At 45.6% G+C, this 144,179-nt stretch overlaps 3 protein-coding genes across 13 annotated transcripts; all 3 read right to left on the bottom strand.

The window, feature by feature from the left end:
• Nucleotides 1-11,394: 11,394 nt before the first annotated feature.
• Nucleotides 11,395-34,635, bottom strand: zgc:165573 (cysteine-rich and transmembrane domain-containing protein 1). Its single transcript, XM_039012670.1, has 3 exons — nt 34,458-34,635; nt 19,159-19,488; nt 11,395-12,574 (listed from the first exon to the last, which is right to left on the bottom strand). The coding sequence occupies exons 2-3, from the start codon at nt 19,466-19,468 to the stop codon at nt 12,471-12,473; spliced, it is 414 nt and encodes a 137-aa protein (XP_038868598.1). The 5' UTR covers nt 19,469-19,488; nt 34,458-34,635; the 3' UTR covers nt 11,395-12,470.
• A 14,069-nt stretch (nt 34,636-48,704) lies between these two features.
• On the bottom strand, nt 48,705-60,303 carry LOC120062581 (eukaryotic translation initiation factor 4E-binding protein 3-like). The gene is made up of 3 exons (XM_039012669.1): nt 59,900-60,303; nt 56,550-56,723; nt 48,705-49,323 (listed from the first exon to the last, which is right to left on the bottom strand). The coding sequence occupies exons 1-3, from the start codon at nt 60,030-60,032 to the stop codon at nt 49,295-49,297; spliced, it is 336 nt and encodes a 111-aa protein (XP_038868597.1). The 5' UTR covers nt 60,033-60,303; the 3' UTR covers nt 48,705-49,294.
• Nucleotides 60,304-68,183: 7,880 nt separating this feature from the next.
• On the bottom strand, nt 68,184-132,972 carry LOC120062579 (ankyrin repeat and KH domain-containing protein 1-like). Of its 11 annotated transcripts, none has more exons than XM_039012657.1 (38): nt 132,522-132,972; nt 118,690-118,843; nt 107,181-107,337; nt 104,872-105,034; nt 104,526-104,673; nt 102,478-102,711; nt 101,441-101,535; nt 99,984-100,145; nt 99,257-99,338; nt 98,872-99,063; nt 96,372-96,481; nt 95,428-95,515; nt 94,861-94,988; nt 92,896-93,039; nt 92,671-92,776; nt 91,007-91,284; nt 90,369-90,665; nt 88,328-88,763; nt 87,965-88,107; nt 87,700-87,811; nt 87,353-87,498; nt 86,528-86,670; nt 86,081-86,294; nt 85,720-85,895; nt 85,394-85,556; nt 85,121-85,216; nt 84,644-84,959; nt 84,235-84,434; nt 80,895-81,196; nt 80,528-80,680; nt 80,027-80,176; nt 76,053-77,550; nt 73,857-74,037; nt 71,056-71,181; nt 70,646-70,891; nt 70,143-70,324; nt 69,010-69,174; nt 68,184-68,903 (listed from the first exon to the last, which is right to left on the bottom strand). In XM_039012657.1, exons 1-38 carry the CDS (start codon nt 132,795-132,797, stop codon nt 68,853-68,855), a joined length of 8,013 nt encoding a protein of 2,670 aa, XP_038868585.1. In that variant the 5' UTR covers nt 132,798-132,972; the 3' UTR covers nt 68,184-68,852. The 11 variants fall into 11 exon arrangements, with proteins under 11 accessions (XP_038868585.1, XP_038868588.1, XP_038868587.1 ...); XM_039012660.1 differs by having other exon boundaries at nt 70,143-70,321; XM_039012659.1 differs by having other exon boundaries at nt 80,895-81,193.
• Between the last annotated feature and the right edge of the window lie 11,207 nt (nt 132,973-144,179).

The following is a 144,179-nucleotide window of genomic DNA, read 5'->3' as shown; positions in this document are numbered from 1 at the left end:
TAAATAGCCATCAATAGCCGGCTACCACCCGGTTACTCAACCCTGTACCTTAGAGGCTGCTGCCCCATATACATAGACATGGAATCACTGGCCACTTTAATAATGGAACACCAATCACTTTAATAATGTTTACATAATGCTTTACTCATCTCATATGTATATACTGTATTCTATTCTACTGTATTTTAGTCAATGCCACTCTGACATTACTCATCCCAATATTTCTATATATCTTAATTTCATTTGTATATTGTTGTGAATTGTTAGATACTACTGCACTGTTGGAGCTAGGAACACAAGCATTTCACTACACCTGCAATACCATCTGTGAAATATGTGTATGTGACCAATAAAATCTGATTTGATTGATTTAACAAGGACGCTTTCATGAACAAGTGTTGGATCGTGTCGAACTACGTCTATGATTTCAATTGTCTAATACGGAATTTGAGCCGAATATAATCACAGCCAGTTGTACAGGTTAGCATAGGGCTATGTCTGCCAGATTATCTGACGGGAACAGCTAACATAGGGGAGAATTCCGACACGAGTTAAGAGCGCGTAAATAGAACGTAATTCTCTTTTTATGCACCTTTCTCTCTATGCGTATTCTGACCTTGAATTAAAGCATGATATTCACCCACTATACATTGGGTGTGGCGATCAAATGAAGGTTTGTCTGTCTACAGATACGCTGTATTCTGACCTTGAATTAATTCCCTCGTAATTCCAAACACTTTTACACGCAATAAAACAATGAATAAGGTTGAGTAACCTGTTGGTTCCAAGTGGAAAAACATTTCTAATAGAAATGACACTGTTCTCCATACACTGTCATTTACAAATTGATAAGAGCTATTGATAAGAGCCAGGTAAATGATTAAACCGTTTGGATAAGGGGATTGTAAATATAACTGACAATTGCTTTAGATCTATTTTACCTTACGATTGCTGGAGACAAATGTGAAGCCAGTCACATGGCATAAAACTGAAGCACATCAACAATATCACCTTTTCCACAGTGAAGTTTATGAAATGCTTCTATAGCCATGTGCACATGACAGTATAGCGCCAAACCTACCGAATAGATTTCTAGAATGTTTTAATTGTATAACCAGTTAGGATTATTAGGGTTTATTTAGACTACTCTATAGACTACTGTCCAACCCCTACTGTACTCTTTTCTCACCTTCCAATATTTCATGGATTGAACAATTGAATATGGAAACTTTCAGGATGAATCAAACCACTGTATTTTTGATTCACCAATATATTTAGTGCATAAAGTCTCTCCAACCTTTAATTATTATAAATAAAATATTTTGCTAACCTTAAATAATATAAATGTCACACCCTGGCCATAGAGAGGCTTTATTCTCTATTTTGGTTGGGCCAGGGTGTGACTAGGGTTGGCATTCTAGTTTCTTTATTTCTATGTTTTCTATTTCTTTGTGTTTGGCCGGGTGTGGTTCTCAATCAGAGGCAGCTGTCTATCGTTGTCTCTGATTGAGAACCATACTTAGGCAGCCCTTTTTACACCTGTCTTTGTGGGAAGTTGACTTTGTTTAGGGCACATAGCCTATAGCTTCACAGTTTGTTTTTGTAGTGTTTATTGTTTTGTTCGTTGTCTTTTTTTTCCAAATAAAGAGAAAATGTACGCTCACCACGCTGCACCTTGGTGCTCTTCTTTTAACGGCCGTGACAATAAAAGATCCACGAATTGGCCTTTGTGTATAGTGACCTCTTTCTCCCCTCTCTCTCCAGATGAAATCTTGCGTCTTGTGACGGCCGGCCGCCCAACAACCTGCCCGCTTGACCCTATCCCCTCCTCTCTTCTCCAGACCATTTCCGGAGACCTTCTCCCTTACCTCACCTCGCTCATCAACTCATCCTTGACCGCTGGCTACGTCCCTTCCGTCTTCAAGAGAGCGAGAGTTGCACCCCTTCTGAAAAAACCTACACTCGATCCCTCCGATGTCAATAACTACAGACCAGTATCCCTTCTTTCTTTTCTCTCCAAAACTCTTGAACGTGCCGTCCTTGGCCAGCTCTCCTGCTATCTCTCTCAGAATGACCTTCTTGATCCAAATCAGTCAGGTTTCAAGACTAGTCATTCAACTGAGACTGCTCTTCTCTGTGTCACGGAGGCGCTCCGCACTGCTAAAGCTAACTCTCTCTCCTCTGCTCTCATCCTTCTAGACCTATCGGCTGCCTTTGATACTGTGAACCATCAGATCCTCCTCTCCACCCTCTCCGAGTTGGGCATCTCCGGCGCGGCCCACGCTTGGATTGCGTCCTACCTGACAGGTCGCTCCTAACAGGTGGCGTGGCGAGAATCTGTCTCCGCACCACGTGCTCTCACCACTGTGTCCCCCAGGGCTCTGTTCTAGGCCCTCTCCTATTCTCGCTATACACCAAGTCACTTGGCTCTGTCATATCCTCACATGGTCTCTCCTATCATTGCTATGCAGACGACACACAATTAATCTTCTCCTTTCCCCCTTCTGATAACCACGTGGCGAATCGCATCTCTGCATGTCTGGCAGACATATCAGTGTGGATGACGGATCACCACCTCAAGCTGAACCTCGGCAAGACGGAGCTGCTCTTCCTCCCGGGGAAGGACTGCCCGTTCCATGATCTCGCCATCACGGTTGACAACTCCATTGTGTCCTCCTCCCAGAGCGCTAAGAACCTTGGCGTGATCCTGGACAACACCCTGTCGTTCTCAACTAACATCAAGGCGGTGACCCGTTCCTGTAGGTTCATGCTCTACAACATTCGCAGAGTACGACCCTGCCTCACACAGGAAGCGGCGCAGGTCCTAATCCAGGCACTTGTCATCTCCCGTCTGGATTACTGCAACTCGCTGTTGGCTGGGCTCCCTGCCTGTGCCATTAAACCCCTACAACTCATCCAGAACGCCGCAGCCCGTCTGGTGTTCAACCTTCCCAAGTTCTCTCACGTCACCCCGCTCCTCCGCTCTCTCCACTGGCTTCCAGTTGAAGCTCGCATCCGCTACAAGACCATGGTGCTTGCCTACGGAGCTGTGAGGGGAACGGCACCTCCGTACCTTCAGGCTCTGATCAGGCCCTACACCCAAACAAGGGCACTGCGTTCATCCACCTCTGGCCTGCTCGCCTCCCTACCTCTGAGGAAGTACAGTTCCCGCTCAGCCCAGTCAAAACTGTTCGCTGCTCTGGCACCCCAATGGTGGAACAAACTCCCTCACGACGCCAGGTCAGCGGAGTCAATCACCACCTTCCGGAGACACCTGAAACCCCACCTCTTTAAGGAATACCTAGGATAGGATAAAGTAATCCTTCTAACCCCCCCTCCCCCCCTTAAAAGAGTTAGATGCACTATTGTAAAGTGGTTGTTCCACTGGATATCATAAGGTGAATGCACCAATTTGTAAGTCGCTCTAAATGACTTAAATGTAAATGTAAATGTAGTTATATGGCTTTCATACATTGATCCCTAATATTCTGAACTGGTTTCTCTGTCGAGAAAATTCAAATGAAAAGGTACACCAAATTTAAAGGGATGGCTTTAGATAAATGTACTGAAAACACTATTGAATGAAAACTCCACAAGAAAATATGTTGCCAGCAAGTGGGAGGGTTTTCAGCTGAGAAGTGAGTATGAAAGGCTTAACATTCCTAAGTCTGAACGCTATACAGCGTTTGATCATGTGCATCTACGCCAATGTTATTTGGCTGATACATATTTAGAGACCAAGAAAAAGAGTTCAATCCCTGCGATCATCTGTCTGCCTCCCCACTGGAGTTCAATCCCTGCTATCACCTGTCTGCCTCCCCACTGAGGTTCAATCCCTGCTATAACCTGTCTGCCTCCCCACTGGAGTTCAATCCCTGCTATAACCTGTCTGCCTCCCCACTGGAGTTCAATCCCTGCTATCACCTGTCTGCCTCCCCACTGGAGTTCAATCCCTGCTATAACCTGTCTGCCTCCCCACTGGAGTTCAATCCCTGCTATAACCTGTCTGCCTCCCCACTGGAGTTCAATCTCTGCTATCACCTGTCTGCCTCCCCACTGGAGTTCAATCCCTGCTATAACCTGTCTGCCTCCCCACTGAGGTTCAATCCCTGCTATCACCTGTCTGCTTCCCCACTGGTGTTCAATCCCTGCTATAACCTGTCTGCCTCCCCACTGAGGTTCAATCCCTGCTATAACCTGTCTGCCTCCCCACTGAGGTTCAATCCCTGCTATAACCTGTCTGCCTCCCCACTGAGGTTCAATCCCTGCTATAACCTGTCTGCCTCCCCACTGGAGTTCAATCCCTGCTATAACCTGTCTGCCTCCCCACTGGGGTTCAAACCCTGCTATAACCTGTCTGCCCCACCACTGAGGTTCAATCCCTGCTATAACCTGTCTGCCTCCCCACTGAGGTTCAATCCCTGCTATAACCTGTCTGCCTCCCCACTGAGGTTCAATCCCTGCTATAACCTGTCTGCCTCCCCACTGGAGTTCAATCCCTGCTATAACCTGTCTGCCCCCCCACTGGAGTTCAATCCCTGCTATCACCTGTCTGCCCCCCCACTGGAGTTCAATCCCTGCTATAACCTGTCTGCCTCCCCACTGGGGTTCAATCCCTGCTATAACCTGTCTGCCTCCCCACTGGAGTTCAATCCCTGCTATAACCTGTCTGCCTCCCCACTGGGGTTCAATCCCTGCTATAACCTATCTGCCTCCCCACTGAGGTTCAATCCCTGCTATAACCTGTCTGCCCCCCCACTGAGGTTCAATCCCTGCTATAACCTGTCTGCCTCCCCACTGAGGTTCAATCCCTGCTATAACCTGTCTGCCTCCCCACTGGAGTTCAATCCCTGCTATCACCTGTCTGCCTCCCCACTGGAGTTCAATCCCTGATATAACCTGTCTGCCTCCCCACTGGAGTTCAATCCCTGCTATAATCTGTCTGCCTCCCCACTGAGGTTCAATCCCTGCTATAACCTGTCTGCCTCCCCACTGGAGTTCAATCCCTGCTATAACCTGTCTGCCTCCCCACTGAGGTTCAATCCCTGCTATAACCTGTCTGCCTCCCCACTGGAGTTCAATCCCTGCTATAAATTGTCTGCCTCCCCACTGGAGTTCAATCCCTGCTATAACCTGTCTGCCTCCCCACTGAGGTTCAATCCCTGCTATCACCTGTCTGCCTCCCCACTGGAGTTCAATCCCTGCTATAACCTGTCTGCCTCCCCACTGGAGTTCAATCCCTGCTATCACCTGTCTGCCTCCCCACTGGAGTTCAATCCCTGCTATAACCTGTCTGCCTCCATACTGAGGTTCAATCCCTGCTATAACCTGTCTGCCTCCCCACTGAGGTTCAATCCCTGCTATAACCTGTCTGCCCCCCCACTGAGGTTCAATCCCTGCTATAACCTGTCTGCCTCCCCACTGAGGTTCAATCCCTGCTATAACCTGTCTGCCTCCCCACTGGAGTTCAATCCCTGCTATCACCTGTCTGCCTCCCCACTGGAGTTCAATCCCTGATATAACCTGTCTGCCTCCCCACTGGAGTTCAATCCCTGCTATAATCTGTCTGCCTCCCCACTGAGGTTCAATCCCTGCTATAACCTGTCTGCCTCCCCACTGGAGTTCAATCCCTGCTATAACCTGTCTGCCTCCCCACTGAGGTTCAATCCCTGCTATAACCTGTCTGCCTCCCCACTGGAGTTCAATCCCTGCTATAAATTGTCTGCCTCCCCACTGGAGTTCAATCCCTGCTATAACCTGTCTGCCTCCCCACTGAGGTTCAATCCCTGCTATCACCTGTCTGCCTCCCCACTGGAGTTCAATCCCTGCTATAACCTGTCTGCCTCCCCACTGGAGTTCAATCCCTGCTATCACCTGTCTGCCTCCCCACTGGAGTTCAATCCCTGCTATAACCTGTCTGCCTCCATACTGAGGTTCAATCCCTGCTATAACCTGTCTGCCTCCCCACTGAGGTTCAATCCCTGCTATAACCTGTCTGCCTCCCCACTGAGGTTCAATCCCTGCTATAATCTGTCTGCCTCCCCACTGAGGTTCAATTCCTGCTATAACCTGTCTGCCTCCCCACTGAGGTTCAATCCCTGCTATAACCTGTCTGCCTCCCCACTGGAGTTCAATCCCTGCTATAACCTGTCTGCCTCCCCACTGAGGTTCAATCCCTGCTATAACCTGTCTGCCTCCCCACTGGAGTTCAATCCCTGCTATAAATTGTCTGCCTCCCCACTGGAGTTCATCCCTGCTATAACCTGTCTGCCCCCCCACTGAGGTTCAATCCCTGCTATCACCTGTCTGCCTCCCCACTGGAGTTCAATCCCTGCTATAACCTGTCTGCCTCCCCACTGGAGTTCAACCCTGCTATAACCTGTCTGCCTCCCCACTGGAGTTCAATCCCTGCTATAACCTGTCTGCCTCCCCACTGAGGTTCAATCCCTGCTATAACCTGTCTGCCTCCCCACTGAGGTTCAATCCCTGCTATAACCTGTCTGCCTCCCCACTGAGGTTCAATCCCTGCTATACCCTGTTTGCCTCCCCACTGAGGTTCAATCCCTGCTATAACCTGTCTGCCTCCCCACTGAGGTTCAATCCCTGCTATAACCTGTCTGCCTCCCCACTGGAGTTCAATCCCTGCTATAACCTGTCTGCCTCCCCACTGGAGTTCAATCCCTGCTATCACCTGTCTGCCTCCCCACTGGAGTTCAATCCCTGATATAACCTGTCTGCCTCCCCACTGAGGTTCAATCCCTGCTATAACCTGCCTGCCTCCCCACTGGGGTTCAATCCCTGCTATAACCTGTCTGCCTCCCCACTCAGGTTCAATCCCTGCTATCACCTGTCTGCCTCCCCACTGAGGTTCAAACCCTGCTATAACCTGTCTGCCTCCCCACTGAGGTTCAATCCCTGCTATAACCTGTCTGCCTCCCCACTGAAGTTCAATCCCTGCTATAACCTGTCTGCCTCCCCACTGGAGTTCAATCCCTGCTATAACCTGTCTGCCCCCCCACTGAGGTTCAATCCCTGCTATCACCTGTCTGCCTCCCCACTGGAGTTCAATCCCTGCTATCACCTGTCTGCCTCCCCACTGGAGTTCAATCCCTGCTATCACCTGTCTGCCTCCCCACTGAGGTTCAAACCCTGCTATCACCTGTCTGCCTCCCCACTGGAGTTCAATCCCTGCTATCACCTGTCTGCCTCCCCACTGGAGTTCCAACCATGCTATCACCTGTCTGCCTCCCCACTGGAGTTCAATCCCTGCTATCACCTGTCTGCCTCCCCACTGGAGTTCAATCCCTGCTATCACCTGTCTGCCTCCCCACTGAGGTTCAAACCCTGCTATCACCTGTCTGCCTCCCCACTGGAGTTCAATCCCTGCTATCACCTGTCTGCCTCCCCACTGGAGTTCAATCCCTGCTATAACCTGTCTGCCTCCCCACTGGAGTTCAATCCCTGCTATAACCTGTCTGTCCCCCCCCCACTGAGGTGCAATCCCTGCTATCACCTGTCTGCCTCCCCACTGGAGTTCAATCCCTGCTATAACCTGTATGCCTCCCCACTGGGGTTCCATCCCTGCTATAACCTGTCTGCCTTCCCACTGGAGTTCAATCCCTGCTATAACCTGTCTGCCTCCCCACTGGAGTTCAATCCCTGCTATCACCTGTCTGCCTCCCCACTGGAGTTCAATCCCTGCTATCACCTGTCTGCCTCCCCACTGGAGTTCAATCCCTGCTATCACCTGTCTGCCTTCCCACTGGAGTTCCATCCCTGCTATCACCTGTCTGCCTCCCCACTGGAGTTCAATCCCTGCTATCACCTGTCTGCCTCCCCACTGGAGTTCAATCCCTGCTATCACCTGTCTGCCTCCCCACTGGAGTTCAATCCCTGCTATCACCTGTCTGCCTCCCCACTGGAGTTCAATCCCTGCTATCACCTGTCTGCCTCCCCACTGAGGTTCAAACCCTGCTATAACCTGTCTGCCTTCCCACTGGAGTTCCATCCCTGCTATAACCTGTCTGCCTCCCCACTGGAGTTCAATCCCTGCTATAACCTGTCTGCCTCCCCACTGGGGTTCAATCCCTGCAATCACCCGTCAAATCCACCTCCTGTCTGCCTTCCCACTCGGGTTCAAACCCTGTGTCCACCTCCTGTCTGCCTCCCCACTGGAGTTCAATCCCTGCTATAACCTGTCTGCCTTCCCACTGGAGTTCAATCCCTGCTATAACCTGTCTGCCTTCCCACTGGAGTTCAATCCCTGCTATAACCTGTCTGCCCCCCCACTGAGGTTCAATCCCTGCTATAACCCGTCTGCCTCCCCACTGAGGTTCAATCCCTGCTATCACCTGTCTGCCTCCCCACTGGGGTTCAATCCCTGCAATCACCCGTCAAATCCACCTCCTGTCTTCCTCCGCACTGGGGTTCAATCCCTGCAATCACCCGTCAAATCCACCTCCTGTCTGCCTCCCCACTGAGGTTCAAACCCTGCAATCACCCGTCAAATCCACCTCCTGTCTGCCTCCCCACTGGGGTTCAATCCCTGTGTCCACCTCCTGTCTGCCTCCCCACTGGGGTTCATCTCTGCAACCACCTGTTAAATCCACCTTCCCACTGGGGTTCAATCCCTGCAATCACCCGTCAAATCCACCTCCTGTCTGCCTTCCCACTGGGGTTCAAACCCTGTGTCCACCTCCTGTCTTCCCACCACTGGGGTTCAATCCCTGCAATCACCCGTCAAATCCACCTCCTGTCTTCCTCCCCACTGGGGTTCCATCCCTGCATCCACCTCCCCACTCCCCAGCCAAGGTCACGGCAGTCCAAAGTGACTCGCCAGCCAAGGTCACGGCAGTCCAAAGTGACTCCCCAGCCAAGGTCATGGCAGTTCAGCAGTATAAAAAGACTCGGATCTATCCTGGAACCAATTACTAACCATAGAAATCTATAAACACACTCACAACCTCTACTACAGTAAAACATACACCAGATACTACCTCCACTGTAAAACACACACCAGATACTACCTCTACTGTCAAACACACCAGATACTACCTCCACTGTAAAACATACACCAGATACTACCTCCACTGTAAAACACACACCAGATACTACCTCTACAGTAAAACACACACCAGATACTACCTCTACAGTAAAACACACACCAGATACTACCTCCACTGTAAAACACACACCAGATACTACCTCTACAGTAAAACACACACCAGATACTACATCCACTGTAAAACACACACCAGATACTACCTCTAGTGTAAAACACACACCAGATACTACCTCTACTGTAAAACACACACCAGATACTACCTCTACAGTAAAACACACACCAGATACTACCTCCACTGTAAAACACACACCAGATACTACCTCTACTGTAAAACACAAAATGAAAAGAAACTGCAACTTAAAATCTTAAGATACTACCTCTACTGTGAAACACACACCAGATACTACCTCCACTGTCAAACACACCAGATACTACCTCCACTGTAAAACACACACCAGATACTACCTCTACAGTAAAACACACACCAGATACTACCTCTACTGTAAAACACACACCAGATACTACCTCCACTGTAAAACACACACCAGATACTACATCCACTGTAAAACACACACCAGATACTACCTCCACTGTAAAACACACACCAGATACTACCTCTACAGTAAAACACACACCAGATACTACCTCTACTGTAAAACACACACCAGATACTACCTCTAGTGTAAAACACACACCAGATACTACCTCTACTGTAAAACACACACCAGATACTACCTCTACAGTAAAACACACACCAGATACTACCTCCACTGTAAAACACACACCAGATACTACCTCTACTGTAAAACACAAAATGAAAAGAAACTGCAACTTAAAATCTTAAGATACTACCTCTACTGTGAAACACACACCAGATACTACCTCCACTGTCAAACACACCAGATACTACCTCCACTGTAAAACACACACACACCAGATACTACCTCTACTGTAAAACACACACACACCAGATATAACCTCTAGTGTAAAACACACACCAGATACTACCTCTAGTGTAAAACACACACCAGATACTACCTCTACTGTAAAACACAAAATGAAAAGAAACTGCAACTTAAAATCTTAAGATACTACCTCTACTGTGAAACACACACCAGATACTACCTCTAGTGTAAAACACACACCAGATACTACCTCCACTGTAAAACACACACCAGATACTACCTCTAGTGTAAAACACACACCAGATACTACCTCTACAGTAAAACACACACCAGATACTACCTCTAGTGTAAAACACACACCAGATACTACCTCTACTGTAAAACACACACCAGATACTACCTCTACAGTAAAACACACACCAGATACTACCTCTACAGTAAAACACACACCAGATACTACCTCTACTGTAAAACACACACCAGATACTACCTCTACTGTAAAACACACACCAGATACTACCTCTACTGTAAAACACACACACACCAGATACTACCTCCACTGTAAAACACACACCAGATACTACCTCCACTGTAAAACACACACCAGATACTACCTCCACTGTAAAACACACACCAGATACTACCTCCACTGTAAAACACACACCAGATACTACCTCCACTGTAAAACACACACCAGATACTACCTCCACTGTAAAACACACACCAGATACTACCTCTACTGTAAAACACACACACACCAGATACTACCTCTACTGTAAAACACACACACACCAGATACTACCTCCACTGTAAAACACACACCAGATACTACCTCCACTGTAAAACACACACCAGATACTACCTCCACTGTAAAACACACACCAGATACTACCTCTACTGTAAAACACACACCAGATACTACCTCTACTGTAAAACACACCAGATACTACCTCTACTGTAAAACACACACACACCAGATACTACCTCCACTGTAAAACACACACCAGATACTACCTCCACTGTAAAACACACACCAGATACTACCTCTACTGTAAAACACACACCAGATACTACCTCCACTGTAAAACACACACCAGATACTACATCCACTGTAAAACACACACACCAGATACTACCTCCACTGTAAAACACACACACACCAGATACTACCTCTACTGTAAAACACACACCAGATACTACCTCTACTGTAAAACACACACCAGATACTACCTCCACTGTAAAACACACACCAGATACTACCTCCACTGTAAAACACACACCAGATACTACCTCCACTGTAAAACACACACCAGATACTACCTCCACTGTAAAACACACACCAGATACTACCTCTACTGTAAAACACACACCAGATACTACCTCTACTGACTAAGACCACCAGAGAGTGAAAGACACCAGACAATGTTGACTGTTTTGGGAATAATTTATTCTTAACGCAAGATTCTCATGTAAGGCAAAGTCATCGACATAAACATTCACCATTTAAAAAATGTTTCATGTTCTCTCCTTGAAGGAATGAGGGTATTTAAAAGAAAATAGCAATCAAATCATATTCATTCAGGATTTAAAAATTCAAACAGGAATTTTTTTTGCAAGCATAGGAACAATATTACATGAAATCAAACATGAAATCTTCATTGTCATGGTCTTTCAAAATGCATTCAATTTGTTGTCGTAGGATTCATCCTAAGAAAAACAGGCAACCACAGTAGCTGTTGTGCAAACATAACAGAGAGGACGGTTCAAACTTCATCATCGTACAGTGGGGGGTTGGCTGGGGGGTGGGGGACACTGTAGCTTACTGGCTTCCATTGGTCAAGGTAGCCATGACGGATAGGGCGTAGATAGAGTCATTTGATATGGTGTTTTAGGATTTATGGTGTAGGGAATAAGGGGTGGTTTGACTAGAAGTTTGTTTGGGAGGAGGGATGGAGGGAGGCAGGAGAAGTACCTTGCAGAGGTAAGAGGTTAAAGTGCCCAGGAGAGAGAGCGTGTAAGCATGTGTGTGTGTTCGTTCGTGCATGCGTGCCATCTACAGCAGAACGCCTGAGATCTGAGTGCATATTCTGTGTGTCGTCTTTGAGCAGGAGTTTGTGTTCCACAAGAATCATTATCTACAGTACAGCGCCTGAGATTTAGGGAACATACACCGGCTACACTGCTACAGAGCAGAGCACAGCCCTGGGAGGGGCTAGGTCAGGTGCGGGAGCACAAGAAGATAGAGGTTATCATATAATGCTACCATGGGTCAGGAGGTACAGGGGTTGGGGCTGGACAGCAGGAGTGCAACAGTTAAGGAGAGAGAGAAGGATTAAGGTGGTAATGTCAGATGGAGGGATAGTGTGTTAGGTGAGACTGGGTCAGTGGTTTAGACTCAGGGGTCAAAGGTTAGGTTAAGATGAAAGGGACTTTGCGTTAAGGGTTAGGAGGCTATGGGTCAGAGCAGGTAAGGGTCAAAGGTAAATGTCAGGGGTCAGAGGTTATGTGAGCATGTCCCACAAGCAGCAGCAGCAGAGAGCCGTCCAACAGGCAGTCAGACACGTGTCTCCTGAATCATCTCTTCTCCTCTCCTCCACCACGTACACTAGAGAGAGGAGAAAGAGAGGTAGACATTCATTTAAAGTTAAACCTTTACAACTGCCAGTAAAACATGTTTTATTGTCACATACACCGGAAAAGTGCAGTAAAATGTGTTATTTTACAGGGTCAGCCATATAGTACGGTGCCCCTGGAGCAAATTATGGTTAATAGACCTGCTCAAGGGTACAGACAGATTTTTCACCTTGTCGGCTTGGGTATTCAGACCAACGACCTTTCAGTTACTGGCCCAACTCTAACCGCTAGGCTACCTGCCACCCTTGGAATACACACGTGACAGACACGTCGGCCTAACAACCTACTCTTCTTGTTATCTTTGGTACATTTGCTGTTAGTCATTAATGTGCACACACACACACACACACACACAAAACTTCTGAAGGCTGCCATCTTGAGTGAGGTAAGCTGTGTGTTACCTGAGTGACAAGGTACTGCCGCAGTACAAAGGGACTGCGCTCTAGCAACAGTTGCCAGGCAGTAAGTTATGTTGCGTTCATAACCAAGTGGGAAGGTAGTATTTACCAAGTACAACTAGAAAAAATATCTTTGAATGGCCCTCCAACTGGTAATTACTAGTGTGAAACTCATCTATCATCCTGAGCTCCCACTTCTCCCACTTGCTGACCTCTGACGTCATCTATTAAGGTAATTACCTCGATAAACAGCATTTCTCGGCAGTTTAGTGCAACAAAAATGTTTTTATAAAAAGCAATCTATTAATGTTTTTTTAACACTATAATTTGTTTACAAGCATTATAGCTGTACTTTAGTTTATGGCTTAGGCAAATTGTTGGCCATTAGCCAATCAGTGTTTCTCAAGTTCAAAGCACATAAATGCATCCAACTAGTATTTACGACTTCACAACTGGTAAATTGTCCACCTCCCACTTGGTTATGAATGCAGCATTAACCTCCCATTGCTTGGTTTCTTAAATGTGCAGTCCACTATTCACCACTGAGAGGGTCTTATACAGATAAACAAAGGGCAGTCTGGAAAGTTCACTTCCTGCTTTAGACAACTCCTTTAAAACAATACCCCTTTAATCATGGTATGACCAGGACAAAATAGTTGATTCAAGCAGAAACTGATCTGGCTATCATGTGATTAGCTTCAAAATAAAAACCTTCCACTTTAAGAACACACACCAGGATACTGATATAAAAAGGACAATATAAAACAGCCTTGTTAATCTTTTACTTTGAACGCTGATAGTGTTCTATCAAAACAAATTACTTTGATGTAGGGAAATTGACCTTTGAATAGTGTCGTGACGTTGCCCTCTTTGGGTACAGCAAGCCCCATCCCCCTCTCCCTGCCTCTCTCTGCTCCTACATCCAGGCTGCTGTGGTCAGAGAGGTCGTAAATTCCTAGGGAAGACCCTGCCTCATGGCCACACAGTATAGAGACGGAGTGAAGTTTCATAGAGAACAAAGGAATTTCTTCCACCTCACAGAACTTGATGTCCGAACAACATTTAATGTTCCGGAGAAGGTATAAAAGATCGGTGAAGAATCTAGCTATGAACTGGTCCGTTTGTTACAACTTGGTAAAAGTCATGGGAAACGGTGCAGCCACATTACCATAACGCTGTTTATATAATAGCCTCAGATATGAGGTTTACATCTAATTGTTGTATAAGATGAATGAGTGAGGATGATACTGTTTGTAAAATTGTGTAATGATTTTGGACTGTTTAATGAAGGAAACTCCAATTCCCTTTTGAGTTTAACTAAATCAGAGGACCGCCCATGAGCCCAGTTAGGGTCGGGCATCCTGGGACAGGCCCTTTTCTGCAAATTCCGAATAAAACCCCAACTTTGAGAAATTCTCAGTAGACCATGTTTTTCTCCATTACGGGAGGACAAAGGTTGCAGACCATTGCTGAATCTTTTAACCATACCACGTGGTTAAACTCTTAGACTATCGATACCGACAGAATAAGAACAAGTCTTTGATATTAATTACTAGTCTGCAGCTAGGAATTCGGTATCATTGAACACGAAGAACGACAACCGCTTAAACATCCATTCTACAACAACATGAATGAATGTCACTCTGAACTATCCCCTCTAACCACGACAGAGAGAGAGAGACGGACAATTCTACAAAAGAAACAAACTTTTCAACAGCGATCAAGACGACACACTGAGCGTAAATATATATATTGATTGCAATTGTTCCCGAATGAGTGAGCGTTCAAGTGCAAAGGATTAGCATTTCAATTATTATAATTATCAACTATGTAGTGTCTCATCTCAGTTGACCCCCACTTCCCTTTTTGTCCACCAAGCCGCGATACCGGTTTATCCCACTAGGCAAATTCCCCTATCATTTCTTGTAACCATATTTACTTTGTATGCATTTCTGTGAATTACTTAGTTAGTAAATAAATGATTTAAGACAATTGATGTATGGATGACTCATAGTGAAGACTGGGTTCGTGCAGATAACCAACAATTTACGACGTTTGGAATGAGACTAACGTGAGGTAAAGTAAATAATTCATTAATTCGAAGACTAATTGATCAGATATAAAATATCTGAAAAGTTATTAGGAAATTATTTGTAATTAACTTTGTAATCTGAATATTTTCCTTGGTGCCCCGATTTCCCAGTTAATTACAGTTACATGATTAATCAGTTTAATCGCGTAATACTAATTACAGAGAATCTTTGATAAAAACTATAAGTCTTCAGTTTAATGATGCCAAAGACACAATAATAGCCTAATACTTGCCAATCCTAATACTTGCCAATTCTAATAGCAGAGGTAATGGAAACTTACTGAATGAAAGACGATTGTGTTAGAATTAGGGTTGCAAAGGGAGGGTGTATTACTGGAAACATTCAGATTTTACCAGCAAACTACCAGAATTTTGGTATCTTTCAAAGATGTTATGTAATCACAAGACATCTATCTAGTGACCCTTTTGGGTACTTATCACAGGTGTCTGTAATTATCTCTGGCCCTCTGTGTGGGTTTATCACACGTAAAATATATGAAATCATTAAATACGATGATTTTTAAATAAATTGAATGATAAAAGCTGTAAAACATTACCCTAAATTTAACCAACGTGGCTCGATTCGGGGTTATGTAGCAAAATTTGAAATGGTGTTTTTCACATCAAATAAATAGCTAGAAAATGGTATATCATACACTACAGTCGAGGAACATTGGGAAAGTAATTCTGCTTTGAAAGTTGATAAACTTGTAACCCCACTTTTGAGAAAATGGACCTTGAATGTTTTGGTGCACCTACTGGAGAGCTCTTTGTCTACACCCATTCAGTATCGTTCACACCTTCTTAAGCTTTATCCCCACCTAGCTCTTTAAGGATTCACATGTGAGGCCATGTACTAAACAACCAAAGATTTCAAGACTAAAGGCTGGTTTATACTAGGGGTGTGCTCGTAAATTCAATCTGGAGCGCCAAAGTTTGCTGAGAGTGCACTCCAGGCGTTCGTAACTCAGAGCGTTTTGCTCTCGGAGCATTCAGAATGCACACTGGACGCTCTGGCCAAGGAGTAGGGTTGATCCAAGCGTTCTGACCTAACAACAACAGTCAAGCACCCAAGCTAATGTTGGCTAGCTACTTCCAGACACAAATGAAGGACCAGCTCACTCTGCCCATTTTACTCGGCCTAGCAGAGCTGATTAGGCTGTTTTATGTTATCCAGAGCGTTGGTGACTGCAACTGTGCTGCTGGCAACAATTTAATCATGCTTTTTTACTGACACCAGCCATATTCAACGGGTGTTAAGCGTTTGTAAATTCGTCAGTTATTCTGCTCTCTGGAATCGGAGTACATAGCCAGAGCAAATTTACCAGCTACGTCTATCGACAGTTGTCGCAGCGACATCGTTAACATTCTATTGAAATTGTTACTTGCATAGTGGAGTCTTTTGTTTAGACATGTAGCTAGCTATGAAACATAATCCCATCTCATAACATTACTACCCTGCATGAATCTGCAAGGAGCTAACTAACCAGGTTCAATGTTAGCTAGCTAGCTATAACTAGCAATGCAAATGGCTCTGAGACACAAATAATATTACTACACAGCCCATACACGTAACGTTAGCTAGCGAGTCAGCCAGTTAACTTTGACAAAATTAGAAACGTGTAATATCTGAAAATGTAGCTAGCTAGACTATCTTATCTTGGATGGACGCTTCTCCCTCACTGCCATGGTTGCCCTTAGTTTGAAGATGTAATCCGGAGACAGGTGTTTTAAACAACAGCCTTCTGCGTTCTCTTTTCGACTCCGTCTGCATATTTGCAATCAAAAGCCAGAATGTTCTCCATCTCCTTAGCTATCATACTCTAATTCAACCGGGCATTCCACTGATTTCAAAACCCAGTCCTCCAGAAAGTGGAGACCAACATGTTTGCAGTTCTACTACATGATGTCTTTCAAAAAAGCTGCGTTAGAAAGGACTACCTACACATACTGACCAGCTCATGTTATAGACAGAAGCGTCCTACATGGCAGACCAATCCCAACTCATATCTTGGCATGTCCAGCACAACCATTATCTCAGCCAATCATGGCTAGCTGGAAGGTTCCTGTATTTTTCAGTGGCTAAACCAACTAGGCTCGTAATTTAACAATTGTCCAAAACACAGGGCCTTAACAGTCTACTAAGAACATGATAGAAAACCACAAGTTCCAAATTGAGACCGGTCAGATCAAGAAGAATATTTTCTTTACATTTTTAACCTGACATAATTTGACTTCTTCTAATCTGTATGTTGTGAGTAGTCCTAATCTTCCTGTAATCTGTGTGTTGTGAGTAGTCCTAATCTCCCTGTCATCTGTGTGTTGTGAGTAGTCCTAATCTTCCTGTAATCTGTGTGTTGTGAGTAGTCCTAATCTTCCTGTCATCTGTGTGTTGTGAGTAGTCCTGATCTTCCTGTAATCTTTGTGTTGTGAGTAGTCCTGATCTTCCTGTAATCTGTGTGTTGTGAGTAGTCCTAATCTTCCTGTAATCTGTGTGTTGTGAGTAGTCCTAATCTTCCTGTAATCTGTGTGTTGTGAGTAGTCCTAATCTTCCTGTAATCTGTGTGTTGTCAGTAGTCCTAATCTTCCTGTAATCTGTGTGTTGAGTAGTCCTAATCTTCACCTGCTGAAAATATGAATAATCACCACACATTCTGTGTGTGTGCCTTAATGTGACCTGAAGGGTTATTAAACCCGGCAGGTAGCCTAGTGGTTAGAGCGTTGGGCCAGTAACCGAAAGGTTGCTAGATCGAAATCTGTCATTCTGCCCCTGAACAAGGCAGTTAACTAACTGTTGCTAGGCCGTCATTAACTGACTTAAATAAAGTTAAATAAAAACATCACATCAACTCATATCTTGGCATGTCCAGCACAACCATTATCTCAGCCAATCATGGCTAGCTGGAAGGTTCCTGTATTTTTCAGTGGCTAAACCAACTAGGCTCGTAATTTAACAATTGTATTCGTATTTGCAGATGACATACAAGTTTGTTATTAAGGCACATGAAAGTTCACATGTTCCAGAAGCCATTTCTGCCCAAAATAAGCATTTGGATTTTTTTAAAATTGTTTATATTTAAACGCCTGGTTTCCTGAAATGAGTCGCAAATATGAACTATCAACTTAGTGAATACCATATGTGTTTAATATGAGGATTTCAGCATGAAATATCCTTTATCTTTTTACACACCTATTGATTTGACTACGTCAGTATGTATTTGTCGTCAATGCTTTGTCGTCAATGCTTTGTCATCAAACTGGTGTATAAAAATGTATAAAAACCTGTTTTTGCTTTGTCGTTATGGGGTATTGTGGGTAGATTGAGGGGAAAAAACAATTTAATCCATTTTAGAATAAGGCTGTAAAGTAACAAAATGTGGAAAAAGTCAAGGGGTCTGAATACTTTCCAAAGGCACTGAATGAATACATTTTTGGAAAACATATTCAAGTATAAATTACCAAATTGATGATAGATTGCCATAAATGTTCTGTTAATTACCTAAATTACTGAAGATTCTGGTAAATTACTGGTAGCTTTTCAGCCCTAGTCAGAACTGTCTGAACCACTGGTTCCCAGTGAATGTACTGGATTTACCTAGTCAAGGGCCTGAAGTAGCTCATCTGAATCACCTAGTCAAAGGCCTGAAGTAGCTCATCTGATTCACCTAGTCAAGGGCTTGAAGTAGCTCATCTGATTCACCTAGTCAAGGGCCTGAAGTAGCTCATCTGATTCACCTAGTCAAAGGCCTGATGATTAGTTGACAAGTTGAATCAGGTGTGCTAGCTCTAGAATAGATCAAATACCTGGAACGGCTTGGGGTCCCCGAGGAGAGGTTTGAGAACCACTGGTATAAACATTGTTCCCAAAGCACATCCAGTCTCTTTGCATACCAAGTAGTCAAGGCAAACAATATCCTATCCTACCCTCTCCACCCCTCCCTTTCTCCCTCTCCTCTTCCTCCCCTCACCTTCTCGTGCTTATCTTCCTCCCCTCCCTTCCTCACCCCTCTTCTCCCCTCTCTTCTCTTTCTCCCTCCTCCTCCCTCTTCCTCCCCTCTCTCTCACCTGTGTTTTTGGGTGCCTCTCCATACATGGGTCCTGGGGGTGGTCCTCCCTGCCATCCAAACTGGGGCTGTCCTGGGTACGCCCCCTGGTAGGGGCCTGCTTGTCCCTGGCCAGGGTAGGGTCCAGGAGGGCCCCCGGGGCCAGCAGGGTAGTTGGGGTAGGCCGGGTTTTGAGGAGGGAATCCACCAGGCTGCTCCATGTTGACGGGGTAGCCCTGGGGAGGGTATCCCTGCTGAGGATAGCCCTGCGCAGGGTAATTGGGGGCCGTGGGGCCTGGGCCCTGGTACGGAGGAGGCTGCTCAAAATTCATCTGCTAGACAACAGAGACACCTGGAGAAAGAGAGGGGAAAGGAGGGGAAGAGCTCATTTGAATGTGACTGAACTGAGAGAGAATGAGGAAGGACCATTTATGAAAGTAAATGGAAAAGAAAGGAGAGAGATTGGAGGAGAGGAACAAACAAAAGAAGTGTTGCAGTTTCACAGCCCTGCAAAATCAACACAGGACGGAGATAAGAGTCCCATTAGCCAGCGGTTGTCATGGCACGGAGGCCTTAAGAGTCCCATTAGCCAGCGGTTGGCCAGGAGTCCATAGTTAAAGACATTCTGAAAAGAGGCCCTTGGTGATTTAACTGTTGCCATGACAACACACGTTTCTAGAACATAAAGGTTTCCCCCCCTAGAGAGCTATGAACTAGGTCAGGGGTGGTCAACCCTACTCCTAGACAGCTACAGGCAGTGCAGGCTTTTGTGACAGAAGGTCTGCAGCAAAGCTCTCCAGTAGTAGAGGTTTAGTACATGTCCAGGTTAATAACCTTAGTATCACTGGCGTATCACCGGTTTCCCTGTGCAAGTCATACGCATGGCCAGGGGCGCAACTTTCACTGCATTTCTGTCCCTCCAAGTTTTATTATTGGAATGTGATACAAAACTAGGCAACGGTGGGTTTTAGGACCATGCGGACGCCTCCGACCGGTCGGGTGTTTGGAGTGTTTATGTGATTGGATTAAAAAAATTATTATAATAATTATGTCCCCCCCAACTTCTAAAACCAAAGTTGCACCCCTGCGCATGGCCACATCCTTCTAGTTGTATTTCTAGAAACACAAAGCTCTGTTCACAGCTAGTACAAACAGAGCCGTCATACCAGAGAAATCTGCCAGCTAGCAGTTTTAACCCTTCTATGAGGAAGTGTTTACACACACACGATCTTCCAACTGATACATTTGCTAACACCCTAAAGGAAGTAGTAAAGTGCAGAGACTAGTATTGCATATCTTTCTCATGACATCATACAAAGCCTGAGTGCATCGTGACTCACACCCCGGAACCTGAAATGGAGTGGCCTAGCCTCTCTGCCCTCTGCCCAGCTAACAATACACACACACACACACACACACACACACACACACACACACACACACACACACACACACACACACACACACACACACACACACACACACACACACACACACACACACACACACACACACACACACACACACACACACACACACAGAGAGAGAGAGAGAGAGTAAGGAGAGACTAAAACACAGTAAATGGAGTAAATAATACACACTGTAAAACAATGAAGTAGCTACTGGCTGTGACTACTAGCTGTGTGTGAGCGAGCGGACTCAAGAAATAAAGTCTATGTAACAAGGTAGACGTACATGTAAAACATTCTGCTGGTTTAGATTCTAGGCCTAGAAGACCATTAAGCCCTACGTTGGGTCTGTTTAGTAGTGAAACACTGCCTCTCCCCCATCAGCTGGAAATACCACAGCACAACAAAGTGCAGGACAGAAAGGAAGTGGGCCAGTGCTGTCCCTCCATCCCTCGCTGGGCTATTTTCACACACACAGTGTTTACTGTAAATACCTAAAGCCGAGCGTCAGTCCTACCTCCCTTCCTCCCACTCACACTGGAGAACATCACCTGACCAGGTCATCTCGGGGTCATTTCATGTTTTCATGTTTATCCGAGTTAATGGCGTTCAAGCAGGTAGAAATCCGTCCGGTGTGACGTAGCTGGAAGTCAATAGGAATATGACTTTCAGATGTAAAAAGTCTATCATACATGTCAGATTTCAATACTGGCTGATGTCATCATGACGGAGGTTGGCTTCTCGAGAATGAGCCATTGGTCATATTTTTTTTACGATATTCCTACCTCAAGAAAGTTTTCATTTAACAGAGGGTCTAACATTTCTCCTGTCCGTCTGCCTCTTCAGTCCAGGGTGCATTGCATGGTGCAATTGCCAATGTCAAACTCCACTCTGTGAGGCACATCAATCTGCAGGTTGAACATGGTGAGATTGTAGACTCCTGAATGTTTTACAGCTAACTAGCTTCTTTACATGCTGACAGTCTTTGGTATTATTGTGTGTAGTTATTACCTAACTAGCTAGTGCCAGAGGACGCATGGACCTCCTATTGGAGATGGGCCTTTTGTTAAGTAAATCAGGTGATAAATGAGGTTCTAGGGAAGCTGGGGTGGGTCTTTAAATAGAGGTTAACATCCAGGCATGTCAGATGATTGTCCAAAACACAGGGCCTTAACAGTCTACTAAGAACATGATAGAAAACCACAAGTTCCAAATTGAGACCGGTCAGATCAAGAAGAATATTTTCTTTACATTTTTAACCTGACATAATTTGACTTCTTCTAATCTGTATGTTGTGAGTAGTCCTAATCTTCCTGTAATCTGTGTGTTGTGAGTAGTCCTAATCTCCCTGTCATCTGTGTGTTGTGAGTAGTCCTAATCTTCCTGTAATCTGTGTGTTGTGAGTAGTCCTAATCTTCCTGTCATCTGTGTGTTGTGAGTAGTCCTGATCTTCCTGTAATCTGTGTGTTGTGAGTAGTCCTGATCTTCCTGTAATCTGTGTGTTGTGAGTAGTCCTAATCTTCCTGTAATCTGTGTGTTGTGAGTAGTCCTAATCTTCCTGTAATCTGTGTGTTGTGAGTAGTCCTAATCTTCCTGTAATCTGTGTGTTGTCAGTAGTCCTAATCTTCCTGTAATCTGTGTGTTGAGTAGTCCTAATCTTCACCTGCTGAAAATATGAATAATCACCACACATTCTGTGTGTGTGCCTTAATGTGACCTGAAGGGTTATTAAACCCGGCAGGTAGCCTAGTGGTTAGAGCGTTGGGCCAGTAACCGAAAGGTTGCTAGATCGAAATCTGTCATTCTGCCCCTGAACAAGGCAGTTAACTAACTGTTGCTAGGCCGTCATTAACTGACTTAAATAAAGTTAAATAAAAACATCACCTGTACACACTGTTAACAGATGGTAGGTAGTCGAGTTGAGTGTGTAATAGAGATTGACCACACATACACACACAGTAGGATTGTCAGACAAAGGTATTCTACTGAATTCAAAAATCCCTAAAACTATGTAGATATTCTATTCAAAATCAGCCGTTTCCAGCTACAATAGTCATTTACAACATTAACAATGTCTACAGTGTATTTCTGATCAATTTTATGTTATTTTAATGGACAGAAAATGTTATTTTCTTTCAAAAAACAAGGACATTTCTAAGTGACCCCAAACTTTTGAACAGTAGTGTATACTCACAGAAACTAGCATCTAAAACAACACCACATGACCCCTCTTTTTTAATTTGTTTTATTTAACCAGGTAGGCCAGTTGAGAACAAGTTGTCATTTACAACTGCGACCTGGCCAAGATAAAGCAAAGCAGTGTGACATAAAACAACAACACATACAACAACCTCTAACCTCCTTCTCCCTGATCCGTATTATAGTCATCAGGCAAAACGGACCTCACCTGTTCCTGGCTGTACCGGTCACCTGGCAAACCCTGCACCACACTGACTCATTTGTCCCAGTGAAAAGATAGAGTTTGCCTCTCTTATCTCTCCATTTAACCCACCCTTTACAGAAATATAATTTAATGACTTGATAGTGGTACAGACAGCTAGGTCTTCAGTTGTACAGTGTTAGGTTCTAAATGAACCAAGTAAAACTCACGGACGATTAGTAAAGCTCAAACCAAGTTTATTCACCCAAAGGATCGAACAGCTGAACAGACAAAAAAAAAGAAATCAACGATATTGAAAACATTTCCAAATACCCCAGTATACCGCCCAAGCTTACCATACAGTTTTATAGAGAGTGATCTCAGTATAAAACTGAAATCTGAAAAACAAAGACCCAACGGTGGGAGAGAGACTCCTGACTGTACAACTGAATACCTAGCTGTTTGTACCACTACCAACTGTGGGAGAGAGACTCCTGACTGTACAACTGAATACCTAGCTGTTTGTACCACTACCAACTGTGGGAGAGACTCCTGACTGTACAACTGAATACCTAGCTGTTTGTACCACTACCAACTGTGGGAGAGACTCCTGACTGTACAACTGAATACCTAGCTGTTTGTACCACTACCAACTGTGGGAGAGACTCCTGACTGTACAACTGTATACCTAGCTGTTTGTACCACTACCAACTGTAGGAGAGAGACTCCTGACTGTACAACTGTATACCTAGCTGTTTGTACCACTACCAACTGTAGGAGAGACTCCTGACTGTACAACTGAATACCTAGCTGTTTGTACCACTACCAACTGTAGGAGAGACTCCTGACTGTACAACTGTATACCTAGCTGTTTGTACCACTACCAACTGTGGGAGAGAGACTCCTGACTGTACAACTGTATACCTAGCTGTTTGTACCACTACCAACTGTGGGAGAGAGACTCCTGACTGTACAACTGAATACCTAGCTGTTTGTACCACTACCAACGGTAGGAGAGACTCCTGACTGTACAACTGTATACCTAGCTGTTTGTACCACTACCAACTGTGGGAGAGACTCCTGACTGTACAACTGAATACCTAGCTGTTTGTACCACTACCAACTGTGGGAGAGAGACTCCTGACTGTACAACTGTATACCTAGCTGTTTGTACCACTACCAACTGTGGGAGAGAGACTCCTGACTGTACAACTGTATACCTAGCTGTTTGTACCACTACCAACGGTAGGAGAGACTCCTGACTGTACAACTGAATACCTAGCTGTTTGTACCACTACCAACTGTGGGAGAGACTCCTGACTGTACAACTGAATACCTAGCTGTTTGTACCACTACCAACTGTGGGAGAGAGACTCCTGACTGTACAACTGTATACCTAGCTGTTTGTACCACTACCAACGGTAGGAGAGACTCCTGACTGTACAACTGTATACCTAGCTGTTTGTACCACTACCAACGGTAGGAGAGACTCCTGACTGTACAACTGAATACCTAGCTGTTTGAACCACTACCAACTGTGGGAGAGAGACTCCTGAGTGTACAACTGAAGACCCTTTTTCAATATCGTTGAATCTATTTCCTGGAAGTTTTTCAACACATTTTAATATTCGTAGCTACTTAAGTAAATACCTGCAGTCAACTTGTACAATACGTTAAGAGATAAAGCAGATCACCTGTCACATTATGAAGATTACCCAGAGCAGTTGAGCAGTCATGTGTTTGTTTGTAAACAGCCCAACAGGATGAAGTGGGAGCAGGTGCGTCCAGCTGTGTGTTGACAGGAGTCACGTTTTCTATTGTAAGTCAGCAGGTTTTTTTTTTGCTTCAATAGATTGATCAGGGACGTAAAGAAGAGTATTGAGGCCAAGTCAAACGAAAAAAGAAATAAACCGCAACGGATGGTGGTACTTGGATTTTTAAAAATTGCACGATCCTACTTTAAAGTGGCAATATCTCGAGAATAAACTTAAAATGTAATTTTGAAAATAAAGTCAAAATTTGTAGAATAGAGTTTACATTTTTTGAATTAAGTCACAGGTATATTTCAAGATTAAAGTATGGGATAACTGCATGTCTCCCTGTCCCTTTTTGTGTGCTCTCCACCGTTGAAATGCCTGCGTTAGAAGACTGGTGAAAGTATACTTTAGAATTGGCTTTAGTAAGAAGGAAATCCTTGCTGTTTTAGCACATAATAACCATATTATTATAATCATTAGGACCTGGAAGAGGTTGTGCCACAGATTATTTTCAGAAGGAGAAACCATGGTTACATATATGGGTAGAGACGGGCGGGTTGTGTGTGTATGCAGGTTGTGCGTATGCAGGTGTGTGTATGTATTCAGGTTGTGTGTATACAGGTGTGTGTGTATTCAGGTTGTGTGTGTGGGTGGTTAAAAGTAGGGGCAAAACCAGCAAATGGCCATTAATCTAATACACTCGTTCAAACAGGCGTCACTGTGCACTAATGCTTATCAATTTAACGATCTAATAACTCATTCAAACAGGCGTCACTGCTCACTCGCGCTTATCTATCTACTAACTCACGCACACACCAAGTTTCCCCCTGGCAATTTCAGACTGTAGGCAAACACGCTAACAGCCATGGTGCTTTATGAGCACAAACACGCTAACAGCCATGGTGCTTTATGAGCACAAACACGCTAACAGCCATGATGCTTTATGAGCACAAACACGCTAACAGCCATGGTGCTTTATGAGCACAAACACGCTAACAGCCATGGTGCTTTATGAGCACAAACACGCTAACAGCCATGATGCTTTATGAGCACAAACACGCTAACAGCCATGATGCTTTATGAGCACAAACACGCTAACAGCCATGATGCTTTATGAGCACAAACACGCTAACAGCCATGGTGCTTTATGAGCACAAACACGCTAACAGCCATGGTGCTTTATGAGCACAAACACGCTAACAGCCATGATGCTTTATGAGCACAAACACGCTAACAGCCATGATGCTTTATGAGCACAAACAAACAACCTTCTTGTCACTGAAAAACCTGTGTTTCAGACATAAGGAAGTGGATGGCGGCAAATGTTCTACTTTTAAACTCGGACAAAACAGAGATGCTTGTTCTAGGTCCCAAGAAACAAAGAGATCTTCTGTTGAATCTGACAATTAATCTCGATGGTGGTACAGTCGTCTCAAATAAAACTGTGAAGGACCTCGGCGTTACTCTGGACCCTGATCTCTCTTTTGACGAACATATCAAGACTGTTTCAAGGACATCTTTTTTCCACCTACGTAACATTGCAAAAATCAGAAACTTTATGTCCAAAAATGATGCAGAAAAATGTATCCATGCTTTTGTCACTACTGGGTTAGACACCCGAATGCTCTACGTTCCAGCTACCCAGATAAAGCACTAAATAAAACTTCAATTAGGGCTAAACACAGCTGCTAGAATCTTAACTAAAACCAAAAAATGTGATCATATTACTCCAGTGCTAGCCTCTCTACACTGGCTTCCTGTTAAGGCTAGGGCTGATTTCAAGGTTTTACTGCTAACCAACAAAGCATTACATGGGCTTGCTCCTACCTATCTCTCCGATTTGGTCCTGTCGTACATACCTACACGTACGCTACAGTCACAAGACGCAGGCCTCCTAATTGTTCCTAGAATTTCTAAGCAAACAGCTGGAGGCAGGGCTTTCTCCTATAGAGCTCCATTTTTATGGAGTGGTCTGCCTATTCATGTGAGAGCGACCTTTAAGTCTTTATTGAAGACTCATCTCTTCAGTAGGTCCTATGATTGAGTGTAGTCTGGCCCAGGAGTGTGAAGGTGAACGGAAAGACACTGGAGCAACGAACCGCCCTTGCTGTCTCTGCCTGGCCGGTTCCCCTCTTTCCACCGGGATTCTCTGCCTCAAACCCTATTACAGGGGCTGAGTCACTGGCTTACTGGTGCTCTTTCATGCCGTCCCTAGGAGGGGTGCGCCACTTGAGTGGGTTGAGTCACTGACGTGATCTTCCTGTCCGGGTTGGCGCCCCCCTTGGGTTCGTGCCGTGGGAGAGATCTTGTGGGCTATACTCGGTGTCAGTATAGTAAGTTGGTGGTTGAAGATATCCCTCTAGTGGTGTGGGGGCTGTGCTTTGGCAAAGTGGGTGGGGTTATATCCTGTCTGGTTGGTCCTCTCCGGGGGTATCGTCGGATGGGGCCACAGTGTCTCCTAACCCCTCCTGTCTCAGCCTCCAGTATTTATGCTGCAATAGTTTGTGTCGGGGGGCTAGGGTCAGTCTGTTATAACTGGAGTATTTCTCCTGTCTTATCCGGTGTCCTGTGTGAATTTAAGTATGTACGCTCTCTCGCTCACTCGATGACTCATTGCTGTCCCCAGTCCACCTGGTCGTGCTGCTGCTCCAGTTTCAACTGTTCTGCTTGCGGCTATGGAACCCTGACCTGTTCACCGGACGTGCTACCTTGGCCCAGACCTGCTGTTTTCAACTCTCTAGAGACAACAGGAGCGGTAGAGATACTCTGAATGATCGGCTATGAAAAGCCAACTGACATTTACTCCTGAGGTGCTGACTTGTTGCACCCTCGACAACCACTGTGATTATTATTATTTGACCCTGCTGGTCATCTATGAACATTTGAACATCTTGGCCATGTTATGTTATAATCTCCACCCGGCACAGCCAGAAGAGGACTGGCCACCCCTCATAGCTTGGCTCCTCTCTAGGTTTCTTCCTAGGTTCTGGCCTTTCTAGGGAGTTTTTCCTAGCCACCGTGCTTCTACACCTGCATTGCTTGCTGTTTGGGGTTTTAGGCTGGGTTTCTGTACAGCACTTTGTGACATCAGCTGATGTAAGAAGGGCTTTATAAATACATTTGATTGATTGACAATGAATGAGAAGAGAACTGGGGTTGAGTCCCTGCCAGTCACTGAATGAGAAGAGAACTGGGGTTGAGTCCCTGTCAGTCACTGAATGAGAAGAGACCTGGGGTTGAGTCCCTGTCAGTCACTGAATGAGAAGAGACCTGGGGTTGAATCCCTGTCTGTCACTGAATGAGAAGAGACCTGGGGTTGAATCCCTGTCTGTCACTGAATGAGAAGAGACCTGGGGCTGAGTCCCTGTCAGCCACTGAATGAGAAGAGACCTGGGGTTGAGTCCCTGTCAGTCACTGAATGAGAAGAGACCTGGGGTTGAGTCCCTGTCAGCCACTGAATGAGAAGAGACCTGGGGTTGAGTCCCTCTCTGTCACCGAATGAGAAGAGACCTGGGGTTGAGTCCCTGTCAGTCTGCCCTGTGAATTTGCTCCAACATTCTGCTGAGTAGCCTAGGCGAAATCGGTGCATAATGGCAACTATTAATGACTTTACCCATGGTGCTTTACTATGGGTAGTATTTCCCCCTTATGGCCTCCTAACGACTACAGGCTAGCAGGCTATGTGAGCACACTAAATAAAACAAATGAACGTGGGATCCTGGGGACCGGGGGTTGTGTGTGTATGTCCCATGTCAAGCTGATGTCCCATGTCACTGATCTGGGTCGAATCTGATCGTCACGGGTGTCAGGTATGTGTAATTTTAACGGACTCGTCTGGAATGGCCCGTGCATTTCCGAACGTCACTACTGCTGCAGGGGAGGGAGAGAGAGAGAGAGAGAGCGAGAGAGCGAGAGAGCGAGAGAGCGAGAGAGCGAGAGAGAGAAATTTATAGTGCTGCTGCTGATCTTGCTTTGGAGAGGAGCGTAGGACGTGTAGCTTGCTGCTGACCAATCACAAGTCATCAAGGCGGCAATAGGCTACAGACATAGAGCCTTGCTCCTTGTGTGGCAAGAGTTAGGAGATATCTAATCAACAGAAGAAGGAATTAAAATGATGGAATTAAAAGTTAAAGGTGAAGGATAGGCTACAATGCACAAGAGCCAACAGGTTGGCTGCTACTTAATATTCTGAAGGGAGTTGTTGTTATTTGTAACTGTAGGATGTGAAAGCACATGCACTGTAGCCTCAATTAGCCTAGCTAGCTAACGTTAGCTAGCTTAACTAGCTTCTCGTTACGGTTTGATGCAGTCAAGACATATTTGATGATAAATAACTTAGCTATGGCAGTTATTAGTCTACTATAGCGTGAGTCGGCTTGGTGCCTCTCCCTCCCTCCTCCCTGCTCCCCATGGCACTCGCTCAGAGTACGATCCCTCCCCCACCTGCTAGAGTGGCACCTCTCTCCCTCCTCTCACGCCTTATCAGCTCCGGTTAATAAAGTAGTTTTAAAAAAAAGATGTTCTGCTGCTTCCCTCACTGGGATCGGATCGGTTCTGGATCCGACCAGGTTTATTCACAACGTGTCTAGTGGTCCTCGTGTCCGTTCGGAACAGGTCTCTATATTTTAAAAAAGTTTGATGCATACCGGGTCCGGGTGGGAAAGCCCCAGGTCCATTTCAGATCGTGTCCAACTTTTTGGACCCATGAAGACCTCTATTACCTAGACTATAAATAATCACTGATCTGACATGACTTGGTTGGTAGCCTAGCATAATATGTCCTTTCTATCGCTGATGTCTTCAAGGATGTGAGGAATGAAGGACGCGTAGGTTATCCCAAAACAGGGGCATCATCTCAGTTATGACGCTAATTTAGGCAACCGCTGGTTGACCTTATAGAGGCTAGTGGCTAGACCTGTTAGGTTAGAATAATGGAACAAACCCCTGTCCCCCTGCCCCATGGCTATGCAAGGTACATGACAGGGGTTTGGGGGCAGCCTATGAACCCGACAGGGAAGCGATATTCTTCTCCACGCAATCCATAGCTTAGATTCACAAGATAATACACACAGGCCTATGAGGTTACTGCACTGGAATTGTACATAAAACACCATGCCATCACACAAAGAGTTAACCTTTCATTTTGACATGTAGGCTGCTGGCCTCGCTGTTCTCTCTAAAATACTATGCAAGGTGTTGGCATACGCAGGGGATTGACCATAACATTTTAGCGTATTCAAAAGGGCACCATGACAGGGACTGATGACAGGGTCTCTTCACATTCTGACAACGCACCATGGCCAATAAAACGGTATTGCTTTGGGGATACAGTGTGTGTGTGTGTGTGTGTGTGTGTGTGTGTGTAGTGCAGTGACCCATGTGTGAACGAGTGCGATAGAGACACCCCACCCCTCCACCACCCCACACACACACACACACACACACACATCTCTACCTATGTATGTAGCCACACGTATTTCATCCAAGTACCTCATCCAGTCTGTGTGATTCCTCCTGAAAAGACACAATCTGTGGCACAACCTCTTCCAGGTCCTAATGATTATAATAATATGGTTATTATGTGCTAAAACAGCAAGGATTTCCTTCTTACTAAAGCCAATTCTAAAGTATACTTTCACCAGTCTTCTAACTCAGGCATTTCAACGGTGGAGAGCACACAAAAAGGGACAGGGAGACATGCAGTTATCTCATACTTTAATCTTGAAATATACCTGTGACTTTATTCTCAAAATATTGCCTATTTTTTAAAGTACTATCCATGCAAAAAAATATATCCAGTACCACCTCCCACGGCTGTTTAGTTTTTGTTCATCACTTGGCCCTAATACTCTTCCAGAAGATTCCCAAGGTAGGCTACAGTAGAATGATTTTTGTTCAAAATGTGCGGTTAAGAACCAAAACACAATTACATTATATATGCAGTGCTGTTCTTTGTTTCTATTCAATAAATTAGGCTACACACAGGGGCGTCATACACCCCAAAAATCTGAGGGGGCACAAAGTACATGAGGATGGCTGGTAGATGGTCCGGAGGGGGTTATGCCCAGTCTGTAAATTGGAGAATTTTGGATGTTTCAAACACTTGAAACAGCCTTTTCCCCCAGAGCCATAATCATTATACTTAGTTCTATGTAAAAAAATATATATGTTTATTTTTCTGAATATCTAAACATACCTCTTGAGCTCTCAGTAATAATACTCTTCTGTAGGGACGTCTAGTTTTCCTTCACAGAAAATAATGTAACACATTCAGCAGAAAATAGCTTCATTTTCATCAGATGACAACAGAAGTGCAATGCTATTTGTCTGGCAGCCTCACAAGTAAATGAGCTTACAATGAAAAAAGCCATGACTTTTTTGCAAAAACGATGCATGGCCATCATATTTATAATGTTTATCACAGAAAGAATGTAGCTAGCTACATTTCCTAATGTTTTCTTTAAAGTTAATCTTGCATTATACCAGAGAAAAGGAGGCTGGTTACGCAGAGAAAAGTACCGGAGAAAATGAGCTACACATCCAGTCGGAGCGCTGTCTGCTGACAGAATGCCAGTTCCTGAATTCTCATCCGAGTGGAGAGGTGTAACTGAAGCACAAAATGTCTGACGCCGAGCTAAAATTACAATAAGAAGCATTTTACATCTGTGTTTACAAAACACAGCAACATATTTCTTATGTGTTTAATCTTCTTTAATCTTTTTTCCTGCATTAATGAGACCCCTAAGTTTAACTTGCTAGTTAATCTAAGTAAGTGGCTGAATTAATATGGTGACGTGCATCATATTGTGTTAGCTTTCTGCCTTGTTGGCAAAGTCAAAGCTCTTTAGATTAGTTATTTGTACAGCTGCCACCATCTTGATTTCCTTGCATTTTTTCTCCTCTCCCCTCATCTCCGAGCAGAGCACAGGCCCGTTGCCCTGATGACTACACACAGACAGTGTGTAGTCTACACATGCTGCTCCTGTCCTCATGCTGTTCTTCCTTCAGACCAGCATGCATCAAAACTTTGTTCATTTGCACAATGTCTCTCGTTCACATTCGCTTGTAAATGTCCAAACTCACCAAAAATGACATTCAGTAGCTCCTACCTATACATGTAAACTCAGCAAAAAAATAAACGTAATCTCACTGTCAACTGCGTTTATTTTCAGCAAACTTAACGTGTAAATATTTGTATGAACATAAGATTCAACAACTGAGACATAAACTGAACAGGTTCCACAGACATGTGACTAACAGAAATTGAATAATGTGTCCCTGAACAAAGGGGGGTCAAAATCAAAAGTAACAGTCAATATCTGGTGTGGCCACCAGCTGCATTAAGTACTGCAGTGCATCTCCTCCTCATGGACTGCACCAGATTTGCCAGTTCTTGCTGTGAGATTTTACCCCACTCTTCCACCAAGGCACCTGCAAGTTCCCAGACATTTCTGGGGGGAATGGCCCTAGCCCTCACCCTCCGATCCAACAGGTCTCAGACGTGCTCAATGGGACTGAGATCCGGGCTCTTCACTGGCCACGGCAGAACACTGACATTCCTGTCTTGCGGGAAATCACGCACAGAACAGGCAGTATGGCTGGTGGCATTGTCATGCTGGAGGGTCATGTCAGGATGAGCCTGCAGGAAAGGTACTACATGAGGGAGGATATCTTCCCTGTAACGCACAGTGTTGAGATTGCCTGCAATGACAACAAGCTCAGTCCGATGATGCTGTGACACACCGCCCCAGACCATGACGGACCCTCCACCTCCAAATCGATCCCGCTCCAGAGTACAGGCCTCGGTGTAACGCTCATTCCTTCGACGATAAACGCAAATCCGACCATCACCCCTGGTGAGACAAAATCGCAACTCATGAGTGAAGATCACTTTTTGCCAGTCCTGTCTGGTCCAGCGACGGTGGGTTTGTGCCCATAGGCGACAATGTTGCCGGTGATGTCTGGTGATGTCCTGCCTTACAACAGGCCTACAAGCCCTCAATCCAGCCTCTCTCAGCCTATTGTGGACAGTCTGAGCACTGATGGAGGGATTGTGCATTCCTGGTGTAACTCGGGCAGTTGTTGTTGCCATTCTGTACTTGTCCCGCAGGTGTGATGTTCGGATGTACCGATCCTGTGCAGGTGTTGTTACACGTGGTCTGTCACTGCAAGGACAATCAGCTGTCCGTTCTGTCTCCCTGTAGCGCTGACTTAGGCGTCTCACAGTACAAACATTACAATTTATTGCCCTGGCCACATCTGCAGTCCTCATGCCTCCTTGCAGCATGCCTAAGGCACGTTCATGCAGATGAGCAGGGACCCTGGGCATCTTTCTTTTGGTGTTTTTCAGAGTCAGTAGAAAGGCCTCTTTAGTGTCCTAAGTTTTCATAACTTTGACCTTAATTGCCTACCGTCTGCAAGCTGTTAGTGTCTTAACGACCGTTCCACTGGTGCATGTTCATATGGTTCATTGAACAAGCATAGGAAACAGTGTTTAAACCCTTTACAATGAAGATCTGTGAAGTTATTTGGATTTTTACAAATTATCTTTGAAAGACAGGGTCCTGAAAAAGGGATGTTTCTTTTTTTGCTGAGTTTATAACTTTATGAGCTGGATTGCCTGTCTTTGCAATTTGTTTATTTTTGTTTGTGCTCATTAGCATATGTAGTTACCAGCCTCCATTGAAATGCGCTATTACTTGTGCATATTTTATTAGCATTCTGGTAGACGCCCAATGGGATTTTTTTCCTCTTTTAGCACCCCCTTGTGTACTAAACGGTAATACCATATATATCTTGGTATGACGACATACTGGATACAGCCCAACCCTAACGTCTTGGTATGACGACATACTGGATACAGCCCAACCCTAACGTCTTGGTATGACGACATATTGGATACAGCCCAACCCTAACGTCTTGGTATGACGACATACTGGATACAGCCCAACCCTAACGTATGGTTCCAGGATTACACTGTGAGTGTATGGTGCCAGTAAATGGTGAGAGAATGGAACATCTCTAACACAATAAGATCCCATTCCTAAATGAGTAAAATGTCCAGGGTTCTAGTAGTGAACTAGGCCTAATAGAAGCACAGCCGGCTGGGGCATAGATCACACTCATCAAGAGATGACTGTTGAAATGGAAAGAACTGGGATGATATTTCAACATTGTGCGGTTGATAGTCTGAAATACGCTCTCAATTAGGTTTATTTTTCCTGCCACGTCCTTTATAGGCAAAATGTATAAGGCTTTGCGGTGTAATAGTCTATTATCAGGCGTCTCTACAGTGTTGTTGGAGGGTCTCATGTTAGCCTACAGTGTTGTTGCATTGATGACATATTAATGGAACAAAACACTCTACTTGCATCTTCGGTTTTATCAACAACTAACTGCTTGATACCATTTTTTTCTACAGCGTCGTATATAGGCCAATTGTTGATTTGCTATGTATTGCTTAATATTTTGAAAGTGGCCTAAATAAAAAGAAGTCATTGTATCACGAATTCTATCATTGCTAATGATATGTCCGACACGACTTTCTCATTCAATAGCGGCAATTTACGTGAAAAATGATTGTTGGATACAATGCTTGCGGAGAAACAGCCCACTGCGTGCTCGCTACAACAAGATAATGATGGAATAATACAACACCTGCACAGGGCCACAGCCCAAGAACAACGATGTCGAGTTGCAATTGTCCAACAGTCCGCGACTTCGAGTTAGGCAATGTTCACAGACATATGGTGTTCAATCAAATATTATCACCTACCTTAAGAGAAATGATATCCCTTATCAACAGACAGTCCAGATCGTCTTCAAAAAAAACTCTTCGGCGTGATCTATAATGCTAATTTCTTGTCTTTTTTTTTACCGCACTGTACGACCACCTCGTCTTAAAACTCAGTGCGTATCTCTCTGTTGTGTGGGAACCGTGACGTCATCCCGATGGTGGTGCGAGGGGTTTGCGTAGGGAAAACACATTTCACTGGTTGACTGTGGTGAATGGTCGTTGTTTTCACGGACCAATCAGGGCGAAGAGCGGTGAGAGTCTAGGGAATGGGAATCATCGAGTGGTGACCACTGATCATCTGACTTGTTTGGGCATTCATTATACATCACAGAAAGATGTGACGAAATGCACAGAAATAGGACAATGAATGTGTCTTGTAAATTGAGCAAGCAATACTTATCCTTATCTAGCTTCTTAGATTAGATTGATTCATATTTATATATTTGTAACTGTATAAATATGACAATTTAACTAATACAGAGTCTACTTTACTTGCTTATAAAAGTCAACAAAAAAAACACAGATGTGAAATTATGTTAATATTTATACAGCATAAATAGATTGAAGATAAAACTAGTGCTTTTTAGGCTACCACGTCATAGGTCCTGACATGGCCACTCACACACATAATACTGTATCCATTAATCACATGATTTCATGATTTTGTGAATGGGTTTGATATAATGAACAACAGAGTAGCCTTATTCCCTAGTGTGGGCTACAGAACATTTCCATGACAGATGCAACTCCTTCTTTCCACCAGCAGAGGTCAGTCTTCACTCACTTACTCTCCTCAGCTCCTGTACCAGTATTTTCTCTAGTGCCTAGCCCCTAGCACAATCTCTACTCTAGCCCCTAGGCCCTAGCACTACAGTATCTCTACTCTAGCTCCTAGCCCCTACCACTATCTCTACTCTAGTGACTAGCCCCTACCACTATCTCTAGGCTAGCCCCTAGCCCCAAGCACTATCTCTACTCTAGCTCCTAACCCCTAGCACTATCTCCACTCTAGCCCCAAGCACTATCTCTACTCTAGCTGCTAGCCCCTAGCACTATCTCTTCTCTAGCTCCTAACCCCTAGCACTATATTTACTCCTAGCAGTACTGTATCTCTACTCTAGCTCCTAGTCCCTAGCACTATCTGTACTCTAGCACTGTCTCTACTCCAGCTCCTAGCACTATCTCTACTCTAGCCCCTAGGCCCTAGCTCACTCTCTACTCTAGCTCCTAGCCACTAGCACTATATCAACTCAAGCCATTAACCCCGAGCACTATCTCTATTCTAGCGCCTAGCACTATCTCTACTCTAGCTCCTAACCCCTAGCACTATCTCTACTCTAGCTCCTAGCAATATCTCGACTCTAGCTCCTAACCTCTAGCACTATCTCTACTCTAGCTCCTAACCCCTAGCACCATCTCTACTCTAGCCCCTAAACACTAGCAATATCTCTACTCTAGCCCCTAGCACTATCTCTACTCTAGCCCCTAAACACTAGCGCTATCTCTACTCTAGCCCCTAGCACTATCTCTACTCTAGCCCCTAGCAATATCTCTACTCTAGCCCCTAGCATTATCTATACTCTAGCCCCTAACCCCTAGCACTATCTCTATTCTAGCCCCTCGCACTATCTCTACTCTAGCCCCTAGCACTGTCTTTACTCTAGCTCTTAGCACTATCTCTACTCTAGCCCCTAGGCCCTAGCACTCTCTCTACTCTAGCCACAAACCCCTAGCACTATCTATTCTCGTTCGTAGCCTCTAGCACTATCTCTAATCTCGTTCCTAGCCCCTAGCACTATCTCTACTCTAGCCCCTAGCACTACCTCTACTCTAGCTCCTAGCACTATCTCTACTCTAGCCCCTAACCATTTGCACTAACTCTACTCTAGCTCCTAGCACCTCTGTATCTCTACTCTAGCCCCTAGCACTATCTCTATTCTCGTTCCTAGCCTCTAGCACTATATATACTCTAGCCCCTAGCACTATCTCTACTCTAGCTCCTAGCCCCTAGCACTGTCTCTACTCTAGCTCCTAGCACTATCTCTACTCTATCCCCTAGCCCCTAGCACTATCTCTACTCTAGCTCCCAGGCCCTACCACTTTCTCTACTCTAGCCCCTAGCCCCTAGAACTATCTATATTCTAGCCCCTAGCACTATCTCTAATCTCGCTCCTAACCCCCAACACTATCTCTACTCTAGCTCCTAGCCCCTAGCACTATCTCCACTCTAGCTCCTAACCCCTAGCACTATCTCTACTCTAGCCCCTAGGACTATCTCTACTCTAGCTCCTAACCCCTAGCACTATCTCCACTCTAGCTCCTAACCCCAAGCAGTATCTCTACTCTATCTCCTAGCACTATCTCTACTATATCTCCGAGCACTATCTCTACTCTAGCTCCTAGCCCCTAGCACTATCTCTACTCTAGCCTCTAACCCCTAGCACGATATATACTCTAGCTCCTAGCACCTCTGTATCTCCACTCTAGCCCCTAGCACTATCTCTATTCTCGTTCCTAGCCTCTAGCACTATATATACTCTAGCCCCTAGCATTATCTCTACTCTAGCCCCTAGCACTATCTCTACTCTAGCTCCTAGCCCCTAGCACTGTCTCTACTCTAGCTCCTAGCACTATCTCTACTCTATCCCCTAGCCCCAAGCACTATCTCTACTCTAGCTCCTAACCCCTAGCACTATCTCTACTCTAGCCCCTAGCACTATCTCTAATCTAGCTCTTAACCCCTAGCACTATCTCTACTCTAGCTCCTAACCCCTAGCACTATCTCTAATCTAGCTCCTAACCCCCAACACTATCTCTACTCTAGCTCCTAACACCTAGCACTATCTCTACTCTAGCTCCTAGCTCTTAGCACTATCTCTACTCTACCCCCTAGCACTATCTCTACTCTAGCTCCTAACCCCTAGCACTATCTCTACTCTAGCCCCTAACCTCAAGCACGATCTCTATTCTAGCCCCTAGCACTATCTCTACTCTAGCTCCTAACCCCCAGCACTATCTCTACTCTAGATCCTAACCTCCAGCACTATCTCTACTCTAGCTCCTAACCCCAAGCACTATCTCTACTCTAGCTCCTAACCCCAAGCAGTATCTCTACTCTAGCTCCTAGCACTATCTCTACTCTATCTCCTAGCACTATCTCTACTATATCTCCGAGCACTATCTCTACTCTAGCCTCTAACCCCTAGCACTATCTCTATTCTAGCCCCTAGCACTGTCTCTACTCTAGCTCCTAACCCCTAGCACTATCTCTACTCTATCTCCTAGCACTATCTCTACTCTAGCTCCTAACCCCAAGCAATATCTCTACTCTAGCTCCTAACCCCAAGCAATATCTCTACTCTAGCTCCTAACCCCAAGCAATATCTCTACTCTAGCTCCTAACCCATAGCACTATCTCTACTCTAGCTCCTAACCCCAAGCAATATCTCTACTCTAGCTCCTAACCCCAAGCAATATCTCTTCTCTAGCTCCTAACCCCTAGCAATATCTCTACTCTAGCTCCTAACCCCTAGCACTATCTCTATTCTAGCTCATAGCTCCTAGCCCTATCTCTACTCTAGCGCCTAGCACCAACTCTACTCAGCAGAACTGTTGTCAGTGGTCCATAGATACACAAGTGTTCAAATCCAAAGCCATAAGTAGCACATTCACTAGATAACAGGTGGATTCATCTGCACTGGAGGTGAACACGTACTATAATACTTTATGACAAAAGTGACATTGTATTACATGAAACACCATGCCCCTCACCAGATCAACCCACATGACCCTCACCAGATCAACCCACATGACATACTGTATAAGAGCATTATAGAACTTTACAACATTACTGTAGCAATCCACCCTTTGTCTTGCTATTTACTTTGTTCTTATTTAACTTATTTAACCAGGAAAGGCCTTTTTACAGAAGTTTAGAAAGCTCTTCTGCGAGGGCCATCTGTTCTTTCGAGAGTCAAACAACATCGGCCTACATTATTTCTCAATGGTCTACATAGTTTACTAAATAATCTGCATTTCGTAATTAGTCTCAAGGTTTTTGTTGGATATTTGTGTTCCTCTGGTTTATTGCATGATGCAATGCAATCGCAACAGACCTAAGTTATTGCTTTGTCTGGAGATAGGATCCATTTGATATGAAATATCCATGTTTAGTTCGCTTGGTGTCTGTCTCAATACTGTCTGTTAAAACCTAGTTTCTTCCCAAAGCCGCTGTATGAGACTGGGCAAGCAGTACTAATAACACCCAAGCCTGTCTATTTCTACCCCGGCAGACCCAGCTTGCATCCCAAATGGCACCCTACTGGCTGTAGTGTACTACTTCTGAGGGCCCATAGGGCTCTGGTCAAAGGTAGAGCCCTATGTAGAGAATAGGGTGCTCTTTGGAACAATCCCTAGTGATCTATTGGTCCGAAAGAGAACGTGGGACAGCAGAGTCATAGAAGTAAACTATTAGATACTCTTACAGGGGAACGTGCTGGTGTGTGTGTGTGTGTGTTTATGTGTGTGTGTGTGTGTGTGTGTGTGTGTGTGTGTGTGTGTGTGTGTGTGTGTGTGTGTGTGTGTGTGTGTGTGTGTGTGTGTGTGTGTGTGTGTGTGTGTGTGTGTGTATGTGTGGTGTGTGCTACTTGAGCAGCTGTTTCCCCTTTCGCCATGGCGACTCAGTGGCATCAACATTGAGTGTGTGCATGTCTGTGTGTACCAGGAAGATGTATGAAAATAGCACCTCACCCCATCCGACCCTACAGGCAACCGGAGCAGGGTAGGGGTGTGAGGGGGTCAGAGAGGTGAAGGGGCTATGGAAAAGGTCAATGGGACACATTTACTTTCGCTCAGAACATATTTGCTGCGTGTGTGTGTGTGTGTGTGTGTGTGTGTGTGTGTGTGTGTGTGTGTGTGTGTGTGTGTGTGTGTGTGTGTGTGTGTGTGTGTGTGTGTGTGTGTGTGTGTAAATATGTATCTATTTTTGGTATTGTCCACAACAACTATTCCACTATTAACGGTTGTACTGTAGACCACTTGTTTTGTCCAAATGAAAACAGGATCATGTTGGCAGTTGGTTAGAGACACCTTGCTTGTTTATCTCTGTCTGCATGCCTTCTGCTAAAGTTAGCCTTATCAATGATCTCATAGTGTTGACAAAACAAGATGACCATTGTACTAGTTCTCTCCCATAGGTCTCATCTTGTCATCCCGTGTAAATAGACACAACCTTTGAAGACAACTGATATGAGTGTATCAAACTGTAACTGTACCTTTTCACGTGAGCTGTTTTCTGAGCCTACGCGGCGTCGTGTGAGTGTGTGTGTGTGTGTCCTCCTGTACCTTGTGGATGTGAGCTGTAGGGTTACATTTTTAGTTTAGAGTACGTGCGTGTCGTGAGCTAGCTACATAAATAGATATAGAGTGAATGTCAGTTACCTTGACTGAGTCATACATGTAGTCACCGTGGAGGTTCAGATATCCTGTGTGTGTGTGTGTGTGTGTGTGTGTGTGTGTGTGTGTGTGTGTGTGTGTGTGTGTGTGTGTGTGTGTGTGTGTGTGTGTGTGAGATGTTTACCGACCCTAAGCACACAGCCAAGACAACGAAAGGAATGGCTTCGGGACAAGTCTCTGAATGTCCTTGAGTGCCCCAGCCAGAACCCGGACTTGAACTAGATCGAACATCTCTGGAGAGTCTTAAAAATAGCTGTGCAGCGATGCTCCCCATCCAACATGACAGAGCTTGAGAGGATCTGCAGAGAAGAACGGGAGAAACTCCCCAAATACAGGTGTGCCTAGCTTGTCGCGTCATACCCAAGAAGACTCGAGGCTGTAATCGCTGCCAACGGTGCTTCAACAAAGTACTGAGTAAAGGGTCTGAATACTTTTGTAAATATGATATATATTATTTTTTTTATAAATTAGCAAAAAAGTATAAAAACTTGTTTTTGCTTCGTCATTATGGGTTATTGTGTGTAGACTGATGATTGGAAAAAATGATTAAATACATTTTAGAATAAGGCTGTAACATAACAAAATGTGGAAAAAGTCAAGGGGTCTGAATACTTTCCGAATGCACTGCATATTAAAATTCGGCATACATCCGCAGCGTGAACCGTGAATGGGATCTCTGGGAGCGTTGGGAACATTGCCTTTAATAGGAGCATTGTCAACAGTGTAATGTGCTTCTCTACAGCACGACATGGATTGAATCCCCGTCTCAACCAATCAGACACAGAGTCACACACATAATCTTACTACCATACCTCATTTAGTCTGCACTGCTGTCAAGCTGGATCATTCTCATCAACATCAAAACACTGCAACATTTTAGTGATTGATCACGTACTACACAGTTCATCATTTTGCTTGGTTGGTTAGTTAGTTAGAGTGTGTTGTCTCAGGACGGGTCAGTGGGTCCATGGGAAAGAAACAGCTGTCCACTCCAACCTGACCCATGAGGACCTGACTGACACTGACACTGGCACACTGGCACACACACACACACACACACACACACACACACACACACACACACACACACACACACACACACACACACACACACACACACACACACACACACACACACACACACACACACACACACATATTCCAACCAATATCACTCCACAGTCTTGCAGGATCTGTGTCTACTACCATGGTATCATGCTGTGTGTGAAATCTAGCCTGGTCTAGACCTGTATCATGCTGTATGTGAAGGCTAGCCTGGTCTAGACCTGTATCATGCTGTATGTGGAGGCTAGCCTGGTCTAGACCTGTATCATGCTGTATGTGGAGGCTAGCCTGGTCTAGACCTGTATCATGCTGTATGTGGAGGCTAGCCTGGTCTAGACCTGTATCATGCTGTATGTGAAGGCTAGCCTGGTCTAGACCTGTATCATGCTGTATGTGAAGGCTAGCCTGGTCTAGACCTGTATCATGCTGTATGTGAAGGCTAGCCTGGTCTAGACCTGTATCATGCTGTATGTGGAGGCTAGCCTGGTTTAGACCTGTATCATGCTGTATGTGGAGGCTAGTCTGGTCTAGACCTGTATCATACTGTATGTGGAGGCTAGCCTGGTCTAGACCTGTATCATACTGTATGTGAAGGCTAGCCTGGTCTAGACCTGTATCATACTGTATGTGGAGGCTAGCCTGGTCTAGACCTGTATCATACTGTATGTGGAGGCTAGCCTGGTCTAGACCTGTATCATACTCTATGTGAAGGCTAGCCTGGTCTAGACCTGTATCATGCTGTATGTGAAGGCTAGCCTGGTCTAGACCTGTATCATGCTGTATGTGGAGGCTAGCCTGGTCTAGACCTGTATCATGCTGTATGTGGAGGCTAGCCTAGTCTATACCTGTATCATGCTGTATGTGGAGGCTAGCCTGGTCTAGACCTGTATCATGCTGTATGTGGAGGCTAGCCTGGTCTAGACCTGTATCATGCTGTATGTGGAGGCTAGCCTGGTCTAGACCTGTATCATGCTGTATGTGGAGGCTAGCCTGGTCTAGACCTGTATCATGCTGTATGTGAAGACTAGCCTGGTCTAGACCTGTATCATGCTGTATGTGGAGGCTAGCCTGGTTTAGACCTGTATCATGCTGTATGTGGAGGCTAGTCTGGTCTAGACCAGTATCATACTGTATGTGGAGGCTAGCCTGGTCTAGACCTGTATCATACTGTATGTGGAGGCTAGCCTGGTCTAGACCTGTATCATACTGTATGTGAAGGCTAGCCTGGTCTAGACCTGTATCATACTGTATGTGGAGGCTAGCCTGGTCTAGACCTGTATCATGCTGTATGTGGAGGCTAGCCTGGTCTAGACCTGTATCATACTGTATGTGGAGGCTAGCCTGGTCTAGACCTGTTTCGTGAATAATGATGAGTGAGAAAGTTAGACACACAAATATCATACCCCCAGGACATGCTAACCTCTCATCATTACAATAACAGGGAGGTTAGCATTTTTGGGGGTGTGTAAAATGTATGCCTTTGTAACTTTCTCACTCATCATTATTCACAATTCATCAGGACTATCCGTAATCATGGTAGCGTCCACATTAATGTAGAAGTGTTTAGAAACATATTCTATTCTTATTTACAATAAAAGTGACTACAAAATGATACAATACATTATTTACCATTAATTTATATTGGGCACAAAATAATCTGAAACAAAACAAACAGCAAATGCATCCAAGTCTAGCCTGGTTGATGTACGCCTGAGGTAGTCATTGAGTGCTATGAATATGGGACCAAATACTTGACTTTTTATTACTTTAATACACATAAGTGAATTTGTCCCAATACTTTTGGTCCCCTAAAATGTGAGGACAATGTACAAAAAGTTCTGTAATTTCTAAAGGGTTCACCCGATATGGATGAAAATACCCTCAAATTACAGCTGACTCTGCACTTTAATCATAGTCATTGTATAATTTCAAATGATACAATGTTCTGGGGTACAGAGCCAAAACAAGAACAAAATGTTTCAAAGTCCCAATACATTTGGAGCGCACTGTAGGTTGACTGGTGAGCTTAATGTTGCTCATTTCAGTGGTTTCTGAGTCCCGCAATAAGAGTTTAGATCTGTGTAATTCTACACAGTTGTGTTCTGTGAGCGTCACTGAGTAGGCTGATTGGCTGATTCACCATTTAATGGGATTACAACCTATAGGTCAGGCTGTACAGTGCATATAATTACACCCCCAATGCAATTCTGAATTCAAATACATCCATTTTTTTGGGGGGGGGGGGGGTCAAATTAAATAATAATTGTTTTTGTTTAATTTATATAACAACATTCCAAACATGATCTAGTCCAATTGTGGCATGATTCCACAATTTGTATCCGTTTGCATTAGTTTCAATTTCGGACTTTAATTTTGAAGGCGAACTGCCGATTCCACTATCATTTTTTAAATGTTATTGTTTTTATTAACAACAAATAACAAAATATACAGTCATACTTTACAACACAGTGTACCAAAAAAAGACTAACTTTATACACAAGGGTATACACATTTAAACAAAAATACACAAGGCTTCACAGACATTTAGAGTTTGCTTTACTTTCTTTTTTTTATGGAGCACAGTTACATTTTTTTAAAGTAATAATCTTGGCTTTTCTTTAGCCTACTTGTATTTATGTATAAAACATTTATCAATCATAAAAAATAGATAGTGTAGACTGTTCTGATCCTGATGATTAAATAAAAGTAAAACATCCATATCGTCAAGCTGTACCCTAGTCCCAGTTGATCAAAAAAATGATATCTCAAGATCTGTCCCAAAAATCTTAGTACAAATACAAATCATTCAAAAAACACACTTTCATCAATGTACATTTTAAATCTTGACAGTACCTGATTAACTGGATAAATTAAGTTAATCATTTTAAAAGACACCACTTTCTATTTAAAAACCATACCGCTTTCCAATGAATGTTATTAAATGTAGAATTCCAGTATACTTTTGCAGGAGTAAAAGCAGACTTGATAAGACCTGTAGGTGTTCACCGTAACTGAAATTCCAGATTTATTCAAAAACATAATTATACAGTTGTCCATTTTCATGAAATAATTTTGTCATTAACAAAATAACGTTCTCAAACCATCTTTGGAAAAATAAAGATTTATTCTTATATTTTATGTCTTTGTCATTCCAAATCAAACACCTATGAGGGGAGAAAGTATGTTTATACAGTATACAATTTACCAGGATAGTAACGCTTGCTTATGGATATTGGCTAATTTAAGAGACATTTTATGTAGTTCAAAGTTACATTTTATGAGAAATTCAATTCCACCAACCTTTTGATTAATATTCCAAATTCTATTCTTAAATTCAAGGGGTGTGAATACTTTCTGAATAACAAAGATTTTCCAGAACTGGTTTGACAACAGCATTATCAACAATTATTGAGTGACTATATCATTATCCAGACTTTATGAGAACACACAACATTCCAATCACTCCTGAGGAGTTTCAAATAATTGTTGGTACTCTCCTCTTCTAGGAGAATGCAGTGTAGCGGTTCTCCAAGTGCAACTGTTGACTAATGTCTAGCCTCAATTCTGCTTGAAGGAATTTAAATGTTTTAAAATCTAAATATAATAGCAATTATCTAAGAAAACTCTGTCAAGATGTTACTATTCCTTCTGCTAGAATATACTGGAATGCAGCCCTGGGACAAGTGGACTGGAACAAAGTCTTGTCGCTTTCTAGCAAATATTGTACATCTAATAAGGTGAAAGAAGTATCATATAAACTCATTCACAGAGTGTACTCAGTAAAGACCTTTACTGTACACATTTAAACGTGCTATTGATGACAAATGTGAATTCTGGTTGTGACCCAGAAACTTTTAACTGCTCTCATGTCAGAAGATTTTAGATTGATTTAGATACTTTAAGGGAAACAACTTTTAATGTTAATTTGGAAGACTGAAATGATGTTTTAATTTGACCCAACTGATCTGCCCCCGATTTAATTTTCATTGTTAATTAGCTTATTTTTCTTGGAAGATTCTTTATTCATAAAATGAAGTTGGGTCAGAACAAACGCCTCTAATTTGTTTAAGATGGTTAAGTTTGTGTACTTTTGTCTGTATATTTCTGTTGTTGTGTTATTATGCATATTTTCTTTTAATCAGTCTGGAGGCGAGTTGAGTCTGGCTGGCCTCATGTCTATCACCTACAGATAATCTGTTTCCCCTGTAACCTTGATCCAGACCCAGTACTGGACACGTTCTACTGGGCTGTGCTTCCAGTTCACCTGGACGTCTTTAGAACTATTCTATACTGAACAAAAATATAAACTCAACATCCAACAACTCCACTTAGTTACACTTCATATAAGGAAATCAGTCAATTGAAATAAATTCATTAGGCCCTAATCTCAGGATTTCACATGACCGGCAGTGGCTTAGCCATGGGTGGGCCTGGGAGGACATAGGCCAATCTGAGTTTTTCCCCACGAAAGGGCTTTATTAGAGACAGAAATACTTCTCCATTTCATCAGCTGTCCGGGTGGCTGGTCTCAGACGATTCTGCAGGTGAAGAAGCCGGATTCGGAGGTCATGGGCTGGCATGGTTACACATGGTCTGTGGTTGTGAGGCCGGTTGGACATACTGCCAAATTCTCTAAAATAACATTGGAGGCAGTTTATAGTAGAGAAATGAATGTTCAATTCTCTGGAAAGAGCTCTGGTGGACATTCCTGCAGTCAGCACTCCTTCAAAACTTGACACACCTGTGGCATTGTGTTGTGTGACAAAACTGCAGACTTTAGTTTCATTTTATTAGCCCCAGTACAAGCTGCACCTGTGGTATGATCATGCTGTTTAATCAGCTTCTTGATATGTTACACCTGTCAGGTGGATGGGTTATCTTGGCAAAGGAGAAATGCTCACTAACAAATTGTAAACAAATTTGTGCACAACATTTGAAACAAATAAGCTTTCTATGCATATGGAACATTTCTGGGATCTTTTATTTCAGCTCATGAAAAATGGGACCAACACTTTACATGTTGCATTTATATTATTTTGTTCAGTGTAGATTGAAGCATGATGCTGCAAGGTGGGATCACATTCTGCATGGGGCACGTATGAATACTGATGGTACTGAATGAATGCTGACTTAACTGTATATGACAATATGATGCTGTTATAACGTACAGTTCAAACAAAGAATTAGCTACCAAATATCCTTATCATACATCTATTTAACTAAGACCCAAAACCGATCTATCATCAGAGTTGACTTCATTTCATTTGGAAAGAATGAGAGCATTTCCTTTTTAGGGAAAAAAAGCATTGTTCACCTACTAATAGGAGCCATATGTCAGGCAATGCATCCTAAATGTTAGTCCATAACTCTACAGTAAACTGCAGCTAGAGGACACCCAGGGCTTCATGCTCACGTGTTAACTTCTGTTCTGAGGAAGCTACAATAGAGGGAAGGCGTGGATCAGTGTGTGTGAGAGAGGGGTGGCAGTGTTCCAAATTATGCAACAAATTGAACCAACAAAAAGACCCAGACAGCATGTATGAAATCCATCTTGTTTCCTGCTTTCATTTCCTACAGCCAGGACTTCAAATAAAAAAAACGTAATACAATTATGTTATACCCTAGTTCAGACGGTTTAGCTGATTTATGTTTTAAATAAACACTGGAGATGAAATATAGCTTACATGTTATCCATCTAAGCCAACCTCATCTGCTTTGCCTCATAGCTGCACATACGTCAACACGTGCTTTACTGCTGGGACTTGTTTGTGTGTATTAGCTAGGTTTCCATCCAAACTACAGTTGACTTTTCTCAATAGCTAGATTTCCATCCAATTGGCGACATATTTTCATGTGAATATTCTAAAATCTTCATAAATACAATATGCGCATGTCCCCATCAGAGATGTGTTTCTATCAAAACAAATTGTTGCCGGTAAAAGGCTGTGCCTGGTGACATATTGCACATAAAAATACCTTTCGCGGTTAAATTCCCTTGCACCGAATAAAACAAATAAAGTTAAATGGGTTTTCATCGCATTTAACTCTACTGATGATTTAGTCACAAAAAAATGTTGCGCCATAAAGTATTGCGAATGTGTCCACCCTGGTCGTGGCACGGGCGATCTAGCCTAACATGCTGACCAGACACGTCGCAAAATTAATTTAGAAATCCATGTTATTCAATTATTGCATCAACGAGCGCCTGCGATGCCAAGGGCTAAAATAGAAGTCAGTTCTATTTCTGACGCAGATCGCGCTGAAAGTCCTGTCTCTCCCATCTCCTCATTGGTTTATAGAAGCAGGTACCCACGTGCCATCTCCTCATTGGTTTATAGAAGCAGGTACCCACGTGCCATCTCCTCATTGGTTATACCCACGTGGGTGATTTAAAGATGAACTTTGTTGCCAGTTGTCGTGGTAATACTATGAAAGTTTAGATGGATCACCATATAAGTTCAAAAATGAAAAATCCTGGAAGGAGGAGAGATGACTAGAAACGATTCGGTTGGCTGTTTTGTGTGGATTAATTGTCGGAGTAGAGGTCCTTGTGCATTTCAGGTAAAATAACTCAATGTTTATATCCTAGGACAAATTAGCTAGCAACAGCAAGCTAGCTAAATAGGACAAATTAACGTTAGCTAGCAAGTGCAAGCTAACTAGCTAAATTGCCATACATGTTTAATGCTTTTCGACCTGTCCCCAAATTAATGTCATTGGTTCAGAGTTTGTTTTGCTATTTTAAACTGCGTGTCGTGATCGCGTTTGGTGTAGGGGGACAAAATACATTTATGCGCGTAGCCGGTTTGGGTTCCGTGTTAAAGCTTGCACTCGCAGATACAGTGCAGGTATTGACAAAATAGCAATATTATTTTTATTTGTCAAATGGCTGCCAAGCATCGATTATCATGTCACCAGAATAAGACCCATGATTTTTATTGGAGGAGCATCAAACTCACCACTCTTCCACCACCCTGTGAAGTTCATCATCATTTATTTCATCTGTAGCCTATTAACTGCATACTTCTCCGAGTCATAGTGGGAGGGCCACACAATATAATCACGTGACTCCAATATGTTATATCAATATTTGCGCATAAGATTCTCTGCCATTTCTTGCATAATTCATTTTACTGACAAAAAGATTCTGCATTTTATAGCGTATTTTGTCTGCAATTGGAAATTGTACTGACAAATTTGCTGTTTCCATCACGCCATTTTTTTTATCCGACGTTACTCGCATAAAAACGTTGGATGGAAACATAGTTATAGTTGGTTATGCAGTTTCTGATTACATTAGGCTAATGCTGGAGGGATGGCGCTATAGGGGAGACAAACATGTCTGTAGGCTACATACATGAACTGGGACAGAACATGCTGGGGCAACAGACTAGTAATTAGAACATGCATACGTTACATACTAGAAGCACAGTGATGGGCGTCTATTTACATCTGAAAATGAAAGCCAACCAGCAGTAGCAAGTAGAGCATTTCTTAATTTCAGAAAGGCAATGTCAATGACATGTTTGGCCATAAATCCTTTGATTTAAGAGAGCACACCAGATTATTTTATGTGTGTGTATATATATATAGTAAGCAATGACATGGTAAACTTGCTGTACATACACATGGCTTTCTGGCATAGTTTGAAAATAGGAACCACATGAGGAAGCATGAGGCAACAACAATAACATGACAGAACTCAAGTTGAGGTTTTGTCCTTTTTGTTTATTTATTTTGAACTTTGATAAATTTCAATTCCTCCTCCACAGACAGACGCATGTAGGAGCCTGTCCAACAGTCACCCCGAACCTTTGACCTTTAACCTTTTGCCAGGCTCAGACAGGGTGACCCCCTCATAGGCCCAGCAGCCCCTCCAAAATAGAGTGTTATTGTTTTTTAAAAACAACGCAGCAACTCTGCCGTCACAACCAATCCCGCCGTCCCTGTATGTTGAATGTAAAATCTTGAACATTTCCCTCCTTTAAAAAAATAAAAAGTACCGTAGACTTATGTACAAATCAAAAACTGTCCAACAAAGTTACAAACCTATTGCTTCTTCCAACCCTGCAACCATTGAAGTATTATGCGATTAATACACAGGTGCTTCATGTCTTTCTAACTCAGGGATCAACATAACTCCTTTCTCTTTTGGGGAGTTTCCTAAAAAAAAAGTTTAAAAAAGGATGTTGAAGAAGGTGAATATGTGACGCATGCTGGTCGTAAAGGACCAATCAGACGTCAGAACTGAACAGAAGATACAACCGCTCTCTCCACAGGAGGCAACGAGCTACTGCTCAGATGTCCATCTCAAACTGGCTGTCATCTAGGAGGGAGAGAGAGGAGAGAAAAGAGAGACATTAACAAAACAGTCGTTACTTGTATCTGTACACTAAGTCCTAACCACACCCATAATAACGGATTCACTGGGGGGGACAGTGTTGTGTTCATGTTTCTTATCAATGTCGTGTTTTTGTCAACTCCAGACAGGAGACAAATCTCCCAGAGCAGACACAATCCCCTAACCCAATCCACACACCCCTCCTCTTAACCCCTCTGTCTGTCTGGGGGGCACTAGTTGCAGACAGTGTCATTAAGTATCAGGTTGGTTATCTGTGCTGAGTTAGTTGAGGTCAGGCCAGCACAAGGACACTAGATAACCAGTTAAATAGAGCTTGTTGTTTCAACAGCAGAGAGGGTGTGACCTGGTGTGGTCAGAGGTTTGACTGCATCTGCTATTGGTTACGAGATTGGTTACCAACTGCTTTCTTCTGGAAAATGTGAAGTCCAAGATGGACAAAGGGGGCGTTGTTGGGGCTGTGTTTCTGGACCTAAGGAAGGCTTTTGATACTGTTAACCATGAGATTCTCATCACAAAATTGTCCAAGTTCAACTTTTCCCCCGATGCCTTGAGATGGATGAAATCATACCTTGAAGGCAGAACTCAGTGTGTCAGAGTGAGCAATGAGCTGTCGCCCACTCTTAGCTATGATGTGGGTGTGCCCCAAGGGTCAATACTGGGGCCCCTCCTGTTCAGCCTGTACATTAATGATCTGCCTTCTGTCTGTACTGGGTCTGAAGTTCAAATGTATGCAGATGATACAGTGATATATGTGCATGCAAAGAGCAAACAACAAGCTGCACAAGAACTCACTACTGTAATGGTCCAGGTTACAAAGTGGCTCAGTGACTCGTGTTTGCATCTCAATGTGAAAAAAACTGTTTGCATGTTCTTCACAAAGAGGGCAACAGATGCTACTGAGCCAGATGTCTGTGTCAGGGGAGAAGCTCCAGGTGGTATCTGATTTTAAGTACCTTGGCATCATACTTGATTCCAACCTCTCTTTTAAAAAGCATGTGAAAAAGGTAATTCAAATAACCAAATTCAACCTAGCTAATTTCCGATTTATACGAAATTGTTTGACTACAGAGGTAGCAAAACTGTACTTCAAATCTATGATACTCCCCCACTTAACATACTGCTTGACTAGTTGGGCCCAAGCTTGCTGTACAACAGTAAGACCTATTCAGTCTGTCTACAAACAGGCTCTCAAAGTGCTTGATAGGAAGCCCAATAGCCATCATCACTGTCACATCCTCAGAAAGCATGAGCTCCTGAGTTGGGAAAATCTTGTGCAATACACCGACGCATGTCTTGTATTCAAGATCCTAAATGGCTTGGCTCCCCCTCCACTCAGTATTTTTGTTAAACAGAAAACCCAAACATATGGCAGCAGATCTACAAGGTCTGCCATGAGAGGTGACTGTATAGTTCCCCTAAGGAAAAGCACCTTTAGTAAATCCGCTTTCTCTGTGAGAGCTTCCCATGTCTGGAATACACTGCCATCAGACACACATAACTGCACCACATATCACACTTTCACAAAATGCTTGAAGACATGGCTAAAGGTCAATCAGATTTGTGAACATGGTCCCTAGCTGTGTGTTGCCGCTTTCCATGTCTGTTGTCTGTAACTTGTGAGGTGTGGAAACACTTCGTTGCTTTTATGAATTTTGTCTTACTGCTTTTTGTTCTATGTTGCTCTGTCTGTATGCTACGTCTTGCTTGTCCTATGTTGCTATGTCTGTATGCTATGTCTTGTTCTATGTTGCTATTGTCTATATTGTAATTGTTTTTAATAACCTGCCCAGGGACTGCGGTTGAAAATTAGCCGGCTGGCTAAAACCGGCACTTTTACTGAAACGTTGATTAATGTGCACTGTCCCTGTAAAAATAAACTCAAACTCAAACTCATGACTGGTGGAGAAGGCACACCATCCTCTGTTGCTTTCTTTCTCTCTGACCCCCCTCTTTCTGTTTATCTCTAGCTCTCTCCCCTTCTCCCTGTCCCTCTCTCTCTACTTAACTAGCCTACAGCTCACCATCATAGTACAGTGTGTGTCTTCAACCGCCAAAACAAAACCGTACCCTATGACAACGATAGCCAGCTGATAGTAGAGATATCTACAGCCAAGTAACATAAGATACACAGAGATAGTTGCAGTTTGGATAGGAGAACATTATACAATGTTCTATGGGCAATTCCATGGTAAAGGATTTGCGCCGAGACTCACATTTTAAGTGAAAAATCGATGCCAAACAAAATCCATTGATTTCAAGTTTAACAAACCATACACCTTTATGCTACTTTTAACAATTTAAACAGAACATTTTACAAAAACACATTTACTGGAAGAACTGTGCAGATGCAAAGTTTGGTAACAGATTTACAGTAAAATCTCCCTCAGTTTGTGTCCACATTTTCCAAAAACTCAACGCAGTCTGCAGAAAGAATAGGGTGTCAGCTATGACATCAGAGTTTGAAAAAATATAGATTTGGGTTATTGAACTACAGTAGGTGAAGTGGATTAACACCCGGTAACGTAATTGCGGTGTTAAAATCACATTATGGGTCCCTGATCTGTACTACACAGAAATGCCTAATTATGGAAATGAAGGTCATTCTCTTCATGGTGATGCATCCTAAATAGGTACACAAAAACAGTAGGAATATGCAATATCCTCTTTTGCATATTTGGGTATTACTCTATTATTTTACATGAGCTCTGCCCCTTAACAAGACCAAATCTATACTGAACTACACTACTTTTCTTTACTGAACTCTACAGAACTCTGCACTACTTTACTGTACTCTACACTACTTTACAGAACTATGCACTACTTTACTGTACTCTACAGAACTATGCACTACCTTACTGTACTCTACAGAACTATGCACTACTTTACTGTACTCTACAGAACTCTGCACTACTTTACTGTACTCTACACTACTTTACAGAACTATGCACTACTTTACTGTACTCTACAGAACTATGCACTACCTTACTGTACTCTACAGAACTATGCACTACTTTACTGTACTCTACAGAACTATGCACTACTTTACTGTACTCTACAGAACTATGCACTACCTTACTGTACTCTACAGAACTATGCACTACCTTACTGTACTCTACAGAACTATGCACTACCTTACTGTACTCTACAGAACTATGCACTACTTTACTGTACTCTACAGAACTATGCACTACTTTACTGTACTCTACAGAACTATGCACTACCTTACTGTACTCTACAGAACTATGCACTACTTTACTGTACTCTACAGAACTATGCACTACTTTACTGTACTCTACAGAACTATGCACTACCTTACTGTACTCTACAGAACTATGCACTACCTTACTGTACTCTACAGAACTATGCACTACTTTACTGTACTCTACAGAACTATGCACTACTTTACTGTACTCTACAGAACTATGCACTACTTTACTGTACTCTACAGAACTATGCACTACTTTACTGTACTCTGCAGTGAGAGCAAAATGATGTTATAATGCTGTAATTGCATCAAATGGTTGTTTTATGCAACAGAATAGAGGATCCTTATAACTCTATTGTGTCTGTGTGAACTGAAAGTGGGCCTCTGGGGGATTTAACACTGACAGGAGATGTACGATGTCTTTGGTTGATACCGCATTCCAGAGCATGAGTTAATGTTTCTGTACTGGGGTACCAGGGGGAGATGGCTCCAGTATGGAGTTGGGGGACGGGAGATGGCTCCAGTATGGAGTTGGGGGACCAGGGGGAGATGGCTCCAGTGTGGAGTTGGGGGACCAGGGGGAGATGGCTCCAGTATGGAGTTGGGGGACCAGGGGGAGATGGCTCCAGGATGGAGTTGGGGGACCAGGGGGAGATGGCTCCAGTATGGAGTTGGGGGACCAGGGGGAGATGGCTCCAGGATGGAGTTGGGGGACCAGGTGGAGATGGCTCCAGGATGGAGTTGGGGGACCAGGGGGAGATGGCTCCAGGATGGAGTTGGGGGACCAGGGGGAGATGGCTCCAGGATGGAGTTGGGGGACCAGGGGGAGATGGCTCCAGGATGGAGTTGGGGGACCAGGGGGAGATGGCTCAAGGATGGAGTTGGGGGACCAGGGGGAGATGGCTCCAGGATGGAGTTGGGGGACCAGGGGGAGATGGCTCCAGTATGGAGTTGGGGGACCAGGGGGAGATGGCTCCAGTATGGAGTTGGGGGGCCAGACACTGGCACTGAATTATAAGTATCTGTCATACAAATGTTTACCTTGTGACTCATTCCATACATCTGTTGTTCTGTCATGTAGACTGGAGGATGGACTTTGCTATAAAATGCTGTGGCCAAAACCAGCTGGTTGAGTTCTCAGTGATTACCTCCAGGGGTGGTTACCAACCAGCTGGTTGAGTTCTCAGTGATTACCTCCAGGGGTGATTACCAACCAGCTGGTTGAGTTCTCAGTGATTACCTCCAGGGGTGATTACCAACCAGCTGGTTGAGTTCTCAGTGATTACCTCCAGGGGTGGTTACCAACCAGCTGGTTGAGTTCTCAGTGATTACCTCCAGGGGTGATTACCAACCAGCTGGTTGAGTTCTCAGTGATCACCTCCAGGGGTGGTTACCAACCAGCTGGTTGAGTTCTCAGTGATCACCTCCAGGGGTGGTTACCAACCAGCTGGTTGAGTTCTCAGTGATTACCTCCAGGGGTGGTTACCAACCAGCTGGTTGAGTTCTCAGTGATTACCTCCAGGGGTGGTTACCAACCAGCTGGTTGAGTTCTCAGTGATTACCTCCAGGGGTGGTTACCAACCAGCTGGTTGAGTTCTCAGTGATTACCTCCAGGGGTGGTTACCAACCAGCTGGTTGAGTTCTCAGTGATTACCTCCAGGGGTGATTACCAACCAGCTGGTTGAGTTCTCAGTGATTACCTCCAGGGGTGGTTACCAACCAGCTGGTTGAGTTCTCAGTGATTACCTCCAGGGGTGGTTACCAACCAGCTCCATTACTGCACTAATTAAATAATACAGTTTGATTGTTTTGAAGAAATCTAAAAGTCTCTCCTTTTGATTACAATAGTTCCACCAGACTGCTGTACAGTCCAAATGTGTGAACCCAACTGTTCTTTGTGACTACTATAATTATCCATTATAACCAAATCTGTTGCAGAAATTCAGTTACCAATTTGGTAACAGAATTACGTTTTAATCACTTAATAATTCATAAACAAACTTGATATTAGTAAAAACACCATAACTAATTGATAGGTCTACCTTTACTTTCATTATCCTCCCTCATGAGGGAAGTTAGAAAATATCTTGAAGATCTGTGTTTTTGATAACAGGATATCAAGGCACAAGGCAATGTCTCTTAAACTTACTGCAGGCATTAAAAAATATCCAAAAGTAAATAGAAGTGTTGATATTAGTTAGCAGGGGTATTTACTTCAACAGTATTGTGTTCTGAGGCATTTGTAATACCTTAAGACTTTTTAAAATGGTAGATATTGTCTAAACGCCTTTTCCATCTCAAATCAAAGCCTTATTCCTCATTTTAACTAGGCAAGACAGTTAAGAACAAATTCTTATTTTCAATGACGGCCGAGGAACAGTGGGTTAACTGCCTTGTTCAGGGGCAGAAAGACAGATTTTTACCTTGTCACCTCGGGAATTCGATCTTGCAACCTTTCGGTTACTAGTCCAACGCTCTAACCACTAGGCTACCTGCCAAGAGGACGTGGTACGTACAAACTGGTATAACCTGCTGCAGGCTCTACCCTACTTTTTATTTCCATTCAACCACCTACATGATAATGTTGACATGTACGTGACTTTGTTCTTTGTCGTTATGGAACCTAGTGTTGCCTGCTATCCATGCACATTGTTGCCAATTTATTCCCGTCTTTGTGAAACGTAGGCTAACTTTTTGCGTGTACAGTGTAACCTTGTTAAATATTCTTAACAGACGTGTGTGTGTACGCAGTATCAACATCTGTGTTATTGTGCAAAATCCTTGACACCATGTCAGGCATTATCACCTGCTGCTGTTCCTGTCAGCCATGATCACCTGCTGCTGTTCCTGTCAGGCATTATAACCTGCTGCTGTTCCTGTCAGGCATTATCACCTGCTGCTGTTCCTGTCAGGCATTATCACCTGCTGCTGTTCCTGTCAGCCATTATCACCTGCTGCTGTTCCTGTCAGGCATTATCACCTGCTGCTGTTCCTGTCAGGCATTATCACCTGCTGCTGTCCCTGTCAGGCATTATCACCTGCTGCTGTCCCTGTCAGGCATTATCACCTGCTGCTGTCCCTGTCAGGCATTATCACCTGCTGCTGTCCCTGTCAGGCATTATCACCTGCTGCTGTCCCTGTCAGGCATTATCACCTGCTGCTGTCCCTGTCAGGCATTATCACCTGCTGCTGTTCCTGTCAGGCATTATCACCTGCTGCTGTTCCTGTCAGGCATTATCACCTGCTGCTGTTCCTGTCAGCCATTATCACCTGCTGCTGTTCCTGTCAGCCATTATCACCTGCTGCTGTTCCTGTCAGCCATTATCACCTGCTGCTGTTCCTGTCAGGCATTATCACCTGCTGCTGTTCCTGTCAGGCATTATCACCTGCTGCTGTCCCTGTCAGGCATTATCACCTGCTGCTGTCCCTGTCAGGCATTATCACCTGCTGCTGTCCCTGTCAGGCATTATCACCTGCTGCTGTCCCTGTCAGGCATTATCACCTGCTGCTGTCCCTGTCAGGCATTATCACCTGCTGCTGTCCCTGTCAGGCATTATCACCTGCTGCTGTTCCTGTCAGGCATTATCACCTGCTGCTGTTCCTGTCAGGCATTATCACCTGCTGCTGTTCCTGTCAGGCATTATCACCTGCTGCTGTTCCTGTCAGGCATTATCACCTGCTGCTGTTCCTGTCTGTGTTGTGTTTGTGGGGCGTTACTCAGCCACTGCAGCCTTGGACCCAAAGTTATGTAATAGGCCTACCTAATACAAGTCAGTCAGGACCTAGCCTTCCAAGTCCTGGGCCCTGATCACTTACTATAGAACAATGGTTTCTTCCTAGATGTAGCCTAAAAGGGACCAATGAGCACCAACGTGAAGTTTATAGGAGCATGTCAAGTGATAGCAGAGGCAAATATATACTTTTTTTTTTTTTAAAGTCCATCTTTAAATAAAGGTATGCATGTCTAGTGTGTGCATACTCCTACCTGCCAGGTCCTTCTCCTCCTCCAGCTCCTCTTTTAGTTCCTGTAGTTTGCCCAGAGGGTGCAGAGCGGGCACCGTCACCCCAGGGATCTGCGGCAGGCAGCAGGGGGGGGTACGGGCGATGGGAGAGTTCCGACAGTCCAGGAGGAACTTCCTGTCATAGATTATGCGTGTTCCTGTCAGAGGTATTGGGGGGGGGGGGGTCAGTTGACTTGCCAGTGAAGGGAGCTGCACCATATTGACCAAAGCATTGTGGTGAAACCCGTGTAAACGGACTCATGTACCATACATCTGTTAGAGAGAGACTAGTTGTGAAGACAACAACATTAAGTGGTCTACAAAATGGAGGCTTTAGTTCCTGATTTATCTAATCTGGTCCTTGAAAACCGGCCATGAAATGTCAAAACAACACAAATACAAGAGAGTAGTAAGTCCCTGACAGGGCAGAGGGAGGGATGTATCTGGAAGGAACTGAGAGTCCACCCCTCCCTGGCCTCAGGGTCAAGGCTGTTGGATGCATTCCAAAACACACACACCCTGTTTTCAGCCCAACGAGAGGGCGCATACGGAGGGGTGGTCGGTGGGTTGGCAGTAGTGAGTCAGTTCTAAGAAAGTGTAGCACAGCAACATGTTATCCTAGAACCAGGAAGTGGCAGACCAGAGCACACATAACTCTGTTGCCTGCACCGTGTAGTACACTTCAGGAGCACTGTGTAGCCTGCACCGTGTAGTACAATTCAGATGTGTGCTGTGGTCACCAGCAGAGTTTCCTCCACATTCTGTTTGCTTAGGGGGGCTGACGAGGCATCCTGTGGTGATAACCAGGCAGCCTCAGGAATGGGGTGAGGAGGTTGTTGAGGCAAACACCTTGGTTGTTCTGGAACCAAATATCATCTTCTCCTCCCCTACACTATTAGGCATATGTACAGGAAGAGTTGACTTGCTACTCCATAAAAAGTGTTGGCATGTCTACAGTAGAGACTGGTTGGTAAACAACTGGGCTCTAACAGGTTGCTGACAGACTGATGTCATCCCTTAATTGCAACGGAATATTGATAAACAGCCGTTAGATATTATATCATACTGAATATCATGCTGAGGAACTGAAGTTTGACCTGAACCACTGTGTACTAGATAAACTCATTAGCAGACTGACAGAACATTTGATAAACAGCCGTTAGATGAGAATCATCCAATGTTTTGGTGTCCACTAGTGAAGTCTGCCCTGGACAGGGTTACACAGAGAGGTGCCGTGCACTATTTAGAATTAGTACAGCATGCTGGAGTTAAAACCGTTCTGCACTTTAGCAGTTCTATTTCCACACACACTATAGAAACATCTGCCAGCTGAGCACCCTGTCCTGAACAAAAGGGGAGGGGAAGGAGTGTGTGTGTGTGTGTGTGTGTGTGTGTGTGTGTGTGTATGCGCGCGAGGGTACATTGGGGCAGGAAAATCAGGGAGAATTATGCAGAGAGCAGGCCAGCCAGCAACTAAACTATAGTGCCCTGGCCATGAGTTATGCAGAAGAGGCCCAGCTCTGTAGCCAATCTCTTTGTCCACAGGAAACGTACCACATCCCATGTAATGCGCCTCATTCTGTTTTGTGGCAATGGCACAACACAATCCCTCATTACATTAGAACAGGGAGTGGAGATGTTACATGATTGGCCGAGGGACCGGAAGAGTCTCTCCATATCATGTGCTTGTTGTGCTCACATCAGCAGTTAGTTGCATAAAATGTACTTCTGGTTTTAGAGACATAATGTCAAACTGTTCTAGACCATCTGTTGTAAGGCATCAATGAAGAATCCCCAATAAGCAGTGTAATGACAGTAACAGCTGTTACAGCCATGTTATAACTACTCCTTAAAGTGCATAACTAAGTTGTTCTGGTCTGGCCATGCCTTCCACAACACATCAGAGTCGTGAAGGATCCATAGAGGACCTGAAACTACACTGCTCTCCTCAGCTGAACCACACATTCCACCACTCCCTCCCAGGATCCCTCCCACATGTCCTAACTTCAACCATTCTTAGAAAGGCCTATTTGCACACCATATATGCTTCCCAATCCCTCCCCCTTTTTCTCCCTCGCTCCAAGTCTCCATGTGTAACTCTGTGTTGTTGTCTGTGTCACACTGCTTTGCTTTATCTTGGCCAGGTCGCAGTTGTAAATGAGAACATGTTCTCAACTAGCCTACCTGGTTAAATAAAGGTGAAAAAAAAGAAAAGAAAAAAAGTCTACCTCTCTCACCCTCTCTCTCTACTTGGCTGGAACACAATGTTCCCTACAGTATTCCTGAAATGCACCAGGGCAGCTGCGGGTCACACAGAGGGGATGTCTCCTCTCCTCCCCCAATCAGCCCTGAATCTGGCCCCACCCACCCATAGGTCATAGTTTAAGAGGAGCTAGTTGTCCACCAGTATTTTTCCACTTTTTCCACAGCTACTTCGCTTACATAATGTGCCATGGTTTTCTGATATGTTGCAGATCCCAAAGAACAAAACATCAGTCTCTAAGTAAAGCTACATTTGGCCCAGTCAAACTTAATTGGGAATTGGTTCCCAACATAGCACCTTACATGAGTGTTGTTGTGAATGGGAATTGCAGCAGCCAGCTCTCTGGTAAGCGAGTTTGTACAGGTCTGAGCGGTGTGTAGTAAACAGACAGTACCGAATCCGACCACCAGACTGCTATGCACAGACTGCACGTAAGCAGCCATGAGGTTGAACAAGTAAACCTTGTTTTTTTCCCCCCACATCACTGAAAAATGCATCTTTTATTTTCATCTGTCAATAAGAAAAGCCTTTCCAGTAAAGGAAGAGTGACCGCTGTATTAAAAAGACTGGAGGCAATAATATGAATGAAGTTGCATTTAAAATATCACATAGCAAGCATACACAATTTCCATCAAACACAGTACATACAGTATGCTGCGAGTCAAACAGACAGACGGACCACAGTACGCTACAAGTCAAACAGTCAGAAAGATAACTAGACTAGTTTTAGCCAGCTAACAAGCGCGTGGCACTCATTTGCGCATGTATTATGCACGACCAAAATAAACTGGAGTCATGAGACTGAGGGTTGAGTAAAGTAGAGTGGTTACAAGATTTGGGTAAGTAAATGTACGTTTCAAAACAGCTATACATAACGTGAACGTGTTATTTCCTTGCACAACCTTCGACAAGTAGCTAACTAGTTTACATCCCCTTTTCCCACAACATAACGTTGATTTTCTAGCTGTATTTTTTTTTTGCTGGCTAAAGTTAGCTAACTTATCCCTGGTACAAAACGTGTTGTACGTGGTTGATCATAAACAAGCAAAACATCCGGCTCCGTGCTCTTACCCCCGGGCGTTGTGGAGAAGAGAGTACCCCCGGGAGTCTGACTGTAGCAGTCTGGGAGCTGAGACCAGTCTTTCAGGGTAAGAACCCGGGTAGGGATTGGGCAACTCTTCGCCTGCTGAGCGTTGGTTGTCATCCTGAGTTTGTTTGGGTTCTTCTGATCAACCGCAGAAAGATGCTTCGTGTGAAGATCGGCTGATCTTACAAATTAAATTGTTTACCAAAAAAGAAAATCTCCAAGTAATTTGCTAACAAGATCCACAACAATTAAAACTTTGCTAAAATTTGCTAACAAAATAAAACAGACGGAATCGACTGCAGTTCAAGGCGAACGGTTTTGCTGCCGGATAAGTATTGCTGTCAGGTCATCCAGCTAGAGAGACGAACTGGGAGATGTTGAACGTGTTCGCGTGCATTTAATAACTGCCAGGGTGACTCTGGTCATGTGACGTGTTGTGATTGCAAGAACACGATCTCCACGACGAAGGGCGACTGTCAATCATATACTAGCTCCGCCTGTGAAGGGTGGATCATAGTGTAGGGCCGTCAAACGGAGGGATATGATGCTTTTGATCCAGATATAATCCAGTGAATCTAATCTGAAGCAATGGTGTAGACAAGTCCCAACTTGTTTTACTTGACAACAATGGCAAAAGCAAATACATTATACAGCAGAAACAACACCAAGAATGAACTGATCTACATCAACTCACCACATTCTGTTAATGTACCTACCAGAATACGACTGTGAACCCAGCCATTGAAGTTATGACATCACTAAATGGATCCGTCTGTGTATTGATACCACTCTGAACAACATATTCCCATGTGTACATGTGATCTGATTTACAATATGTACACAGGCTGGGTATATTGTACATTCATGCCTGGGTATATTGCCATTCACTGGGGTGAGAATAAACTTCTCATGTGAAGAATAAACTTCTCACCCCAGTGAGATAAAGATATTTAATTGGTATACAGTATTGATTGTTTTACAATACATGTCATGGGAACAGGAAATGTGCTACTGTTTGACAGAGGTCGTCTGACCAATTGAACAGAACGGTCATCATAACTCACAGCCCGCCGACAAGGACACAATGCCTGACATGAAGTTTCATCCCAAACTGTTAACTAATGTGCACACGGTTCCTGAAACGGTGAACTAATTACACACACGACCTGGCATGCCTCACATCCTCCTTGTTGCCTCAGGCATACATCAATCTGTCTGTAATTTGGCGCCTAGCTCCTCCAAACCCCCAGCTGTCAGGCTCCCACAGTATTAGATAATCTGTTTATCACGGAGAAGGAAATCCCAGGTAGTTCGTTTCTCCAGACGTGAGTAGCTCGTTTATCTAGTGGGACATGACCAACGTGACTACACGATACCAGCAGTGTGGCCAACTGATTTTCAGTGTAAATTGCTAGAGGCAGGTTGATTTGTTGCTAAAAGTTGCTAAATGACGTTGTGATGTCATTGCGTGATAACGTAAAACTGCGCCATTATGTAGAATACACAATAACGTTACTCAAATTGACTGGCCATCTCGGCAAAAAAAGATGATTTGACATTTGTTCAGGTACAGACTCCCACTCTTTTCTGTACTTCTGGCTGTACAATTTTGATTGAGACATTTTGATTGATGTTGTAAGTTCTGTTCAAGATCAAACATTCGTGACCAACTATATTCATTGGGTTTGGCTCGTCGAACCCGTACCTCTGCTGCTGCAGTCAGCCAACAATGATTCGCAATTTGCTGAAATTGCTGCTGCCTGTGCACGAGCGCCTGCTGCTGACGTCACTCACAATGCACCCAGGCACGTGTGTTGGGACAGTGTGACAGAGAAAATCGTTTTTGTGTCATTTAGAGGGAAAATGCGTGCATTTTAGCATTTGAGTCACTTTTCAAAAGTTGCTAAAAGTTCCAAATAAATGTTTTAAAGTTGCTAAATTTGTTGCTAGGTGCTGTTTGAAAAAGAAGTTGCCAGGGTAGTCTGAAAAGTTGCTAAATTGGCATCACTGGATGCCAGAGAGGAAGAGGCGAAGCGTGAGGCTCCACTCGTCAATATGTCCACGCGAGAATACAGCGATAAAAACTGACTTTTTGTATAGCGGTCTATGAGTATCGGATTTGGTCAACAAAAAATGTGATTAGATGCTAATTTGCTGATGTTTCGTAATGTTTAGGTTGTTACAAATGGACGCATATGGCATCTCCGCAACTTCTTCGGAGTTGTGTCTTGTTCACGCACACCTACATATCTGCCCTCTCATTGGCTAGAATGTTCCAACCTGATCCCACCTGCCTTTAAGACAGAGGGTGGTGGTGACAGAATGGGAGCGTTCCTATGCTTTGATCGTACTGACATCTTACATTGCCTGAATAGGTATTTTAAGTATCAGCTAGCCACATATGTTATAGCAATTTGTCAGTCGATGACGTGGCCTGCCATAGCTGTGGAACCCGCCATTTCCAATGCCGCGTTCATATCGCAACTAGAAAACTCCAATGCCGCTAGTCGCAACTAGAAAACTCGAAAATGTTTGACTTGCTTACTGGTTGTAATTACATATTTCAATGGCTGTATAAATGTGAAGCATCTGCTTGCTGTTTCCACTCACTAGTGAGAGGAAGCCCATTGTCCGGCAGGGGGAGAAGATGGATGTTGGCCGACATTCTGGACATTTTTTCATCAATGAAACATTACAATCTGTGCCGAACAGAGTGGACAAAGTTTTGTAGACTTTACCCTTCGCCAAAGTTTAAAAAAATTGCAGTTTAGAAGAACTTCTGTAACGGAAATCTGCAAATGTAGCGAGAACGCGCCAATATGATCTCGCTAGCTCTTGCCTGTTTTGCCCACAGGCAAGTTAGTTATAAAAGTTATAGTTATAAGTATATAGTTATAAGTTCTTAGTTATAAAAACGTATAATACACGTTTTACCATTAAGCAAGTCGGACAATGTCAGTTTCCTTCTTCCGACCAGTACGTGAACGCGGCATTAACTAGCACTAGTATACCGCTTCGCAAACATGCTAGGTATCAACAGCCAATCAAGTAGAGATTGGAAGCTATAATGAGTCAATGGCTGCATTCCAAACACTTAAAAGGTAATGTTTTTGTTTTATTTTTACAATTTCCAAAATCTAACCAATTTTCCTACCCCAGAAGTTCCCGCTAGGCAGGCTAACGTCAGTTATCTAATTAATTTGCTAGCTATCATACATTAGACGTATATTAATAATGATATAGTTAATATAAGTAGACATGCAATCCTAATTGACTGTAGCGCATAAAGCACCCACAAGCTACCGGTGGCTGAAAACACAATCATCGCGGATTGAACGAGTGACACATTTCCAGGCAAGGGCGGTCCATTTAAAAATCATTCCTTCCTCCCTCACCCTGCAAGTCTATACTCGTCATACGTCATGAAACGTCATCAGAAGTGTCCACTTAATTTGAGGACTGAGGGGATAGTGTGTCTTTTAAGTGTTTGGAATGCAGACATAGTCTTCAATTGATACATACTGTAAGGCGGAAGCAACCGAAAGTCGATGAGTGAATTCGGGGGAGGTGCATCTGCGACAGCCGAAAAAGACCGGACACGCCATTATGCGCCTGTTGATTTTGTGCATCCACACCAGATGCGCAGGTTGAAATATCAAAACAAGTTCTGAACCACCTATATTAATTTGGGACAGGTCGAAAACCATGAAACATTCATGTCCATTTAGCTTGCTTGCTGTTGTTAGCTAATTTGCCCAAGGATATAAACATTGGTTTGTTATTTGACCTGAAATGCAAAATCCTCTAATTTGACAATTAATCCACAAAGGGGTAAACCGAGTCAGTTTCTAGTCATCTCTCTCATTCGGTCTTTTTCGGACTATATTGCGGTTTGCAAGCAACTTTAAGGTGCATTACCACCACTAACTTGACTGGAATGTGGACCTCAGTTCATCTTTCAATCACCCACCTGGGTATATGCTCCTAAAAACCAACAAGGAGATGGGAGGCGGGTCTATTTTAGCGCCTGGCTACGCAGATATACATGAACCTGGCAAAGTTGATTCCTGTTTCAGTCATGTCTTTGTCTTTGTTTGACCCACACGAACGTGACCACCCTAATGATTAGTTGACAGCTTCCCACAATGCAGGTGATGGCTGCAGGATGAAGTTGGTAAAGTGTCTCTGCAGAAACTTCCAGTCGACTGCAGACAAAACTTTATGACCTTTGATAACATGATTATTGTAAATGTCATGTGGTCAGACACTTTTTTACCCCATAATGCAACAAGCTACTTCAACCATAAACTAAAAAGTACAGCTATCATTCTTGTAAACAAATGAAAGTGTTCAAAAACTACACTGCTCAAAAAAATAAAGGGAACACTTAAACAACACAATGTAACTCCAAGTCAATCCCACTTCTGTGAAATCAAACTGTCCACTTAGGAAGCAACACTGATTGACAATAAATTTCACATGCTGTTGTGCAAATGGAATAGACAAAAGGTGGAAATTATAGGCAATTAGCAAGACACCCCCAAAAAAGGAGTGATTCTGCAGGTGGTGACCACAGACCACTTCTCAGTTCCTATGCTTCCTGGCTGATGTTTTGGTCACTTTTGAATGCCGGCGGTGCTCTCACTCTAGTGGTAGCACGAGACGGAGTCTACAACCCACACAAGTGGCTCAGGTAGTGCAGTTCATCCAGGATGGCACATCAATGCGAGCTGTGGCAAAAAGGTTTGCTGTGTCTGTCAGCGTAGTGTCCAGAGCATGGAGGCACTACCAGGAGACAGGCCAGTACATCAGGAGACGTGGAGGAGGCCGCAACAACCCAGCAGCAGGACCGCTACCTCCGCCTTTGTGCAAGGAGGTGCACTGCCAGCGCCCTGCAAAATGACCTCCAGCAGGCCACAAATGTGCATGTGTCTGCTCAAACGGTCAGAAACAGACTCCATGAGGGTGGTATGAGGGCCCGACGTCCACAGGTGGGGGTTGTACTTACAGCCCAACACCGTGCAGGACGTTTGGCATTTGCCAGAGAACACCAAGATTGGCAACTTCGCCACTGGCGCCCTGTGCTCTTCACAGATGAAAGCAGGTTCACACTGAGCACATGTGACAGACGTGACAGAGTCTGGAGACGCCGTGGAGAACGTTCTGCTGCCTGCAACATCCTCCAGCATGACCGGTTTGGCGATGGGTCAGTCATGGTGTGGGGTGGCATTTCTTTGTGGGGCCGCACAGCCCTCCATGTGCTCGCCAGAGGTAGCCTGACTGCCATTAGGTACCGAGATGAGATCCTCAGACCCCTTGTGAGACCATATGCTGACACATGCACATTTGTGGCCTGCTGGAGGTCATTTTGCAGGGCTCTGGCAGTGCACCTCCTTGCACAAAGGCGGAGGTAGCGGTCCTGCTGCTGGGTTGTTGCCCTCCTACGGCCTCCTCCACGTCTCCTGATGTACTGGCCTGTCTCCTGGTAGCGCCTCCATGCTCTGGACACTACGCTGACAGACACAGCAAACCTTTTTGCCACAGTTCGCATTGATGTGCCATCCTGGATGAGCTGCACTACCTGAGCCACTTGTGTGGGTTGTAGACTCCGTCTCGTGCTACCACTAGAGTGAGAGCACCGCCGGCATTCAAAAGTGACCAAAACATCAGCCAGGAAGCATAGGAACTGAGAAGTGGTCTGTGGTCACCACCTGCAGAATCACTCCTTTTTTGGGGGTGTCTTGCTAATTGCCTATAATTTCCACCTTTTGTCTATTCCATTTGCACAACAGCATGTGAAATTTATTGTCAATCAGTGTTGCTTCCTAAGTGGACAGTTTGATTTCACAGAAGTGTGATTGACTTGGAGTTACATTGTGTTGTTTAAGTGTTCCCTTTATTTTTTTGAGCAGTGTATATTAAGATAGCTTTTTGTTGTTGTTGCATTTAACTGCTGAAAATGCTTTTAGGTAATTTCCTAAGTAGGTGAGTTTGACTTGTGCACAAGTACAGTGAAATGCCTTTCTTGCAAGCTCTCCCAACAATGCAGTAATCAATATCAGTAGTACTATACAACACACCAGAAATAAGAACATGAGAAAGTAAGTAAGCTACAGTGCATTCGGAAAGTATTCAGACCCCTTCCCTTTTTCCACATTATGTTTACGTTAGCCTCATTCTAAAATTGATACAAATAATTGTATCCCCTCAATCTACACACACTACCCCATAATGACAAAGCGAAAACAGGTTTAGACATTTTTGCAAATAAATAAACAGAAATACCTTATTTACATAAGTATTCAGACCCTTTGCTATGACACTCGAAATTGAGCTCACGTGCATCCTGTTTCCATTGATCATCCCTGAGGTTTCTTCAAATTGATTGTGGTGTCCACCTGTTGTAAATTAAATTGATTGGACATGATTTGGAAAGGCACACACCTGTCTATATAAGGTCCCACAGTTGACAATGCACGTCAGAGCAAAAACCAGGCCATGAGGTCGAAGGAATTGTCTGTAGAGCTCCAAGACAGCTCTGGGGAAGGGTACCAAAAAATTGTCTGCAGCATTGAAAGTCCAAGAACACAGTGGCCTCCATCATTCTTAAATTGAGAAGTTTGGAACCACCAAGACTCTTCCTATAGCTGGCCGCCCGGCCAAACTGAGCAATCAAGGGAAAAGGGCCTTGGTCAGGGAGGTGACCAAGAACCCGATGGTCACTCTGACAGAGTTCCTCTGTGGAGATGGGAAAACCTTCCAGAAGGACAACCATCTCTGCAGCACTCTGAATAAACAAGATTCTCTGGTCTGATGAAACCAAGATTGAACTCTATGGCCCGACTGCTAAGCGTCACATCTGGAGGAAACATCAAGCTGTGGGGATGATTTTCAGCGGCAGGGACTGGGAGACTAGTCAGGATCGAAGGAAAGATGAACGGAGCAAAGTACAGAGATCCTTGATGAAAACCTGCTCCAGATGGCTCAGGACCGCAGACTGGGAGCGAAGGTTCACCTTCCAACAGGACAACGACCCTAAGCGCACAGCCAAAACAACGCAGGAGTGGCTTCGGGACAAGTCTCTGAATGTCCTTGAGTGGCCCAGCCAGAGCCTGGACTTGAACCTCTCTCTGAACATCTCTGGAGAGACCTGAAAATAGCTGTGTAGCAACTATCCCCATCGAACCTGACAGAGCTTGAGAAGATCTACAGAGAAGAATGGGAGAAACTTCCCAAATACAGGCGTCCCAAGCTTGTAGGGTCATACCCAAGAAGACTCAAGGCTGTAATCGCTGCTAAAGGTGCTTCATCAAAGTACTGAGTAAAGGGTCTGAATACTTATGTAAATGTGAAAAGTTTTTAATTTAATAAATGTGCCTCCATTTCTAAAAACCTGTTTTTCCTTTGTCATTATGGTGGTAGTGTGTGTAGATTGATGAAAACAAACAATTTAATCAATTTTCGAATAAGGCTATAATGTAACAAAATGTGGGAAAAGTCAAGGGGTCTGAATACTTTCCAAATGCACTGTATAGGGGCAAGGTGAGTAGGTATCAGGATATATGATAAACAGAACATCAGTAGCATGTGTGATGATTGTGTAGTCAGTATGAATGTGTGTGTGTGAGCAAATTTTGTGTCAGTGTGCATAAAGTCAGTGCAAAAATAAAGGGTGAGCGCAGAATCTAACAATTTCAGGGCTTCCTTTCAAACTGCCTGATAGAGGTCTTGGATGGCAGGGAGCTCGGCCCCAGTGATGTACTGGGCTGCACGCACCACCCTCTGTAGCACCATGTGATCGAGGGCGGTGCAGTTGCCATAACAAGTGGTGATGCAGCCAGTCACGATGCTCTCAATGGTGCATCTGTATAACTTTTTGAGGTTCCATGCCAAATCTTTTCAACCTCCTGAGGGGCCATCACGACTTCTTCAGGACTGTGTGTGTGAACCATTTTAAGTCCTTAGTGATTTGGACACCGATGTGGGAGAAGTCAGAGCTCAGGGATGATAGACACGTTTCCCACTAGTAATCACCAGTTGGAGGTGTGTTCAAGTAGATTTTTCCCTGTCATATGTGGTAAATACCACCTTCCCACTTGATTAGCTGTCAATGTTAATATTTATTAAATGTATCGCGTCGGAGCCATGAGTTGTGCAGATGTTGTTTTCTAAGATAACAATACGTTGTGTTCACTAGTCAAACATGCTATTCATTTTGGTGAAATGAAAACAAAGCCCTACCTACACAAACAAAAAGGTACACCGTACAAGTACATATCAATATGTTTATTGAATATTAAGGTAAATATTTCACATTAATACAGGCTACGTAAAGTAGAGCCACTATACGACGTGAAATGTACTCTCAATTTAACCCTTTTTTAGTATGTAAACAATTATACATGTATTTACCACTAAAAGGTATTCTGATTTCTTTCCCTCTCTCTGCCTCTTTAGGTAATCATCATCCTCTAGTTGTTGAGTATCATTAGCTCCGTCGTCATCACCTTCTTCAGGTTTCCCCCTGAGGAGAGCGACAACTCTGCACGTGGGTCAAAGTCCTACATCTATGCTACACAGAGCATGGAGCCTGTTGGACAGGCTGTCACCATCAATTTGGTTGTTCATCAGACATCAACAGTACTTGAATTAGGGCCCAGAATTTTCCCTCCCGACCCCACCACCATAACAGCCCTCGCTCAAATTGTAGTATATTTCTTATTTTGAGTTAGGCACATTAAAGAACGGTGTCAAGATAATTTCTCTCCAATTCTTCAAACTCTGCTTTTCTCTCCGTTCTCTACTAAAGTTAACATGTTATACAAGTCTGTTCGTTTTTGTTGTCTCATCAGGGTTTTGTTGTCAGTTGGAAATTAAATTCATGTTTGTGGTGTGTGTGATGTGGGTGTGTGTTTGATTGCTGTCGATGCCGGCTGGCTAGTTGACGTGGTTCAGGTGCACATGAGGAGGCCAGGTCCCAGGCCACACCTGAACGAGAAGAGGAAGAGAGAGAGAGAGAGGAAATTTCATTAGCAAAGAACTGTGTGTGTGTGTGTGTGTGTGTGTGTGTGTGTGTGTGTGGATAAAGTCTCACCTGCTGTGGGTCGGTGTTGTCTGCGTTGTTGGGGACCACCTTGATGATGGGGCTCCATGCAGGGTCGGCAGCGTGCAGCCCGTTGAACATGGCCCCCCCTGGACCCTCTCCCATAGGGGGGTTGGGGGGCAGCATGGTCCCTCCATACATCGACATGGCCATACCCTGGTGTATAAAGACAACAAGGTTATTAATACACATCACAACCAGGTTTACTAACTACAGTATATTAACATGGTCCTACCCTGGTACAACCAGGTCCACTAACTACAGTATATTAACATGGTCCTACCCTGGAGACAACCAGGTCCACTAACTACAGTATATTAACATGGTCCTACCCTGGTAGAACCAGGTCCACTAACTACAGTATATTAACATGGTCCTACCCTGGAGACAACCAGGTCCACTAACTACAGTATATTAACATGGTCCTACCCTGGTACAACCAGGTCCACTAACTACAGTATATTAACATGGTCCTACCCTGGTACAACCAGGTCCATTAACTACAGTATATTAACATGGTCCTACCCTGGTACAACCAGGTCCACTAACTACAGTATATTAACATGGTCCTACCCTGGAGACAACCAGGTCCACTAACTACAGTATATTAACATGGTCCTACCCTGGTACAACCAGGTCCACTAACTACAGTATATTAACATGGTCCTACCCTGGTAGAACCAGGTCCACTAACTACAGTATATTAACATGGTCCTACCCTGGTACAACCAGGTCCACTAACTACAGTATATTAACATGGTCCTACCCTGGTACAACCAGGTCCACTAACTACAGTATATTAACATGGTCCTACCCTGGAGACAAACCAGGTTTACTAACTACAGTATATTAACATGGTCCTACCCTGGTAGAACCAGGTCCACTAACTACAGTATATTAACATGGTCCTACCCTGGTACAACCAGGTCCACTAACTACAGTATATTAACATGGTCCTACCCTGGAGTCAAACCAGGTCCACTAACTACAGTATATTAACATGGTCCTACCCTGGTACAACCAGGTCCACTAACTACAGTATATTAACATGGTCCTACCCTGGAGACACAGACAAAAAGAGGAATGGCCATTTGAGGTGATGATATACTTCATGTGTGTGTTACCTTGGGGAAGTCCATGTAGTTGTTGGGGTGGTTGATGTGTTGCTGGTGGTAGTTAGCGGGGTTAGAGATGCCCGTGTCGTCCTGCTCCATGGGCTGGTACTGGGAGAAGGTGTGGTCCGCCTGCAGCCCAGGGTGGATCACGTGACTGCCCATCAGGGGCTGAGACCAACCTGACATGGCTTCTAGAGGTGAGGGAGACGGGAGGTAAGACACAGAGAAACAGGGTGTGTGCGAGGGGGACGGGAGGTGAGAGACAGAAACGGGGTGTGTGCGAGGGAGACGGGAGGACAGAGACAGAAATGGAGGGTATGCGTGAAGGGGTGTGTGTATAGCCATCAGCTGTATATCAGGGCAGTAAGACATTGGGAATGGAGAGACCAGCGTGGGTTAGAGGTTGTGTGTGTGTGTGTGTCTGGTATGTGTGTCATGTGTGTGTGTGTGTGTGTGTGTGTGTGTGTGTGTGTGTGTGTGTGTGTGTGTCTGGTATGTGTGTGACTACTCACCCGAAGCGCTGCCGACTCCGAAGGACCATATGCCTCCCTGTCCTACAGGAGCGGTGTAGGAGGTCTGGAGGAGAGGAGGGTTGACGGTGGTCTGTCTGATCCTCGCCAGCCTCTCTGTACCGATGGGAGGAGGCACCTTCCTGTCCTGCTGGCTGCTGCCCTGGCCCTGCTTGCCCTGGTGGGGAGGGGGCGCCACGGGGCCAGACGACGACACCGTGGAGGGAGGGGGCACCGCCTGGGACTCGCCTGGGGAGATGAGAGGTTAAAGGTTAGGGGTTTTGAGTCTAAAACACAGTTAAGCAAAAATCTCTTAAATTGTATTAGTTAAATAATGTATGTTCTGTGTGTTGAATTACTGGAAAATAAGCTTCATGGCCATTAGATTCATTTTCACACATCTGTGTAAGTACCTGATGTGGAAGCGCTCCAGGGGTGAGGGGAGAAGTGCTGTCTGCTGAAGGAGGGGGTGCCCACAGCTGCTGGGCCGTGTAGATAGACTGGACTACCAGACATACTGGTAGCATAGCTGGTCAAAGCTACATACGGAGAGAGGAGAGAGAGTTAAGAGGCCTATAGATTGCAGGTAGACTGGACTACAAGACATACAATTGAAGTCGGAAGTTTACATACACTTAGGTTGGAGTCATTAAAACTCGTATTTCAACCACTCCACAAATTTCTTGTTAAACTATAGTTTTGGCAAGTCGGTTAGGACATCTACTTTGTGCATGACACAAGTAATCTTTCCAACAATTGTTTACAGACAGATTATTTCACTTATAATTCACTGTATTACAATTCCAGTGGGTCAGAAGTTTACATACACTAAGTTGACTGTGCCTTTAAACAGCTTTGGAAAATTCCAGAATAGGAAGTCATGGTTTTAGAAGCTTCTGATAGGCTAATTGACATCATTTGAGTCAATTGGGAGGTGTACCTGTGGATGTATTTCAAGGCCTACCTTCAAACTCAGTGCCTTTTTGCTTGACATCATGGGAAAATCAAAAGAAATCAGCCAAGACCTCAGAAAAAAATTGTGGACCTCCACAAGTCTGGTTCATCCTTGGGAGCAATTTCCAAACGCCTGAAGGTACCACGTTCATCTGTACAAACAATAGTACGCAAGTAGAAACACCATGGGACCACACAGCCGTCACACCGCTCAGGAAGGAGACGCGTTCTGTCTCCTAGAGATGAATGTACTTTTGCGAAAAGTGCAAATCAATCCCAGAACAAGAGCAAAGGACCTTGAAGATGCTGGAGGAAACAGGTACAAAAGTATATATATCCACAGTAAAACGAGTCCTATATCGACATAACCTGAATGGCCGCTCAGCAAGGAAGAAGCCACTGCTCCAAAACCGCCATAAAAAAGCCAGACTACGGTTTGCAACTGCACATGGGGACAAAGATCGTACTTTTTGGAGAAATGTCCTCTGGTCTGATGAAACACAAATACAACTGTTTGGCCATAATGACCATCATTATGTTTGGAGGAAAAAGGGGGAGGCCTCAAAGCCGAAGAAGACCATCCCAACTGTGAAGCACGGGGGTGGTAGCATCATGTTGTGGGGGTGGTAGCATCATGTTGTGGGGGTGGTAGCATCATGTTGTGGGGGTGGTAGCATCATGTTGTGGGGGTGGTAGCATCATGTTGTGGGGGTGGTAGCATCATGTTGTGGGGGTGGTAGCATCATGTTGTGGGGGTGGTAGCATCATGTTGTGGGGGTGGTAGCATCATGTTGTGGGGGTGCTTTTCTGCAGGAGGGACTGGTGCACTTCACAAAATAGATGGCATCATGAGGTAGGAAAATTATGTGGATATATTGAAGCAACATCTCAAGACATCAGTCAGGAAGTTAAAGCTTGGTCGCAAATGGGTCTTCCAAATGGACAATGACCCCAAGCATACTTCCAAAGTTGTGGCAAAATGGCTTAAGGACAACAAAGTCAAGGTATTGGAGTGGCCATCGCAAAGCCCTGACCTCAATCCTATAGAAAATTTGTGGGCAGAACTGAGTGCAAGCAAGGAGGCCACAAACCTGATTCAGTTACACCAGCTCTGTCAGGAGGAATGGGACAAAATTCACCCAACTTATTGTGAGAAGCTTGTGGAAGGCTACCCAAAACATTTGACCCAAGTTAAACAATTTAAAGGCAATGCTACCAAACACTAGTTGAGTGTATGTAAACTTCTGACCCACTGGGAATGTGATGAAAGAAATAAAAGCTGAAATGAAATCACTATTATTCTGACATTTCACGTTCTTAAAATAAAGTGGTGATCCTAACTAACTTTTACTAGGATTAAATGTCAAGAATTGTGAAGAACAGAGTTTAAATGTATTTGGCTAAGGTGTATGTACATTTCTGACTTCAACTGTTCTGGTAGCATAGCTGGTCAAACTAAGAGCTGTAAGACAGGCAGAGTTTGGGGCGTAAGGTTGACCAAGAAACTGAAGTTGAAATTGGGTTTCTATTTCAGGAACAAATCTTGCTTTTCAATGTTAGTCTGAAAGGATGTTGTTCAAAGCACTTAAAAAATAAATAAATCTGTGCTGGATTATGGTGATATTGTCTATATGCAGGCCTCAGCACGTACCTTAAACTCTGGACAGTGTATCATGGTGCTTTAAGATCTATTACCAATGCTAGATCACTCACCCATCACTGTGATCTGTATGCAATGGACCTCTCTCTCCACTAGGAGGCTAAAGCACTGGTACACTTGTTTGTACAAAGCATTGATGACAACTCCCTTTGTATCTCTGTTCCTTACTGACCAGATCAGTCACTCATTATAGTCTTAGTTCACAGTTGCTGCTGTCCTTGTCTGTTCCTAAGGCTAGAACTGAGATGGGGAAGCAATCTTTTTCCCATAATGCCCCTTCATCCTGGAACATGCTTCAGAAGATTGTAAAGTTAGGGGAGTTAGTGTCCTTGCCTGTTTTTAAGACTGATCGACAACACTTTGTGACAACTGCAGTTGTTTCTAATATTCAATTGTGTTTGTAACTTGTGACACTTTGTCTTTTGTGTGTATACTGTATTTTTCTGTAATGTTTTATGGACACGCTGCTATTTCCCTGTTTTGCCTTCTTGCCAGGTCGCTCTCACAAAAGAGGTTTTTAACCTCAATGGGTTTTACCTGGTTAAAAAAAAAAGTCAAACAAAGTCAAATAAATACATCTAAAATGTCCCTTTCTTTTACCAATAGGACTGTTGACCATTCTCTGTGAGGCAGAGCGGTACCCAGGGGCCTTGGAGCTGTCTGGAGGAGGGGCCATCATGCCATCCATCTGGCCCATGTAGGCGGGGGGGGCAGAATACTGCTGCTCAGGAGGGGAGCGGGCAGGGAGGTGGCACGCACCCCACACCTGGTTGTTACCCACCTAATAGAGAGAAGTGGTTAGTGAGCAACTGGGGCACAGGCACTGACGTTTAGGTCACAACCTTTAAACATGTTGTTACTCTATGGCAGGGCTCTCCAACCCTGTTCCTGGAGAGATACCCTTCTGTAGGTTTCAACTCCAACCCTGTTCCCGGAGAGATACCCTCCTGTAGGTTTCAACTACAACCCTGTTCCCGGAGAGATACCCCCCTGTAGGTTTCAACTCCAACCCTGTTCCCGGAGAGAAACCCTCCTGTAGGTTTCAACTACAACCCTGTTCCCGGAGAGATACCCTCCTGTAGGTTTCAACTCCAACCCTGTTCCCGGAGAGATACCCCCCTGTAGGTTTCAACTCCAACCCTGTTCCCGGAGAGATACCCTCCTGTAGGTTTCAACTCCAACCCTGTTCCCGGAGAGATACCCTTCTGTAGGTTTCAACTACAACCCTGTTCCCAGAGAGATACCCTCCTGTAGGTTTCAACTCCAACCCTGTTCCCGGAGAGATACCCTTCTGTAGGTTTCAACTACAACCCTGTTCCCAGAGAGATACCCTCCTGTAGGTTTCAACTCCAACCCTGTTCCCGGAGAGATACCCTTCTGTAGGTTTCAACTCCAACCCTGTTCCCGGAGAGATACCCTTCTGTAGGTTTCAACTACAACCCTGTTCCCAGAGAGATACCCTCCTGTAGGTTTCAACTCCAACCCTGTTCCCAGAGAGATACCCTTCTGTAGGTTTCAACTCCAACCCTGTTCCCGGAGAGATACCCTCCTGTAGGTTTCAACTACAACCCTGTTCCCGGAGAGATACCCTCCTGTAGGTTTCAACTCCAACCCTGTTCCCGGAGAGATACCCTTCTGTAGGTTTCAACTACAACCCTGTTCCCAGAGAGATACCCTCCTGTAGGTTTCAACTCCAACCCTGTTCCCGGAGAGATACCCTTCTGTAGGTTTCAACTCCAACCCTGTTCCCGGAGAGATACCCCCCTGTAGGTTTCAACTCCAACCCTGTTCCCGGAGAGAAACCCTCCTGTAGGTTTCAACTCCAACCCTGTTCCCGGAGAGATACCCCCCTGTAGGTTTCAACTCCAACCCTGTTCCCGGAGAGATACCCTCCTGTAGGTTTCAACTCCAACCCTGTTCCCGGAGAGAAACCCTCCTGTAGGTTTCAACTACAACCCTGTTCCCAGAGAGATACCCCCCTGTAGGTTTCAACTCCAACCCTGTTCCCGGAGAGATACCCTCCTGTAGGTTTCAACTACAACCCTGTTCCCGGAGAGAAACCCTCCTGTAGGTTTCAACTACAACCCTGTTCCCAGAGAGATACCCTTCTGTAGGTTTCAACTCCAACCCTGTTCCCAGAGAGATACCCTCCTGTAGGTTTCAACTCCAACCCTGTTCCCGGAGAGATACCCTTCTGTAGGTTTCAACTACAACCCTGTTCCCAGAGAGAAACCCTCCTGTAGGTTTCAACTACAACCCTGTTCCCAGAGAGATACCCTCCTGTAGGTTTCAACTCCAACCCTGTTCCCGGAGAGATACCCCCCTGTAGGTTTCAACTCCAACCCTGTTCCCGGAGGGATACCCTTCTGTAGGTTTCAACTCCAACCTCGTTCCCGGAGAGATACCCTTCTGTAGGTGTTCCCTCCAACCCAAGTTGTAACCAACCTGATTCAGTTTATCAACCAGCAAATTATTAGAATCAGGTACGCTAGATTAGGGTTGGAGTTAAAACCTACTGGATGGTATCACTCCAGGAACGGGGTTGGAGTTAAAACCTCCAGGAACAGGGTTGGAGTTAAAACCTCCAGGAACGGGGTTGGAGTTAAAACCTCCAGGAACGGGGTTGGAGTTAAAACCTCCAGGAACGGGGTTGGAGTTAAAACCTCCAGGAACGGGGTTGGAGTTAAAACCTCCAGGAACGGGGTTGGAGTTAAAACCTCCAGGAACAGGGTTGGAGAGCCCTGCTCTATTGTAATAAAATGTTTTTCTGTGGATAATAAAAATAGTGGCACCCACCTGGTTGTTGTTGTCGAACATGCTGCTGAAATGGTTGAAGAGGGCTGCAGGGCCGAAGTTAGGGGGCATCTGCTGGGGCTTGGCCCCACCATGGACCTGCTGCTGCATCTGAGAGCCGTTCATCAGACCCATGGAGGACTGGGGCTGAGGGGGCATGGAGGTGGGCTGGGACGCCTGGGGAAGCTTCTGTTTGGGGTGCTCATGTTGTTGCTGTGTGTTGTGGGGTAGGAACGGTTGTTGTTGTTGCTGCTGCTGGTTGGGGTGTTGATAGTAGGGCCCTGTCGGGGGCTGCATGCGGTGTGAGATGCGGGGAGCGGGAGCCGAGAAGTGGGGTACGGTGCTGTTGGGGTGTTTGTGTGAGGGGGCGGAGGAGGATGGGGGGAGGTGGGAGCTGGACTGAAGAGGGAGGAGAGGTGGAGGGGGGTCTGATGAGGTGGTGGAGGTTAGGGGAGGAGGGGGTTGGTGCTGCTGCTGGCGGGGCTCAGGTTTGGAGGGGGCAGCCATGGCAGGGGCGGTGAAACCACCTGAACTAACCACAATGTTGACTGAGACGAGCTGGGCCTCCTGAGAGAGGAAGGGAGTCAGCTTCTCCTTGCCTGGGGGAGCAGTGGGGGCGCTGGGGGGTGACTTTGGGGGCTGTGAGATGGGTGCGACCTGGGGATGAGGAGTGTTAGGGGCGTACGTAGCCATTAAGCCCGTGTGTTGGTGGGCGGGAGACCCTGTACCTCTCACTGAGTGACTACTACTACTGACAGTGGTGGCAGTAACCATGGAGACAGAGTTGACCCCTGTGTGCTTGGGGTCAGAGGTGAACAGCTGTTTCCTAACTGAGGAAGGGGTGGGGGCACTGGGTTGGGCCTGGGCCCCATGAGGGGGGTTAGGGATGTGAGGTGACCCTGTAGTCGTAGCTGTCTGACTGTTAGAGGCACTAGGACTGGAGACAGAGGATGATGTGTTATTGTGATCATTATGACTAGACAAGTTGGATCTGGGCTGGTTGTTACCACTACTACCACCGTTGTGTTTGGGGGAGCTGTTGGCGCTACCGGGACTCAGCGGCCGCACCGGGAACGGGCCCCAGGTGCTGGCGGCAGGGGAGAAGGTCCCACCAAACTGGGCCATGGGCAGCCTGGGGAGCCTGATCTGATGCATGGTCTGGGCTGCCAGGAGGGCCAGCTGGGGATGGGCGTAGGCCAGGGGGAGAGACACGGGGAAGGGCTGTCTCACCCCAGACAGACCCTTACCCATCTTACCCCCTGTCTGAGAGGAAGAGGACTGGAAGGAGACCCCAGAGGACGTGACCAGGGAGCCCAGGGCCTTGGCCCCGATGGTGAGGTTAAGGTTAGCCCCAGTGGGGGTGGGGAAGGGGGCTGAGGTGATCTTGGAGCCCGGGGCCCTGATGTGGTTCCTGGGGATGAGGTCCTCTAGTTCCTTGGCTGGGTCCTGGATCAGAGAGTTGATCAGCTGGACTGCGTGGCGTGTCGACTCTGTGCCACCTCTGGAATGGACCATCACAACACAGAGGTCAGGGGCCACACAACAATGTACACATTCCACGGACATGGTTCCAACCAATCACAGTATCTCAACTCTTCACTGATCTCCTGGAGATACGGCAGGAGGATTGATTAGACACTCCACTTCATTCCTTTTAAATACATAGAATCACTCATAAATCAACACATAGCTATTAACCTTTTAAATACGTAGAATCACTCATATCAGTGGTTCCCAAACTTTTTATAGTCCCGTACCCCTTCAAACATTCAACCTCCAGCTGAGTACCCCCTCTGGCACCAGGGTCCGCGCACTCTCAAATGTTGTTTTTTTGCCATCATTGTAAGCCTGCCACACACACACTATACGATACATTTATTAAACATAACAATGAGTGTAAGTTGTCATCATAACCCAGCTCGTGGGAAGTGACAAAGAGCTCTTATAGGACCAGGGCACAAATAATAAATTTCTCTCTTTATTTAACCATCTTACATATAAAACCTTATTTGTTCATCAAAAATTGTGAATAACTCACCACAGGTTAATGAGAAGGTTGTGCTTGAAAGGATGCACATAACTCTGCAATGTTGGGTTGTATTGGAGAGAGTCTCAGTCTTAAAATCATTTTCCACACACAATCTGTGCCTGTATTTAGTTTCATGCTAGTGAGGGCCGAGAATCCACTCTCACATAGGTACATAGTTGCAAAGGCCATCAGTGTCTTAGTGTGATTTGCCAAGGCAGGATACTCTGAGCGCAGCCCTATCCAGAAATCTGGCAGTGGCTTCTGATTAAATTCTATTTTCACAGAACCGCTTGTTGCAATTTCAATGAGGCACTCTAGTTCAGATATCGGTAAGTGAACTGGAGGCAGGGCATGAAAGGGATAATGAATCCAGTTGTTTGTGTTGTCCGTTTTGGGAAAGTACCTGCATAATTGCGCACTCAGGTGCTTCGCTATATCACATTTGACATTGTCCGTAAGCTTGAGTTAATTTGCACACAAAACATCATACAATGATGGAAGACCTGTGTGTTGTCCTTGTTAATACAAACAGAGAAGAGCTCCAACTTCTTAATCATAGCCTCAATTTTGTCCCGCACATTGAATATAGTTGCGGAGAGTCCCTGTAATTCTAGATTCAGATCATTCAGGCGAGACAAAACATCACCCAGATAGGCCAGTCGTGTGAGAAACTCGTCATCGTGCAGGCAGTGAGACAAGTGAAAATTATGGTCAGTAAAGAAAACTTTAAGCTCGTCTCTCAATTCAAAAAAACCTGCCAATACTTTGCCCCTTGATAACCAGTGCACTTCTGTATGTTGTAAAAGCGTTACATGGTCGCTGCCCATATCATTGCATAATGCAGAAAATATACGAGAGTTCAGGGGTCTTGATTTAACAAAGTAAACCATTTTCACTGTAGTGTCCAAGCTGTCAGGCATTCCCTTGGCAGCAAGAGCCTCTTGGTGGATGCTGCAGTGTACCCAAGTGGTGTTGGGAGCAACTGCTTGCACGCGCTTTACCACTCCAATATGTCTCCCTGTCATGGCTTTTGCGCCACCAATACAGACACAAACACATCCTGACCACCAAAGTCCATTTGATGTCACATAGCTGTCCAGTACTTTAAAAATATCCTTTGTTGTCCTGGTTTCCAGTGGTTTGCAGAAGAGGATGTCTTCCTTAATTGACCCCCCATAAACGTAACGGACATATACCAGGAGCTGTGCCAGGCCCGCCACGTCTGACTCATCCAGCTGTATGCATAGAATTCACTGGCTTGTATGCAAACCAGCACTTGTTTCAAAACATCACCTTCCATGTCACTGATACATTGTGAAAAAGTGTTGTTTGATGAAGGCATTGTCTGTATCGTTTTTTTGTCCTTTACCCCCAGCATTGTCCCAGCCATATCCGCGGCAGCAGGAATAATTAAGTCATCCACTATAGTATGGGGCTTGCCTGTCCTAGCCACTTGGTAGCTCACCATATAAGACGCTTCCGTGGCTTATTCTTCAAATTGTCATGTTTTGTTTCTAAATGTCTGCGCAAGTGAAGGTTTCCCGCGAGAGAGTAACGGTTTATGTGAGCGGATGTTAATTATTTGACTAGGCTACCTGTATTTGACACTGTGTTGTTATTTCGCTGAACACAAGATGGTTTAAATTTTATTTTTGCCAGTGAAACGAGGCTACTCAGGCGAGAGAAGAAAAAAAATCACCCAAATGTATAGCCCCGTTGGAAAATATAAACATATTGTTTATTTTTTTTATTTTTAAGTGAATCACATTTTTATTTGGGGTACCCCCGACGGCATTGCGCATACCCCTGGTTGTTTGGGAAAACCTGACTCAGATAAATCAACGCATAGCTATTACCCTTTTCTCTGCTTTCCTCCTGTTCAGTTCTCTACTCTGCTGACTGGTGTAATAGTGGGCTGCTGCCACCAGAGGGCCCTCCCTGTCCCTACCTGATGGTGATCATTCTCTCTCCGTTCTTGTCTTTCTGCTTGTCCACATCGATGTGTGCTCCCGTCACGTCCTGTATAGCTGTGATGTTGCAGCCTCCTCTACCCATGATCCTCGACACCACCGAGGCCGGGACCGACAGCTTCTTGGACCTGCAGCCCGGAGAGAGAGAGATTCATATGGGGTTTAGAACCGGGCCAAAGCACAAGATCCATGGGGAGCCACAGGCCTGACAACTTACTTTTCCTCATTGACTAAAACAGTGGTTCCCAACCAAGGGTACCTGGCCTATCCACAGGGGGGACTTGAGAAGACTCATGAGACCATAGGCCTACTGGTAAAATACACATGAGGGGGTACTTCAGGGGTACTCCAGGCAGAGCAAAATTCAATTGGTGGTACAGTAACTGAAAAAGGTTGGGAACCACTGGCCTAAAATGACCTATAGATTAACTTGAAGCATTTCCAGATGGATTTTATGGATGGTGTGTGTGTCTACCCACCGTCTCACCACCTCCTTCCAACCCTCCTCTCTCTTCTGTCCCCTCTTGGGGCTGGTGAGGCTCTTGCTGTTGGAGGATGTGACGGGTAGCGACATGGTCTTAAACTGAGACGGTACAGAGCTGCTGGGGGTCAACTCACTCATGTCTGGAGCTCTGAGAGGGGGGAGGGACAGAGGGGGAGCGGGCGAGATGTGGGGGAGAGAAAGAGAAAGGGATAAAAGGTCAGATTCACAATTAATATGGTTGCTGTTTTTAACTACGTACTTGTATTAGAAATGTACTGTTCTGTGTGATTGGTGGTGCTTGACCAGCTCCTTTAGGAAAACTACAGTTCTAACTCAAACCAAAGGTGCTGCAGATCACTCACTTCTGTGTAGGTTTGGAGATGGAGACGGTGACTGGGTGTAGCTGAGGACAGTGTCTCTTCTCTGGGCCTGGCTGCAGGCTGTGAGAGGGGCCCGAGGACGAAGAGGAGGAAGAGGAAGAGGAGGAAGAGGAGAGGTCAGGGAGGAAGTTGAGCTCCTGGCTCTTGCCCCCACTGCTGCTACTCTCACTGGCACAGTCGGTGCTGTCCAGGGGGTCTGAGTCGCTGGTGCCCCCTGCACCCCCAGCCCCGCCCCGCGGCTCCCCATGGATCTGGTTTGCCTTGTGCTGTGCCAGCACCACCTGCTGGACAGAGATGGAATTATCACTGATTAGACACCTTGATTGACTTGCTTTGACTGTTTGAGACGGTAGAATTTTGAAAGGAAATGTGTATGTATTTACAGCCTCAAAAAAAAAAAAAAAAAAAAAAACACTGGCTTCACTCGTCCTTGAATTTAGCTACATTATATTTTACAGTCATGACCAGCAGTATGTGGACACCTGCTCGTCTAACAGCTCATTCCAAAATCATGGGGATTAATATGGAGTTGGTCCCCCTTTCCTGCTATAACAACCTCCCAACATCTAGTGGAAAACCAGACAAGTGAACATTGCTGCGGGGACTTGCTTCCATTCAGCCACAAGAGCATTAGTGAAGTCGGGCACTGATGTTGGGCGATTAGTCCGGGCTCAGTCGGCATTCCAATTCATCCCAAGGGTGTTAGATGGTGTTGAGGCCAGGGCTCTGTGCAGGCCAGTCAAATTCTTCCATACCGATCTTAAACCATTTCTGCATGGACCTCGCTTCATGCACAGGGGCATTGTCATGCTGAAACAGGAAAGGGCCTTCCCCAAACTGTTGCCACAAAGTTGGAAGCACAAAATCATCTAGAATATCATTGTATGCTGTAGTGTTAAGATTTCCATTCACTGGAACAAGGGGCCTAGTCTGAACCATGAAAAACAGCCCCAGACCATTATGCTTCCTCCACCAAACTTTACAGTTGACATTGGGGCAGGTAGTGGTCTCCTGGCATCCGCCAAACCCAGATTCGTCTGTCGGACTGCCTGATGTGCGGCTGCTCGGCCATGAAAACCCATTTAAAAAAGCCCCAAACAAAACAGTTCTTGTGCTGAAGTTGCTTCCAGAGGCGGTTTGGAACTCGGTAGTGAGTGTTGAAACCGAGGACAAACTTTCTATGCGCTTCAGCACTCGGCGGTCCCATTCTGTGAGCTTGTGTGGCCTACCACTTTGCGGCTGAGCCATTGTTTCTCCTAGACTTTTCCACTTCACAATAACAGCACTTACAGTTGACCAGGGCAGCTCTAGCAGGGCAGAAAATTTGATGAACTGACTTACTGGAAAGGTGGCATCCTATGACGGTGCCATGTTGAAAGTCAGAGCTCTTCAGTAAGGACATTCTACTGCCAATGTTTGTCTATGGAGATTGCATTGCTATGTGCTCGATTTTATACACCTGTCAGCAATGTGTGTGGCTGAAATAGACAAATCCACTCATTTGAAGGGGTGTCCACATACATGTGTGTATACATATATATATATAAGTTTGGACACATCTACTCATTCAAGGGTTTTTCTTTATTTTTACATTGTAGAATAGTGACATCATCAAAACTATGAAACCAAAAAAAGTGTTAAACGAATCAAAAATATATTTTATATTTGAGATTCTTCAAAGTTGCCACCCTTTGCCTTGACAGCTTTGCACACTCTTGGCATTCTCTCAACCAGCTTCACCTGGAATGCTTTTTTAACAGTCTTGAAGGAGTTTCCACATATGCTGAGCACTTGTTGGCTGCTTTTCCTTCACTCTGCGGTCCAACTCATCCCGAACCATCTCAATTGGGTTGAGGTTGGGTGATTTTGGAGGCCAGGTCATCTGATGCAGCACTCCATCACTCTCCTTCTTGGTCAAACATCCTGAGGTGTGTTGGGTCATTGTCTTGTTGAAAAACAAATGATAGTCCCACTAAGCGCAAACCAGATGGGTTGGCGTATCGCTGCAGAATGCTGTGGTAGCCATGCTGGTTAAGTGTGCCTTGAATTCTAAATAAATCACTGACAGTGTCACCAGCAAAGAACCCTCACACCTTCTCCTCCATGCTTCACGGTGGGAACCACACATGCAGAGATCATCCGTTCACTCACACCGTGTCTCACAAAGACATGGCGGCTTAAACCAAATATCTCAAATTTGGACTCATCAGACCAAAGCACAGATTTCCACCGGTCTAATGTCCATTGCTCATGTTTCTTGGCCCAAACAAGTCTCTTCTTCCTATTGGTGTCCTTTAGTAGTGGTTTCTTTGCAGCAATTCAACCATGAAGGCCTGATTCACGCAGTCTCCTCTGAACAGTTGATGTTGAGATGTGTCTGTTACTCTGTGAAGCATTTATTTGGGCTGCAATTTCTGAGGCTGGTAACTCTAATGAACTGATCCTCTGCAGCAGAGGTAACTCTGGGTCTTCCTTTCCTGTGGCGGTACCAATGATTGCTAGTGTCATCATAGTGCTTGATGTTTTTTGCGACTGCACTTGAAGAAACTTTCAAAGTTCTTGACATTTTCCGGATTGACTGACCTTCATGTCTTAAAGTAATGATGGACTGTCGTTCCTCTTTGCTTATTTGAGCCATAATATGGGCTTGGTCTTTTACCAAATAGAGCTATCTTCTGTATACCACCCCTACCTTGTCACAACACAACTGATTGGCTCAAACGCATTAAGGAAAGAAATTCCACAAATTAACTTTTAACAAGGCACACCTGTTAATTGAAATGCATTCCAGGTGACTACCTCATGAAGCTGGTTGAGAGAATGCCAAGAGTGTGCAAAGCTGTCATCAAGTCAAAGGGTGATTCTTTTGAAAAATCTCAAAACATATTTTGAGGTGTTTAACACTTGATTCCATGTGTGTCATTTCATAGTTTTGATGTAGAAAAGCAAAACCCTTGAATGAGCAAGTGTGTCCAAACTTTTGACTGGTACTGTGTGTATTATATATGTGTGTGTGTGCGTGTGCAAAATCTAAATGTGAATCTATACTTTAAATACACCAACCGCCAGTGGGTCCTGCAGTATGATTGGTTAGTTACCTGTGGGTCCTGACGTATGATTGGTCAGTTACCTGTGGGTCCTGACGTATGATTGGTTAGTTACCTGTGGGTCCTGACGTATGACTGGTTAGTTACCTGTGGGTCCTGACGTATGATTGGTTAGTTACCTGTGGGTCCTGACGTATGATTGGTTAGTTACCTGTGGGTCCTGACGTATGATTGGTTAGTTACCTGTGGGTCCTGACGTATGATTGGTTAGTTACCTGTGGGTCCTGACGTATGATTGGTTCGCTGGGGGAGGAGTCCTTGGTCTTGTTCTTCTTGCTCTTGCGGTTGGTGCTGGTCGTCGTGGCAACACTGGCCCTCTTCTTGCCGAACACAGAGCTGAAGGAGGGCGAGGTGGCGGGAATACCGATTGTGGTGGTAGTGGTCGCACTGGGGGGGTCGATGGGGGGGTCCACTTCTGAAGAGCGGGAGGGATGAACGTAGAGTTGAAGAGATAGTTCCACAATATTACATTGACATGCGTTTCCTTACTTTGAAAACAGTCTACGGACAAGGATTGACTGCAATCTACACTTAGCTTTTGTTAAACTAGCCACAGCAAACAAATGTTAATAATCAGCATTTTGGGAACAAAAGAATAGATATTGAAATTAAGATATCATTTACCCTCAGCGGAGTCATCCTGCTTCTGCATCTCACAGTCCTCCTCCCCCTCCTCCTTGTTTGTCTTCTGCTCCTCCTCTTCCTCCTCCTCCTCCTCCTCCTCCTCCTGCTTTTTCTTCTGTTCCTCCTTCTTCTTCTTGCGTTTCTCCTTGCGTTTCTCTCTCTTGGCGGCCAGGGCCTGCTTCTTGCTCTCCTCTCTGGACTTCTCCAGGTCCAGCTCCTTGAGGAGAATGCTGGCGTTCTTGTTGGCTTCAGCAGCCTGCTGGTCTTTGGCTTTGACGATGGTCTCCATGCACTGATGGCACTTCTTCAACAACTCCTGAGAGCAAGGGAGGGATGGAGAGTTGGTGGAGTTAGTGGACACAACTCTTTCTAACCCACTGCCATACTTATACAAGATATGGCGCATTTGACAGTCAATGATATCCAGCCAACATACAAGCTCAAAGAGTGACCATTCCAAACCGGTGGAGGTGTTACCTTGTCAGCGATGGTGGCGATGTATCTCATACACTCAATGTCTGAGGGGAACTGGTTGACCTCCTTTACCAGGTACTGAACCACCTTTACATGCCCCTGAGAAACACAGACAAGGGGAGAGAGAAGATGAAAGATAACTGTAAAATAGGCCAATATTGTTTCAGGCTGGGAGCAGTAAAGGTATGGGGAAGACTGTAGGACCTAGTACTGGAACTAGGTAGTGAGAGGGCCAGGTGTTGCAGAGGGGAAGGGTCATCCTGCGACACGACCTACCTTACGGAAGGCAGCCATGAGCGGTGTGATCTTGCGGTTGTCTGCAGCGTCTACGTCGGCCCCAGCCTGCACCAGCAGCTGAACCACGTCAAAATGGCCGCCGTTGGCCGCCAGCCACAGAGGTGTGTTCCCTTTCTTATTGCGCACGTCAATGTGAGCCCCTCTGGAGAAGGGAGGAAAACAGGGACAAGAGATAAACACAGGATAAAAAAATGAACGAGAGAATCAAAACATTACCTTTTAGGGAAATTGCTGGCTTCAAAATTAATACTCTGACAAAGACCTTGATTAATTCAGAATGATTGATTAGTTGGTTTAATGCCCACCTGTTGATGAGCAGCTCACAGAACTTGTAGTGGCCCTTGTCTGCAGCGATGGTGAGGGCTGTGTCTCGGGACGAGGGGACAGGAGGGGCGTTGACGTCAGCCCCTTTATCCAGCAGCACCCGGCCCACTTCAGCATAGCCCCCCGACGCTGCCTCCATCAGAGGGGTCAGACCAGTCTAACAGGGGAGGGGGAGGTCAACATCAAATGTACAATATGGGGCAAATCCCTCAAACACTTAGTCAGGCACTGGGAGACGGAGTGACAATTCTCTAGTTAGGATTCACCAGAGCCTATATGTAACTTGGCTCTGGACTTGATATACTGCTATAATATGGACCGCTAACGGTTCTGTCTCCTCACCTTGGCTCTGTGCTCTACGTTGGCCTTGCGGTCCAACAGCAGACTGACCACCTCAGCGCGGCCCTGGAAGCAGGCCAGAGTCAGAGCCGTGTTCCTGTTAGTCTCGATCTGAGCGTTGATGTCTGAGCCCATGTCCAGCAGCAGCTTGACCGCTGGTACGTGACCGTTCATCGCTGCCAGCATCAGGGGAGAGATACCCAGCTTACTGCCAGTCCTACAGACAGAGAGAGAAAGAGAGAGAGAGAAAGAGATCGAGGGAGGATTTTATCAATTGGTGAGAGACGTGAGGGACTTTCACTACCAAAGATGCAGTCATCATTCATTTAAATAACCCAGTGCACGTTTCTGATGTAAGAAATGCTATTTCATAAATAAATGTATTTGGTCAAGACCTGGGAAAGTAGTGGTATCAGTTAAAAGAGAAAACAAGTTGGTCCCGTCCCATACCTGGAGTTGATCTCTGAGCCGGCGTTGAGAAGGATCTTGATGATGTTGACATAGCCTCCAGACGCCGCCAGGCTCAAAGGGGTGTAGTCTGACACGTTACGATGTTCTTTATTAGCTCCTCGCAACAGCAACAACTCCACCACCTAGGAGAGGAGACAAGGAAATGTAAGTCTATTGTTTTCTCAACATACCTATTTCTGTGAAAGGGGAGTTGATTTAGTTTCAATGTGGTGATTCATAGAAAGGAAGTGAGCGTGTACCATAGAATTACACACTAGAAACACATTTAAGGCCTCCCGGGTGGCGCAGTGGTCTAGGGCACTGCATCGCAGTGCTAACTGTGCCACCAGTCTCTGGGTTCGCGCCCAGGCTCTGTCGCAGCCGGCCGCGACCGGGAGGTCCGTGGGGCGACGCACAATTGGGCTAGCGTCGTCCGGGTTAGGGAGGTTTTGGCCGGTAGGGATATCCTTGTCTCATCGCGCTCCAGCGACTCCTGTGGCGGGCCGGGCGCAGTGTGCGCTAACCAAGGGGGCCAGGTGCACGGTGTTTCCTCCGACACATTGGTGCGGCTGGCTTCCGGGTTGGAGGCGCGCTGTGTTAAGAAGCAGTGCGGCTTGGTTGGGTTGTGCTTCGGAGGACGCATGGCTTTCGACCTTCGTCTCTCCCGAGCCCGTACGGGAGTTGTAGCGATGAGACAAGATAGTAATTACTAGCGATTGGATACCACGAAAATTGGGGAGAAAAGGGGATAAAATTTATTTAAAAAAATAAATAATAATAATTTTAAAAAAAAAGAAACACATTTAAATCAGATGTCTGGTGTACCTCTTGTCGTCCCCCTGAGCAGGCCAGGGAGAGGGGCGTGTCTTTGGTTCTCTCTGACTGGGCCTCTATGTCACCCCCTTTATCCAGAAGGAGCTCCACCACCCCTACGTGGCCCGCTGTTGCAGCCAGGATTAGAGGGGTGAACCCTGGGGAGAAGACGAGGAGAGGAGGGGGTCACAACCAGATATACAGATTCACCCAATACAATGTGAAGCACTTTGAACACTGTATAAATCCTGTCTTGGATGTATGAAAAAAATATTCCTGATTAATCCGAAAATAAAAGATGTCTGACGGATATACAGGCCCGACTAACATTTAGAATGAACAGTAACTTTGTGTGTTACCCTTCTTGTCGCGATGCTCGATGTTGGCTCCTCGTGCGATGAGAACAGACACCAGCTCCTCGTGTCCTCCGGCACATGCCAGCGTCAGCGCAGTGTCATGGTTACTCTCCGTCTGAAAGGAGAGGGACACACACACACATTTACAACAACGCTGTGTGTAGGTGTGTCTCAGTCTTAAATGTGTGTGTGTGACCATCGGCTTTACAGTACATGAGCATCGATATCCACAGCGTGTGTGTGTGTGTGTGTGTGAACAGTGACTTACGTGTGCGTCGATGTCCACAGAGGGGTAGAGGGGCAGTGGGGAGGGGGGTGAGCCCATATTGGAGGGGGTCTGTGACAGGGGTTCAGACAGGGGGGTTGGAGATGTTGTAGTGTTCAACATGGGTACTCTGCTGCCCACCGCTGCTGGAACACAGAAAGAAAAGGAGAGAAAGGGAAAAGTATCTGTTACTTTTCAGGCCTTTCTTCTGAGGAATTTGTGTATCAGTATTGTTCTTTCAAATCAGTGCAGTTGAAGGAAAGGAGACAAGAAGTATTCTAAGGAGGAAATTAGTTAAGACTTGAGATGCACCCACCCACAGCAGGTAGAACAGCTGTAAGACCACGCTACGCTGCACCCACTCACCTGCCATGATGTCATCCAGCGTGTCTGTAAGCGTCTGAGCGGGCGTAGCCACCATGAGTCCGTCTGGGGCCTGCTGCCCTACCATCCCTGGTCCTAACCCCTGACCTTGACCCTGACCCAGCATCTGCTGGCCCACCAGTACCCTCTGCAGCTCAGGGCTGGTACTGCCAGGGCATGGGTAGTCAGCTGGGCACGGGCTGTACTCAGGTAAGGGCTGGATGGGCACAAAGGCAGTCTGGAGGGGGGGAGGAGGGGGGTGGAGATGGGAGTGGGGGGAGCATAGGGGATGGGGTGAGGGCGAGGGGGGCAGGGGGGGCTGCAGTCCATCCCTGTAGAGGATGGTGTCCACCTGGGGTAGTTTAGCGTAATCTTCCACCTCGTCGTCGTCATCATCATCATCCTCATCTTCGTCATCCTGGAATAGGAATGAGGCAAACTTCTACAAATTAAGCATCTAAAAGAAGATCTCAAAAACAGCAGGAATGTGATCAGGACAGCTTAAGTCTGGAAAATTATGATTAGACACCAAGGGGGGGGGGGGCGACGGTCGTGTCTCTACTAGACACCAAGGGGGGGGGCGACGGTCGTGTCTCTACTAGACACCAAGGGGGGGCGACGGTCGTGTCTCTACTAGACACCAAGAGGGGGCGACGGTCGTGTCTCTACTAGACACCAAGAGGGGGCGACGGTCGTGTCTCTACTAGACACCAAGGGGGGGCGACGGTCGTGTCTCTACTAGACACCAAGGGGGACGACGGTCGTGTCTCTACTAGACACCAAGGGGGACGACGGTCGTGTCTCTACTAGACACCAAGGGGGACGACGGTCGTGTCTCTACTAGACACCAAGGGGGGCGACGGTCGTGTCTCTACTAGACACCAAGGGGGGCGACGGTCGTGTCTCTACTAGACACCAAGGGGGGCGACGGTCGTGTCTCTACTAGACACCAGGGGGACGACGGTCGTGTCTCTACTAGACACCAGGGGGACGACGGTCGTGTCTCTACTAGACACCAGGGGGACGACGGTCGTGTCTCTATTAGACACCAGGGGGACGACGGTCGTGTCTCTACTAGACACCAGGGGGACGACGGTCGTGTCTCTACTAGACACCAGGGGGACGACGGTCGTGTCTCTACTAGACACCAGGGGGACGACGGTCGTGTCTCTATTAGACACCAGGGGGACGACGGTCGTGTCTCTATTAGACACCAGGGGGACGACGGTCGTGTCTCTATTAGACACCAGGGGGACGACGGTCGTGTCTCTATTACACCAGGGGGACGACAGTCGTGTTTCTATTAGACACCAGGGGGACGATATTAGATACCAGGGGGTGATAGACACCAGGGGGTGATATTATTAGACACCAGGGGGTGATATTATTAGACACCAGCGGGTGATATTATTAGACACCAGCGGGTGATATTATTAGACACCAGGGGGTGATATTATTAGACACCAGGGGGTGATATTATTAGACACCAGGGGGTGATATTATTAGACACCAGGGGGTGATATTATTAGACACCAGGGGGTGATATTATTAGACACCAGGGGGTGATATTATTAGACACCAGGGGGTGATATTATTAGACACCAGGGGGTGATATTATTAGACACCAGGGGGTGATATTATTAGACACCAGGGGGTGATATTATTAGACACCAGGGGGTGATATTATTAGACACCAGGGGGTGATATTATTAGACACCAGGGGGTGATATTATTAGACACCAGGGGGTGATATTATTAGACACCAGGGGGTGATATTATTAGACACCAGCGGGTGATATTATTAGACACCAGCGGGTGATATTATTAGACACCAGGGGGTGATATTATTAGACACCAGGGGGTGATATTATTAGACACCAGGGGGTGATATTATTAGACACCAGGGGGTGATATTATTAGACACCAGGGGGTGATATTATTAGACACCAGGGGGTGATATTATTCGATACCAGGAGGAAAATGCCAGAAAAGCAGAAACTCCTGACTACTCAGAATAAACAGACCACCGCCAACAACTCCTAACCTCCTCATCATCTTCTTCTTCCTCCTCCTCCTCCTCCTCCTCTCTGTTCTCCTCGTCAGACCCGGTGTCCGACCCGGGCTGTGGGTGCGTGTTAACCCCTGGTGGTGCTGTGAGGACCCCGGGCATGGTAGTGTTGGCCCCTTCCCACGGCCCTGGTCCCGGGCCCTGGCCTGCCTCCTGCTCTTCCTTCAGGCCCTTGGCCTCCATGTACTCTTTGGTGAACTGCTGCTGGGTCTTCAACTGCAGCTGGCGCTCCACCTTCTGCAGCTCCTTCAGGATCTTCTTCTTCTTCTGGACCTAGAGGACACACGCCACAGGGGGGATCAGACCCATAGTTCTATGTTCAGGTCTCGCTCATCCATTGGATGAGAGATTTCATAGACCCATCAGATCCTATCAGACCTAGGTGGTGTTCATTAGGCACTTGGTTCTGGGGACCCCAAGGTGTCCACATTTTGGTTTTTGCCCGAGCACCACACAGCTGATTCAAAAAAAGATGTATTATTTGAATCATTTTGCTCAGGCAAACACCAAAACGTGCACCCCAAGTTTGGGAAACGCTGGTCTATGACCTCATCAATAATTCAATAGGATCTCTGTGTTCCTATACCTACGAATGATCATCCGTCTGCTCTCACCTGCTCCTCCCGGCTCTTCTTCAACTCTTCAATCTTGTCTTTGGTGAGCGGCTCTCCCTGAATGAGTTCCAGAGACTGCAGCTGGGCCTTCTCTATGGCTGAGATCCTCTGGCCCAGCTCATTAAGCTTCCCCTCTGTCTCCTCCACGATACACTCCAGGGGCTGGCACAGGTGGAAGGGGGGCAAGGCCTCTGCATCCCCGGGCCCCGGGCCGGGACGTACCCCTCCTGGACTGGAGGGGCTGGGAGGGATGGCAGCGTGTCTCTGCTTTGACGAACCTGGAGAGGAGGGATGGGGGAAGAGGGATGAGAAGGATTGAGGGAGAAAGGGATGAGAGGAAGATTAGGTCACACTACAATGAAGTCAATTCCTCATCAGTTGAAGTCACGTCATCGTTAGACACTTTTGATAAGTATACTGAACCAAAATATAAACGCAACATGTTTCATGAGCTGAAAAAATTTATCCCAGAAATGTTCCATATGCACAAAAAGCACATCTCTCAAATGTTGTGCACAAATTTGTTTACATCCCTGTTAATGTGCATTTCTCCTTTGCCAAGATAATCGATCCACCTGACAGGTGTGGCATATCAAGAAACAGCATGATCATTACAAAGATGCACCTTGTGCTGGGGGCAATAAAAGGCCACAAATGTGCAGTTTTGTCACAACACAATGCCACAGATGTCTCAGGTTTTGATGGAGTGTGCAATTGGCATGCTGACTGCAGGAATGTCCAACAGAGCTGTTGCCAGAGACCTGAACGTAAATTTCTCTACCATAAGCCGCCTCCAGCGTCGTTTTAGAGAATTTGGAAGTACGTCCAACCGGCCTCACAACCGCAGAACACGTGTATGGCAATTTGAATGCACAGAGACACCGTGATGAGATCCTGAGGCCCATTGTCGTGCCATTTATCTGCCTCCATCACCTAATGTTTCAGCATGATAATGTACGGCCCCATGTCACAAGGATCTGTACACAATTCCAGGAAGCTGAAAATGTCCCAGTTCTTCGACATGTCTCCCATTGAGCATGTTTGTAATGTACGACAGCGTGTTCCAGTTCCCGCCAATATCCAGCAACTTCACAGAGCCATTGAAGAGGAGTGGGACAACATTCAACAGGCCACAATCAACAGCCTGATCAACTCTGTGAAGGAGATGTGTCGCGCTGCATGAGACAAATGGTGGTCACACCAGATACTGACTGGTTCTGACCACGCCCCTACTTTTTTTTTTTTAAGCCATCTGTGACCAACAGATGCATATCTGTATTCCCAGTCATGTGAAATCCATAGAGTAGGACCTAATTCATTTAATTTGACTGATTTCCTTATATGAACTGTAACTCAGTAAAATCTGGGAAATTGTTGCATGTTGCATTTATAATTTTGTTCAGTATAGAACAGGCCAGGCCAAGGCTCCCCGTTCTTAACTGGCCAGGCCAAGGCTCCCCGTTCTTAACTGGCCAGGCCAAGGCTCCCCGTTCTTAACTGGCCAGGCCAAGGCTCCCCGTTCTTAACTGGCCAGGCCAAGGCTCCCCGTTCTTAACTGGCCAGGCCAAGGCTCCCCGTTCTTAACTGGCCAGGCCAAGGCTCCCCGTTCTTAACTGGCCAGGCCAAGGCTCCCCGTTCTTAACTGGCCAGGCTCCCTGTTTTACCTTTGCTGGTGACGGGTGGCGGGGGCGTGGTGACGTTGGAGGGGGCTCTGTCTGGCTCCTGGGGGGGCACCACCATGGCCAGGGCCTGGAATGGGACACGAGGAACCTGGGGATAGATGACTGGTCGTAAAACATCAACCACTTTGACAACTAGTTAAACACAATTTCCGTGCTGACCATTTCCTGTTTCAATAGCACAAAACTATTTCATGAAAAACATTTAACCTGAGAGGGGTCTTGTGAGGGGGGTGTGAGTTGGCAGAAGTCGGGCGCGGGGACAGACAGGATGTTGTTAGGGAAGTCTAGCAGGTAGGACACCACGTTGGTGTGGCCGCCCTTAGCAGCTTCAATCAGCATTGTCGAGCCGTCCTATTGGAGGAGAAACAGGAAGTGAGTGTAAGTCTGCATGAGGCTTCAAAGTTCACTTTTTCTATTCTGATACTGTTGTTACTATGACTGAGTTGAACAGACTTATGAGTTTGATGGTGTTGTTTGATGATGGTGTGTGTGTTTCCTACCTTCAGTCTGTGTGTGGGGTCAGGTGTGTGTGTGTGTGTGTGTGTTTTCTACCTTCAGTCTGTGTGTGGGGTCAGGTGTGTGTGTGTGTGTGTGTGTGTGTGTGTGTGTGTGTGTGTGTGTGTGTGTTTTCTACCTTCAGTCTGTGTGTGGGGTCAGGTGTGTGTGTGTGTGTGTTTTCTACCTTCAGTCTGTGTGTGGGGTCAGGTGTGTGTGTGTGTGTGTGTGTGTGTGTGTGTGTGTGTGTGTGTGTGTGTGTGTGTTTTCTACCTTCAGTCTGTGTGTGGGGTCAGGTGTGTGTGTTTTCTACCTTCAGTCTGTGTGTGGGGTCAGGTGTGTGTGTGTGTGTGTGTGTTTTCTACCTTCAGTCTGTGTGGGGTCAGGTGTGTGTGTGTGTGTGTGTTTTCTACCTTCAGTCTGTGTGGGGTCAGGTGTGTGTGTGTGTGTGTGTGTGTGTTTTCTACCTTTAGTCTGTGTGTGGGGTCAGGTGTGTGTGTGTGTGTGTGTTTTCTACCTTCAGTCTGTGTGTGGGGTCAGGTGTGTGTGTGTGTGTGTGTTTTCTACCTTTAGTCTGTGTGTGGGGTCAGGTGTGTGTGTGTGTGTGTGTGTTTTCTACCTTCAGTCTGTGTGTGGGGTCAGGTGTGTGTGTGTGTGTGTGTTTTCTACCTTTAGTCTGTGTGGGGTCAGGTGTGTGTGTGTGTGTGTGTGTGTGTGTGTGTGTGTGTTTTCTACCTTCAGTCTGTGTGTGGGGTCAGGTGTGTGTGTGTGTGTGTGTGTGTGTGTGTGTGTGTGTGTTTTCTACCTTCAGTCTGTGTGTGGGGTCAGGTGTGTGTGTGTGTGTGTGTGTTTTCTACCTTCAGTCTGTGTGTGGGGTCAGGTGTGTGTGTGTGTGTGTGTGTGTGTTTTCTACCTTTAGTCTGTGTGTGGGGTCAGGTGTGTGTGTGTGTGTGTGTGTTTTCTACCTTCAGTCTGTGTGTGGGGTCAGGTGTGTGTGTGTGTGTGTGTTTTCTACCTTCAGTCTGTGTGGGGTCAGGTGTGTGTGTGTGTGTGTGTGTGTGTGTGTGTGTGTGTTTTCTACCTTCAGTCTGTGTGTGGGGTCAGGTGTGTGTGTGTGTGTGTGTGTGTGTGTGTTTTCTACCTTTAGTCTGTGTGGGGTCAGGTGTGTGTGTGTGTGTGTGTGTTTTCTACCTTTAGTCTGTGTGTGGGGTCAGGTGTGTGTGTGTGTGTGTGTGTGTGTGTGTGTGTGTGTGTGTGTGTTTTCTACCTTTAGTCTGTGTGGGGTCAGGTGTGTGTGTGTGTGTGTGTGTGTGTTTTCTACCTTTAGTCTGTGTGTGGGGTCAGGTGTGTGTGTGTGTGTGTGTGTTTTCTACCTTTAGTCTGTGTGTGGGGTCAGGTGTGTGTGTGTGTGTGTGTGTTTTCTACCTTTAGTCTGTGTGTGGGGTCAGGTGTGTGTGTGTGTGTGTTTTCTACCTTTAGTCTGTGTGTGGGGTCAGGTGTGTGTGTGTGTGTGTGTTTTCTACCTTCAGTCTGTGTGGGGTCAGGTGTGTGTGTGTGTGTGTGTGTTTTCTACCTTCAGTCTGTGTGGGGTCAGGTGTGTGTGTGTGTGTGTGTGTGTTTTCTACCTTCAGTCTGTGTGGGGTCAGGTGTGTGTGTGTGTGTGTGTGTGTTTTCTACCTTCAGTCTGTGTGTGGGGTCAGCTCCGTGCGTCAGCAGCAGCTCTACCACAGCCAGGTGTCCTCCAGCGCAGGCCAGAGACACCACCGTGTGGTCCTTGTTAGCCGTTGCTCTGTTCACATTAGCACCTGGACACAAAACACAAGAAACTTTCACTTTAAATTCACTTCTAAGAATCAATTGTTTCATAACAACAATAGTTCAAAATGAATGTAGATCCTATATGAGGGACTTGAACTTGTTTTTTAATGCAGTCTAAGCCAAAGAATATTAGAACCAGGGGTTGGAACCAGTTCAAGAAAACAGAACCGAAAATAACAACATTGAGGAACGAAGGAAATTCTGGAACAGAAGGGTTATTTTAACAGCATGGCGCCTGGTAAAACACATTATTTTACATTCCCAAGCGTTGTTTTTTTCAGTCCCACAGAAAACACCACCAAAGCAGCTATGCAAAGCACTCACTCTGACTTCACCTACTCCTTCCAGTGGCTGCCATAGTTGGACATTGTTTTAACGAGGGCATTGTAGAGGGTTTAAAAAAAGATGCAGTCTAACCTAACCCACCCTTGCTGATGAGGAACTGCACGGTGCAGAGGTGTCCTGCTCTGGCTGCCTTCATCAGGGGTGTCCTCCCCCCCTCAGACTCATGCTCCTGGAGAACAGACAAACAGGACGTGGATTTTAGGAGAGGACATGGGTCCACACACACACACAGTTTTGTATTGCTATCCTTGTGGGGACCAAAGAATTGATTCCCATCCTAAATTCTATTTTCCTTAAGCCCTAAATCTAACCCTAAGCCTAACCCCAACCTTAATTCTAACCCCCAAGCCTAAAATAGTAATGTCCGAATGTTATAGTTTTACTATCCTTGTGAGGACTTCTGGTACCAACAAGGACAGTAAAACAAACACACACACAGACTGATATGGTGACAGAATGAAAGAGCTAACAGGGAAGATAAATCAGAAAGGGAGATGGTGACAGAATGAAAGAGCTAACAGGGAAGATAAATCAGAAAGGGAGATGGTGACAGAATGAAAGAGCTAACAGGGAAGATAAATCAGAAAGGGAGATGGTGACAGAATGAAAGAGCTAACAGGGAAGATAAATCAGAAAGGGAGATGGTGACAGAATGAAAGAGCTAACAGGGAAGATAAATCAGAAAGGGAGATGGTGACAGAATGAAAGAGCTAACAGGGAAGATAAATCAGAAAGGGAGATGGTGACAGAATGAAAGAGCTAACAGGGAAGATAAATCAGAAAGGGAGATGGTGACAGAATGAAAGAGCTAACAGGGAAGATAAATCAGAAAGGGAGATGGTGACAGAATGAAAGAGCTAACAGGGAAGATAAATCAGAAAGGGAGATGGTGACAGAATGAAAGAGCTAACAGGGAAGATAAATCAGAAAGGGAGATGGTGACAGAATGAAAGAGCTAACAGGGAAGATAAATCAGAAAGGGAGATGGTGACAGACAGAGTGAAAGATAACAGGTGTTTGTGTACCAGATCGGCTCCAGTCTGCAGTAGAACGTCGGCCACGTCAGTGTGTCCGTTCTCACACGCGTACGTCAGCGCTGTGTCTCCTGTCGCCGTCGTAGCGTGCACGTTTGCCCCTATAGAGAGTTCAGAGTTCAGAGCAGACCAAAAAAACTAACAAGCCCTGTTAAAAAGGTAGAAGTTGTCAACTTTACTTACAACAGCCATCTAGTTTCTAGGCTAAGGCCTGGAGTCTCACATAAGTACCCTACAAAAATACTAAAGATCAAACAAAGAATCCTCAGTATTTGACCAGCTCCAGGTGTGCATGTACCTGCAGCCAGGAGTTATTTGATCAGCTCCAGGTGTGCATGTACCTGCAGCCAGGAGGTATTTGACCAGCTCCAGGTGTGCATGTACCTGCAGCCAGGAGTTATTTGATCAGCTCCAGGTGTGCATGTACCTGCAGCCAGGAGGTATTTGACCAGCTCCAGGTGTGCATGTACCTGCAGCCAGGAGGTATTTGACCAGCTCCAGGTGTGCATGTACCTGCAGCCAGGAGGTATTTGACCAGCTCCAGGTGTGCATGTACCTGCAGCCAGGAGGTATTTGACCAGCTCCAGGTGTGCATGTACCTGCAGCCAGGAGGTATTTGACCAGCTCCAGGTGTGCATGTACCTGCAGCCAGGAGGTATTTGACCAGCTCCAGGTGTGCATGTACCTGCAGCCAGGAGGTATTTGACCAGCTCCAGGTGTGCATGTACCTGCAGCCAGGAGGTATTTGACCAGCTCCAGGTGTGCATGTACCTGCAGCCAGGAGGTATTTGACCAGCTCCAGGTGTGCATGTACCTGCAGCCAGGAGGTATTTGACCAGCTCCAGGTGTGCATGTACCTGCAGCCAGGAGGTATTTGACCAGCTCCAGGTGTGCATGTACCTGCAGCCAGGAGGTATTTGACCAGCTCCAGGTGTGCATGTACCTGCAGCCAGGAGGTATTTGACCAGCTCCAGGTGTGTATGTACCTGCAGCCAGGAGGTATTTGACCAGCTCCAGGTGTGTATGTACCTGCAGCCAGGAGGTATTTGACCAGCTCCAGGTGTGTATGTACCTGCAGCCAGGAGGTATTTGACCAGCTCCAGGTGTGTATGTACCTGCAGCCAGGAGGTATTTGACCAGCTCCAGGTGTGTATGTACCTGCAGCCAGGAGGTATTTGACCAGCTCCAGGTGTGTATGTACCTGCAGCCAGGAGGTATTTGACCAGCTCCAGGTGTGTATGTACCTGCAGCCAGGAGGTATTTGACCAGCTCCAGGTGTGTATGTACCTGCAGCCAGGAGGTATTTGACCAGCTCCAGGTGTGTATGTACCTGCAGCCAGGAGGTATTTGACCAGCTCCAGGTGTGTATGTACCTGCAGCCAGGAGGTATTTGACCAGCTCCAGGTGTGCATGTACCTGCAGCCAGGAGGTATTTGACTAGCTCCAGGTGTGCATGTACCTGCAGCCAGGAGGTATTTGACCAGCTCCAGGTGTGTATGTACCTGCAGCCAGGAGGTATTTGACCAGCTCCAGGTGTGTATGTACCTGCAGCCAGGAGGTATTTGACCAGCTCCAGGTGTGTATGTACCTGCAGCCAGGAGTTATTTGACCAGCTCCAGGTGTGTATGTACCTGCAGCCAGGAGTTATTTGACCAGCTCCAGGTGTGTATGTACCTGCAGCCAGGAGTTATTTGACCAGCTCCAGGTGTGTATGTACCTGCAGCCAGGAGGTATTTGACCAGCTCCAGGCGTGTATGTACCTGCAGCCAGGAGTTATTTGACCAGCTCCAGGCGTGTATGTACCTGCAGCCAGGAGGTATTTGACCAGCTCCAGGCGTGTATGTACCTGCAGCCAGGAGTTATTTGACCAGCTCCAGGCGTGTATGTACCTGCAGCCAGGAGGTATTTGACCAGCTCCAGGTGTGTATGTACCTGCAGCCAGGAGGTATTTGACCAGCTCCAGGTGTGCATGTACCTGCAGCCAGGAGGTATTTGACCAGCTCCAGGTGTGTATGTACCTGCAGCCAGGAGGTATTTGACCAGCTCCAGGTGTGTATGTACCTGCAGCCAGGAGGTATTTGACCAGCTCCAGGTGTGTATGTACCTGCAGCCAGGAGGTATTTGACCAGCTCCAGGTGTGCATGTACCTGCAGCCAGGAGGTATTTGACCAGCTCCAGGTGTGTATGTACCTGCAGCCAGGAGTTATTTGACCAGCTCCAGGTGTGTATGTACCTGCAGCCAGGAGGTATTTGACCAGCTCCAGGTGTGCATGTACCTGCAGCCAGGAGGTATTTGACCAGCTCCAGGTGTGTATGTACCTGCAGCCAGGAGGTATTTGACCAGCTCCAGGTGTGCATGTACCTGCAGCCAGGAGGTATTTGACCAGCTCCAGGTGTGTATGTACCTGCAGCCAGGAGGTATTTGACCAGCTCCAGGTGTGTATGTACCTGCAGCCAGGAGTTATTTGACCAGCTCCAGGTGTGTATGTACCTGCAGCCAGGAGGTATTTGACCAGCTCCAGGTGTCCCTCCTGTGCAGCCTCCATGAGAGGCGTGGAGCAGCCCAGCTCAATGTCGGCCCCGGCCTTGATGAGGAAGTCAGCCACCTCCAGGAACCCTCCACAGCAGGACAGCGTCAGGGCTGTCTCCTGCGTCTCCTCCGTCTGGGCGTTGATGTTGGCACCTGGAGGGGGTGGGAGGAGAGAGAGAGAGATGGAGAGAGAAATCGAGAGATGGAGAGAGAGGTAAGTATCTATATTAGGAGTGAGACTCTCACCAACAGGCCTGACAAAGCACTTCATTACACACAATAACATAGTATACATGCAACATCATTGAACAGTGTGCAGGTATCCATTTATCTGCCAGTTGATTACCCTGAGCCAATAGCAGGGCCACCATCTCTTCATGACCTTCTCTGGCTGCCTCCATCAGAGGGGTGTAACCTTCATCATTCACCTGGACACATTAAAAAACATACACTGTTACAGGACTCAGTGGCTGAATCCCAAAACCCACTTCCCCTCACCCCTCCATTTGCACAAGTGTCCCAAAGCTGAAGGAGTGAAAATGATCAAGGGCGTAGGGGCGAGTTAACACCTCCAGTAGGCACTTCGACTGACCCTGCAACGCTGCCGCTTCCACAGCGAAGTGGAATCCCACAAGGCACTGCATTGATTTATGCAATTTCACAAAAGAATGGAGAGGCGTGCCTAATTATATGGCACGTGCATTGGTTTGTCTGATGTCGAGACTTGACATGTAAAAGCAAAAAAAATACCCCCCAAATTAAACATTTAACTATTACTGAGGGTTAAATCTTGTAAAACAACAGGGGGGGGGTTGTTCATTTTAATTTCATGCTTGTTTTATTATTTAAAAATGGAACATGAATTGCATGGTGTAAGTCAGGAATGTGTTCTGAAGCTGATGGATTTACTGAGCCCCTCGCCACTCTCTGGAAGTCACCCTCAGTGTGACAACGGAGGTTCCTCGGAGCGGGTTGGGAGGGTTTGGGATTCGCCATCTCTCTGTGTGACCCTAACCCTCATTCACCCACACACATATTAAAACATCCACTGGTTTCTGTGTGTTGCTACTCACCTCCTCTAGGTTGGCCCCTCTCTCTATGAGCAGAGCTGCTAGATCTACATGCCCGCCGCAGGCTGCCAGGGTGAGGGGCGACTCGAAGGAGTCAGCTGGCATGTTGACCTGCGCCCCGCTGTCCAACAGCAGCCGTGCCACCTCCACATGCCCATCCTGGGACAGGAAGAGCACACACACACACAGGGACAACATAAGCACCTGAGTTGGTTATGACAGAGTTACACACACATTCTCACACACAAGCAGGGAGAGAGGAGATTGGGGCTATGTGTTGGGTCATATGCTCACCATGCAGGGAGCGAGGGGCTGTGTGTTGGGTCATATGCTCACCATGCAGGGCGAGAGGAGAGAGGGGCTGTGTGTTGGGTCATATGCTCACCATGCAGGGAGCGAGGGGCTGTGTGTTGGGTCATATGCTCACCATGCAGGGCGAGAGGAGAGAGGGGCTGTGTGTTGGGTCATATGCTCACCATGCAGGGAGCGAGGGGCTGTGTGTTGGGTCATATGCTCACCATGCAGGGCGAGAGGAGAGAGGGGCTGTGTGTTGGGTCATATGCTCACCATGCAGGGAGAGAGGAGAGAGGGGCTGTGTGTTGGGTCATATGCTCACCATGCAGGGCGAGAGGAGAGAGGGGCTGTGTGTTGGGTCATATGCTCACCATGCAGGGAGAGAGGAGAGAGGGGCTGTATGTTGGGTCATATGCTCACCATGCAGGGAGAGAGGGGCTGTGTGTTGGGTCATATGCTCACCATGCAGGGAGAGAGGGGCTGTGTGTTGGGTCATATGCTCACCATGCAGGGAGAGAGGGGCTGTGTGTTGGGTCATATGCTCACCATGCAGGGAGAGAGGGGCTGTGTGTTGGGTCATATGCTCACCATGCAGGGCGAGAGGAGAGAGGGGCTGTGTGTTGGGTCATATGCTCACCATGCAGGGCGAGAGGAGAGAGTGTGTTGGGTCATATGCTCACCATGCAGGGAGAGAGAAGAGAGTGTGTTGGGTCATATGCTCACCATGCAGGGAGAGAGGGGCTGTGTGTTGGGTCATATGCTCACCATGCAGGGAGAGAGGGGCTGTGTGTTGGGTCATATGCTCACCATGCAGGGAGAGAGGAGAGAGGGGCTGTGTGTTGGGTCATATGCTCACCATGCAGGGAGAGAGAAGAGAGTGTGTTGGGTCATATGCTCACCATGCAGGGAGAGAGGAGAGAGGGGCTGTGTGTTGGGTCATATGCTCACCATGCAGGGAGAGAGAAGAGAGTGTGTTGGGTCATATGCTCACCATGCAGGGAGAGAGGGGCTGTGTGTTGGGTCATATGCTCACCATGCAGGGAGAGAGGGGCTGTGTGTTGGGTCATATGCTCACCATGCAGGGAGAGAGGAGAGAGGGGCTGTGTGTTGGGTCATATGCTCACCATGCAGGGAGAGAGGGGCTGTGTGTTGGGTCATATGCTCACCATGCAAGCTTCCATCAGCGCTGTGTGCATCTCATCTGTCTTATGCTCCTGATCTGCCCCGGCTTCCAGCAGAAACCTCACCATGTCCAGATGACCTATATATATATATATATATATATATATATATATATATATATATATATATATATATATATATATATATATATATATATATATATATATAGAGAGAGAGAGAGAGAGGGCAGGGGAGAGAGAGAGAGAGAGGGGGCAGGGGAGAGAGAGAGAGAGAGAGGGCAGGGGAGAGAGAGAGAGAGAGAGGGCAGGGGAGAGAGAGAGAGAGAGGGCAGGGGAGAGAGAGAGAGAGAGAGAGAGGGCAGGGGAGAGAGAGAGAGAGAGAGAGAGGGCAGGGGAGAGAGAGAGAGAGAGAGAGGGCAGGAGAGAGAGAGAGAGAGAGAGGGCAGGAGAGAGAGAGAGAGAGAGAGGGCAGGAGAGAGAGAGAGAGAGAGAGAGAGAGAGAGGGCAGGAGAGAGAGAGAGAGAGAGAGAGAGAGGGCAGGAGAGAGAGGGCAGGAGAGAGAGAGAGAGAGAGAGAGAGAGAGGGCAGGAGAGAGAGAGAGAGAGAGAGAGAGGGCAGGAGAGAGAGAGAGAGAGAGAGAGAGAGGGCAGGAGAGAGAGAGAGAGAGGGCAGGAGAGAGAGAGAGAGAGGGCAGGAGAGAGAGAGAGAGAGGGCAGGAGAGAGAGAGAGAGAGGGCAGGAGAGAGAGAGAGAGAGAGCAGGAGAGAGAGAGAGAGAGAGAGGGCAGGAGAGAGAGAGAGAGAGGGCAGGAGAGAGAGAGAGAGAGAGAGGGCAGGAGAGAGGGCGGGCGGGAGAAGGAGAGAGGGCGGGCGGGAGAAGGAGAGAGGGCGGGCGGGAGAAGGAGAGAGGGGGGGCAGGGGAAGGAGAGAGAAGCAGAGATTGTTATTTTATTGTCTGAGACTGAAGGTTGCATTGGGGGGGTGATGTGAGCGAGCCCCACATGAAAACATCTAAAACAGTCAAAGGGAACACTTGAATACTCAGACGAAAAGTGAAGAAGACCTTTGTAGCAGGCGAGTGTGAGGGCGCTCTCCTTGAACTCGTTGGAGTGTGTGTTGATCCCGGCGCCGTACTCCAGCAGAACCCTGGCCACCTCCACGTGGCCCGCGCTCGCCCCCTCCATTAGAGGGGTGTGTCCGTTCTCATTGTGGTCCTCGATGTTGGCCCCCTCCTTTAAGAGAACCTTCACCACATCCACAAACCCCCCAGCACAGGCATACGTCAGGGCTGTGTTACCTACAGAGGGGGAGAGAAAGACCATATGTCAGGGCTGTGTTACCTACAGGGGGAGAGAAAGACCATATGTCAGGGCTGTGTTACCTACAGGGGGAGAGAAAGACCATATGTCAGGGCTGTGTTACCTACAGAGGGGAAGAAAGACCATATGTCAGGGCTGTGTTACCTACAGGGGGAGAGAAAGACCATATGTCAGGGCTGTGTTACCTACAGAGGGGGAGAAAGACCATATGTCAGGGCTGTGTTACCTACAGGGGGAGAGAAAGACCATATGTCAGGGCTGTGTTACCTACAGAGGGGGAGAGAAAGACCATATGTCAGGGCTGTGTTACCGACAGAGGGAGAGAGAAAGACCATATGTCAGGGCTGTGTTACCGACAGAGGGGGAGAGAGGGCTGTGTTACCTACAGAGGGGGAGAAAGACCATATGCCAGGGCTGTGTTACCTACAGGGGGAGAGAGACCATACGTCAGGGTTGTGTTACCTACAGAGGGAGGGCTGTGTTACCTACAGTCGTGGCAAAAGTTTCAAGAATGACACAAATATAAATTTTCACAAAGTCTGCTGCCTCAGTTTGTATGATGGCAATTTGCATATACTCCAGAATGTTATGAAGAGTGATCAGATGAATTGCAATTAATTGCAAAGTCCCTCTTTGCCATGCAAATGAACTGAATCCCCCAAAAAACATTTCCACTGCATTTCAGCCCTGCCACAAAAAGACCAGCTGACATCATGTAAGTGATTCTCTTGTTAACACAGGTGTGAGTGTTGACAAGGACAGGGCTGGAGATCACTCTGTCATGCTGATCGTGTTCAAATAACAGACTGGAAGCTTCAAAAGGAGGGTGGTGCTTGGAATCATTGTTCTTCCTCTGTCAACCATGGTTACCTGCAAGGAAACACATGCCGTCATCCTTGCTTTGCACAAACAGGGCTTCACAGGCAAGGATATTGCTGCCAGTAAGATTGCACCTAAAGCAACCATTTATCGGATCATCAAGAACTTCAAGGAGAGTGGTTCAATTGTTGTGACGAAGGCTTCAGGGCGCCCAAAAAAGTCCAGCAAGCGCCAGGACCATCTCCTAAAGTTGATTCAGCTGCGGGATCGGGGCACCACCAGTACAGAGCTTGCTCAGGAATGGCAGCTGGCAGGTGTGAGTGCATCTGCATGCCCAGTGAGGCGAAGACTTTTGGAAGAAGGCCTGGTGTCAAGGGCAGCAAAGAAGCCACTTCTCTCAAGGAAAAAAATCAGGGACAGACTGATATTCTGCAAAAGGTACAGGGATTGGACTGCTGAGGACTGGGGTAGTCATTTTCTCTGATGAATCCCCTTTCCGAGAAGACAAGGTGAGCGCTACCATCAGTCCTGTGTCATGCCAACAGTAAAGCATCCTGAGACCATTCATGTGTGAGGTTCATGTAATTGTCAATAAAAGCCTTTGACACGTATGAAATGCTTGTAATTATACTTCAGTATTCCATAGTAACATCTGACAAAAATATCTAAAGACACTGAAGCAGCAAACTTTGTGGAAATTAATATTTGTCTCATTCTCAAAACTTTTGGCCACGACTGTACAGAGGGGGGGAGAGACCATACGTCAGGTCTGTGTTACGTGTGTTAGTGATGTTTAGATTTAATGCAACCCAATGGGTCGAGATGGGGTCGAGATGGGGTCGAGATGGTGCATAGGGACATGTTGTCCAAGCAGAAATCAACAAAAAAAATTGGGGGACAAAGAATTATGACAAGAAATAACCAGCCGCACATTGAGGCAGATAGGACCATAAAGGAATGTGTGTATTGGTACCGGTGGAGGACTGTGCGTTGGCGTCAGCCCCGTGGACCAGGAGCAGCTTGACGATGTCGACGTAACCGCCGCTCGCCGCCGCCATCAGGGGAGTGATGTCACCTTTAATCCCCCGGTCCTCCACGTTGGCATGCATTGCGAGCAGCACCTAACAACCAATCACAGCAGGGGTCAGAGCTCATACAATGTAAATGTATGCTGTAGAGATTGTGGGGGACTGAACCGCATTCTGACATAACCCGCAAAAAGAGGACACCTTTCACGGAAGTTACTGAAATGACTTATTGAAAAAGGACGATTACACACTTGCGACAGACACACACTGCTCTCTCACGCACACACACACCTGTGCGAGTTCATAGTATCCAGCAGAGCAGGCGAGGCAGAGAAGACTCTCTCCTTCCTCAGTGTGTTCGTTGACGCTCCGCCCCTCGTCTAGCAGCTTCCTCACGGCGTTCACGTCTCCGTCCGAACACGCCTCAGCTAGACTCCGGCTGAAAATAACCAGACTGCTACAATTACTGCCCCTGTGACAGGAGAACACACACACACCTACACACTTCGTAATCAAACAGCTACAATTACTGCCACTATGACAAGAGAACACACACCCCTTACATACACACACACAACTAATGCCGCACACACACAGCTCATAATCACACTTCTGCTATTACTGTGAGAGAAACTACCAGACATTTGATGCTTGACTAAACTGTTTGATCGAGTAACATATTGATCACGGAGGTAATACATTGACTGACATTCAGATATTGACTGCTATATTCAGTTGGTCTCACATACTTGTCGGCCAGCGTTGACTGTGTTCTCTTCTCATGTATTGATAGATGTATTGACAGATGGACTGGGGTAGACACACACAGTTGAAGTCGGAAGTTTACATACACTTAGGTTGGAGTCATTAAAACTCGTTTTTCAACCACTCCACAAATGTCTTGTTAACAAACTATAGTTTTGGCAAGTTGGTTAGGACATCTACTTTGTGCATGACAAGTCATTTTTCCAACAATTGTTTACAGACAGATTATTTCACTTATAATTCAATGTATTACAATTCCGGTGGGTCAGAAGTTTACATTCACAAAGTTGACTGTGCCTTTAAACAGCTTGGAAAATTCCAGAAAATGATGTAATGGTTTTAGAAGCTTCTGATAGGCTAATTGACATCATTTGAGTAAATTGGGAGGTGTACCTGTGGATGTATTTCAAGGCCTACCTTCAAACTCAGTGACTCTTTGCTTGACATCATTGGAAAATCAAAAGATATCAGCCAAGACCTCAGAAAAGAAATTGCAGACCTCCACAAGTCTGGTTCATCCTTGGGAGCAATTTCCAAACACCTGAAGGTACCACGTTCATCTGTACAAACAATAGTACGCAAGTATAAACACCATGGGACCACGCAGCCGTCACACCGCTCAGGAAGGAGACGCGTTCTGTCTCCTAGAGATTAATGTACTTTTGCGAAAAGTGCGAATCAATCCCAGAACAACAGCAAAGGACCTTGTGAAGATGCTGGAGGAAACAGGTACAAAAGTATATATATCCACAGTAAAACGAGTCCTATATCGACACAACCTGAAAGGCCGCTCAGCAAGGAAGAAGCCACTACTCCAAAACCGCCATAAAAAAGCCAGACTACGGTTTGCAACTACACATGGGGACAAAGATCGTACTTTTTGGAGAAATGTCCTCTGGTCTGATGAAACAAAAATAGAACTGTTTGGCCATAATGACCATCGTTATGTTTGGAGGAAAAAGGGGGAGGCCTCAAAGCCGAAGAAGACCATCCCAACTGTGAAGCACGGGGGTGGTAGCATCATGTTGTGGGGGTGGTAGCATCATGTTGTGGGGGTGGTAGCATCATGTTGTGGGGGTGGTAGCATCATGTTGTGGGGGTGCTTTGCTGCAGGAGGGACTGGTGCACTTCACAAAATAGATGGCATCATGAGGTAGGAAAATTATGTGGATATATTGAAGCAACATCTCAAGACATCAGTCAGGAAGATAAAGCTTGGTCGCAAATGGGTCTTCCAAATGGACAATGACCCCAAGCATACTTCCAAAGTTGTGGCAAAATGGCTTTAGGACAACAAAGTCAAGGTATTGGAGTGGCCATCACAAAGCCCTGACCTCAATCTTATAGAACATTTGTGGGCAGAACTGAAAAAGTGTGTGCGAGCAAGGAGGCCTACAAACCTGACTCAGTTCACCAGCTCTGTCAGGAGGAATGGGCCAAAATTCACCCAATTTATTATGGGAAGCTTGTGGAAGGCTACCTGAAACGTTTGACGCAAGTTAAACAATGCTACCAAATACTAATTGAGTATATGTAAACTTCTGACCCACTGGGAATGTGATGAAAGAAATAAAAGCTGAAATAAATTATTAATAAATAAACTATTATTCGGACATTTCACATTCTTAAAATGAAGTGGTGATCCTAACTGACCTAAAACAGGGAATTTTTACTAGGATCAAGTATCAGGAATTGTGAAAAACTGAGTTTAAATGTATTAGGCTAAGGTGTATGTAAACTTCCGACTTCAACTGTACTTGTCGGCCTGGCCAGCGTTGAGTGTGTTCTCATGTACTGATAGATGTATTGATAGATGGACTGGGATAGATACATACTTGTCGGCCTGGCCAGCGTTGAGTGTGTTCTCTGCTCTCATGCGCGTCAGGGCGGCAGCCGCCTCGTCCAGGGCACAGCTCACTGACGACGTCAGCCTCCGCAGCACCTCGGGATCTGCAAACGCTTTACCATCCGCAGTTGAAAGTTTACCAATGCCTTCCGGGTTAAAGGTCATCACAGGAAACACAGGCATGGGGGCAAAACCACACCAAAGAAGCCAGGCAGGTGATCGTAGAGGCAAGTCCAGCCAATCCAATGTTAGTAGCGGCATTCATAACAAAAAATACAAAACAAAACACAAGCATGGGTTAGATTCAAATCAGGAAAACAGATTTGACAAGCTTAACAGTCTTGGGTATATACACTGAGTGTACAAACCATGACACATAGTGCTCTTCCATTAAATAGACTGAGCAGGTGAATCCAGGTGAAAGCTATGATCCCTTATTGATGTCACTTGTTTAATCCCCTTGAAATCAGTGTAGATGAACGGGAGGAAACACGTGAAAGTTTTTTTTAAGCCTTGACACATTTGAGCCATCGATTGTGTGTGTGTGTGCCAAGAACTGCAACGCTGCCGGGTTGTTCACGCTCAACAGTTTCCTGTGTTTATCAAGAATGGTCCACCACCCAAAGGACATCCAGCCAACTTGACAACTGTGGGAAGCATTGGAGTCGACATGGGCCAGCATCCCTGTGGAAACGCTTTTGACACCTTGTTGAGTCCATGCCCCGACAAATTGAGGCTGTTCTGAGGGCAAAAGGTGTTCCTAATATTTTGTACACTCTGTGTATGTCTATATGTCCAAACGTCTTGGTCTAGAGGCATTTTCACATGAAGTAATGTGAAAGTATTTCAACCTTTCCCCCTGAGAAGCTAGGTGAAAACGTAGACATATGTCCTCCACCGACTGAACCAGTCCTCACAGATCTAACCCCTGGGGGCTACACGAGAGTCTAAGCTATGGGTTAGGGTGCTACCTAAAGGGAAAAGGGCTGGCTAGTGTCTAGGGGGCTGGCTAGTGTCTAGGGGGGTGGCTAGTGTCTAGGGGGGTGGCTAGTGTCTAGGGGGGTGGCTAGTGTCTAGGGGGCTGGCTAGTGTCTAGGGGGCTGGCTAGTGTCTAGGGGGCTGGCTAGTGTCTAGGGGGGTAGGGGGTGCCTAATGTCTAGGGGGGGTGCCTAGTGTCTAAGGGGGTAGGGAGTGGCTAGTGTCTAGGGGGGTGCCTAGTGTCTAGGGGGGTAGGGGGTGCCTAGTGTCTAGGGGGCTGGCTAGTGTCTAGGGGGCTGGCTAGTGTCTAGGGGGCTGGCTAGTGTCTAGGGGGCTGGCTAGTGTCTAGGGGGCTGGTTAGTGTCTAGGGGGCTGGCTAGTGTCTAGGGGGCTGGTTAGTGTCTAGGGGGCTGGTTAGTGTCTAGGGGGCTGGTTAGTGTCTAGGGGGCTGGTTAGTGTCTAGTGTCTAGGGGCTGGCTAGTGTCTGGGGGGGTAGGGGGCTGGCTAGTGTCGAGGGGGGTGGCTAGTGTCTAGGGGGGTAGGGGGTGGCTAGTGTCAAGGGGGCTGGCTAGCGTCTAGGGGGTAGGGAGTGGCTAGTGTCTAGGGGGGTAGGGGGTGGCTAGTGTCTAAGGGGCTGGCTAGGGGCCAGAAGGGTAGGGGGCTAGCTAGGAGCCAGAAGGGTAGGGGGCTAGCTAGGGGCCAGAAGGGTAGGGGGCTAGCTAGGGGCGAGAAGGGTAGGGGGCTAGCTAGGGGCCAGAAGGGTAGGGGGCTAGCTAGGGGCCAGAAGGGTAGGGGGCTAGCTAGGGGCCAGAAGGGTAGGGGGCTAGCTAGGGGCCAGAAGGATAGGGGGCTAGCTAGGGGCCAGAAGGATAGGGGGCTAGCTAGGGGCCAGAAGGATAGGGGCTAGCTAGGGGCCAGAAGGATAGGGGCTAGCTAGGGGCCAGAAGGATAGGGGGCTAGCTAGGGGCCAGAAGGATAGGGGGCTAGCTAGGGGCCAGAAGGATAGGGGGCTAGCTAGGGGCCAGAAGGGTAGGGGCGAGGTGCTTGGGGGCCTGTATGCTAGCAGGGCTCTGTCTTGTGAATTATAGATGAGACTGGTGGACTAGCACTGTGTGTGTAGAAGGTGTTGGACAAGACAGGCACAGCAGGGAGAAAAGCAGGAATGTCATACACGAGTGTGTGTGACTGGGAGAGGGGGAGGGAAGAGAAAGCCAGCAGAAGAGGACCGAGATGCAGGGAAGGGAGGGAGGAGAGCAAAAGAGAGAAGCAGGCAGGAGGGAAAAAAAACAGACTGTTTGTTCCGTTAACATACTGAAGGACCTCTTTCACAAGGACCAAGACACACTTCCCATCCAGGGACGGCAGCCAAGCCAAAATACTGTGTGCGTGTCCGTTGACATGAGACAAGGGACAAAGTGAGAGCAAGCTAGCAAGAGAAAGAACCCCCCCTCCCCAAAATACGTAAACGCCAAAAGAATCAGAAAAAAGCTAAGTTGGGTTCAGAGCTCAAGACAGCAGCCATACAGTACGGCACCATCTTTGTACCAGAAAAGTTCAGAAGTGGGTGGGTCCTGCCAGTCAGTGTTTATGTCACCACTACCCTGCCTGTGTGAGTGAGTCTAAACTTAGCCGACACCTGGCTGTCAGAAGGATTTTACAATGTTGCCCCAGGCGGGCAGGCAGGGCAGGGCAAGTAGTGGAGGGCTGAGGACTGGGTGGTTGATCGTTGTATTGTCCTGTCTCAACATCATCACGGCTTTTGACAACAAGCAGCATTGTGCGGCTGTTTTTACTGATCTGGCCAAAGTCTTTGATTCTGTTAACCACTGCATCCTGATCAAAACAGTCAGCGACATATGGCTCTGAGGATTGTCTAGCCTAGTTTGAAAACTATTTCTCTGGCCGTGTACAATGTGTACAATCCAAGGGGCTGCTTTCTAACCCACTGGCTGTATCTACGGGAGTTCCACAAGGATAGATTCTTGGGCCGACCCTATTCTCGGTGTATATTAAGAATGTTGCGCATGCTTCTGGTGACCCTCATCCACCTTTATGACACTATCCTGTACACAACTGGCCCCTCCCTGAACACGTGTAACCACCCTACAACATCCAACATACCTTCTCTGACCTTACCAATACCAAAAAAAGGAAATGCATGCTCTTCAACCGGATCTTACCTCAACCTGCCTAGTCTCCTAACATTCTCAACCTCATTCCATACACACATCACCCACCTATAGTCTAAATTTACATCCAGAATTGGTTTCCTAAACCGTGACAGAACATCCTTCACCCACTCTGCCAAGCACACCCTTGTAAAAATGGCCATACTGCCAATCCTGGACTATGACGATGTAGTTTACAGGCTTGCCCCCAAAACAACTTGTCATTTACCACACTGCCATTCGCTTTGTTACCAGTGCCCCCTTAAACACTTATCACTGTGACCTTTACACCCTGGTCAACTGGCCCTCGTTAACATACACGACACCAGACCCACTGGTACCAAAGTCCCTCATTGGCAAGTCCCCCCTCTACCTCAACATCTCCACTACCAATAGCAACCTGCTCTCTGGTAGAGGCATTGTACTGGTCATTCCAAGCCCAGCACTTCCTGTAGCCATCAATCATTCCAGTTTTCCGCTGCCAACGACTGGAACGAGCTGCATAAGACCTTCAAACTTGACACATTCAAGCCACCACACTCCTTTAAAAACCGTACCTGATCTGCTGACTGATCAATATGCCTGCTGATCATTGTCTGCCGTGTTGACATTATTGCCTCCTGTTATTGTGGTATTTCTGCACTAACCCAGTGTGAATGTTTCTCATTAGTGCGGCAGCTAGCCTAGCGGTTAAATCGTTGGGCCAGTAACCAAGAGGTCGCTGGTTCGAATACCCGAGCATTCAAGGTGAAAAATCTGTTGATATTTCCTTTAGCACTTAACCCCAATTTGCTCCAAGGGCGCCGTACTACTATGGCTGACCCTGTAAACCACCACGTACTACTATGGCTGACCCTGTAAACCACCACGTACTACTATGGCTGACCCTGTAAACCACCACGTACTACTAAGGCTGACCCTGTAAACCACCACGTACTACTAAGGCTGACCCTGTAAACCACCACGTACTACTATGGCTGACCCTGTAAACCACCACGTACTACTATGGCTGACCCTGTAAACCACCACGTACTACTATGGCTGACCCTGTAAACCACCACGTACTACTATGGCTGACCCTGTAAACCACCACGTACTACTATGGCTGACCCTGTAAACCACCACGTACTACTATGGCTGACCCTGTAAACCACCACGTACTACTATGGCTGACCCTGTAAACCACCACGTACTACTATGGCTGACCCTGTAAACCACCACGTACTACTATGGCTGACCCTGTAAACCACCACGTACTACTATGGCTGACCCTGTAAACCACCACGTACTACTATGGCTGACCCTGTAAACCACCACGTACTACTATGGCTGACCCTGTAAACCACCACGTACTACTATGGCTGACCCTGTAAACCACCACGTACTACTTTGGCTGACCCTGTAAACCACCACGTACTACTAAGGCTGACCCTGTAAACCACCACGTACTACTATGGCTGACCCTGTAAACCACCACGTACTACTATGGCTGACCCTGTAAACCACCACGTACTACTATGGCTGACCCTGTAAACCACCACGTACTACTATGGCTGACCCTGTAAACCACCACGTACTACTATGGCTGACCCTGTAAACCACCACGTACTACTATGGCTGACCCTGTAAACCACCACGTACTACTATGGCTGACCCTGTAAACCACCACGTACTACTATGGCTGACCCTGTAAACCACCACGTACTACTATGGCTGACCCTGTAAACCACCACGTACTACTATGGCTGACCCTGTAAACCACCACGTACTACTATGGCTGACCCTGTAAACCACCACGTACTACTATGGCTGACCCTGTAAACCACCACGTACTACTATGGCTGACCCTGTAAACCACCACGTACTACTATGGCTGACCCTGTAAACCACCACGTACTACTATGGCTGACCCTGTAAACCACCACGTACTACTATGGCTGACCCTGTAAACCACCACGTACTACTATGGCTGACCCTGTAAACCACCACGTACTACTATGGCTGACCCTGTAAACCACCACGTACTACTATGGCTGACCCTGTAAACCACCACGTACTACTATGGCTGACCCTGTAAACCACCACGTACTACTATGGCTGACCCTGTAAACCACCACGTACTACTATGGCTGACCCTGTAAACCACCACGTACTACTATGGCTGACCCTGTAAACCACCACGTACTACTATGGCTGACCCTGTAAACCACCACGTACTACTATGGCTGACCCTGTAAACCACCACGTACTACTATGGCTGACCCTGTAAACCACCACGTACTACTATGGCTGACCCTGTAAACCACCACGTACTACTATGGCTGACCCTGTAAACCACCACGTACTACTATGGCTGACCCTGTAAACCACCACGTACTACTATGGCTGACCCTGTAAACCACCACGTACTACTATGGCTGACCCTGTAAACCACCACGTACTACTATGGCTGACCCTGTAAACCACCACGTACTACTATGGCTGACCCTGTAAACCACCACGTACTACTATGGCTGACCCTGTAAACCACCACGTACTACTATGGCTGACCCTGTAAACCACCACGTACTACTATGGCTGACCCTGTAAACCACCACGTACTACTATGGCTGACCCTGTAAACCACCACGTACTACTATGGCTGACCCTGTAAACCACCACGTACTACTATGGCTGACCCTGTAAACCACCACGTACTACTATGGCTGACCCTGTAAACCACCACGTACTACTATGGCTGACCCTGTAAACCACCACGTACTACTATGGCTGACCCTGTAAACCACCACGTACTACTATGGCTGACCCTGTAAACCACCACGTACTACTATGGCTGACCCTGTAAACCACCACGTACTACTATGGCTGACCCTGTAAACCACCACGTACTACTATGGCTGACCCTGTAAACCACCACGTACTACTATGGCTGACCCTGTAAACCACCACGTACTACTATGGCTGACCCTGTAAACCACCACGTACTACTATGGCTGACCCTGTAAACCACCACGTACTACTATGGCTGACCCTGTAAACCACCACGTACTACTATGGCTGACCCTGTAAACCACCACGTACTACTATGGCTGACCCTGTAAACCACCACGTACTACTATGGCTGACCCTGTAAACCACCACGTACTACTATGGCTGACCCTGTAAACCACCACGTACTACTATGGCTGACCCTGTAAACCACCACGTACTACTATGGCTGACCCTGTAAACCACCACGTACTACTATGGCTGACCCTGTAAACCACCACGTACTACTATGGCTGACCCTGTAAACCACCACGTACTACTATGGCTGACCCTGTAAACCACCACGTACTACTATGGCTGACCCTGTAAACCACCACGTACTACTATGGCTGACCCTGTAAACCACCACGTACTACTATGGCTGACCCTGTAAACCACCACGTACTACTATGGCTGACCCTGTAAACCACCACGTACTACTATGGCTGACCCTGTAAACCACCACGTACTACTATGGCTGACCCTGTAAACCACCACGTACTACTATGGCTGACCCTGTAAACCACCACGTACTACTATGGCTGACCCTGTAAACCACCACGTACTACTATGGCTGACCCTGTAAACCACCACGTACTACTATGGCTGACCCTGTAAACCACCACGTACTACTATGGCTGACCCTGTAAACCACCACGTACTACTATGGCTGACCCTGTAAACCACCACGTACTACTAAGGCTGACCCTGTAAACCACCACGTACTACTATGGCTGACCCTGTAAACCACCACGTACTACTAAGGCTGACCCTGTAAACCACCACGTACTACTATGGCTGACCCTGTAAACCACCACGTACTACTATGGCTGACCCTGTAAACCACCACGTACTACTATGGCTGACCCTGTAAACCACCACGTACTACTATGGCTGACCCTGTAAACCACCACGTACTACTATGGCTGACCCTGTAAACCACCACGTACTACTATGGCTGACCCTGTAAACCACCACGTACTACTATGGCTGACCCTGTAAACCACCACGTACTACTATGGCTGACCCTGTAAACCACCACGTACTACTATGGCTGACCCTGTAAACCACCACGTACTACTATGGCTGACCCTGTAAACCACCACGTACTACTATGGCTGACCCTGTAAACCACCACGTACTACTATGGCTGACCCTGTAAACCACCACGTACTACTATGGCTGACCCTGTAAACCACCACGTACTACTATGGCTGACCCTGTAAACCACCACGTACTACTATGGCTGACCCTGTAAACCACCACGTACTACTATGGCTGACCCTGTAAACCACCACGTACTACTATGGCTGACCCTGTAAACCACCACGTACTACTATGGCTGACCCTGTAAACCACCACGTACTACTAAGGCTGACCCTGTAAACCACCACGTACTACTATGGCTGACCCTGTAAACCACCACGTACTACTATGGCTGACCCTGTAAACCACCACGTACTACTATGGCTGACCCTGTAAACCACCACGTACTACTATGGCTGACCCTGTAAACCACCACGTACTACTATGGCTGACCCTGTAAACCACCACGTACTACTAAGGCTGACCCTGTAAACCACCACGTACTACTATGGCTGACCCTGTAAACCACCACGTACTACTAAGGCTGACCCTGTAAACCACCACGTACTACTATGGCTGACCCTGTAAACCACCACGTACTACTATGGCTGACCCTGTAAACCACCACGTACTACTAAGGCTGACCCTGTAAACCACCACGTCACTGCACCTATCTGGTGTATGACAAAACATAGCTTTCTAGAAATAAATGGGGCGAATGTGTCAAAATGGTGTTAAACCAAAATAAAAAGGACTTTCATGCGTTCCACATGTAGAGGAATAATATGCAAATTGACCCATAACTCCACCTAAACAACAACATAGGCCTATACACTAGATGACCACAAGCAAGCATTAAAATTAGATTTAAAAAACAGATGAAAAAATATATTATGGAACAGCGGGGACTGTGAAGCAACACAAATATTGGCACAGACACACGCATGCATATACACACACAATAACATACGCACTATACATACATATGGATTTAGTACTGTAGATATGTGGAAATGGTGGAGTAGGGGCCTGAGGGCACACAGTGTGTTGTGAAATCTGTGAAAGTATTGTAATGTTCTTAAAATTGTATAAATTGCCTTAACTTTGCTGGACTCCAGGAAGAGTAGCTGCTGCTTTGGCAGCTAATGGGGATCCATCATTTAAAAATAGTTAGTTTTTTTTAAAGAATGTGGACACCTGCTCGTCGAACAACTCATTCCAAAATAATTGGCATTAATATAGAGTTGGTCCTCCCTTTGCTGCTATAACAACCTTGACTGTTCTGGGGAGGCTTTCCACTAGGTGTTGGAACATTGCTACGGGGACTTGCTTCCATTCAGCTACAAAAAAAAAAGCATTAGTTAGGTCGGCCACTGATGTTGGGCGATTAGGCCTGGCTCGCAGTCGGCATTCCAATTCATCCCAAGGGTGTTCAATGGGGTTGAGGTCAGAGCTCTGTGCAGGCCAGTCAAATTCTTCCACACCGATCTCAACAAACCATTTATTGTATGCTGTAGCATTAAGATTTCCTTTCACTGGAACAAGGGGCACGAACCATAAAAAACAGCCCCAGACCATTATTCCTCCTCCTCCAAACGTTACAGTTGGCGCTATGCACCGGGGCAGGTAGTGTTCTCCTGGCATCCGCCAAATCCATATTTGTTCGTCGGACAGCCAGATGGTGAAGCGTGATTATTCACTCCAAGAAAACGCTTCCACTGCTCCAAAGTCAGTGGAGCAGGTTGAGAGCTTCAAGTTCCTCGGTGTCCACATCACCAACAAACTAACATGGTCCAAGCACACCAAGACAGTCGTGAAGAGGGCACGACAAAACCTATTTTTCCTCAGGAGACTGAAAAGATTTGGCATGGGGTCCTCAGATACTCAAAAAGGTTCTACAGCTGCACCATCGAGAGCATCCTGACTGGTTGCATCACTGTCTGGTATGGCAACTGCTCGGCCTCCGACCGCAAGGCACTACAGAGGGTAGTGCGTACGGCCCAGTACATCACTGGGGCTAAGCTGCCTGCCATCCAGGACCTCTATACCAGACGGTGTCAGAGGAAGGCCCTAAAAATTGTCAAAGACTCGAGCCACCCTAGTCATAGACTGTTCTTTCTGCTACCACACGGCAAGCGGTACCGGGGCGCCAAGTCTAGGTCCAAGAGCTTCTACCCCCAAGCCATAAGACTCCTGAACATCTAATCAAATGGCTACCCAGACTATTTGCATTGCCCCCCTCTTTTACACTGCTGCTACTCTCTGTTGTTATCATCTATGCATTGTCACTTTAATAACTCTACCTACATGTACATAGTATTGGAGGTGTACCTCTGGATGTATTTCAAGGACTACCTTCAAACTCAGTGCCTCTTTGCTTGACATCATGGGAAAATCAAAAGAAATCAGCCAAGACCTCGGGAAAAAAATTGTAGACCTCCACAAGCCTGGTTGATCCTTGGGAGCAATTTCCAAACGCCTGAAGGTACCACATTCATCTGTACAAACAATAGTACGCAAGTATAAACACCATGGGACCACACAGCCGTCATACCGCTCAGGAAGGGGACGCGTTCTGTCTCCTAGAGATGAACATACCTTGGTGCGAAAAGTGCAAATCAATCCCAGAACAGAAAAGGACCTTGTGAAGATGCTGGAGGAAACAGGTACAAAAGTATATATATCCACAGTAAAACGAGTCCTACATTGACATAACCTGAATGGCCGCTGAGCTAGGAAGAAGCCCCTCCAAAACCGCCATAAAAAAGCCAGACTACAGTTTGCAACTGCACATGGGGACAAAGATCATACTATTTGGAGAAATGTCCTCTGGTCTGATGAAACAAAAATAGAACTGTTTGGCCATAATGACCATCGTTATGTTTGGAGGAAAAAGGGGGAGGCCTGCAAGCCGAAGAAGACCATCCCAACCGTGAAGCACGGGGGTGGTAGCATCATGTTGTGGGGGTGCTTTTCTGCAGGAGGGACTGGTGCACTTCACAAAATAGATGTCTTCATGAGGTAGGAAAATGATATATATATATATATATATATATATCTATAAATAAATAAGTGTATATTATTTTTTGTAAACATTGTATATTTTATGTATTTGTACTATCTCTCTGTATATAGTGTGTTCTATGTTTGTGGTATTGTGTGTTGTCCTGTTCTCTGCTGTAATGTTATACCTCTCTACCAGGTCGTCAATCTAAATGAGAATTGGTTCTCAATTGACTTGGTGAAATAAATCATTAATGCAGCACAGAAACTGCGTCCGAAACGGCAGCCCATTCCCTATATAGTGCACTACTTTTTAACATCAGGATCCATAGATCTGTGGGATAGGGAAGAGGGTGCCATTTTGGACACGGCCTGTGTCTCAGAGAGAGAGAAGAGAAAACTACATTTTCCTGTCATTTGCATTTTGTGTTGTGTTGATATTTAACAAAAAGCTTTAAGATAATTGAATACTGTGTTACCTACCGTAAAACCTAGACACACCCTGGTCCATATAAACACACACACACGTTTACCCATAAGCACCTGCTCTACCACTACAACAGTCAAGAGCCAGACACATGTAGGCTATGCACACTGTGTTAGCACACACTAACAAAGACATCCACATGTTGCCATTAGAAACATGGACATCTCTCTTTCTGGCTTTTCTCCTGTTTGAAACACCTCCTGCCTTCCTCTGAAGTAATCAGTGATCTAACGTGGTCTGATGGTGGGTGACAGCTATGCTGTGTTAGATGCAAATAACCACACGTTTACTTCAGTGGATCAAACAGAACAGACAGTCTGCAAGGCAAGGTGTCAGGTTTCTGGGAAGTACTAGAGGGGGCGAGCTGGGATCTGGTTGGGTGGAATGGGGTTGCTGGTGGGGTCCTTTCATGTCTAGTAGGGTTAGATAGAATTGGTTTGGATAGGGTACTAGGCCTAAATCTTAAGGTGAAGTGAGTTTGAATTGACTTTGGGACAGGGCTGAAGGCAGGTTTGGGACAGGGCTGAACAGTGGGATTGGGCCCAGTTGGGTTCTGAACAACATGGGTCAGGGTTAGGGCCCAGAGTTGTACTTCAAGCCTCTAGCAGGGCCTTGAGGCGGGCCTAGGTCTCTGCGTCTAGGTCAGGGGTAGGGGTCAGGGTTTAAAGGTCGTACCTGCAGCCTCCAGGCAAGCCTGTGTCTTTGGGTCTAGGTCAGGGGTAGTAGGGGTCAGGGTTTAGAGGTCGTACCTGCAGCCTCCAGCAGGGCCTCGAGGCGGGCCTGTGTCTCTGGGTCGACGGTGCGGAGGTCCACCCCGTCTGTGGCGCTGGACAAAAGCAACTCGGAAGCCGTCTTCATGATTGGGTTCTCCAAGTCCTCCTGGTCCAAGATAAATGACTCCACCTGGGGTAAGGAGAAGTGTAAGCAAAGCACAACATATAAAGCACATAACAGCAGACAGGGACAACTCAACTCTTGATGTTGCATCTGCAGCCGACCCCAAAAATGTCTAATATTATATTGCTTAAAAATCTGTATCCATAGTTGTTGATGAACAGAGTTAAATAAGACCTAAGACTGGAGTCTAATGTAAACAAGCACAGCTCTTCAGGTTGACTGGTGTCCTCCGCAAAAACAGACTTATTTGCATGACTGGATATATATATGACCACATTGTGACGTTTTGGTCTTCGGCAAGGTTTTTTTTACTTGTTATTTTTTTTCGGCTGCTCATGTACCGGTACACGAAACATCTTCTCAAGGCAAGCTGACGTCGGTAGCCGAAGTACACGCCCCTTCGTCAGAAATTTGTCAACGGTAGGGATTCTTCAATTAAGCGTTTGTTGTCATTCAACGAGAGACTAATCATTTTCATGCACATTTTTTCACTTGTTAGAGATGTAAAATTGAGCAAGTAAGACTGCCTTGGCATAAACCATTTCCTGAGTTATCTTACATTAATTCTGACTATTTTGAGGAAGTGTATACTGGCTACGGCATCTCGAGATGAACAAACAGGACTATTGCAGCTTTTTCTGTTTTTTCAAGCGAAGGTCTTTTAACGGGAGTATGCGAGCACACTCATTCGGTTAGGTGCCAACCGAAACCAAGCATGCAGAAGACTTTTAGCCAAGCTTCAAGTTTTTCCTGAATGCGTGACCTGACCAGGAAAAGGTCATGTCTATTACGTGACCATCCAGACTATATTTTGGCCCACCAAGCCCAGAGGTTTGGGGCCCACCACAGATTACATTTTGGCCCACCAAGCCCAGAGGTTTGGGGCCCACCACAGATTACATTTTGGCCCACCAAGCCCAGAGGTTTGGGGCCCACCACAGACTATATTTTGGCCCACCAAGCCCAGAGGTTTGGGGCCCACCACAGATTATATTTTGGCCCACCAAGCTAGAGGTCGACCGATTAATCGGCATGGCCGATTACATTGCAATCCACGAGAAGACTGCGTGGCAGGCTGACCACCTGTTACGCAAGTGCAGCATCAAAAGGACCTGTGGCTGCAAGGAGCCAAGGTAAGTTGCTAGCTAGCATTAAACTTATCTTATAAAAAAACAATTAATCTTAACAAAATCACTAGTTAACTACACATGGTTGATGATATTAATAGGTTAACTAGCTTGTCCTGCGTTGCATATAATCCATGCAGTGCCTGTTAATTTATCATTGAATCACAGCCTACTTCAACTTCACCAAACGATGATTTAACAAAAGCGAATTCGCGAAAAAAGCACAATCGTTTTACAAATGTACCTAACCATAAACATCAATGCCTTTCTTAAAATCAAAACAAGTATATATTTTTTAAACCTGCATATTTAGTTAAAAGAAATTCATGTTAGCAGGCAATTTCCTTCTCTTGCGTTCAGTGCAAGCAGAGTCAGGGTATATGCAGCAGTTTGGGTCACCTGGCTCGTTGCGAACTGTGTGAAGACCATTTCTTCCCAACAAAGACCGTAATTAATTTGCCAGGTTTTTACATAATTATGACATAACATTGAATGTTGTGCAATGTAACAGCAATATTTAGACTTAGGGTTCCCACCCGTTCGATAAAATATGGAACGTATTTCACCAAAATAATAAACGTTTTGTTTTCGAAATGATAGTTTCCGGATGTGACCATATTAATGACCTAAGGCTCGTATGTGTGTTTATTATATCATAATTAAGCTAATGATTTGATATAGCGGTTGTAGGCAGCAGCAGGCTCGTACGCATTCATTCAAACAGCACTTTACTGCGTTTGCCAGCAGCTCTTAGCAATGCTTGAAGCACAGCGCTGTTTATGACTTCAAGCCTATCAACTCCTGAGATTAGGCTGGCAATACTATAGTGCCTATAAGAACATCCAATAGTCAAAGGTATATAAAATACAAATGGTAGAGAGAAATAGTCAACGCGCTATAATTCCTATAATAACTACAACCTAAAACTTCTTAACTGGGAATATTGAAGACTCATGTTAAAAGGAACCACCAGCTTTCATAAGTTCTCATGTTCTGAGCAAGGAACTTGAACGTTAGCTTTTTTACATGGCACGTATTGCACTTTTACAGGTTTCCTTATTTATTTGAGACTAAATTGATTTTATTTATGTATTATATTAAGATAAAATAAGTGTTCATTGTTCATTCAGTATTGTTGTAATTGTCATTATTACAAATATAAATATACATATCCGATTAATCGGTATTGGCTTTTTTTGGTCCACCAATAAATCAGTATCCTGCTCTAGACCTATTAAATGGGCTCTGACTTTTTACAGGTCAACCAACTACGGGACATAGTTGCTAGCCCGCTGTAAGGGCTAGCGTAAGGGCTAGCATGAACTACGGGACCGATGTAAGGGCTAGCATGAACTACGGGACCGCTGTAAGGGCTAGCATGAACTACGGGACCGCTGTAAGGGCTAGCATGAACTACGGGACCGCTGTAAGGGCTAGCATGAACTACGGGACCGCTGTAAGGGCTAGCATGAACTACGGGACCGCTGTAAGGGCTAGCATGAACTACGGGACCGCTGTAAGGGCTAGCATGAACTACGGGACCGCTGTAAGGGCTAGCATGAACTACGGGACCGCTGTAAGGGCTAACATGAACTACGGGACCGCTGTAAGGGCTAGCATGAACTACGGGACCGCTGTAAGGGCTAGCATGAACTACGGGACCGCTGTAAGGGCTAGCATGAACTACAGGACAGCTGTAGGGCTAGCATGAACTACTTGACCGCTGTAAGGGCTAACATGAACTACGGGACCGCTGTAAGGGCTAACATGAACTACGGGACCGCTGTAAGGGCTAGCATGAACTACGGGACAGCTGTAGGGCTAGCATGAACTACGGGACAGCTGTAGGGCTAGCATGAAAACAAAACCTCCCTCTGTCATTTCTCAAGGAGTCCCTGTCCTATATGTAGGCCTCAGGCCTGTGTTAGTTTTTCTACTTGTTGATCTAGACATGCTGTACACACTGAGGTGTCTCTTCAGGTCTGATGCAAAGTCCATCCCTCCAACTGCCTGACACGTTCACATTGGCACAGAGGCCTTATTACGGACACGGTCTGGGCATTGAGGAAGACTCCGTCAAGCCAACACAGCATTCGGAAAGTATTCAGACCCTTTGACCTTCACACATTTTGTTACGTTACAGCCTTATTCTAAAGTGGATTAAATAAAATAAAAATCTATCTACACACAATACCCCATAATGACAATGCGAAAACTTTTTTTTGCTAATTTATTAGAAAAAAGAAAAAAGGTAACTTATTTAATATTCAGACCTTTTGCTATGAGCCTCGAAATTGAGCTCAGATGCCTCCTGTTTCCATGAATCATCCTTGAGATGTTTCTACAACTTGATTGGAGTCAACCTGTGGTAAATTCAATTGATTGGACATGATTTGATAAAGGTACACACCTGTCTATACAAGGTCCCACAGTTGACAGAGCATGTCCGATCAAAAACCAAGCCATGAGGTCGAAGGAATTGTCCGTAGAGCTCCGAGACAAAATTGTGTCAAGGCAAATATCTGGGGAAGGGTACCAACAAATGTCTGCAGCATTGAAGGTCCCCAGGAACACAGTGGCCTCCATTCTTAAATGGAAGAAATTTGGAACCAACAAGACTCCTAGAGCTGGCCGCCCGGCCAAACTGAGCAATCGGGGGAGAAGGGCCTTGGTCAGTGTGGTGACAAAGAACCCCATGGTCACTCTGACAGAGCTCCAGAGTTCCTCTGTGGAAATGGGAGGACTTTCCAAAAGGGCAACCATCTCTGTAACACTCCACCAATCAGGCCTTTGTGGCCAAATGGAAGCCACTTCTCAGTAAAAGGCACATGACAGCCCACTTGGAGTTTGCCAAAAGGCACCTGAATGACCCTGACCATGAGAAACAAGATTGAACTCTTTGGCCTAAATGCCATGGAGGAAATATCAAGCTGTGGGGATGACAAGCGGCAGGGACTGGGAGACAAGTCAAGATCGAAAGAAAGATGAACGGAGCAAAGTACAGAGATCCTTGATGAAATCCTGCTCTAGCGTGCTCAGGACCGCAGACTGGGGTGAAGATTCACCTTCCAACAGGACAACGATCCTAAGCATACAGCCAAGACAACGCAGGAGTGGCTTCGGGACAAGTCTCTGAATGTCATTGAGTGGCCCAGCCAGAGGCCGGACTAAAACCCAATCGAACATCTCTGGAGAGACCTGAAAATAGTTTACATTGCAAATGAATACAAATAGTAGAATTATGCCAGTTTTATTTTGACGGCTAACCGCAAAGTCCATTATTGTGGCTAATCCTTATTGTGCTAGCTTCACATCGATGGGTCCGACCATCGTTAATCAAATAACCTGTTTGGGATAGGGGGCAGCATTTTCACATTTGGATGAAAAGTGTGCCCAGAGTAAACTGCCTGCTACTCAGGCCCAGTTGCTAATATATGCATATTATTAGTAGATTTGGATAGAAAACACTCTGAAGTTTCTGAAACTGTTTGAATGATGTCTGAGTATAACAGAACTCATATGGCAGGCGAAAACCTGAGAAAGATTTCCCACTTCCTGGTTGGATTTGAGGTTTGTAGTTTTTCAACTCATCGCCTATCGAATATACAGTGTCTATGTGGTCATATTGCACTTCCTAAGGCTTCCACTAGATGTCAGTCTTTAGAACCTTGTTTGATGCTTCTACTGTAAAGGAGGGGGGAATGGGAGCTGAATGAGTCAGAGGTCTGCCAGAGTGGCATGAGCTGACCACCCGCGTTCACGTGAGAGCGACCTGCGTTCCATTGCAATTCTAAAGACAAAGGAATTCTCCGGTTGGAACATTATTGAAGATATGTTAAAAACATCTTAAAGATTGATTCTATACATCGTTTGACATGTTTCTACGGACTGTAACGGAACTTTTTGACTTTGTCTGGACCTAGTGATCGTGCGTCATGAATTTGGATTTGCGAACTCAAGGCGCGAACAACAAGGAGGTATTTGGACTTAAATGATGGACTTTATCGAACTAAACAAACATTTATTGTGGAACTGGGATTCCTGGGAGTGCATTCTGATGAAGATCAAAGGTAAGTGAATATTTATAATGCTATTTCTGACTCTGTTGATTCCGCAACATGGCGGGTATATGTTTGGTCTCTCTTGTTTTGGTCTCTGAGCGCCGTACTCAGATTATTGCATGGTTTGCTTTTTCTGTAAAGCTTTTTTGAAATCTGACACAGCGGTTGCATTAAGGAGAAGTATATCCATAATTCTGTGCATAATACTTGTATCAAAGTTTATTATGAGTATTTCTGTAAATTGATGTGGCTCTGTGCAAATTCACGGGATGTTTTGGAGGCAAAGCCAAATGTAAACTGAGGTTTTTGGATATAAATATGAACTTGATCGAACAAAACATACATGTATTGTGTAACATGTTGTCCCGGGAGTGTCATCTGATGAAGAATATCAAAGGTTAGTGGTTCATTGTATCTCTATTTCTGCTTTTTGTGGCTTTTTGTGACTCCTTGGTTGGAAAATGGTTGGAAATGCTTTCTGTGACTAGTTGTTGACCTAACATAATGATATGTTGTGCTTTCGCCGAAAAACCTTTTTGAAATCGGACACTGTGGTTGGATTAACGAGAAGTTTATCTTTAAAATGGTGTCTAATACTTATGTTTGAGAAATTTGAATTTCGAGATTTCTGTTGATTGAATTTGGCGCCCTGCAATTTCATTGGCTGTTGGCGAGGGGTTCCAGACAGGATAACTGTCTTATAAATGAGGGTTATTTCAATCACACCTAGCTATATAGTTAGCTAGCTAACTATATAGCTACTGAAACAGATGTCGGTTTGCTATGTTTTTGGGGAAGAACAGTCATATTCAGGTCCCGATTGGTCAACAAGCTTATTTGACATGTCAAATAGTGTTATTTGACACAAAGACCCAAACGGCATTCCATAGTATGAGAAATCCTGGTTGAGAATGAAACAACTTAACAAATGATCAACGAAACAGCACAGCAAGTAAGTGAAAGAAATAGGTTTTGATTACGTTTTACTGGTAATGGGGCGGCAGGTCGCCTCGTGGTTAGAGCGTCGGGCCAGTAACCGAAAGGTTGCTAGATTGAATCCCCGCGCTGACGAGGTAAAAATCTGTCGTTCTGCCCCTAAACAAGGCAGAATTTGTTCTTAACTTACTTGCCTAGTTAAATAAAGGTTAAATAAAATAAAAAAATATGGGGACATACGTAAATGCCAACAAAATAACTTTTTGGTCAGAGTAGTGTGTGTAACCTTTAACTAGGCAAGTCATTTAAGAACAAATTCTTATTTACAATGACGGCCTACCCCGGCCAAACCCGGACGACGCTGGGCCAATTGTGTGCCACCCTATGGGACTCCCAATCACGGCCGGATGTGATACAGCCTGGTTTCGAACCAGGGACTGTAGTGACGCCTCTTGGAGTCCATGCGTGTGTGTAAACTATTTAACTGTACTAGAATGCTTAAAAGGCCGCTAAAAATGTTTATATCGGTTATCGTTATTGTTTTTTTTGGCAAGGAAAAGATCAGATATCAGTCAAAAATGTCATATCGGTGCATCACTACTTAAAATGTATGCATTCATTGTGCTGGGAGTTGCTTTAGATCAAGGATGGGCAGCTCCAGTCCTCAGGGGCCTGATTGGTGTCACATTTAGCTGGGGGGGAAAGTGTATGTCGTTCTGTCCTTGAGCTGTTCTTGTCTATTGATGTTCTGTATTATGTCATTCTGTATTATGTTTCATGTTTTGTGTGGACCCCAGGAAGAGTAGCTGCTGCTTTTGCAACAGCTAATGGGGATCCTAATAAAAATGCCAAACATACCTAACTCCAATAATCATGATCTTCAGTTTAGAATGCAATTAGTTTAATCAGCGGTGTTTGCTAGAGTTGGGGGAGAAGTGACACCACTCCAGAGTATGTGAGCAGAATGTAAAGGACTGCCCAATTTGACTGGAGCTCGGGGCAAGTTTCCCCAAGGCTGGAGGGTCGGCCTTCTAGACGCTCAAATTTCGCTCAAGTAGCGCTCCCTTCACGAGCTGGGAGCATTCCCGGCCCAGCATGCATTTGCAGGCTACTTGTATGCTGCTTTAGCCCCTTGCTTTAGCTACTGTCATGGAGTTTGCTAAACACTTCATCAAGAAGCTGATAAAACACAGAGGTGCAAAACCAAGGTGACTTACAAAGAGGAGGACCAAGAGAGGGAGTGTCTACAAATAAAGAATCATTGTGGAATCTGAAAAGACACGTATCCCAAAATCATGGTGGTGTACTACATGCACATGCTAACAGAAAGGAACAAGGTGGGTAGCTAGCTAACTGTCATTGTAGCAAGGTATTTGTAGACCAAAAATCTGATTGTTTTCGTTCTACTATCTATACAATAAGCCATTATTGATTTTGGACTAATAGGCCTGACATATTAGTTCTTCCAAGGAGTTTTCTGATTTGATAGAGTTACTTTACCTAAAAACCTTTAGGCCTACCTAAAGAAACATACACAAACATTTTGTTCGAGGAACGGTAAAAGATAGGAATAATAATAATAATAGGAATTAACAGAAACAGAAATTACCATAAACAGACATTGTAGATGAGAAATAGGAATTCATGGTAAATGTACTAATGGTGATATATGTAATGGGAAGTAGATAGACACTAACAATCAAATGCAAACAATTCACACAATTAAAGTTATGAAACAATTAATATGAACACATTGACGGGAGAGCACACATTCTGAGCGAGACGTGCATTGTGCATATTAGCCACACTCCCCTTCTTGGACTGTGCCATCCCTCGTCCTCCGCAATGGATTAGTCTCGTCCTCCGCAATGGATTAGTCTCGTCCTCCGCAATGGATTAGTCTCGTCCTCCGCAATGGATTAGTCTCGTCCTCCGCAATGGATTAGTCTCGTCCTCCGCAATGGATTAGTCTCGTCCTCCGCAATGGATTAGTCTCGTCCTCCGCAATGGATTAGTTAAATGAGATGGGCGTGAATGAGACAGGTGTCGTGAGCCATAAAAAAATATATATTTGATGCTGCTCAACAAAAAATAACTTGATCGTCCAAACAAACGACCAGTTGACTAATTGGGGTCAGTCATAATTTGTATTACAGAGAAGGAGACGCAGCAGCAATTTACTTCGCAGGAGAAAGACACATTCCAATATTGCTTTTCAAGACGTAACGATAAAGAGCCAATTGGAGGCTTTAAAATGGTTTACTTGGACTTTGAGCCCCTAACTAAAGGACAATGGGAAGGGATCCGGTACGTTGTATGTGCAACTCAACCAGGCTACAAACCGCCTTGCTATATGGTCAGAGACAACCTCATTCCCCACTCCCTCCAAATCAAAGCCAAGCCGAGAGACCAATTGCAACTAGGTGATGGTTTCGTTGTGTCAACTGACATTTGGACTAGAAGAAGAGGGGCACAGTTTCCTGGGGGGGGCTTGTCGCTTGTTTAATTGACGGAAAATATAAAGGCCACATGGTGTTGCTGAGCTACAAGCACATACAAGGACACCACACAGCAGAGGCCATTTAGCAGAAATGTCAAAGTGTCCTGAGAAACTAGAACGTGCAGCGACAGCTGATACAAGTGGTGACTGACAGCGCAAGCAACATGGTCAAGGCCTTCAACACAACTGGTCTTGAGGAGACAAATGACGGACTAAGAGGTGGCGTCCGACACGGAGGAGGCGGCGTCCGACAAGGAAGAAGGGGGCGGCGTCCGACAAGGAAGAAGGGGGCGGCGTCCGACAAGGAAGAAGGGGGCGGCGTCCGACAAGGAAGAAGGGGGCGGCGTCCGACAAGGAAGAAGGGGGCGGCGTCCGACAAGGAAGAAGGGGGCGGCGTCCGACAAGGAAGAAGGGGGCGGCGTCCGACAAGGAAGAAGGGGGCGGCGTCCGACAAGGAAGAAGGGGGCGGCGTCCGACAAGGAAGAAGGGGGCGGCGTCCGACAAGGAAGAAGGGGGCGGCGTCCGACAAGGAAGAAGGGGGCGGCGTCCGACAAGGAAGAAGGGGGCGGCGTCCGACACGGAGGAGGCGGACCTATCTAAAGGCCATGAGAAGAAAAGCAGATGAAGACGTTATCACCTTTTGGAAAGACAACATCGCATCCCTGCCCGGTCTGGCAAGAGTGACCCGACGGGTGTTTAGCATCCCCAGTGGCTTTGCAAGCAGGGAGAGGGTATTCTCCGCTGCTGACCTGCTCTCCAGGAACCACCGCATGAGGCTGAAGCCACAAGAGAGTCTGGCCAAACTTGTTTCTAAAAGTGAATTCAAAAGCACTGTTTCAAAAGTCACAGCCTATATGCGCAATTTATAGACTATCATGATTTAATACAACAAAATAGTTTAAAAGCTGAGTGCTGAATGTTCCTGCCAGCCAAATAATCAAATTAGGCTAATAATATAGCCTAAATAATTAATTTGTTCCTTTTAGGCTACTCGTCCGGCTATTTAGTGTTATATGCTGTTCAATACGTAGCTTATTTGAAACGATGAGCGCTTCTTACCTTTTCATGTTGATTATAAAAATACTTATCATTCAAATCAAATGGTTTGGTTTCAATACTTCAAAACCAAATGGTAGACACGTAGTCATCAAATAGATCAGGTGTTGGTTAAATTATGATTTTGTTTTTTAAATGAATGGAGATAATGTGTAGAGACGGTTTTTATTTTTGATGTGGATGGGAAAGAACAGAGGCTGTTTCTCCAGTCTGGAACCGTTGTTTGATGAATGGCTTGGCTCTGTACAGTACAGTGAGTTACCCTGAGCTGAGCGCAAAAGGCCAGCCTAGCTATGGAATATCTAAGATCCAGGGCCTTTATGTAGGAGCCTTGTGACTGACACAGATTCCCATCTCAGTGTTCTACCTCACAACTTCGTCCGCAAACTAACAAGCATTTTCGGTGTACAAACTCCTTAAATGTTTTCTAAATCAATGTTTTCCAAAATGGTGGTTCATATTATGCTGATCCCTTTAAGGGGATTTGCAACCGAAAACTGTCTTTTGACTAGAAACATTAGTTTGTTGCTTTGTGTGTGTAATAACTGAAAAGACTCGAGACTTCGATGTGGGTTAAGGAGCAAAACAAGTGTTCCATAATAAACATCTCAAAAACATGCATGGAGTGACATCCGTTCCATATCAACACCACCAGCCGGCATAAGGTTCTCTCGAGTGGGGCCAATCAAGCCAAGCAGGCTCTGAGAAGTTAGTGTAAACAGAGCGAGTCAAGGTCTTGATTTGAAAACCATATCCATCAGTTCCTAGCTCTTCTAGAAAGGCTGCCTTGACCGTATGCTATGGGGCTGTATGTAGCTGTAAAAAGGTACTCCAAGAGGGTGCGGTATTGGTGCCTGGATCAGTTAACCCATAGCTGAACCTTTAACACAGAACAGCAGCATGGAGGAAACAGCATGCAGCAAATTCAGTACATACAGCACAGGCTCCTGGCACAGCTCCGTGCTGGGACTGCAGCTGCCCAAGGTCAGGGCCGGAGAGAGGGCCTTGTGTCCGTCTGTGTACACAACAACATGCCGACTAACCTGTCCCAGTTCCAAACTAGTGTGCTGTTTACTAGCATTGCTTAGCAAAGATTTATGAGGAACGTGACGGGAGTGCAGATAAAATGAGGGAATAGATCCTGTGAATTCAACATTAATGATGTGTTTAAACTTCTGACAACAGGTAATAAACAGTTTCAAATTCACAAAAAAATATTAAATAAGACAAACTGGTCACATTCCTAGCACTACAGTATGCAAAGATATGTAATGAAAACAATGTGTCACCTGCAACTGTCAAACAGCATTCAAAACAAAAACAGAGGACTGAGCTAACTGAGTCAATAGTCTGCCTTTAGCTGTATTTCTTTACTGAGATGAGGACCAGTAAGGAAAAGCTACTGGGAGTCCAGACAGACAGACTCGCAGCAGTCTGTGTGGAGGAATGTAGCTATACACCTGGAATGCAGAAAACAATTACTTTTGGGGGATGTAGTTCCAAGAGGGCTCTCACAAACAACAATGGACATCACTCCTGCCCATCAATGAACTACAGTTCCCAGCACTGTGTTGCATCCGGAGAGCTGGAAAGGCCTGGAAAGGCATCTGCTTAATCCTGGAGCTCAGAGTTCAGCTGCAACCCACAGGAGTGAGCTCTCCACTAGGCTAACATTTCACAACAATACCTCCCTTTCAGCCACATCCTCAAGGCCTTTTAGAAAGGCCACAAAACTTAACACAGGTATCATACATATACTGTGCATTCAGTCTCAACCAATTCCCAACAGACAGACGGTAGAGCAAGAAAGATAGCGGCCTGCTCTCGTCTCCCATCTCATTTCCCAAATGAAACACGAGAACTTCAAATCCATTCCAGACGTAATGCTCACTATTTACTTGTGGCTTATGGTTTGGTCAGGAGGTGGTAGCTCAACAGGCATTGTCTACTACACCATGTTAACATGCCAGGCTCCACAGCTTCCATCTATCCAACACCATGACATGGAAAAGTGCTCTCTGCAGGTGCACATGTTACGACAGACAGACTTATAACATGACAGAAAAAAATGGCACTGCCTCATGAATAAATAAAACCCTTTGTTGAAATGTATGGGAAACTTATTAGTGGATTGATTTTCCAGTATTATCATGATTTGGCTCCCTAGCCCTGAGCCACTGTCAGGTTATAGTCTGGTCTGGCCGTTCCAACATGCGTCACACACAGATGTGACCCTTGCCTGGAAACCCAATTGGATTGAATTATATGTTGGGCAGAAATTAATGTTTGAATCAGGAACATTTCCACAAACTCAATCAGCCAGAATGTTGAATACAATTATATTTTAACTTACTTTACCGGTCATCTGTGTGGTTGGTCCTTTTGCAGGTAGGAATGAGACATTGTATACACAGGAAAGTAAAAGAACAACTGCCCAAAGCGCTGCTAGTGTGTTCAGATCTCTGTCACCGGAAGCATGCATACCTGCCGCGCTCGTGTTTACATGGTTCAGCGCATGCTTCAGGTGACAGAAATCAACGCACTTCCGGCACTTTGATAAAGTGATTTAACTATCCTTTCCTGTGGATATATTGTCTGACATTCCTACCATAAAAAGGACCAACAGCGGTAACAACCGGTTTAGAATGTTTAAATGTAAATTTGCTGGCTTGTACAGGTCGTGAGAGGAACATTTCCTGATCTAAACACTCATTTTGCCTGATGTAGAATTCAATGCAATTCAACATTGGGTTTCCAGGCAAACATGATCCTAGAATGTGTTCCTAGAATGGGAGTCCATAGACTGTCACATGACGCCATGCCATGCAAGCCTAATTACATTTCAACAGTTATAATGACAAAGCAGGCATGGTGCCTTGGTAGGAAGTGGACAGAATAGCCAGACAGGTAACAATGTGTCAGTCAGACAACAACTTGATTGTGTCATGGCCACCACAAGTCCACATACAGGTTAGGTTAGGGCTGGGTATGGTGGGGCATGGTATGGCAGGGCAACCACAGGTGTGGCTTTAAAAGTCACACCTTCACTGGACATGGAAGTGGATGTTGATTGGTTGGTGGTGAACAAGCAGAGGGCAAACGTGTCAGGGAACTAATCCACATAAGAAAGATTTTAGAGTTTAACCTGTTGTGTTATCATCATTACAGATGACAGAACAGGAACTCGTGGTTTGTGTGTGACCATGTTGTAGCTCGCGATGTCTGCTCAACTGTCAGGTATCAACCTCAACGGTGGTGCCCTGTAAGCCTACCAACACATGTAAAGTTAGGCACAACTCAGAAAGGGGACTGTTACAAATTGTTACAACGCAGGAAAGTTATATAGAGTTGGCACTGCCTCGTGAGGCTGAGACCAGTGTCATCTGATCCGTCTATTCTTTATTTATGACAGCCCGATGATCGACCACTCAACTAGCTAGGACAGTTAGCCAACTAACGTTAGCTGTCTAAAACGTGTGTTGAGGAATTGAAAGACCGTCGGATTTAAATGTGATATAATGTATAAATGGTGACGTAATTGCACCATTACTTTAAAATTGTCGGTCGTTTTAATATTGGCAAGATTGACAGCCCGTGCTTGTTCTGACAGTGTGAATACGTGCTCTCCCACCAGTGTGTAGTGTCCGAAGTTGAGAATGTGTATCTGTGCTGCGAGACGATTGCTAACTTAATAGCTAGCACTGACGATGGCATGATCGCTTCCACCCGAACTAGGCCGTGGTCACAGCCTACGCCGCATAAATAAAACATTACATCGGTTATCGTGTAATTATGTTGGTGTCTTGCACTATTCTCCTTATGTCTGACAACCCATGAGCAATTGAGTTATCTGGAGACATGTTTGAAGCAAATTCGTAGTTGTTTATAATGTTATTTCGTCAGCCTAGGAGGGGGTGGCTGCCCACAGCTAACTAGCTGGCTAGGCAGTGAGATGAACGTTCGCGCTAGCTAGTTGGCTAACTAGCATATCTAGCTAACGTTACCTCTGAGACCTCGTCTTCGTCGCTGTTGGATCCGGGACCAGAGGAAAGGACTGCAGCCGCAGCCAGTTTGAAATCCAGTATATCTGTAGGAGGCCCACCGGGCTCGCCAAACAATCGTACTTTCTTTCCGCCCACACCAATCCCTATGCCCCGGAGTCCGACTCCTGGTGTTGCTCCTACCCCCATCCCTACCGCTGGGGTGCGAGGAGTCACCGAGTCGATCTCGTCCTCGAAGGCGTCCGTCAGCATTCTCGTCCCGGCTACTGCATCCTGCATACTTATCTTGACAATACGTATATTAGCGTTGTTATTGTTGACCTTAACTTCCTTCAGGGGTATCTCTTGTGGAATATTCGGGTGTTTTTACTTCAGGGAATCCTGAAACTCTCCCGAAGCGAGGGTTGAGGAGGATCTCTTTCCCCCAGCCATTAGCTAACTTTCTAGCTAACAACCTAACCCATTGCTCAATGTTTCTCAGAAACCCCGCCTCTAAAGAAAATACTGAATTCGCCATTGGTTGACGTCAAAAAATTGCTGACAATGATTGGTTTACCTTGGTGCTTCTCAAGCAGAAGCACGCGACGTCAGTTAGGTTTACCAATATCACGAGTCTCTCAAAACGAACGTCACAACGTGCAGTGGATTCACTGGTACTGGTATTAAAAGTAAATTGGTTTAAACTGGAATATTTCAGGCATTTACTGTCATGTCAACATGATATTTGGAACGTCATAAACAGGGTCATCAGAAGGAAAGTAACTGAACTGAATGACTACCGAACAGTAGCACTCACTTCCATCATCATTAAGTGCTTTGAGATGCTAGTCAAAGACCACATCCCTTCCTCCCCAATTCGACTACCACCCTGACAGTGACGCAATCGCCATTGCACTGCTCTCACCCACCTGGACAAGAATGGATGCTGTTCATTGACCACAGCTCGGCCTTCAATACCACAGTGCCCTCTAAACTCACCACACAAAACTCACGACCCTGGGACTGAACTCCTCCCTATGCAACTGGGTCCTCCCTATGCAACTTTACCCTGCCCCCCCCTCCGTGGACATTTACCCTGCCCCCCCTGCATGGACATTTACCCTGCCCCCCCCCCCCCTCCATGGGCATTTACCCTGCCCCCCCCCCCCCCCCTCCATGGACATTTACCCTGCCCCCACTCCCCAATGGACATTTATCATTGTTACAGTTGTAAATATGTATATATTATTATTATGTTTATTTATGATTGTTTCATTCACTTCTCTTTTTGACCTGCACTGATGGATCTTAATCATTTCACTGTACCCTGCAAGTACATGTGCGTCCCTGTGCATGTGACTAATAAACTCATCTAATCATCTAAAGTTTAATAATCTAATAACACCAACAAAATAGAAAGATTGACCTTAACTAAAGTGTACGGTAGAGTACAGTATTCTATGTGATTAGCATAAACCCATTCTGCAATTAGGGTACTTGTTAGGCTGTGGTACTGACTGTAATCCCATGTGACTATTAATGAGAGGTGATGGATGGAGTACTTCAAAGCAGAGGTCTTCACAGGTCCACCCAAACCGAATACCTGATACCGGACCTGGGACCCTTTCGGATTCAGGTCCAAAATGTAAACTTGTAACCCGGGTCCAGGTCTGGTCCTGTTTGATTGTCACAGGTCTTGGATCTATGTAACTACTACAGTTTATATATCTGGATGGACCCAGGACCACGGCTCTGCATAGCTTATTTATTTGATGCTAAGAAGGCAAAGTTTTTAGTGTATAGTAGGCCTACTAGTGATTTGGACTGAAATAGGTGCTGGTACTCATTTTGGATGCTGGTACTGTTTATATTTAGGAGCAGGAACTCTGCCATACTTTTGAGCTAATATTATATAAGAGGTGCAGGAACTCAAGCATTAGAACATTTGAGGTGCCGGTACTCAGTTCCGGTGAGCTCCTGCCCAAGTCAAGCTATGCCTACTAGCCAATATACACTGAGTGAACAAATCATTAAGAACCTCTGCCCTTTCCATGACATAGACTGACCAGTTGAAAGCTATGATCCTGATCCCTTATTGATGTCACCTGTTAAATCCACTTCAATCAGTGTAGATGAAGGGGAGGAGACAGGTTAAAGCATATTTTTTAAGCCTTGATACAACTGAGACATGGATTGTGTATGTGTGCCATTCAGAGGGTGAATGGGCGAGACAAAAGATTTAAGTGCCTTTGAATGGGGTATGGTAGTAGGTGCCAGGCGCACCGGTGTGTGTAAAGAACTGCAACGCTGCTGGGATTTTCACGCTCAAAAGTTTCCCGTGTATATCAAGAATGGTCCAGCCAACATGACACAACTGTGGTAAGCATTGGAGTCAACATGGGCCAGCATCCCTGTGGAACGCTTTCAACAACTTGTAGAGTTCATTCCCCGACAAATTGAGGCTGTTCTGAGGGCCAAAGGTACAACTCGATATTAGGAAGGTGTTCTTAATGTTTTGTACACTCAGTGGATATAGGCCTATACAGTATGTTAACCAGAAGAGCAACTTAGCTGCTAAACATGATTCTTTTGAATAGAATCCTTCTGTTCCTCTCCAATGCACAATACTCCTCCAACACATTGCACCTGTTTGGAGAGGAGTACAACAGGGTCCGCCACAAAGCAGTGCTCTGGTTTAGGGATTAAGTGCCTTGATCAAGTGCACAACGTCAAGAGACGTTGAAGTATTTTTATGTTATACCCATGGTTTAAGGTCTGATATACCACAGCTTTCAGCCAATCAGCATTCAGGGCTCAAACCCGATTTATAATTGTAAATAAATCCCTTTTGTGCATGTGCATAATTATAAATAAATCCCTTTTGTGCATGTGCATAATTATAAATAAATCCCTTTTGTGCATGTGCATAATTATAAATAAATCCGACAGGAGAGTTTGAGTGATGAAAGTTCGACAGAAGATCTTGAAATCTTTGAGCAAGAAACACTTGGACGAACAAAAAAAAGATTATTAAAATAACATTATTATGTTAAGACTACAAACAGTTATAAATGGCCAATTTACTAGATTGACTTGTCATTCCAATAGGTATAGGCTACAGACTCAAATCTGGGTTTATGATTGTAATTCAGCTTTGCCATGGTTTGCTTAGATAGATGCAGGTAGCCTATAGCCCCTGATATGCCTACATCTTATTTCAGATGTAGACCTACCATCTATTGCATCTTGCCTATGCCGCTCTGTCATTGCTTTTCCATATATTTATATGTATATATTCTTATTCCTTTACTTAGATTTGTGTGTATTAGGCAGTTGTTGTGGAATTGTTAGATTACATGTTAGATACTGCTGCACTGTCGGAACTAGAAGCACAAGCATTTCGCTACACTCGCAATAACTGCTAACCATGTGTATGTGACCAATACAATTTGATTTGATTTGTGATATTCTACAGTAGCCTAGGCAAGATGTAAACTGAAAGATTTAGCAGCTTGTTTCAAATTAACAGACTCATTTATTCAACATGAATATCTTGGCGATTTTGAGGTAAGAAGTGCTTGTGTTTCCCAATAGCCTGCTGAGTAAGCTACTGAGGATGGGGTCGAAATTTAAATCACTAAATTAAATATTCATAATATGTATATGAACTGAATATGTTTGTCAACAACAGCCAGTGTTTATTTTCTGTAATTGTTTTTATCTGTAGCCTAATCTGACTGTTACCGTCAACCTAATGCGTTTTAACAAATGATCGGCAACTGCGATAGAGCATTGATAATTTCCAATTTAATTAATTAAACATGGCCATTAATAATTGCATAATAACACAAGGCTACAATCAAATCAAATTGTATTTGTCACATGCGCCGAAGCCAACAGGTGTAGACCTTACCTTGAAATGCTTACTTACAAGCCCTTAACCAACAATGCAGTTCAAGAAATAGAGTAAAGAAAATATTTACTAAATAAACTAAAGTTTAAAAAAATATATATATAAAAAAAGTAACACAAGAAATTACATAACAAATGTACAGGGGGTACTGGTACCGATTCAATGTGCGGTGGTACAGGTTAGTCGAGGTCATTTGTGAAGTGACTATGCATAGATAATAAACAACGAGTAGCAGCAGTGTAAATATAAAGGGGGGAGGGAACTGATTAATTGTTCAGCAGTCTTATGGCTTGGAAGTAGAAGCTGTTAAGGAGCCTTTTGGTCCTAGACTTGGCACCACGGTACCGCTTGCCGTGCGGTAACAGTCTAGGACGTGGGTTACTGGAGTCTTTGACAATTTTTTGGGCCTTCCTCTGACACCGCCTAGTATATACAGTTGAAGTCGGAAGTTTACATACACCTTAGCCAAATACGTACATCTAAACTCAGTTTTCACAATTCCTGACATTTAATCAGAGTAAAAATTCCCTGTCTTAGGTCGGTTAGGATCACCACTTTATTTCAAGAATGTTACATGTCAGAATAATAGTAGTGATTAATTTCAGCTTTTATTTCTTTCATCACATTCCCAGTGGGTCAGAAGTTTACATACACTCAATTAGTATTTGGTAGCATTGCCGTTAAATTGTTTAACTTGGGTCAAATGTTCTGGGTAGCCTTCCACAAGCTTCCCACAATGTTGGGTGAATTTTGGCCCATTCCTCCTGACAGAGTTGGTGTAACTGAGTCAGGTTTGTAGGCCTCCTTGCTCACACACACTTTTTCAGTTCTGCCCACAAATGTTCTATAGGATTGAGGTCAGGCCTTTGTGATGGCCACTCCAATATCTTGACATTGTTGTCCTTAAGCCATTTTGCCACAACCTTGGAGGTATGCTTGGGGTCATTGTCCATTTGGAAGACCCATTTGCGACCAAGCTTTAACTTCCTGACTGATGTCTTGAGATGTTGCTTCAATATATCCACATAATTGTCCTACCTCATGATGCTATCTATTTTGTGAAGTGCACCAGTCTCTCCTGCAGCAAAGCACCCCCACAACATGATGCTGCCACCTCCGTGCTTCACGGTTGGGATGGTGTTCTTCGGCTTGCAAGCCTCCCCCTTTTTCCTCCAAACATAACGATGGTCATTATGGCCAAACAGTTGTATTTTTGTTTCATCAGACCAGAGGACATTTCTCCAAATAGTATGATCTTTGTCCCCATGTGCAGTTGCAAACCGTAGTCTGGCTTTTTTATGGCGGTTTTGGAGCAGTGGCTTCTTCCTTGCTGAGCGGCCATTCAGGTTATGTCAATATAGGACTCGTTTTACTGTGGATATAGATACTTTTGTACCCGTTTCCTCCAGCATCTTCACAAGGTCCTTTGCTGTTGTTCTGGGATTGGTTTGCACTTTTTCCACCAAAGTACGTTCATCTCTAGGAGACAGAACGCGTCTCCTTCCTGAGCGGTATGACGGCTGCGTGGTCCCATGGTGTTTATACTTGCATACTATTGTTTGTACAGATGAACGTGGTACCTTCAGGCATTTGGAAATTGCTCCCAAGGATGAACCAGACTTGAGGTCTAAAAATTTTTTCCTGAGGTCTTGGCTGATTTCTTTTTATTTTCCCATGATGTCAAGCGAAGAGGCACTGAGTTTGAAGGTAGGCCTTGAAATACATCCACAGGTACACCTCCCAATTGACTCAAATGATGTCAATTAGCCTATCAGAAGCTTCTAAAGCCATGACATCATTTTCTGGAATTTCCCAAGCTGTTTAAAGGCCCAGTCAGCTTAGTGTATGTAAACTTCTTACCCACTAGAATTGTGATACAGTGGACTATAAGTGAAATAATCTGTCTCTAAACAATTGTTGGAAAAACCGACTTGCCAAAACTATAGTTTGTTAGCAAAACATTTGTGGCGTGGTAAAAATACGAGTTTTAATGACTCCAGCCTAAGTGTATGTAAACTTCTGACGTCAACTGTAGGTCCTGGATGTCAGGAAGCTTGGCCCTAGTGATGTACTGGGCCGTATGCACTACCCTCCGTAGCGCCTCACGGTCAGATGCCGAGCGGTTGCCATACCAGGCGGTGATGCAACCGGTCAGGATGCTCTCGATGGTGAAGCTGTAAAACTTTGAAGATCTGGGGACCCATGCCAAATCTTTTCAGTCTCCCGAGGGGGAAAAGGTGTTGTCGTGCCCTCTTCACAACTGTCTTGGTGTGTTTGGACCATGATAGTTTGTTTGTGATGTGGACACCAAGGAACTTGAAACTCTCGACCCGCTCCACTTCAGCCCCGTCTATGTTAATGGTTGTTACGTACGCCTCTAGGAAGAGGGAACGCAACACCCTGCTACAACTCAACGTGGAGTGAAAGAGGTATGGGATTGTAGGTGCCAGTAAGGATGACAAAGGCAGAGATGGGTACCATTTACAGGGAATTTATTCCGTCACACTGTAATTTTGGGGAAAAGGGGCTGGACGGAACCAAAGCAAAGAAATTAAATGTCAAAGCCCCCTCTCCTACCTTAACTACCTATCCACAACTTACCCAACTAGCACCACCTGCGCACAAACCAAAATACAGGGGATGGTCCGCCCAGGTCTTACCTAGTGTGCATAGACAGAGTATATACTACGGGTATATGTATGCCCGCAGGCCTCTTGCCTAAGCACTCCCAAGGTGCCTTCCCCTTCCCCCCTGGGAACAAAAACAGAATAACAAAAACAATTTCATTAATCAAAACACTGTGTCCTATTTACACACACAGGACATACTAATAAGCTCTCTCTCTCTCTGCAACAACCAACATAAGAAATACCAATCAGCTCTCTCAACAACAACCAACACAGGACACACTCATCTCCCTCTCTGAGCAACAGAACACTGGCTTATATAGCTTCAGAAGGAGTCGGTAATTGAAGACAGCTGCGTCCTCTGACGAGAGGGTGGGGTCAGCTCCAATTTTCCATGGAGTCGACCAATCAGCTGCTTGGGGGATTCCAGGAAGCCATCCTGAAACACACACATACAAACAAAACCACAACACCAAAACTGGGGACCGTAACAATGGGGGCCTGTTCGGCCCTCCTTTTCCTATAGCCCACGATCAGCTCCTTTGTCTTGCTCACATTGAGGGAGAGGTGGTTGTCCTGGCACCACACTGCCAGGTCTCTGACCTCCTCCCTATAGGCTGTCTCATCATTGTCGGTGATCAGGCCTACCACTGTTGTGTCGTCAGCAAACTTAATGATGGTGTTGGAGTCGTGCTTGGCCATGCAGTCGTGGGTGAACAGAAAATATAGGAGGGGACTAAGTACGCATCCCTGAGGGGGCCTAGTGTTGAGGATCAGCGTGGCAGATGTGTTGTTGCCTACCCTTACCACCTGGGGCGGCCCCTCAGGAAGTCCAGGATCCAGTTGCAGAGGGAGGTCTTTAGTCCCAGGGTCCTTAGTTTAGTGATGAGCTTTGTGTGTACAACAGCAATACACTGAAGTTATAGACTACTTATTAAATCTGTTTGCCAAATCCAGGTAGGATACACGTGGCACAAATTAATTTGCAATGACTCCAGTGATATAGTAATTTCAACATATGCATTGTATCAAATGGTAGCCCACAGTAGGGGTTCCAAAAGGTTTTCACTTAGGGCCCCCCTTCCAGCATCGGGGAACATCCCCCACATGTGCCACTTCTATTTCTATGGGCACAAGCACTGTTCATGACACAAACTGTTCACACCCCTCTTGTTGGTGGAGAGTTTTGCAGGGTTAAAGCGTATTTCCTGCAATTCTACACATTTTGTCATGGGGTGCAAAGAAAATGTTGCCGTTTGAAAGCTAGTTTTCTTTTATATATTTTTTTTCTTTTTTTATATTTTATATAAGTCTAATGTGTATTCATATGGGCTAATAAAGCTAAAAAAGTTGATCTGGACATTTCTGACAAGTTATAAATACCTCTCTAATGTATGCAATGACTGACATGACAAGAGGAACTGATGATGCACTACCCAATTTCGAAATGGCACCTTGTGCATTCTACTGAGTTCCTTGAAAGAAAAAACCCTCGTGCCCTACAATGGCATATAAATGAATTGGCTACTTGATGGCCAACAGATGCAAATGTATCATTCTCCACATTTAATGTCAGTTTCACTGAGGACTTTTTCCCCAAAACAGACGCACCCGAAGGAGTTCCATAACTTCCATTTCAAATTTCCACTCGCACGTAATGACAAGTTAAATAGCCTACCTACAACTGGTAAAAGTAATGATGTCCGTGTGTGCTGCTGTCTCCTCTCACTCACGTGACTCAGCCAATAGAGGACTAAGCTGCATGCTGCAGTGCTCTCTCAACACAAAAACACACACCTCTGGCCTTCCCCACCACTCACTCACTCAGCTTGCCTGATAAATCAAATCAAATAACTGTCATGTTTTGTCATTGATTATCATGTCTTGTCCCTGTGCTTCCCTTCTATTCGTTTCCCTCTGCTGGTCTTATTAGGTTCTTTCCCTCTTTCTACCCCTCTCTCTCCCTCTCTCGCTCTCTCTCTCTATCTTTCCGTTCCTGCTCCCAGCTGTTCCTCATTCTCCTAACTACCTCATTTACTCTTTCACACCTGTCCCCTATTTTGCCCTCTGATTAGAGTCCCTATTTCTCCCTCTGTTTTCCGCTTCTGTCCTTGTCGGATCCTTGTTTGATGTTTGCTGTTCTGTGTCCTTGTTCCGCCCTGTCGTGTTTTTGCCTTCTTCAGATGCTGCGTTTGAGCAGGTGTCTATGTCAGCTACGGCCTGTGCCTTCCCGAAGCGGTCTGTGGTCGCGTCTCCAGTCGTTCCTCTCTACTGACGAGAGGATTTCAGTTTTCCTGTTTTGTATTTACCTAAGATAATATCCAGGAGTATCGTTTTTGTTTAAGACTGGAATAAAGACTCTGTTTCTGTTAAGTCGCTTTTGGGTCCTCATTCACCAGCATAACAATAACATTTTATTGGTCGCATACACATATTTAGCAGATGTTATTGCGGGTGTAGCGAAATGCTTGTGTTCCTAGCTCCAACAGTGCAGTAGTATATAACAATTCACAACAATACACACAAACCGGTGCCCCCACACATTGACTCTGTACTGGTACCCCTGCATATAGCCTCGCTATTGTCACTTTACTGCTGCTCTTTAATTATTTGTTACTTTTCTTTTTTCTTTTTTACTTATCTATTTTTTATTTAACACTTATTTTTCTTAAAACTGCATTGTTGGTTAAGGGCTTGTATGTAAGCATTTCACTGTAAGGTCTACACGTGTGGTATTATGGGCATGCAAATTTTTTTGTTGTTGATTTGATTTGAAATCTTAAAGTAAAAGAATGGAATTAAGAAATATATCAATATTAGGATGAGGAATGTCAGAGTGGCATTGACTAAAATACAGTAGAATAGAATACAGTATATACATATGAGATGAGTAAAGCATTATGTAAACATTATTAAAGTGACCAGTGTTCCATTATTAAAGTGGCTAGTGATTTCATGTCTATGTATATGGGGCAGCAGCCTCTAAGGTGCAGGGTTGAGTAGCCGGGTGGTAGCCGGCTAGTGATGGCTATTTAACAGTCTGATGGCCTTAAGATAGAAGCTGTTTTTCAATCTCTCGGTTCCAGCTTTGATGCACCTGTACTGACCTCGACATCTGGATGATAGCAGGGTGAACAGGCCGTGGCTCGTGTGGTTGATGTTCTTGATGATATTTTTGGCCTTCCTGTGACATCGGGTGCTGTAGGTGTCCTACAGGGCAGGCAGTGTGCCCCCGGTGATGCGTTGGGCAGACCGCACCGCCCTCTGGAGAGCCTTGCGGTTGCGGGTGGTGCAGTTGCCGTACCAGGTTGTGATACAGCCCGACAGGATGATCTCAATTGTGCATCTGTAAAGGTTTGTGAGGGTCTTGGGGGCCAAGTCGAATTTCTTCAGCCTCCTGAGGTTGAAGAGGCACTGATGCACCTTCTTCATCACACTGTCTGTGTGGGCGGACCATTTCATATTGTCAGTGATGTGTACACCGAAGAACTTGAAGCTTTTCACCTTCTCCACAGCGGAGGTGTTGTTTCCTACCTTCACCACCTGGGGGGCGGCCCGTTAGGAAGTCCAGGACACAGTTGCACAGGATGGGATTCAGGGCCCTGAGCTTGATGATGAGTTTTGAGGGTAGAGGTGATATGATCCTTAACTAGTCTCTCAAAGCACTTCATAATGACAGAAGTGAGTGCTATGGGGGGATAGTCATTTAGTTCAGTTACCTTTGCATTCTTGGGTACAAGAACAATGGTGGACATCTTGAAGCAAGTGGGGATAGCAGATTGGGATAGGGAGAGATTGAATATGTCCGTAAAGACTCCAGCCAGCTGGTCTGCGCATGCTCTGAGGTTGTCATACTTGAGTAAAAGGAAAGATACTGTCACGTCCTGACCTTAGTTCCTTGTTTATGTCTCTATTTTGGTTTGGTCAGGGCGTGAGTTGGGGTGGGCATTCTATGTTTTGTATTTCTAAGTGTTTGGCCTGGTATGGTTCCCAATCAGAGGCAGCTGTCAATCGTTGTCTCTGATTGAGAACCATACTTAGGTAGCCTGTTCCCACCTGTGTTTGTGGGTAGTTGTTTTCTGTTTTGTGTCTGCACCAGACAGGACTGTTTCGTTTCGTTTACTTTCTTTGGTGTTTTTGTTATTTCAGTGTTGAGTTTATTTATTAAATGAACATGAACATTTCCCACGCTGCGTTTTGGTCCACTCCTTCTTCCCAGGACGAGCGTTACAGATACCTTTATAGAAAATGACAAGTAAAAGTGAAAGTCACCCAGTAAAGTACTACTTGAGTAAAAGTCTAAAAGTATTTGGTTTTAAATATACTTAAGTATCAAAAGTAAAAGTATGAATCATTTCAAATTCCTTATATTAAGCAAACCAGACAGCACAATTTTCTTGTTTTTATAATTTACACTCCAACACTCCAAGACATCATTTACAAACGAAGCATTTGTGTTTAGTGAGTCCGCCAGATCAAAGGTAGTAGGGATGAACAGTGATGAGTGTGTGAATTGGACAATTTTCTGTCCTGCTAAGCTGTCCTGCTAACTGTAACGAGTACTTTTGTATGTCAGGGAAAATGTATGGAGTAAAAAGTACATTATTTTCTATAGGAATGTAGTGAAGTAAAAGTAAAAGTTGTGAAAAATATAAATAGTAAAGTAAAGTACAGATACCCCAAAAAAGTAGTACTTTAAAGTATTTTTACTTAAGTACTTTACACCAATGGTTAGCAGCAGCAGGTCACAGAGAGATCTTTTTAAAATATTTATTTATAGAAATTCCATGTTGGCTGCAGTGGAAAGTAGCCCAAAAACCTGCAACCCACGACCAATACATTTTCTCCCCAGACATAGTTTTCAAAGTAGCCCAATTTCAGGAGAACCGCGGACATGGCAACCATGTGGGGTAGGTTCCCTCCTTAACACTGGGCATGGTAAGGATTGAGATGAAGTAAACTGATCCTAGATCAGGAGAGATTTGCCTTAACCCGGCCTAACCCTTCCCCATTTGATAATCTGTCTAAGACAGATGTAGCTGGTATTTCCGGAGATTACCCATCTGGTAATGGAGGAGGTAAGAGATAATGTGTATTAGTGTATAATTTAACAATAATTTGGTAAGTGCTTATATTTGTTCT

The sequence above is a fragment of the Salvelinus namaycush genome, chromosome 17, assembly GCF_016432855.1.
Source record: "Salvelinus namaycush isolate Seneca chromosome 17, SaNama_1.0, whole genome shotgun sequence".
Taxonomy (NCBI): Eukaryota; Metazoa; Chordata; class Actinopteri; order Salmoniformes; family Salmonidae; genus Salvelinus; species Salvelinus namaycush.
This window is presented reverse-complemented; position numbering and strand designations above follow the sequence as displayed.

Excerpts from the sequence above, each read along its gene's own strand:
- LOC120062579 (XM_039012657.1), bottom strand. The coding sequence starts at position 132,797 with ATGCAGGATGCAGTAGCCGGGACGAGAATGCTGACGGACGCCTTCGAG. Across the intron at positions 105,035-107,180 it reads AACGCTGGCCAGGCCGACAA|TCTGGTTATTTTCAGCCGGA; the intron begins GTATGTATCTAT and ends TAATTGTAGCAG. Across the intron at positions 88,764-90,368 it reads AAGAAGAAGATGATGAGGAG|TTTGCCTCATTCCTATTCCA; the intron begins GTTAGGAGTTGT and ends AATTTGTAGAAG.
- LOC120062581 (XM_039012669.1), bottom strand. The coding sequence starts at position 60,032 with ATGACAACCAACGCTCAGCAGGCGAAGAGTTGCCCAATCCCTACCCGG. Across the intron at positions 56,724-59,899 it reads CTTCTCCACAACGCCCGGGG|GAACACGCATAATCTATGAC; the intron begins GTAAGAGCACGG and ends TACCTCTGACAG. Across the intron at positions 49,324-56,549 it reads GGAGGAGAAGGACCTGGCAG|ATGACAGCCAGTTTGAGATG; the intron begins GTAGGAGTATGC and ends TCTCCCTCCTAG.
- zgc:165573 (XM_039012670.1), bottom strand. The coding sequence starts at position 19,468 with ATGAATTTTGAGCAGCCTCCTCCGTACCAGGGCCCAGGCCCCACGGCC. Across the intron at positions 12,575-19,158 it reads AGAGGCACCCAAAAACACAG|TGTACGTGGTGGAGGAGAGG; the intron begins GTGAGAGAGAGG and ends TCCTCTCTCTAG.